This window comes from Equus quagga, chromosome 13 (genome assembly GCF_021613505.1).
Source record: "Equus quagga isolate Etosha38 chromosome 13, UCLA_HA_Equagga_1.0, whole genome shotgun sequence".
Classification (NCBI taxonomy): Eukaryota; Metazoa; Chordata; class Mammalia; order Perissodactyla; family Equidae; genus Equus; species Equus quagga.
In genome coordinates, this window is record NC_060279.1 from 103155726 (window position 1) to 103289821 (window position 134096).

At 52.7% G+C, this 134096-nt stretch overlaps 1 protein-coding gene across 2 annotated transcripts; it reads right to left on the reverse strand.

Annotated features, from left to right (window-relative positions):
* Positions 1-5895: 5895 nt before the first annotated feature.
* On the reverse strand, positions 5896-119613 carry CHST8 (carbohydrate sulfotransferase 8). 2 transcript variants are annotated; one of them, XM_046682956.1, is made up of 5 exons: positions 119244-119613; positions 108973-109041; positions 68433-68648; positions 8012-8049; positions 5896-7453 (listed from the first exon to the last, which is right to left on the reverse strand). In XM_046682956.1, the coding sequence occupies exons 3-5, from the start codon at positions 68560-68562 to the stop codon at positions 6350-6352; spliced, it is 1272 nt and encodes a 423-aa protein (XP_046538912.1). In that variant the 5' UTR covers positions 68563-68648; positions 108973-109041; positions 119244-119613; the 3' UTR covers positions 5896-6349. The 2 variants fall into 2 exon arrangements, with proteins under 2 accessions (XP_046538912.1, XP_046538911.1); XM_046682955.1 differs by lacking the exon at positions 108973-109041 and having other exon boundaries at positions 119244-119604.
* Positions 119614-134096: the final 14483 nt, after the last annotated feature.

A 134096-nucleotide genomic window follows, 5' to 3' on the forward strand; every position in this document is an offset into this window, starting at 1 on the left:
TTGTCACCATAGGAAACCACACCGAGTCCAAGATCACAGATTCCCAACTCCCACTTTGCTTCCTAGATCCCTTGGGCCACCGTGTCTCTTTCTCCTTTCCTCCTTCCACCACAGGAGCCTGGGAGGAGCCCAGCTCTGACCTTCTCTGCCCTGCATGAGAAGCCAGACAGCACTCTGTGGGTCACCAGGGCCAAACTGCCAGGGTTTGAATCCTGGAACATCCTCCTAATAGCTGTGTGAGCTTGCGCAAATCGCTTAACCTCTCTGTGTCTCAGTTTCCCTATCTGTAAGCAAAGACAGTGTCCAGCTCACAGGGTTGTGGTGAGGATTAAACAGTCTGATACAGATGAAATGCTTAGAAGAGTCCCTGGTAAACCAATAAATATCGTAATTATTTACTATTGCTCCAGGAGCCTAGGTGGAGATGACAGTGGCTTGGGTTAAGAGGAAGGCACCGGAGAGGGAGAAAAGTACCCAGATTCAGGGTACATGTTGGGGGCAGAGAGAATGACATGTGGGAAAGGGAGCAGTCCAGGTGGGACCCAGGGAAGGAGGGCTGAGACGGAAGCCTGCGGAGGAAGGCCTGAGGCAGGGAAACTTGAGGCTCTGTGGGACGTGAGAAGTGGAGGTACCATCAGACACACCGGCGCAGGCGTGGGCGAGGCTGCTGGCCGAGGGGATCCCGAGTCAGGGCTGCAGGTGTGAACGAGGTGGTCCAGCGGCACAGCGGGGTGACACTGGCGGAGCTCGTCCTGGGGGACCTGGATGAGGGAGTGTCTGGAATTCATATCTGGGGATAGTTGAGGACGCTGATTCGAGCCGTTTCCGTGGGTGGCGGGACTAGCAGGCAGACCACGGCAGATTCACCGGTCAAAGGCCTGCGGGGGCGGGGGCCAGCAGGATACGTTTTTGCTGGAAGGCATGCACAGAAATGGGGCAAGAGCTGGAGCGCCTGAGGGGCTGGGGAGCTTTCGTTTGTGAAGATGGGGCTCAATGAGGAAGCCTGAGGACCCAGGAGAGGGGGGGCAGTGCATGAGTGATGTCTCTGAGGAAGAGACAACGGGCTGGGGATCCAAGAGTGAGTGGAGGGGGTGACCCCTGGAAAGGGCAGAGGGTCACTGCAGAAGGAGCATAAATGTGACCCACAACAGCGAGGGGCTTTCTGATCCTTCCCTTGTATTTCTCTGCTGTAAGGGGCACTCCATGAGCTGCGCACGGTTCTGCGTGTGTCTGAGTGTGTGTGTGTAGATGTGTGTCTACCTGTGTCCATGTGCACCTTGTGTGTGTGTCACAGGTGTGTGTGTGTGTGTCTGCACGGCCATGTGCACCTGTGTCTCTGTGCCTGCGTGGGTATTTGCGAGGATGGGTGTGTGTGTGTCTATGCATTTGTGTGTGGGGGCATGTCTGCCTGTGTGAGTGTGTGTGGTGTGTGTGCGTGTTGTGGTTGAAGTCACAGAAGGTCTGATGTCATCCTCATGGAGAGAGGAGGACAACGCCGGCAGGTTCATGGTGCCCCTGTGAGGTTTGTGATCCCAAGTGCGAGGAGAGCTCAGGGGCCCTTCCTCCTGCAGCCGAGGGGCCAGCTGGGGGGGGTCACAGGGTTGGAGTTTGTCAAGGGAGTGAGACAGCAGGAGCGATGTACAAGGCCGTAAGGTGGATCAGAATGTACCCCAAGTCTGAGCTTGCCAAAGAGGGGAGCGAAGCCAGCAGGGGAGGTGGCAGCTCCCCACACATCCCTGGTGACCTTGGCCCTTCCGTGCTCTGTGTCCTGCCTGCCGACCAGTGTGTGCTTGTGAGGGGTTCTTGGGACCTTACGGCCCCATTAGGCCCATGTGAGGGCTGAGGGGCGCTGGCGATGTTCGGGGGGCTTGCTGTTAGGGAAGGTGGGTCCTCTGGAGCTGGTGGGTTGAGAGGGACCTCCAGGGTCTGCCCCGAGACAGAGCTGGAAAGGCGGGGCCTCGGTGACCCCATGGCTGGGAAGGAGAGAGCAGAGCACAGCCGACTGGGGTGGGAGGCTGGGGATGCTCCGCCTGGCCTGGAGCTGCACAGTCGGGGGGCGGCTGCCACCTCGTGGGCCGGCCGGGGAAGCCCAGGCCGCTGCTCAGGAGCGAGGACTTAGCCCCCCCTGGTGGCCGAGTGCTGTCTCTGCCCGCGGAGACCTGCGCCCGCCCCCAGCGCCCTGCGGGGGACCGCACTGACGCCGAGGGGAGGGGAGGGGAGGGGAGGGGAGGCCCGAAAGTGAGGGGGCCCAGTTGGATTGCCTGAGGTGTATCCCAGCTCCCGGTCCCGTTGCTGTGCAGCTCTGCGCCACCCTCTCTGGGCCTCAGTAGTCTCACCTATAAAGTCGGGCGTGGCACGCATGGTCAGCAGGCTGGGAGAGGTCTATCAGGCTGCGCACGGGAATGGCCAGCGCCGCAACGGCCATCAGGAGCGCTTGATTCAGCCTGGGATACCCTAGGCCTCCTGGTTTGGAATGACTCACTTCTGACCCCTGAGCCTGACCCTTGCTCTAGGTTTCAAGCGCTCTTGGAGCAGCCCTCCAGCCTACTCTCTCCAGCCCTCCCTTCCGGAGGCCGGCCCAGGGGTGGGGGAGGGGGCAAGAGCCTCAGTTCTCAGGTGGCCCCAGCCTGGCCAGACCTCTGGCCACCCTCTGCTGCAGTCACACAGCTGATACTCTTGGGCAAAGGGCCCTTCTGGGCAGTGTGAAGAGTCAGGGAGCAGTGCAGCCCTCCCCGTGGGGCCGTGCCAGGCCAGGCCAGGCCAGCCCAAGGGACCAGAGCCCAGGGCTCCCTCAGCCCTTCCCCTGAGCCTGGGCTAGTGGACTGGATCCCTCCAGCTAGAGCAGCCAGGACTAAGACACTCTGTCCTCTCTGCACGCCAGGGGCAGCTCCCTGGCGCTCCCCAAGGGCACCTGTTTATTCCTCATCCAGGGTCATTGTACCCATCAGCATGGGGTCCTCAGAGATGGGGCAGCATTATTTCAGCCCTGCTCAGCACCGCACTGTCGCCCCCAGCTCCTGGAGACCACCTGTCCATTCCTAAGGCCCCTGTGCCTAGCTCCAGGTCCCGTTGCACTTGGTGGGCTGGGGGGAGATGCCAGGAGGCAATGCCCTTGATTAGCCACGGGTGCGCCCCAGAGAGGAAAGGGCTAAGAGGAGAGGGGGGACTGTGGGCAGACCTCCTCCCAGCCTTGGGGCTCTTCCGGGGCTTCTGACCCCACCAAAGGGGGCTAACCATGAGGATGAAGTTGGCAGATAGGCGCTGCCCTGGAGGGGAGGTGGGGGTGCTGGAGGGCCATGCCTCCACTCACTGCCTGCCCGCCTCTGTCCTGGGCCCCTGGGTGGGCAGCCAGGCCTGTGGGGACAGTGGGGAGAAGGAGGGCCGGGGATGCCTGGATCTCACACCTGACCGCCTGGCTGGGCCTCACATCTCATCTCCCCAGGGCATTCCAGGGCTTCTGGGGCTCACAGGCCCCAGTGGGGACCCTGGGTTTGGGGGACATCTATTCTCTTCTCCACTCAGAAAGCAAGCCTCCCATTTGGGGAGGTCTCAGCCACCCCGAGGGCAAAGGCCTGGCAGGCACTTCCCTGGGGGGTGTCCCAGGGAGGCCCCCATTAGGAGGACCAAGCTGAGGGGTTGGCAGTTATTTCCCTACTTGATGGGCCTGCTTGACCCCTGTGAAGAGCCTGTGGCCCCTTCTTGGGTCCCTGACCCAGACAGCCCCCTCCAGATTATACCTACAAAGTGGTGAGCAGATGAAATGAGGCAGGGATGGGCAGAGGAGGGAACAGCACGAGAGGGTCCCCCAACACAAACACAGGCTCACACACGTGTACACACTCCCCTCGCCCCAGACACAGATGCCCATACGACAGACACCTACCACATGGCTTACGTACACATACGCACACGTAGACTCACATGTTCACCCCCACCCCCCACCCAGACACACACACACACACACACTTTCCTCTGTTGGCCGTTAAATCCACTGTCCCCAAGCCCTAGGGCTACATGAAGCTTGAGGCTGGGGTTGGGGGCTGGAGCTGGGTCCAGCACCATTTCAGTGGATTCAGGGTGATGCCTTAAGGCTGGGCCTCTGGAGGTCATGTGGGGGGCCATAAAGTGGTGATCATGGTCATTGCCTGGACCCCGTGTCTCCTGCTGTCACCACCCAGAAGGAAAGCCCCTCTTTGATGGATGTGTTGTGTGTGTACATCTGCCCAACTCAAGTCTGGTTGTTTCTGAGAGATGGCACCAATAAAGATGTCTTTTCCTACCCTCCATCACACACACACACACACACACACACACACGCACGTGCTCACACAGTGGGAGATGGTCCCAGGGCAATCCTGATTGTCTCTGAGCAGCAGCAGCAGTGGGTGAAGGCGCCCTGCAGGCTGCCCCAGCTGGGCTTTCAGGTGTCCCGCTTGCTGAGCAGATGACCGGTGACACTTCCTCAGGCTTTGCCAAATGCACCCATGAGACACTGTTTCTGCATTGTGACTTCTGTCTTTGTGACACCGCAGCCCAGGGGCAGCTGCTCCTGGGGTATCATTATCTAGGCCCCTCCCTGCCTCTTCTCACACTGAGTGCAGGTCAGCCTCTCCGAGCCTCCCGGCATTTGCCTTCCAACCTTCGTCCCTCAGACCCTGACCACAGCCTCCTCCCACCCCTCTGGGTTCCTTCTCTCAGATGGCCCAGGCCACTCCAGCTGGGACCCGAGGGGAGGCCTCACCCTCCTCAGGGTTCCTGGATGCATGTGGACCCAGGCAGGCAAGACACAGCCTCAACTCCTTGTTCCACCTTGCTAAGTTTCCAGAGCCCATGATGGAGGCAGAAAGAGAGATGGAGCAGCTCACACCAGTGTAAGCCTGGCTGGGATCCAGCAGCATGTCCTCTTTGGGATCCCCAGCGTGTCCCTCTTGGGGACCAGCAGCATCTCCTCCTCAGGGTCTGGCAGCATCTCTCCGAGCAAGTGGGGATGGATTGAGAGCAATCTCATGGGAGAGAACCTGGCAGACACGGGGTGACAGAGAGATGAGACCCAAAAGCAGGCAGACAGACAGACCCCCCAGAAACAGTCAGGGAGCACTTCCCATTACAAAAAGACTCCCAAAGTGCCACAGTTACACCCACATTTAAAACTCTACAAACACTTTCCCCGAGACTTCTCAGAACCACCCTGGCTTTTGACCAGTTCAGAATCATTTGTGTGTGTGAAAATGTATGTTTTTGGAGACGTTTCCTCCACAGCTTCTCCTCCCCCTCCCCCAGAGCTGGTTCACTGGAGGTGGGGGAGGGGGTGAATCCTGATTGCTTTGAGCTGATTTTGTCAGGTGAATGGAGGCAGGGATCAAGGCCAGGGTCAGGGGGTCTGCAGAGGACAGCTTTGGGCCAGCGCCCTGCTTACCTGCTTGAGAAAGCCAGGGATGACATCACCCCCCACCCGGAAAATGCCACACACACCCACTACGACCCACATGCAGTGCCCCACTGACCCCAGTGACAGCCCCAAATGGCAGCTTGCCCAGAGAGCTGGTCACTACTCTGGCAGTTCTCAGAGGGCACCCCAAAAAATGGGCTGACAAGAAGGAACCCCAATGGGCTCCCAGGGGGACAGGTCTATCTTCTTTTGGGATGAATGGGCTGGTACCTGGTTGACCAAGCCCTGGCCTCAGGAGCCTGAGTGCAAGGTGTGCCACTGGCCCCGAATGGGAGCCACCAGGTCCTCTGCTCCTGTCACAGAGGCCACTCCTGCCTGGGCTTCCCTGCAGCAAAGCCTGCAGCCACCTGGTTCAGGCCGTCCTGGGGAGGGAGGGAGGGTTCCAGACAGTACCCGGCAGGGCCCCCGTGTTCCCACACCAACACACAGAGTGCAGACACTGCTGCTCTGGAAACCATGTGCTTTATTTGGAACCTCATTCCAAGGGAACCTTCCCCCTGGGTCATAGAAAAGCTGCAAACCGTGTGGTTTGGTACAAGGCAATGGCTAAGGGACTGCAGGAAATCCCTCACCGCTGGGGCCCACGTCCTCTGGGCCACAGACTTCCCTGGTCATTGTGACTCTTGGCTGAGCTGGGTGTGGGCAGCTGGGACTCCTGGGGTCCAGCCCCCCCCGCCAAGCATCTTTCTCAGTGGAGGAGTGAGGAAGTGGGTATGAGACAAGGGCCAGGGTCCCCATCCAAGGCCTGGACCTCTGTCCCCCACCAAGGGCCGGCAGTGGAGTGGCCAGCAGCCACGGTTCCTCATGCCCTCAAAGACCTGTTGCTCTGGGTACATCTCAGCTCAGGGCTGAGAATCATGGAAAGTGGGATGCCCCCGGACACGTGAGTGGCCCCGCCCCTCAGTACAGGTCTGCGAAGGGCTTGGAGTAGTTGAACATCAGGTAGTCCATGTAGTAGAAGTCGTAAGTGCGCTGCCGCTGCAGGGCCGAGAGCTGGGCGAAGTACTGGTGGGTGATGCGCGCCGTCGTGCGCGCCTCCTGCGAGTGCCGGTCCTTGAACCGCGGGAAGGTCAGGTTCCGCGGCGCCTGGATGAGGCTCAGGAAGAAGTTGGCGTCGTCCTCCATGCTCTCAAACTTGCCCACAAAGTCATAGTCGATGAGGCAGGGGCTGCAGAGCCGGCTGACGTGGTCCCAGTGGATGTCCATGCCCACGGGCCGGTGCACGTCCAGCAGGTACTGGACGAACTCGGGGAACCGCACGCCGGAGCCCGTCCGCAGAGCCTCCCGAGAGGCGTTGGCCCGGTACCGGGCCAGGATGGCCTTGCCAAAGACGGGGTGATAGTAGCTATTGGGGTGCTCGAACTTGTCGCGGAAGGCAGAGACCAGCCTCTCGAAGGGCTCGCGGACAAAGAGCATCTTGGTGTAGGTGCTGAGGCGGTGAAGGATGCCCTGGCGGTCGAAGGTGTCCAGCCGCTTAAGGGCGCTGCCATAGTGGACGGTATTGTGCTGGATGTCCGCGGTGGATGAGGCCAGCCCGGCCAGCACCATGAGCACCCGCTTCCAGTTAGAGCAGCCTGCCTTGGGCACCTCGCAGTACAGCACGCGGTGGCGGTCCTCCACGAAGATGCGGGACACGTGGCGTGGCGTGACGGCCCTGCGGCTGCTGCTCCCCCGGTACTTGGCACACGCCTCCCGCATCACCCGCTTGCGCTCCTCCTGGCTCTGATGCAGGCTGACCCACTGGCCGTCCAGGGCCCGGGGCGCTGGACGGACAAAGGTACCGGCCGAGCTGTTGGCCGGGATAGCAGCTGCAGCCGGCATTTTCTTGATAAGCAGCCGCCGGCGGCGCTGCCGGGGTCTCAGATGGACCCCCATGTTTAGGTGGCCTTGAGGCTGGGCAGGCTGCAGGTTGAGGCCCCTTGGGGCCCGGCTGGGCAAGTCTCGGGTGACGCTCTCTGTGGGTGCCTTAAAGTCACCATCCTGGGAACTGCCTGGTGGGAGGTCCTAGGGCAAGGAGAGAAATGGTTACCAGGGTGGACAGGACAGCTGCGCACTGAGGGTCTTACAGGCCAGACCCTCCCCCTGGCCAGAGTTCCTGAACCCTTCTGTGGCCTTTTACTGGGTGAAGGAGAGAGAGACAGGCGGGCCCTGCAGGATGTGACCCTTCTGGTCTGAGCTGGAAGTCCAGCCCCTGCAGGCCCCTCTCCCCTCAGCTGAGCATGGTCTGAGGTGCAGGTGTCCTCTCGGCCACAAGATGGCGCAGGCCTCCCAAGAACCTCTGTCTGGCAAGCAGGGGTGAGGAGGGGCCCAGGAGCTGGTGGCCTGAAGGAGGCTGGCTCATATTTATTGTGCCCATTAGCATGGTCCAAAGCCGCCAGCCAACAGGAAAGGGAAATTCATGGGTCCAGTGCCCCGGGCTTTGTTCCCAAGGCTCCTGGGAAGGACTGGACACATTTTTCTTTCCAAGAATGGATTTAATGTGAGCTCCAAATTTTCTTCCTTGCCCTCCCCAACCTTCCCCAGGCTGCCGGTGCTGAGATTTATCTGACTCCCAGAACTCACGTTGTGGGGCTGCTGTGGCCTGACGTTGAACTTTATTCCTGAAAAGCAACAGAGAGGACAGTGTTAGCAGTGGAAGTGTTTACGGGCTCTTGACTGTGGGTGCCCGATCCCGAGGGCACTTGAGGTGGGCTCTGTGAAAAGGCAGTTCAGGGGAGCAGGGAGGAGGAGCATGGCTCAGTGGGAGCGCCCCTCTGCTCCCTTACCCACAGGGAAAGTCGGGGTGCAGCAAAGATGTGGTCCCACCGGCTCCCAGCTGATGCTCCCTTCTCTATGTCTCACCTTCTGAGGTAACCTAAGTCTTGAAAGGCGCCCTGCCGAGGTGTGCCCATACACCTGCCCAGTGGAGCAGCCAGGAACCTCGCAGCCCACTCCCCACCTCACACTGTCATTAAGTCACAAGAGAAAGCATCCTCCAGAAAGCTCTGTCCATCCTCTCTCTATGTCCTGTCGGCCCTGCCCTGGCTCTACTCAATGTGGACTTTCTGCACTTGGAATACCACACCCGCACACCCACACCTTTGCACACACCAGGCCTGGGAGTGGAACATACTCCTTCCCCTCAGACTGAGGCCTCCCCACTTGCTATAGGAAGTTCCCTAATCTAGCCACCCACTTTGCAGTGTTGGCCTTCTCAGCTGGCCCTGGGGCTTTGGGTGTGAGCTGACCACATCCCGCTTATCCAAAGGGATGAGCAGAGCCCAGGCACAGAGTGATTGTCCAACAGGCACTCATGGTGACTGGGGTAAGGTGGAGAGAAATCAGTGCCCCTCTGGCCACACTCCAGAATGTCCCCTCTGCCCATTAAGGAGGCCCTTTGCCTAGGCTGGGGCCAGGGTCACCCAGGGTAACAAGCAGTGGGGAGGTGAACCTTTGGCCAGAGATGATTCTGCTTCATACGTGGTTTGGTCTGTTTCGGGGGAAGGTCCTAGGATGACAAGAGGATTTCCTTAAGGGGAAACTAAGAGTCTGGGCCTTCTTCCTCCGTCTGTGCTTGGCCGTGGAGGCATCCAGGACTCTTCCGGCTCCTGTGCCCTGAAAGTGGATGCTTCTGCTCTGAGGCTTTGCCAAAAGCCAAGGTCACGATCAGAACCAGCTACCCCTTAAGCAAGCGGAGAGCTAGAACTTCCAGCTGGCATGATGGGGCACCATGTCTGACCACACCTGATGGAGTTCTGGATGCTGCCTGGGGATGGGGGGTGTTCTGGAGGCCCAGTGCTTCCCACACTGTCTCTGTGTACTCGGCAGAGGTCCAGTGGCTGCAGCCCAGCTGGCAAGAGGCCATCCAAGTCCTCTGTCCCTGATCCAGGGACTCTGCCAATTTCTCTGTGAGGTCCAGTTTTACAGGTTCAGCCACTGTTATGACCCTGGCCCCATACTGGTCTGCCTGAGGATGTGCCCACACATCTCCTTCATTCATCAGCAAGTGAGGAGGTGGGGACGCGAGGTCACCCCAGGGCTGAAAAGCCTAAATTCCCAGAGCCTGCTGGGACCTTCCTCAAGTCCCCAAAGAGGCGGAAACGAAGGCAGAATTGGGCACCTTGCATCTTTCTTCTGCTGCAACACTGCTCTTTTATCCCTTTGGGCTGGGAAGAGGGGTGTGCCTTTCCGTGGGCAAAGGGTGGAATGTCCACATTTTGCTGGGCATTCCCAAGCTTATGTGCATGTGTTTGCATGTGAGGGAGTCTGAGACAGGCCTTCCAGGCTCTCCCACGGAGGCCGAGGGGAAGCTCCACATAGAACTGGCTGCACCCCTCAGGGTATGGGGTGTGAGCAGTGGGTGCCTGACCTTGAGATCAGAGCCTTCTAGAATTAAGCCCTTCACCAGGGTCCCCCTCTCAGCCTAGAGCCTACTTCCCTCCTGCTGGCCGCCCTCACCCCTCCCGCCCCCGTTCCTCCTGGTCCTCTTCACCGCAGCCGTCCCCAGCATGAGCTTTCTGTGCTCATTTCTTTCTGGCACGTGCGGGTTTTCTGTGCAGCCAATGATCACAGATCCCTTCTCCAGAAGGGACTTTCTGCACACTCAGTTTTCCTCCACACTGCCAGGTTCCCTTAATTATTTTCTTCTGGTGACGGCAGCTGGCTCTGCTAAATCACCTCGCCTCCTCCGAGTCTCAGATATGGGATTTACTCTGCTTGTCAATCCTGTCAACTTGTCAAGGTGCAATGGCACTTATTTATATTCCTTTTCTGGAGCAAATGAGTCGTGCCAGACTTGGCCAAGACTGGGACTGAGGAGCCACTTACAAAAGGCATCCTGCCAGCTGGTAGAATTGGATGAGGATGTGCTTATCAAGGTTGCAGCCTCTACAGCTGTGACTGCCCACCTGCGCTGTCCCCACAACCTGGAGGGGAGTGGGCTGTGGGGTCTGTCCCATTTTATCTGTGCAGACTGGACAGGAGGGCACTGAGCCCGGGAGTTTCCAAGGTTGGCTGACTTGAAGGCTGGCTGGGCTGGAACCTGGGCACAACCTGGAGAGAGTGTCCCTGCTGGACAGAACCCAGGGCCGGGTCAGTCTCCTGACCTCTTGGCCACTTTTGCCCAACAAAGCCAACCTGGCTGCAGTTGCCCCCTTTGAAAAGAAACATTGTCTTGTGGAAAACCCAAAAACAGATCTTATGTGGAGCCCGAGTTCACCACAAGCTGTGTGTTCCTGACCCTTAAACTTATGGCAGCTCATTGGGCAAAGACTGACCCTATCCCACATGCCACTTTGGAATAAAGACAGAAACTTAACGAAAGAAATGTCATGGGCTCTCGCCCTTTCCGGGCCCAGTGTCCCTACTTTTCCCATGGAAGGAGCTGCTTTTCCATGCACTGCTTGGATAAAGGCGGAAGCAAAGACCAGCCCCAGCTCTGAGCAAGCGAAGGCCAAGAGCCTTGGGCGTCATGAGGCAGAGTCTGCGCATCCCCCTGCAGACTGCACTTCAGGACGCTGAACAGCTCCATGGAGAGCCCAGGGAAGGGCAGCTAAGGGCCCTGCCTCTGTGGCACCCAGGAGGAAGGTACTGCCACCAGGAGGCACCGAAACCCGTGCCATGGAGACTGGCGGGACGGGGGCGGGGAAGTCTTGGCCTCAATACTGGCCCCTCTCAAGCCCCCAAATAAAAGTATAACCTAGAATAAAATCAGTGGGCTTGCTGAGGAACACAAGCCACGATCCCCAGCCTCCTCTTCCATCCAATGTCACCAACGCTGCCACACACCTCCCGTCTCCCCCACCCCCACCCCAAGACGGGGTATCCAAGGTCAGTCAAGGTCAGTAGACGCTCCACTTTCAGTGTCTGAGTTACCTGTCCTCTCCTTTAAGCATCATATTAACAATCTGTAAGGGAGCTCCATCCCCCTGCACAGTAGGAAATAAACAACCACATTCTCCTTCTGGACAGATGACATTCGTAGAGCGGTTGAAACACATGCAATACGATAAGAGTGAGAATAAACAGGGCGTGAGTTATGGGGACTGCCAAATGTGTTCCACGCTGTGAACTCTTCATTGGCTGAAGATTTCCTTCTGAGCGTTTGGCTGAAAAGCTTCCTGGTTACCTGCCAAAGGGAGGCAAAGGCCGACGAGGGTGTGCGAGGCCAGTTTCTTATATTAGGCTGTGCAGCCTGGGGCTGGGGCAGAGCTGGGGAGGGGGCCTCACTGGCACATGGGCTGTCTGAGTCACAGAGGGGAGAGCTGCTGGGTTCAACTCAAAAGCCCCAATCCCTGATGCCCAGGACCCACTGGGGTGGGGGCTAAGGACTAGCCTTTTGGCCAGGCTGTGTAGAAAGGCAACACTGACATGGATCAAAACAGGACCCCAGTGCCTAGAAATGGTTGGAAGAGCCTCATGAGCCCCTGACCCCCCAGCACCAGGTTGATCATGTTGAGAATGACTGCCACTCTGGCTGTTGAAATAGCAGCCCCAGGCCCTCACAGGCAGTGGGGAGAGGGTCCTGTCACTTTGAACACTGTGGCCTGGGGCACGGTAGGGCTGTCCTGAAGGAGGCAGACCCACAAAGAGGGGCAGAGATGCAACAGAACTGAAGGGGCCAGGAGAGGCCATGGGCATGGATGTAAGTCTGAAGTCCCTGCCCTGGGTGGAGTTTCAGACTCGTGGTCCTTGGATCCCGGAGTGTCCTGCACTGAGCTGAATTGCCTTGGCTCCTTTTCTGTGTCCTGGACCTTCTAGTAGCTGAGCCTGCATGGCCACACCCATCTGTGCCGTCCACCCACATGTCCACTTACGCTGCCCATCAGGCCAGGAAACTGCCAGGGGTTTCAGGCTGGCCCGCGCCAGGGGAGACCCTGATGGCAAGGCCTCCACTGTGTCTGAGTCCAGGCATCAGTCCCACCTGATTCCCTGGCAGTCACAGCTGGTCAGACGAACGCTGCTGCCCTGCCCTGTGTTTCCACATCCCAACTAGAAAGAAGCAGCTGCTGCCCCTAATGCGTGTGCTGTGGGAAGGCATCCATGCCATGGGGCGGCCCCACACGGTGGCCAGTGTACGGGACTCGCACAGCGGCGATGGGCCACAGGTGCGAAGCAGGGATGCTGGCAGGAGAAAACACGCCAGGGTGGGTGTGCTGCCCACTGGTGAGGGGAGAAAGCCCTACAGGGGCTGCCAGGCCCCACTCCACAGGAAGTATGGAAGCTTTCTGAATGAGGGGCTGCATTAGTCAGGGGCCTCCAGAGAGACAACCCATGGCATATATATATGGGGGGGGGGGCGGATTTATTTTAAGGAACTGGCTCATGCGATGGTGGGGGCTGGCAAGTCCAAAATCTGCAGGGCAGCCCAGCAGACTGGAGACCCAGGGAAGAGCTGATGTTGCAGCTTGAGTCTGAGGGCGGTCTGGAGGCAGTGGTCCTTCCTCCTTGGGGGACTTAAGTCTTTTCTCCTAAGGCCTTCAACTGATTTGACGAGGCCCATTCACATGATGGAGGGTAATCCGCTTTACTCAGTCTACTGATTTAAACGTTAGTCACATCTAAAACACATCTTCATAGTAACATCTACACTGGCATTTGACCAAACATCTGGGCACCACAGCCTAGTCAAGTTGACACATAAAATTAACCATCATGGGGGTGTATGAGTTTCCTGTGGCTGCTGTAACAACGTACAACAAAACTGGCTGGCTTGAAATGACAATTGATTCCCTGATAGTTCGGAGGCCAGATGTCTGAATAGAGGTGCCAGCAGGGCCGTGCTCCCTCTGAAACCCCTAGGGGAGGATCCTTCCTTGCTCTTCCAGCTTCTGGCAGCCCCAGATGCTCCTTGGCTTGTGGCAATTTAAGTCCAATCTCTGCTTCCATCTTCACGTGGCTGTCCTGTGTGTCTGTCTCTTCTCTTCTTAGAAGGACGGCAGTCATTCTGGATTAGGGCCCACCCCGATGGCCTCATCTTAACTTGATTACGCCTGCGAAGACCCCATAAGGTCACAGTCACAGGAACTAGGGTTTGAGACTTCAACATATTTTGGGATGAGGGGGACACAATTCAACTCTCAACAGGGGTGATGTGACTTTAGGGGACTTTAAGAGCACTCTGAAGGCAAGGCAGGGCAGCCTAGAGGAGGGGAGAAAACACTTCCCCTATTGGGTTGGGTCATCCAGTGAGGAGTGAGGGCCTGTGGCAGTTCTCCATGTTCTTGGGGCAGAGACCGTGTCTTGTTCGTCTGTGTCAGACAGAGTCTACACAATGCCTGGCACACAGCAGGAGCTCAATAAATGCTTGTGGAAAAGCTGAAGCTGCCTGCACTGAGAGCTGGCCCTGGAGTGGAGGATGGGTGTTGGGCTTCTCCCCACAAAAGCGAGGCCCAGGGTTCTGGCTGGAGACCACCACCCCCAGGCAGGGGCTTCTCCAGCTCAGCCTGGCACCCTGGGAAGGGTCTGTGTGTCTGGGCGGCCGAGGAGCTGGATGCAGACAGGAGCTGCCCTGGCTGAGAGTCTGCCCACCCTCCCCCGGCTGTGGGGTCTGTGTCGTCAGAGCCACGACACACCCAGCTGGCTGCCTCCCATTGCCACCTTCAGGCGCCAGGCCAGCGCCTGCTCCTGGGCCTCGTGGTGGCCACACCTCCTCTGGCTCTTCTGCCACAGCTCAGGCTCTGCCCCTGGAGGGGCACCCTCCATTAGCCTCTGACCACCTCCCTATGAGCTGCTCCCTTCACCCGGGCAGACTGTTAATTTATGCAGATTAGATGGAAAACTGAAGTTTAAACACACTCAGCAATTAGAGGGCAGCCTGGACTCAGGGCCTCAGTGCACAGCTGCGCCCACCTCTGCCGCCCCCGGGGCCAAGGGCAGGGAAATGGGGTGCCAGGCAGCCGGGCTACCCCGGACAAAGGTGCCGGCTGCTCCTGGAAGCCAAAGGTGGCTCTGCGGTCAGAGTGTGGACCTCAGGGAGAGGCGGGAGTCAGGTCAGACATGCTCCTGGGCAGGGCAGTGGGGGCCCACAGGGCCCTCTCCTCATCCTCAGCCTCTGTGGCTGGGCTTCCTACCGTTGCTTGGAGACAACCAAATTCATAGTGGGGTCACACAATGACCCCCGACCTTTAGCCCAGACCAGAGCAAGGGCTTTCTCTCCCTTCACCTGGAGATGCTACTGTGAGGCATAGCTTTTCAAGGGGTCAGTATATTTAAAAAGGAGAAAAAAAGAGAGCATGAGAGCACTGCTGTGTGACCTTGGACAAATCCCTTGACCTCACTGAACCTTAGTTTCCTCATCTATAAAATGGGATAAAAATACTCATCTTGCAGGTTCAATAATGTGCAAATGAAACCATGCACAGTGCTGGGCAGAGAGAGAGCCCTCGGATGGAAGCTACCAGTTCCTGGTGTTCCCATCACCTTGTTACCTTCGTAGCAGCTGAGTTTCCCTGAGCCTGGCTCCCGCACCAGCGCAGGGACTCTGGGACCTGTCCACAGGGGAGGGGAGCGGGAATCTTCCTGTCTCGGGCTGATGGGCACCCGACGGCTCTGACAGCTACTTGTTTTGTTTAGCGATTCCATTCCCTTGCCCCTGTGATTAGGATCCACGATTCAACTGGGTGGTTCGCTGTCAGCTCAGTCTTGGCTGTGAATTCCCTTGGAGCTGTCAGAGGGGAGCATCGCAGCTGCCTGTCAGTCAGCCAGCCAGCCGGTGAGCCGGTCTGTGAACCCAGCAGCTGTCCCGCCACTCCACACCCACCCGTCTGCCCATCACTTGGAGGGGATGTCCCTGGGCATCCCTCCAAGTGCCTGCCTGTCCACGGGGAGGGGTCCTCAGCTCTTACTTTGAAGCTCTCCTCTGTCAGAGCCTGGGGTGACTCCCACTGTGTCCAGGGAGTGTGTGTGACCCCAGCACACGTGTGCTGTGCACTGCACCCCGACGTGTGCATGTTGCATGGAACAGGACCTGGTATGTCTTATGCTATGTTACACCACACATGTTAAGGAAGGCATCACACCACTCTCTGTGCACGCACAGGCTTCCTGCTGTGTGCTGTGGTGCATGCTGGGTGGGGAGTGTGTGTTCATGTCCATGTATGGTTTCTGAGAGTACCCAGCACGTGGCTTAGAGCTGGTTATGCCTTTTCTTCCCTTCACATATTCTTCCAACACACTTGGGCCTGGAAGGCTAAGAAGCAGGAGCTAGTGAATGCTGCTGCAGATGAGCGAGAACTAAGTGTGTGACACTCGCCAGCAAAGCCACGGAGTCCCTGGCAGTGCCCATCTCTGCCTCCCCTGCAGTACGTTGGCAGCAAGAAGACCAGGCAGCAGAACACAGTCTCACTGTCCAACACCATTTGAGCATCCGCTCCACGCTGACTGAGCACCGTATGTGCCAGGCAGTGTCTCTGGCACTGGTGACAGTGTCTTGGCCACAAATGGGACAGTTGCGGCCCCTGCCCTCATGGGTCTAGCAAGGAAGTGAAGCACTGAACAGCAATTCCATGTGATGGCAGCAACGGAGGACGCAGCAGGCAGCATGTGATGGGGGTGTCAGCAAACCCAGGGCACCAGGTGAGGTCTCCCTGAGGCAGCGACAATTCACTGACACTTGAGCGTAATGAGGGTCCTGGCAAAGCTTGGTGGACTTGCACCAGGAGAGCAGGGAGACGGAAGGGTGTCAAGAAATGGCAGGATGATGGAGCCTGGCAGGCACCAGCAAGCAAGGGGCCTTATGGTCCTGGCGAAGGCACTAGATCTTATCTCCTAAGGCTCAAGGGGAGCCGAGGAGGACTTCAAGATGGGAGTTATTTTGAATTTAAGGACCATTCTGAGATGAAAACAGAAGCAGAGGCTGGTCAGCGGGCGCTACCATTGTCCAGGCTGGGGATCTCCAAGGTCTGGCCCACGGGATGATGGCAGAAAGTGGAGGAAGACATGAAGAAGGGCTAAGCAGCAGGGTGGTGTGCTGGTAAATGTCTAACAGCTGGCTCCCTGGCCAGGCGATGGGGGTGGGGCCTAATTTGCAGCGTTTGCTGATTTCTGTGGTGTAAATACTCCCACCACGGCAGAGTTCAGGCTGCTGATGTGAACGCGCTGTCCGGCTCTTGGGGGCGGGTACAAGCTAGCTTGCTCCTGCCGGCCGCTGCATCAGTAGCTCCTGCAGACTGACCGGCAGCAGAAGAGGAAGCCTTGGGTTTCCGGCTTGAGCAGCGGGTGGACACTGGTCCAGTTCCTGCAAAACGCGGCAGATCCTTGTTGAGTTTGAGATGTCTATGGGCCTCCCAAGTGTAGACGTCCAGAGGGCAGATGGAGGAGGGGAAGCAGGGGACGAGCCAAGGTGGACACACGTGTGCAGGAGCACGTCCCAAGGTGGCTCTCCGGGCCCAGTGAGGGGGTAGGACCAGCAATTCTCAGAGCAGAGGAAGCAGGGCTGAGGCAGCCCGTTACCTGAAGGCCTGGCAGCGGGCTCGGCCTGAGTCCTGCCTTTGTCCAGAGCCCACGGGGCCACAGCTCGGTCTCTGAGTGGCCGTGGCCAGGTCACATGGGACAGACATGTTGCCCCCCCCCCCCCCCGTTTGGCTGTTAGGGCACCTGGTGACTCTCTCCAGCCAGTTCTGCAGGAAGGGGCCTAGTTTGGCTTAAATATTGATGAATTCCCACTGGGGGTTACCAGGGAATAAGAATGAGTGAGTCGGCTGAGGTGGCCCCGCCGAGGGGCTGCCTATTTGCAGGAAAAGTGCCAACACCACCGACTGGCCCCGTCCCGCGACAGGCTCTTCTTCACTGGAACCCAGTTATGCCATCAGAGACTGCCAGCGGGGCAGCCTCATTACCGCGGTGGCGCAGCCACAAGATAATGATCGGTCCAGCTCTCGCTGGCTTCAGGATGTGTCGTTCCGGCTGCGGCATCAATTACTGAGCTGGCCTGTGGGTGTCAGACCCGTCACAGCTGTTGCCTGCGACACTCTGAAGAGCCACAAAAGTAAATCAGCCCAAGCTGATGCCGCCTTGAGGCTGGCGCCCCCCAACTCACTGCAGGGCCACTCTGTCCTGAGGGACATACTCCAGGCTCTCGGGGCTGGGGGTGAGTCAGGCTCCAGCCAGTGAGACTGCAGAGGGCTGCCCAGGGGCTCAGGGGTGGATGCGCTGGTCCTCAGAAGAGTGCCCCAGACGGCCAGGAACCGGTGGTCCCTGCTGTCCACTGATGGTACCCAGAGGGGCCCCCCGAGCTCAGCAGGCCCTACTTCCCGGCCCTGACTCAATCACCATGGATGGGCAGCTGCGGCTCCGGGCCCTTCCTGTCTCCAGCATCTCCTCCAGCACTACAGGGACCACCAAGAAGCACCTGCATTTCAGGGGTCCTTCCGTGTGGCTCCAGAGCAGAACAGAGCCTCTGGTGACTCGCAGATTGTGGAGCAAGGCTGGAGTTGCCTGGAGCATCAGGGGGCCTGGTAGTCAAATGCAGCTGTTCTCTGCACGGGTCTGGATAGCTGCAGTCCACCTCTGGGGGGAGGGGTGACTCTCCCAAGGCAGGGCCGTGGACCTGCAGTCGGGTCCAGCCAAAGACTGGGCCACTGGCAGCTCAGGAAGCCTCTAGCCTGAGGATTTGGCTAGATCCTCTGAGGGGTAAGGCCCGGAGTAGAGACGTTAATCCTGGCCTTGGTGGTGGCTGGCTGTGGGGACACCACCTCCCTGGACATCTGGCCAACACCCACTTCCTCTCCCTTCTGGACGGCCAGCCTGTGGCTCTGCCCAGCCCAACAGCCTGGGGTCCAGCCAGCAGTGGACCCCACTGGGCTGGCTGTGGGCTGACCATGGGGGAGCACGTGACCAGGGGAGCACGGACATCCTACTGTCCCCACAGGGTGCTGGGGCTGGGCTCCACATCCACATCACACACTCACACAGACTCCCAGGCCCTGTGTGACCCAGCCCCCGGCTTATGAAAGGTAGGCAGTCCTGGGGCATCGATCGCATGGCTGAGATGGGGGGATGGGAGAGGAGCCCTGCGGGCTGCGCATTCAAAGGTCTTTCTGGAGTGCCCAGGGAATGGCCTGGAGAAGAGTAAGGCCTAAAGGAAGGGAAGAACTTATTAGAATTCCTATATCCTAACTAGGCGAGGAATGGCGGGGCCTGAACTCAGGCAGGCTGGAGGGCTTGGTGAGTCAGGGGTATGAGGGGTGAGGGTGAGACAAGTGTCTGGGGGACCCTCCCCCAACATGCTGTCAGAGGGAGGTCCAAGGGGAGGGAGGAGCTGATGAGGAGAAGACATGACCCCAGGTTTGGCCATCTTGAACCGGAGACACAGACCTGAGTAGGGCCGGCCCGGAGAAGCTCTCAGCTGGAAACAGTGGGGAGTGTGGGTAAAAAGGTGTCCAGACAAACCACACCGCCCCGCCCTGTGACTTCCAGCAGCCTTGAAGCACGCAGCCAACACAGTGCCCCATGACGACACCCTCGTTAGCTCCGCTCAGGAATATGAAGTAGGACTAAGCTGGAAATGTCACCCAGAATTCTCACGATTGTCACGTGTACTTAGAATTTGCCAAGTCTTTAAGACAATCCCTTAGCTGAGACCCCCAGGCCCCTGCCCTCCCCAGAAGTTTGGGGATGTCTCCTTAACTACGAGAGGCACCACTGGCAGGGAACTCGATGTCGGTGTTTGCCTGGATGGGGTGGGGGCTGCTAGTTCCCAGAAGGCACGGTGTGAAGTTCCTTCAAGGCTCAGCAGGTCTGCACACCTGCAACAAAGCCCTGGATTTTAGACCTGCCGGCTTTGCAAAGAAAATATGGTCCCCGAGTAACGGCTGCGTAGGTGGCGGGGGTCACTGCGAAAGGAGAGCTGAAGAAGATGTTCTGAGCTCTTTCCTGCTTCCTTTGAAGTCCAACCAGCGGCTGCTCTCAGGATGATGAGAGCCCCTCACAGGCCCGGAGGAGGCCTTCCCGGCTGCGTGCATTTCCTGCAGAATTAAGACTCCCGTCTGGATTGCCAGGCACGTGTTTTGGGCATCTCTTTGCAGTTGTGAATGTGCTTTTCCACGAAACAAAGGCAGCCTGACTTGTGACTTGGCCTTCCGTGCCTGTATGCAGTGGAGACGAGGAGAGGCCCATGGAGGCATGTATGGGGCCATCCTTTCTAGAATTAATGAGTCGCTGGCTGGGTGAGAGCTGCTCAGCCCACCGAGGCTCCTTCTGCAGGATTAAACGTCATTCCTTCTAATGACTTGATTTATGTCTGGAGGTTTACAGCTCCAAACAAAATATTGTGATGATGGCAATAAATCTCACCGGGGATGCTTACACTGGCGACTAGTGTGTTTTCTGTTTGTTAGGGAGGTGATTACAGAATGAGGGGCAGCTGTGTGACAGCACATGCGGGGCCGGGAGAGCGCAGGACACACATGGTGTCTGGCGGTGGGGCACCAGGACAGGGCATGTCAGGCTTTGAATGCCTGAGGCTTTTGTGAGAATTTGTGGCTGGAGATGCAGGGGTTTTGGAAGAGCCAGAAATCGCAGGAAGGCACCATCCTGGGCACTGAGGCCAGCGCATGAGTGATGGACGTCCTGAGAATGTCATTTCCAGCTTTCAGCTGCTGTCTACCCTGCGGCCTCCCCAGTTGAGGGCATAAGCCAGTTGAGGTCGGGGTCCAGGAATCCACATGGGCCTCCCGAGGGTTACACTTCCCACGGCGCTCAGGACAGCTTCTGGAATGCAGCGTGGCCATTTCCCAGTCTGCAGCCCAGTCTTGGGTGGGGAGAGACCTGGATGGGCCAGGCTGGGATGGCTCCGCAGGGCTGAGCTCCTCGGAAGAATGAGGACAATCGGGCTGCAGACAGGTGCCCCCGGGCGGGCATCTCCCACTCAGCGATCAGCCGAGAGTGATCTCTCCACCGAGACCTCGCCCGGCAGAGAGGAGCTCAGAGGAACTGAAGTCAACCTCATGGTTCGCCTCCACAACGGAGTTAGAACCATCAACCCTGCCTCCCCAGCTCCCGCCCTCGGCTGAAGTCTTCTGTCAGAGCTGCTGCCACTCCTGCCCCCAACATCTGGGACTGGCTGTCCCCATGAGGCAGGGCAGAGGCTGGAGATGGCATGCAGGGTGGGCGGACACTCAAGGGGCTGCACAGAGCCACCTGGACTGTTCCCACCAACCCAGCTAAAGCTCTGTTCTGGCCAGAAGTCTGTGACAGCATGAGCGTCCTCATGGGGAATATTAATCCTGTCCCTGGCACCCATACCCAGGGACAGCAGGGGGGACGAGGCAGGATGGAGGTCACACTTCTACTCATCCCAGGGGAACAGAGCCACTCTGCTGGCACATCTGCTCTCCTCTCGGAAGACCCTCACGGCCTAAGAGGCCATGATACGAGATGACTCAGGGATGCCAGACACTTGGCAAAGTGGTCCATTGCCAGGTACGTGTCCCCAGCCCTTGTTCATGGCGCATTTAACTGGAAGGTGCGGGTAGGGGAATCCGTGTATGGAGGGGCTCACGTGTTGCGCAAGGGATGTCTTCCACATCAGGTGTGATGGAGTACAGGTGATAGGGAGATGGCATGTGTGTGGCACAGTGACAGCAGCTGGGCTGGTGTATGGGTGGCAGCGGGTGGGTGGTGGGAAAGTAGCGGATGGGTGGTGGTGGATGGTTCGAGGTCCAGAGGAAAGGATTTGAGATGGAGGCCAGGCAAGGGCTGGGGCTGAGCAGGGCGCAGCTGGAGAGGAGACCTAAGGACGAGGAAGCCACACAGCCACAGGCAGGCCCCAGCCCAGCCCACTGGCCGCGGGTGCAGGCCCTGGTTGTGCCTTCCCTGGGGGCGAGAGGGACAGGGAGCTCAGGCCTTCCTGACTGTCTTTCGCTTTCCTGGAGGTGGCACAGGCGACAGCTCCAAATCAAAGGTAAGCCAGGGTCCCCAGTGACCCCCTTGAACCCTGACGTATGTCTCTGGCTGCTTCGACAGAGGCCACTTCCCTTTCCGCCAAACCCTGCAAGCAATCTCCAATATCAGAAGACAAAGCTTCTGTCTATCTTTGATTAAAAAAAGACAAAAAACAAACAAAAAAAAGGCTGTTTTGTAAAGTCTGGTAAATTTTGATAGTGAAAGCTTTAGAACATATAGTACTGAAACCTTTCTAGTTCCGGGCAGATAAGGAATAATGGTAACGTATTTCAACTTCAGAAACAAGAAATAACCTTTTATCACCTAATTTAACAATGTTACTGGGAAAATATGTTAAGATAATGTAAAACGCTATTTGAATGATAAAATATGCTGTCTTGGATGGCAAGGATTTTAATTGCCACAATCAGAGTCCAAACACACTTCCATGCCAGCTCTGACAGACACTGCTAATGACACAGCGTCAGGACCAAGGCATGGCAGCCAGGGTCAGCATCGACCGCTGCCGCCTCCCGGGGCTGCCCAAGCCGGACAGCTGCCCGGGCCCTGCCTCGCTAATCAGCGCCGTGCCTTGTGAAGTGCGAAGCGGTTCAGACAGTCATATTAATTGGCAACACATTAATATTAATCAGCTAATATATACTTCCCATGACAACAAGAGATAAAGGAATCTTATTATGTGGTGGATCAGGGAACACGGAACATCTAAGTGGATTTCCTTGGGAGACACGGCATAAAGGAGACTAAGCCTCTTAGGCGTGTCATCTCGGCAGAGAAAGAAGCTGGGACACACACGGGGGCAAAGTCAGGAGCAGGAAGAGCCGGGGGAGTGAATTCCTCCCCAGGGGCAGGGGATGTTTCCCCCCCCATGGTGAGCAGGTGGGTAGGACGGTGGTGGGTGTGAGCGGCCCCCACATCCCTTCCTCTCAGGGCTCAGGGAGCTGCTGCAGAACCTCCTCCGAAGCCAGGGGCAAGCAGCTGCGCAGAACAAGGAGAGGACAGGCTGACTCTGCCCCGACCCACAACGCTCCGGGCCCTGGAGGAGGGCAAAGGTGCGTCTATGATTCATTCATTTGGGATGTGGTGGGTGCCAGGCTCTGTGCTGAGGACACAGTGGATAAAGAAATGTTTCTGGCTCTCATGATGGCAACGAGTCTCAGAGAGGTTGTGTGTCTTGCCCTCAACCACGTTGCCGGCCTAGTGGCTGGGCAGAGCTAGACCCAGGCTGGTCCTTTCTGACTCTGTGCCCTCGTTCTAACCATTATGCACACTGCCTGTGGGTGCCTGGGGACAGCCGGCTGGCCAGGCAGGGGCTCACAGCAGGTCTCACACAGCCATCACACCAGTGTCACAAGGTCAGAGTGGACACCAGGGTCTCGGCCTCGGGCTGCCCACGCTGGGGTTCCTGGGGAGGCCAGCCTGTCAGGTGACAGCACTGGGTGGGGGGCGGGGTGCAGAGTTCTCTCCACAGAGGACTACCTTCCTGCGTGCTCGCTGGCAGACAGCCTCCACGGGCAGAGGCACATCTGAGCACAATTAACATTTTAAGCACTAATTATTTTACTTGGGTGTCTAAGTCTGAGGATCCTTCAATTTCAGTTTAATTGGAGAAAAATGGTCATGAGTTATTGAACAGCGGGAGGGCGGCTCCACGCTTCCCTGACACCAGCCCAGCCGGGAATCATCCAAACATATGGGTGTCCAGTGCAGCAGCGGGCAGCCTGGCAGGTGAGGGTGCAGTGGGCGGGCCTCGGGCACTGGGCCCCACCGTCCCTGACATCTGCTGGGAAGGCTTTGGGGCCGAGTTAATTACTTGCCTTTTTATCTTTTCCATTTTGTTCCATTTTCTGCAAGAGCATCTGTTGCAAGAAAACCCAATGCAAGAGGAAATGGGATTCATTATGAAAAGGAGAGCTCATAATGTCCCCTTCACTCCCTCTTGTCCTTGATCATAATCTGAGCTGGTAACGAAAGCCTCAGGCCCTCCCTGGCTCAGTGGGGAGCCCTGGGGGGCCGGCGGGGGTGCATTTGCTTGCTGCTGAGGGACACAGGTGCCGTCCTCGATGGGAGCCTCAGGCTGAGGGCCTCGGGTCAGTGCCCATGGCTGCCTCTCCCCTCTTCTGGGTGGGCGCTGGTGTCCAGGGTCTCATGGGAGAACCAAGAGGCTTTGGTGTCCAGACTTGTGGAAAACCTAAAAGAATGTTTTATTTTGCTTTGCCTGTTTGTTTTCTTTGGTCCTCTGGTCCCCTCCGACCCTTGACAGGGAGATTGAGAAGGCAAGCCTGCAGGAGCCCCCTGCTGGTGGAGCGGGGAGTGGCTTTCTCTCCCGGTAGCCTCTGTGGACCAGATGGCCTGGCCCAAGGCTGCGGGGTGGCATGGAGAGAGGGGTGGCCGAGGACACAGAGAGGCACTAACTCTGTGGCCTCTCTCTCCAGCCCTTTCTGGTGGCTTCTCCTCAGGCCCAGGCTCTGGGGTCCTGGGGGTAGCCCCAGAGAGGAATAGGCAAGACACTCTGAGGAGAAAGGGTCTGTCCCCATGCACGGACTTGCTGGGAATCAGACACCCCTGGCGAGGGCAGCTGGTTTCGTATGCCGCTGAAAAACGGAACTCAGCTGTGACCCTCCCTGCTTGCGCGCCAGGCCCCTGCCCGAGAACACACCCGCCCAGCCCTCACTGACCCCACTCACTGACCCCGTCAGGGTCTAAGTGACTCCATGCTGTCACCAGCCCCCTCAGGCCACCCTCCTCAGGCTCCACTGCTCTCAGATTCCAGACGTCCTTGGTGGAGGGTCCCTACTTCTCCAGCAGAGCATCCTAATGCAGGGTACAGATCCATCCAGGTCTCACCCCTCTGGCCTGTCTCTGGGTGCTATGGCCCCTCAATCATGTCAGCTTCCTGGGACCACCCCCAGCCCAGGCTCCAGGCTTCACAGAGGCCCTCGGGCCCTGCAAGACTCACATCATGCAGCCTGTAGACAGATGAGGGGCAAGAACCACCCAGAGATCCAGAGCTCCTACCAGGAGCCCCTTGCTTGATGCATGCAATGATCCCAGTCCTTTCATGAACCTGCACTCTGTGAGCCTGCTGCCACAGTGCCCATCCTCCATAAGAGCCTCCTGCCTCCCATCCCCAGGAATCTGATCCTGCCACAAAGGCTGGGTCTCCCATCTCAGCAGCCTGGGGCCTCAGGGAGGTATGCCCACCAGCACCCAGAGACCGCCCCCAGGGGCCACCCAGGCAAGAGCCCCACCTCGCCCCATTCTTGCACCAACCCCGCTCCTCGTCAGCAATGGTATTTATTGACTCCAGGTGCCCACAAGCTGTGAAGAGCCTCGAAGCACTGGACGCTGACAGCAGCCCACGAGGTCGGTACTATTTTGATCCACTTTGACACATAAAGAAACCGAGACGCCCACGTGTTAAGCCGCTCAAGGATCCACAGCTGGTAAGTGGCTGGGCCAGGACTGGAACTCGGGTGTCTGTGGCCTCCGGGTCTGCTCTCCTCTCCACCTACTGCTTTCTCACGGAGCTCAGGGACCTGCTGAGTGTAGCCCTGGGCTGCCCTCACCTCCTTTCCCCAGTACTCAGCCCCCTGCACCCACAGGGCCTCTCGTGGGGTCAACTTGGGGTGGGGGACTCTCGCCAGCTGCAGCCTAGCCCTTATGCAAAACAGCTTCTGGAACTTCTCTGACGCCCTCAGGTGTCTGTGCACCTGTGGGACATGACCTTCCCAGCCTGACTTCTTTCTTAGACTCTCCTTGGCTCTCTGCCCTCAGGCCTGGCTGCCTTCACCTGAGCTGGGTCCCTCCTTTGCTGCATTGGCTTCCCGGTTAACGAAGGCGTGAGAGCCCCCACAGGGCTCATGACCAGCAGTGATTCAACTGCCTGCAGCCTCAGTGTCACCATCTCTATAACGGGAAATCAGTGACTTTGGCCCCAAAGACAAATGTGTCTCCTGGAGGAAAGGGCAATGTGAACAACCTGGCCTTCGGGCTTGGGGAAGGAGCATGCAGGACCCCCGCTGTGCTCAGATAGTAAGAGCCCTGGTGTCCAGGCCTGGGCCAGACCCTCTATCTCCCCCTCCCCAGCCGGGGTCCTAGGCTCAGCAGCAAGCAAAAGTGGAACCTCAGGGAGGGAAGGCTCTGGTGAAGGGAAACCTGAGGCTGCTGGTGGGGACAGTGCCACACGCCACTCAGTGGCCCTGGTGCCAGACTGCAGGTCACACCGTGTGGCTGCAGGAGCACAGGCTCCGGGAGCAATCCATCCCGGCTCCACTTCTCACCGGCTGTGAGGCCTTGGGGATGATGACCGGGTTTGTGGAGAGGGCTATGCACTCACCCACATGAGGCCGGGAGCAGAACGCCTGGCCAGGAAGCACCTGGGCGTGTTTAGACTATGATTTCCAAGGTCCAAATGCTGAGTGCCAGACAGCAGATGGCCTGGCTCTAACAGCCCCACCAGGTCCAAAGAAGAACTATCTGGGGTGAGCCGGGGGCAGGCCTGGCCTCAGGCCTGAGGGCAGCCTTCTCCTTGGTCCTCGGGAGGGGCGCTGGACAGGGCAGTTCCATCCACAGCTCCTCATTCACCTCCTCCTGCTGCACACCCGGAGGGAAATGGCAATCTGCATCCACAGGACATGCTTCTCCTCCACTGTGTGGGGACCTGGAATTGGCCACCCCAAGATACGTCTCTTTGGCATGAGGATTATTTGGGGCTGGTTACTTTTAATAAAAGCAACTCTGAGGAGCAGAGTGTGCTTGCCCTTTGTTAGGAGACATTTACATTTGTAAGGAAATCTCCATCTGTAAAGTTGTCTCCCTCTCCACCAGGAGGAAGGGGGATCACCTTATCTCTAGAAACTCCTATCAATACAGAATGCAAGGACTTAAATCTGCATAATAATCTTATTCCTGTTTCTGGTAACCTCCTGTAACTGACTCCCCCCACCCCCAACATCCTCCTTTGTCTTTAGCTGGATATGATATTTAAGGTGGTGGCTTCAGCCATTTTGGTGAGTTGCTCAGCTTGCCTGAGCTTCTGCCATGTATACATGTTATAAAGCTTTGTTTAATTTTCTCCTGCTATTCTGTCTCATGTGAATTTAATTTGTTCTCCGGCTAGACGAACCCAGAGAGGGTAGAAGAAATGTCTTTTTCCCCTACAACCGAAACCCATCAGGAGTGTGAACTCTGTAGTTATGCCGAGTGGGGGAGGCGAGGGAGCCGAGAGCAGCCTTCAAGCCGTTCCCTCGGTCTCCACCAAGAGCATGCCCAACATGTGTAAGTGAAACAAGTTCAAAGCCTAAGAGGCTTCCTTAGAATTGTTTTTGTCATGAAACATTTCATTCACGCAAAAGAAAATATATAACGTATAATATATACAGTACAAGAGTAAGAACACAAACATCCAGGTATGCACACCCACTTTAAGAAATAGAGTCTGATCATGTCACTGTCTGTGCCCCTCAGACATCCCCATCCCACCCCGGCCAGGGGGAAATGCTACCAGAATTCTGCCTATCCCCCTAAGCAATTTATCATTTGTTTTTGCAGGGCAGCTTGGAATTGGCCTCATTGGGAGTATTTACACCACAGACATTGGCAAATGCCACCAGCCAAGGCTTCGTTTGTTTGTCCCTTGTGCCCAAAGCACAGGTTTCCTAGCATGTGTCTGGTTGGAGGCCACCTCCAGGGGGAAGGCATCACCTTCCAGAAAAGGCCCCTGTCAGCTGAGGTCGCATCGTTGATGAAGGCTGCAGCTGTGGGCTGTCAGGAGGCCACACTCGCAGCGCGGGATGGGCACGCCCACTGAGAAAGCAGATCCGGGCGGGGCTCCCACAGCATCTACCACAATGAGTTACAGCCAGGCCAGACTCGAAGCGACCCCACAAATCTGTCCCCTCATTTTTTACTCCATGGCTCTCAGTATTTACAGGCCACTCCCTGGAGTCAAACACAGGCTTACCAGAGCTCTTCCCAACCTGAAATAATTTATGACTTGGCATTCAGGGAGGAAAAGCAATTTTCTCAAAATGTCTGATGTCATGATATATAGTCCGTTTGACATGCATGTGCCAAAACCAATTGCTCCGCAGGTCTGCCCTGCAATTACTATTATCCTGAATTAAGAAAAGAGAATTAATACTGCTTGGCAGGATGCTAACTCAAGTAGTATTCAAAGAAAATGCCTAGAGCATCTTCTGGAAAAATACATGCCTTGGAAGAAATTACAAAATGCATCAGTTATTTGGGCAGATCATTGTTTCCTGGGCTCTTTGGTTAAGTGATGCTGGAACGAAGTGAATTCTGGCCTTCTGGCTCCTGAGCCCTCCTCCTAGCTCCTCCTGGCTGCCTGGCTGTGAGGGGGTCACACCCCCCGCCTGAACTCACTAAGGACAATGCTGCCTGTGGCCATGCATTCTAGGACAATAAACTCTAAGAACATGCTCACCCATGGGTAAATGGATAAACAAATGATGGCGTACCCATACAATGGAATGTTACTGTCCATAAAAAAGTAACAAACTACCAACATACACGACAACATGGAGGAAGCTTACAAACATTACGCCGAGCAAAATAAGCCACATTGTACATGCTGTAGGATCTCATTTAGGTAAAATTCTGTAACAGGCAAAACTAATTTCCAGCGATGGAATTAGATCAGTGGTTGACTAGGGGATGGAAGTGGAGGGGGTGCTGAGTGAGCAGGGGCATGAGGGAAGGTTCTGGGGGGAGGGAAATTTGTCTGTCTCAATGGGGTGATGGTATACATTTGTTAAAACTCACAATGCCTGTGTTTTCCTGTATATAAATTATACCTCAATTAAATTGATAAAAAATTGCATGAACATATTTCAGAACTCTAAAGTGCTATGTTTAAAAAAATGCTATTTCAGTTTGCAGAGATCTTGCTTGCATCACAAAAATGAAATGGCAATATCTGGAAGAAAAAGGCTTTTATAAAACTGAAAAAAAAGTGAATTCAATAACATCAGCTACCGTCAATTTTCAATGATGCTTGAGTAAGCAAAGCAACTTGAAAAAACTGTGCCCCCGCCCAAAGCACTCCTTGTCACTGTGGGATGGAGGGGCCAGGTGCCTGGAGGCTGGAAGCCAGAGGGGAAGGCTGCAGGCAGGCTGGGATCAGATAAGATTGTGGGGATGACGGGGGCCGTGGCTGCTATGGAAGCACAGCAATAGAATTTCCCTCCAGAGATCACTCTCGGCTGCAGAAAGTCACCTCACCCAAGGTCACATCTTCTTCCCAGGGGCTGCCTGCATCCAGTGACTGGCTGATGTGGAATGTAAGGGCTCAGGCCCCTGGCATCAATTCCAGACAATACTGCAGGGACATCCAAGCCACAGAGCCCCTAACTAAATTCCAGCCCGACTTCTCCTCCCACCCATTCTTGCTTCCTTCCCTTCCCCCCAAGAGGTTGATGCGAGAGAACTCCCCGCCCATACACTTCCAGCACTTCCTCAGAGTCTGCTTCCCAGGAATCTGACAGTTGGAGCCAGTGGTCTGAGAAAGCAGATTCTAAGATGAAATATTAGAGTTCAATCACCTGGTGACCAGCCAGCAACGAGGACCCCAAGACTGGTGCTGGTAGATGGAGCAGACAGCCTCTGGCAAGAGGCAGTAATACAAGTGTTAAAGTTTTCACTGATGGTGAACTAAGACGGCATGCCAGTGGAAGGAAATGTGCTTGTGTGTACAAAAATGCATCAGATGATTGAAAAATGTGGGGCAAATAGTCACTTGGGGACAATGGAATTGGTTGGCTATTGCCTCCTTGGCAGGTTATAAAGAGACTCTCGTCTTCCACAGCAGGAGGACCAGTCTCAGGACTTAATCATAAGAACAGCAGAGCTGCAGAGAAGGTTAATTCTCAGCCATGTCAGGCACCTGATTGGGATGAAATGTGACCCTGAGAAATGAGAAGGGGACATCTGGATTGATGATGTGAAGAGGAGAGACTATACCCTGAGAGAGGCAAAGGACCCAGAAAACAGGTACTGGCAGGAGCCTGTAGTAGATATAGAACTTAATTTGAGGGTGCTAGCTAAGAGAGCAGAACACAAAGATGGACAAGGGGGAATAATTGATAGGCGAACATTCTCCTGGGATACAGGATTTAACAGTATGGCAAGGACCCCAGATGATGAGGCTAATATGCTGCTAGGATGGCTCTTAGAAACACAGAGAAAGTTATGGCCCACATGAACTGAAGCAGAAATGATAGAATTGCTGTGGTGGATAGTGGAAAAGAGATCAAAATGCTCACAAAAGTGATGATGCTGGAGTGATATATGAATTGCTGGAAAACCCACCATATGACTATTTTGTGGGAGGACCTAGAGGATACTCCCTTGTCTAAAGCAATAGAGAATTCTCTGTGAGGGGGCATCAGCATCAATGAGAAGCTCCGTGGTGGTTCTCCTCTGTAGGACAGGGCTGAATGTGGGGGATGCCATTACAGACCTGGACTCCTCAATATCAGTGGGGGATGATAGGATCTGAAATATCAGAAGCCATGTGGCAGTGCTTAGCCACCTTAAATGAATCCAAATGAGCAGCATTGTCAGTGCGCCAGCCAAGAGGAGCTGACCTGCAGAGATCTATGGAGATGGTTAATAAAAAATGGCATCTCTAAGTGCAAAAAAGATGAGCAGCCAACAAGGGTGTTGATCAATATATACAATAAAAAAAAAATCAAGGATGGACGATCAGGAGATTGAGGGCAGCTGTCCCAATAAAAAGGGACAATCCCTTGGCCAGTTTTCAGATCCAGAACTCAATGACTGAAGGAAAGGTTGCATCCCCAAGAGGAGGAGCCCCATAACATGACGGCAAGTGTACACAGTAATGTTTATCCCTCCCCAAAGTAACCTGTAGCCATTTGTTTGGATAAGTTTAAACTGTGTGGGGGGGAACCCAAACAGTTCTAGGTTTTTGTCTGAGCTGACATTTACACATGAGGATTTGATTCTTGGAAACCTGAAGTGTCACTGTAGCCTCCCTGGTGGAGTGAGGGCATATAGGGGCCATGCAACAAATGGCCCTAGTCTGGCTCAAGTCGGGTTCACAAACTTTCTCAGCCCAGTGGTCATTTTCTCCCAGACTCTGGATATACAATTGGAATGGACATATGTGATAGTTGGCAGAACCCCCATCTCCTTGATTCATGGGATAAGAGATATCATAGTAAAGAATGCCCAGTGGAAGTCTTGGAAAGTTACCCTATCCCCTGAGCCAAGATGTCAAATCAAAGGTAATATTACTTCCTGGGGCAATGACAGAGATCAGTGTCACTCTTGAAGCCCTAAAAGATGCAGGAGTGGTCATGCCATCAAATCTCCACGTAATTCACTGGTCTAGTCCCTACAAAAGACAAATGGGTTCTGGAGGATGACAGTAGATTACTGCAAACTCTATCAAGTTGTAGCCCCAATTGTGGCCCCTGTGTAAGTTGTGGTATCTTTGCCAGAGGAGGTTTAAGTGGCTTCAGGTATATGGTATATGACCACTGGTCTGACAAATAGGTTCTTTCCCATCCCTGTCAAAAAGGAGTATCCGAAACAGTTCACACTGACTTGGAGTAGACAACAGTAGATGTTTATCGTGTGCTCCAAAGCTACTTTAACTCTTCTTTCCTCCGTCATAACATAGTCCCAATAAAGGTCTGTCTCAGAATCTGCTTTCCCGAGGAATCCAACATGAAACAGGTGAAATGGAAATATAGTTATGCAATCAGAGGCCAAGCCTGGTTCAGGAGCTGGCAGGACTGAAGTTACAGGCAGAGCTGATTCAGGTAGGATCATGTCAGGGACTAGTAGCATGATTGAAGCAAAAGGCCAAGTTCTGGCTGGGATCTAAGCTGGACCAAGAAGCAGAGCAACTAGCAATTAGGTGATCAAAGCCAGGCTGCGGCTTGGCACCACAGACTCTCTGAGAATGGGACCCTGTGGGAGCAGCTCAGTCAACAGGAAGGGAGACCGTTTCCAGGACCACGGACAGCTCCAACATTACTCCCCACAGAGTTTAACCCCAGATCTTGTTCTCCTGTTCCAAGAAGCCCCTGGAAATGTAAGATGTAAAGTCTTTGAACCCCATAGACAACTCAAGTAAGGTCCTGGTGGTCAGCAGGATTAATGGAAACAACCACAACTGAGTCAACACCACACACAGTTCCTCAAGGTCCTAACTAAGCTCAGAAGTCAAGATTTGCTCGTGCACATGGGGGCTGATACAAAAATAAATAATTTATCTCTAGAGAGGTTCAGTGTCCAGTGGGGAATACAGGTAGCTGAACATGTAATGGCCTTAAGGGTCCTTTCATGAACCTCCTGAAATGGTGAGCAAAGCGTGTGTGTGAGAGAGAAAGAGAGGAGAGGACAGGACAACAGAGGAGAAGAGAGACCCCAAAATGTTAAGATCCACTCCTCTGGACCTTTGGCTGAAACTCCATGCCATTGTTTAACTGCAGGACTCTGAGAATATGTCCTAAACTGCCAGTCTGGGTCTGTGTCAGAGTGATTCTCCTCTCCCTGGGAAGGCTGTGTCCACTAATTCTCTGAAGTGGCTCAGTCCAACCAGGCGTCCTTGTCCCAGACCCAACTCCCCATGGCACAAGTCCACACATGGGGACAAGGCCACAGGGAAACCCTGAGTAGGTGTTCAGACTGTTGACCCAGTATGGCCCAGGGTTCTCATGACACAGTTCTGAAAACATACGGTCTTGAGAGAAGACCCGGGGGCTCACTGGGGGAGTCCTCGCACCTTCAGGGATTGGGAATTTCCACCAAGGAATCCCACCGCCCCCTGTGAGGCACTCTTGGAGGGAGCTGCTGAGGTTTGCTCCTATGACCCGCTTTGACTTCCTCCACTCAGGGCTCCTCTAGCTTGCTGGATGGTTCCAGCACAGCCTTATATTTGTACCTAATTCCAGGACAAGTTATAGGCATGTGTTACAAAGTGATTTAGAAAATATCTAAAGACACACACTTTCTTTTTAAAAGTAGTCTGGAAGGATTTATACGGACAGTGACAGGGTCCCCATCTCACCCCTGCTTCTGAGAGCTGCTCTCTAACCAGACTGCACCAGCCTCAACCCCTTAGTGTGAGGCACCACCTGCTAGGGTGTGAGCTTGTCTGGTTCCTTATGGCACCTCGTTCATCAGCCAAGACCTCGTCTGATCCTTTGACCTTCTCTTTTTGAGAGAAGCCCAGAGCCTGGACGTCAGAGAAGAGGGATCTCATTTTCAACTCTTACTTAAGCATTCAGGGAATATTAGAAGAGACAAAATGCGTTTTTGTAAAAATACATATATACATGTGAACTCTTGGGAACGATGTCTAGAGGCTGACGGAATGAGCTGAACTCCATTTAACACACAAGCAGAGACGGTTTCACACCCATGCATTCACAAATGTAAGTACCTCTTGAGTCTCATGCTGTGATTTGCAGCAAAAAGTAAACGAATGACTTAATTTCTATTTATTAACCAGCTCTGAGCACACAGGATAAAACAACAGTGTAATTAGGGATGAACAACTGCAAACAGTGTGTGGGGCATCTGAGGATGCTCGGATCCTCAAGGGCGGAAGAGAACTGGTCACCCGGCCCCGATGGGAGGGGAGAAAGGTAGGGACGGTTTTCTGCTTCCACGACTTCCAAGGGATGGGTGAAGTTGGGGTGGGATTAACGTTTCTCTGCTTGACATACTCCATCTTGCGGCAGTGGAGAGAAGAGTCAGCTTGGGCTAGTAATAGTGTGCTGGGGAAGAGATTAGGTGGTTGGAACCAAGTTAAAATGAGACTCTAAATGTTCATGAATTTACATTTTCCTTGCTCTCTTCCTCTCTCTGCAGATGGAAATGGAGCGAGGAGAGTCAAAGCAAACTGCATAACTTTAAGCAGTAAATGGATTTCTGAAGGGGGGCAGGGTTGGGCTGGGGAGCTTTGCCTGATCTCCTTAGACACAGCCCATCCCGGGGAGTCCTTCTGGAAGGCAGAAGAGGCAGCATTCTCACAGCCTTAATTAATCCTGGCAATTTCCTCTCCTCCTACTGTCTCTCCCTCCAGCCAAGGAATGGCCTGTGCAGTTGCTAAGGACTTGCACACCATTTCTCCAGGTGTCAGAGAACTCACATTTACATGAGGATAACAGCACAAGGTTCCTCACCGGCTTCCTGATTCATTTGGAGTCCGTTACTCTTTGCTTCTGAGAGGACTGAAGTTTTGCAGTAATGTGGGAATGTGTTTAATCAATCCTTCTCTACTACGCCCAACTGGTTTGTGGCGTTTTGCCGAAAGCCCAGAGATAGCGAGCTTGGAATGACTGCAGACTCTTTACAAAGGCGACCAGAGCCCTCCTGCTTCTGCAGTTGCTCCATTTTCCCAATTAATGACTCGGGGAAGGTCAGAGATCAAATGCTGCAACTTACATCCGAACATACATATTCAGGGCCTCTTAACTTGGCCAGTCCGTGACCGGGGAACACAGAGTCCCCACATCAGCCCTGGGAAGTTTGAGCAGTCAGAGAATATGATATATTTATCTAGCAGAATGTTCTCTAGCTGCATGTCATATCCTCATCAAGAATGCGAAAAGGGTAATTGGATTTAAATGTCAAGATGTTCCCAGTGTAGGGTGGAAGGCACATATCTATTTTCTCAGCTACAGTTTTTTTGGTCTTATGATAATGAAAACTGCAACCACTTGTTGCTGAAGATGACGGGAGAAAATTCTCCAGGACTTGCAGATAAATGCTGAGTCACTTATGAGGGCCAGGTGTGTAGATGTGCCCCCTCACTCCCTGTTGAGGAGCAAGGCGGGACCCCTGTGGTGGCCTCTGTGGTGGGAGGCTGTGTGTCAGCAGGGGAGGGGGCCGGCAGCTGGCCCCACCCCTCTTGTCCCTCTCTCCCCAGCCGGGCTGTTTCCAGGGATTGTCTTTGTCTCTGCCAACAGCTGGGATTTTCTGATGCAAAGCCAGGCCTGGCACCGCTGTCTGCCAGCAAGCACATGCCTATAACAGCTGCCTCCCTCTCCCCCGGGCCAGGGACTTCCCTGCCTGGCATTTGTTACAGCCTCTGGCCTTGCTTGGGCCATGGCATGGAGGACCCTCAGACAGAGACCTCACTCACCTGACAGAAGAAAGAAATACAACTAAGGGGATACAAATGGATCCACAAGGAAGTCTGAAAGTTGCATTTCACAACAAAGTATTCACTTGGGATGGGCTGTGGTATTATAAAGAATGTATCCGATCTGTGTCCCAGGTTCCTGGCACAGAGCTTCAAACACCCTTGGAATTTCCTGAGTGATAGGTGTCTTTGTCATGCTAGTGAGGTGACTCATGCTGGGCCCCTAGACAGCTTCAGAATGGGGGCGGGTCACCAGAAAGGTCGACCACCTGATCAGAGGGTTGGAACTTCCGGCCCTGACCGAGGAGGGGCGGGGGCCTGGAGACAGTTCCATCACGAGGTCAATGATTAAATGATCATGTCTGTGCTCTGAAACCTCAATACAAACTGGGCATCAAGGCTCAGGGGAGCTCCTGATTAAACACACTGATGTGATGACTCCGTGGGGGAAGCACGTGGAAGCTCTGTGCTCAGGACCCTCCCAGAACTCGCCCCATGTGTATCCTTTACGATGAAACTGTAATTGTAAATACAGCACTTTCCTGGGTTCTGTGAGTCTTTCTAGTGAATTATCAAACTTGAAGGGGTCGTGGGAACCCCTGAAATTTGTAGCCTGTTGGTCAGCACGGTGGGTGGCCTGGGGACCCCACTTGCAGCTGGTGTTTGCAGTGAGCTCAGTCTTGCAGGGGACTCTGCCATTCACTTGTGGGGTCTGATGCCAACTCCGAGTGTTAGTGTCAGAACTGCATTGCAGGACACCCCAGTGGAGGGAGAAACAGACCATGGGCTCATACATCAGGCGTGAGCTTCCCAACAGCCAGTGCAGAACAAGGATCCCTGGTACGAGGATTAGATAGCAGGATATCCTGTGTGATGGGTAGATGTGCTTGACCTCATCCTTAAAGGGCAATCATGAGCCTCAGGGGGCTGTTTTTCAGACCCTCAAAAGAAAGAGGCAGCATCACAATGAAGCACACCCAGCTCTCAGCTGACCTCACAGGGCCTTGCTCAGTGTGGCGGCAGACCTGGCAGGGTTGAAGGGGAGGCCCAGATGCCCCAGCATGTGGATAAGGGACCCCCCACCCCTTGTACCCCAATCTCTGCCATGTGATGGGGGTGCTGAGATGGCTCTCCTGTTCCCCGAGGCTGTGAGCTGCTTCAGGTGGAAATGGGGTCTCAGGCAGCCTGCAAGGAGAACAGAGCATCCTCTCACCTCTCTGCTGCCGAGGCTTTTCTCAAGCAACCCAGAGAAGCAGGCTGCACCCTCACATACGAGGCCTGGAGCTCCACAGGCAGAACTTAAACCATGGCTCCTATCATCGTTTGCAAACATGTAGACACATAAAGACACATCCAATGAAGCAGGCAGGAGCAAATGCCAGGCCCTAGTGGAGGCAATGCCATGTCCGAAGGAAAAAGACCACACACTGCCCAGCCCATGCTGAGCACGGTCCCCGTGTTATCTCCTTTAATTCTCACGATGCCCTTGGGGGAAGGCTCCATTATTAACCTTACACCCCCCTTTTGGGTGGGGAAATAGCCTCCTTGAAGTCAAGTTTCTCCCACTCGGTCTCCGTGCTTCATCCTTGCCCCATCCCAACTGTTTCTCCACACTGCAGCCAGAGTGATCCACTCACATTGTAAACCAGAACCGGTCATTCCCCCACGAGAGCACGTCAATCACACCCCCTCTGTGGGAGGCAGCCTCCAAGATGGCGTCCAAGGATCCCACCCCTCGTAACTTGCCCTTGCGATCCATCCCCTCTCCATGAGTGTGGGCTGGACCTGGGGACCAGCTTTTAACACACAGAAGACAGCTACAGCGATGGATGTCACTTCTGAGAGGAAGTTACAAAGACACTGAGACTTCTGTTCTGTTTGCCCTCTCTCGCTTACTCGTTCTGAAAGAAGCCAGCTTCTGTAGCATGAGCTGTTCTATGGGGAGGCCCACCCAGCAAGGCCCACCCGGCAAGGAACTGAGGCAGTTCTCTGGCCGACAGCCTGAGAGGAATGAATCCTGCCCACAGCCATGTGGCTGAGCTTGGAAACAGATCCACCCTCCGCTGAGCCTTCAGATGAGACAGCCGCCCCCGCCGCGCCTTGAATGTGGCCTGTTTCCCTCTAAGTTCCATTGGCAACAGAGGCCTGGAGCTCCTGGGATGCCCAACTGGCATGGCATTCTGGTACAAAACAGGGGTGGGCCCATCTCCCCTCCATCCCACTCCTGCTAGATGCCAGCAGAGCAGCTCCCTGTGCCAGAACGCTTTGTCAGTGTTTGGTGAGATGCTCTTCTGGTGTGTTCCCAGCGCCTCCGCAGGACTCAGGTGTGGTCCACAGAAGGCAGGGCCAGAAGCTGGACCAGAGCAGCCAATACCATGGGTGTGTGCGCTTACCTCCGTCCTGAGGCCCAAGGCTCCCTCACTAGGGCAAGCCTGTTTTCTGGTGCATTCTTTCCCTGAGGGGCCTCAGCTCCTCTGGACTCCAGCTCACAGTCTCCCAGGGAGCTGACGGGAGTGCGGTCTGCCTTCCTCCCTCCCCTGCTCTGGGCTGGCCCACACCTCTCTTCCCAGTGGGCTGTGAGCCTTGAGGGCAGGTGCATGTCTAGGTGCCCGCACGCAGCCAGTTCAGGGATGGGCAGAGGAGAGGCTGGGATGCTGATTTAACCAAACCCAAGGATCCAGAGATGGGCTAGGAGCCTCTCCTGGGACTGCATGAGTATGCGGGGCACAGTCATGTGAGGTTCAGCCTGAATGTGCCCCCTCTTCGCCTGGCACCAGTTGGCACTACTTCCTCCCACCCCTTTCGTGGATCTTGCAGCTAACCTGAAGGACATCCATTGTGAGGACATGTGTGACAAGTGGTCCTGGGAAAAGCCAAGGGGAGAAGCAGGTGCTACCCAGAAAGCTGAAGAGCACCACCCTGCCACAGGAGCCACCCCAAAAGCAGCATCTGCAAACAGCCAGATGGAGGACAGACACCACCCCTCACCTGGGCCTGAGCCAGGAGAGAATTCTGAACTGGATGGGACTGTGTTAAGTATCCTGAACTGGTCCAAGAAATCGCGGGTTGGAGTGAATTTACCTGAAAGAGTAGCTAAGTAGTCTGGCACGAGGCAGGCTGCGGGTCTAGAACCAAACAATTCAAATCTGTTCTGGAAACAAGGAGAGTTCTGCCTGTTACACCAGAACGTGTGTGGACTGCCACAGGGGTGGCTGTGAGCCTGCCATGGGGGCTGAGGTGCCTGCTGGAGCCCCCAGACTCTGCTCACAGCAGGCCCACACTAGCGCTCGGTTGGGCACAGCCCTGCCCTCGGCCCTCTGGGAAGAACACCCACCACGGGGCATCCATCTGTGCCCCACCCACAGGCGGCACAGCCTGGCTGCGTTCAGGGTTCAGCAAGGCAGAGGGACTCCGGAAGGAAGGCACACAGCTTGTGCAAATGGCACACAGAGGCTGGCCTGGAACGCAGCCACCAGCCCGCTGCAGCGAGAGGCTTCCCCAGGGAGCAGAGTCACTCGGCACCTGCTCAGGGTAATTACTGCTGAACTTTAAAACCTAACGCAGCAAAACCGCAAATATTTAACACATGCTCCTCCTCCCAGGGGGCACGGAGGAAACGGGAGCAAATGGCCAGATTCACAACATGAACTCCGGAGCCTGCTCACAAAACGGATTAATAAAGAAGCCAGCCGCGACGAGCTGCAAACCCCCGGCAAACAGCAGCACCAGCCCCCAGCCCTCCCCGAGACCCACTCCAGGACCACGTGCACACATGTGCACAGACACTCGGGAGCAGGGATGCACAGGCCGGCAGGCTTGCCTGGCCACACAGACTGAATACACAGATGCAGACCCATCCCCCTCCCACTCCCGGGCTCCTCATGGTAGGGACTCCTCAGGTGGCGCTGAGAGCTGCCACGGGGGCCTGGGTCAGCCTCCTGGGTTAGTGCAAGGTTGTGGCCCGGCCCTGTTTGTCTATCTCAAGCTCTGCAGATGGAGGACTTCTAAGAAGGGATGCCCACGGTACCAGGTTTTTCCCCTGGCAGGAACACAGGCTCAGCCTCGGAGCAAGGAAACACTTGGTTCTGAAGAAAGGGAGGTGGTGTGGGAAGATCCTGACTGGTGGGGCACCTAGGTAGCTGGATACCTGGCTGTCAATGGCTCCCGGGAGATTCTGGATGAAGCGCATGGTCCCAGCATGTGCTTGTGCTGGGAGGGGCACCTGTCAGGTCAGGAGCAACAGAGGAGTGTGGCCAGGCGGGGGTGTAGGAGTCGGGTGGGAGGGCCCCAAATGCCAGGCCTGCTGTCACATCTTCCCCCACACCCTGTGCTCACAGCCCTTGGCCCACGTCTCCCTCGCCCCTTGCCAGGAGAGCGCCCCTCTTTGTGGCAGTCGGAATGAAGAAGCAAACGCAGACCTGCCCTTGCCCAGTCGGGGGCTCGGCACCGTTGTTGAGGGGTGTGTATTTGGTGGAGCTCTCTGCTTGGGGGAAATGGACCCAGGTCCCTCCTGTTTCCCACCCAGAAGGGAGCTCTGGGGTCTGTGGCCTTGCCACCCCCCGCCCCAGGCTGATGCGTCACATTTAAATGACCCAATGCCAGTACCCAGCATGGCCAGTCCTGTGTGACTCGGTGCTGCTGGCTCTGTCTCCTGCCCTACTCACCGCCCCACCTTCCACTCCCGGTGGGCAGCATGGTCATCTCAGGAGATGAGTGGCCGCAGACCCCTCTGCCCAGTTCCATGACGGCCTCAGGGCAGAGTTGGGTTAACTCCAGCTTGCAGCCAACCCCGCTCTTCCAGGTCCAGGAGGGAAGGAGAGGGAGGGTGCAGGACGCCCCTCACCGCAGTGAGCAATGACCTTCATGCCCCCTCCTGGCCGCTCCTCTCTGGGCTCTCGGGGACAGGGCCACCTCCAGGTAGGAGCCCTGAGTGGGTGAGTCCAGCTGAGCCCAGGCCCTGGCCTGGGCCACTCTGACCTGAGCCTCCCCAAGCATCCACTGTGACTGGACGAGTGGACACAAGGGGACAGGGAATGCTGGAGCCAGAGGGGAGGGGTCACTCGCAGCTGAATGCCCCAGCCTGGTTCTCCCAGTGCCCTCACACCCTGACCCCTTCCTGCCAGAGTCCCCAGTGAGGACCAGGGTCAGAACAGGCAGAGAAATCCTCTCTCCCACTCGTGTGGCACTTAGGACAGAAGAGGAAGAGGCGGGAAGAGCCACCCTTCTACTGATGAGGGAACCAGGGCTCCTTCACGGGGGCAGAGCGGTCAGGAGAAGACCCTACCCAGGGCCCAGCAGGGAGCCCGGGATGGCACAGCCACCAAAGCCACCAATGGATGTGGCAGCTGGTTTTCAATTTTCACTTCTTGCAAATTTCCCTACCAGGAATTTCAGGTTTGAAGGATTGGGCCTTCAGGCTCAGCTCTCAGAGTGAGGGAGTGAGGGTCTCGGGGAGCCAGACAGTGCCGGAGGAGGAGCTCAGGAACCCTGGGGCTGAAGGTGGTTCAGCCCAGAGCCAGAGGGAGATGCTCTTTCAGGCCTGGGGCCTCTTAGCCCCGGTCAAGTCTCTGACACGCACAGCCACAGCCTTGGAGACCCAGTCATTTTCCCTCGGTCACACACACAGCCACATGGCTCCCAATGCACCCACACAACGTGACACACTTGAATGCACACGCTTGTGGCCCTCGTGATAACACTGCGCGCAGACATACACACACATGTACACACGCACGGCTGAGGTGAATGGCTCCCTGGAGCTCAGGGGCCCCACTACCTGCCCCCTCTCCCCATCACCTGCTGGTCCCTCCTCCAGGGTTCTGCCTTGGAGCAGCTGCAGGCTGCCTCTGCTCCAGCCCAGCCCTTAGCTGGGGTCTGCCCAGGTGTGGCCCCTCCCTCTGGGCCCCCTGGAACAGCTGCCAGGAGAGGAGGGGCTGCTGGGGATGGCCCCCCAGCCCTGCTCAGAAGCAGGCCTCTCTACACAAGCGGTTGGTGAACCCTTCAGCTAGCTTGCCACACCTGCCTCTGCAGTGGCTCTCGCGGCTGACCTTTCCTGCCCGGGGAGCTCTGAGGGTGGGAGATGAGGAAGGAGAGGGCAGGGGGCAGGCCCAGGAGGGGCAGGCCTGGGCCTGGCGTCCACCTCCCTCCAGGGCCATCCCTGATAGATGCGGCCCACCCAGCAGCATTGTCTGGGCTTGCTCCTGTACACGGTTGGGGAGGGGCGTCCTCCAGGCTGCAGGTGCACAGTTTAAGGTGCCTTCAATTATTCATGGGCTCTTGGAAGAGCTGCTTGCCTGCTGAGACCCTGCGGCCACACTCTGCAGAAGGCTTCTCCAGCTGTGCCCCAGCGTGGCCACGTGTGTCCTCATCCAGGATGGGAGGACCACTGCAGAAAACGAGGCCCCCAACGCAGTATCTGACACCACAGGTGGGGCCTGGCTCAGCACCTTCCCTTTCTTCTGAGAGTCTGCACGGGGCTAGGGGCCCTTCAGCCAGGGTGCAGATACCCAGGGCGCACCCAGGGTCAGGGTCTGTCAGGAAGGGGGTGGGCAACAGCGGAGAAGACAGACAGGGCCTAGCCAGGGAGTCGCAAGTAAGGTTAGGGTGTCAGGGTAGGAGCCAGCCAGAGGCCAGGGTCACTGAAAGCCTAAAGCCAAATGGTTGGCCTCACTCAGGGCCTGCACAGTGGCTGTTGTGAGCCCCCAGGTGGGGCTGGGGGCACCGAGAAGGCAGGCCCAGTGCCCTTTAGGCTGCACCTGTTAGTGCCTGGGACCTGAGCCCTGTGTCAGGGAGAGGAGTGCCCTATGCTGCCTCTGCACACTGAGTCTCCTCATTCCCACCCCACCAACACCCACTTTTCCCCTCCCCACTCTCAGCCCCTGTGGTTTGGATGGGGTGACACCACACACACCAGGAGTGGCATGTGATCCAACCAGCTTAGTCCATTCCCAGCCGTAGGAATTTGCTCAAGAAGGGTCAGGTGACAAAGCTAGAGTGATAATTGAGGGCTGGAGAGGCCAGTGCCACCCCTAGGGGAAAGGCTACCTGGGCGTGAAGCCCCTAAGGGGAAAACAGAGGTGAGGAATGGAGACGCTGAATTCTGATGACACTGACACAGCACCTGAATACAGCCATACCTGATGGAGATTCTTTCCACTGAAATGTTCCCATCAACCCAGAACCCTTCTCCCTTCAGGCTGCCTTCCTCCCTCTGGCACCTGCTTTCTAGAAAGGGGACTATAGGTGAGCACACTGCTCCAGCCAACAACCTACCCTTCCAGGGGAGAGTGACAGTGAGATGGCCCAGGATAAAGCATCCTGCAGGCATCCCTCTCCTGGAGAGAGGACTCAGTAGTACCCAAGGGGGCCACAGCCTCTGGCACGTACGGCAGCACCCTGCTGACAAACACAGCCCACACCTTCATGTAGAGACACACCTGCACACACACAGAGGCACAAGCTCACACAGACATATGCTCCTATATGTCTGTGTGTGCACACGCTCACACAGATACTCAGAGATACGAATGGACGTGCATGCAAACATGCACACACATACAGACATGCACATCCTCAAACAAATGCTCAGAGTCATATGCACACACGTGCACATGGGCCCCAGTATGCCCCCGAGGCCAGCCATTCAGCCTCGAGGTGTGCTCACACTCACAGGCACGTGTGCTCAGGAGCCCAGGGCATGCACATGTTCCCACCAAGCCGCAGACTCACGCAGGATCACATGTTGGGAGTGGAAACGTGGCCCGGACGAGCGCCCTGGGCCCGCAGGGCAGTGGGGCAGTCTGACACTGCCTCCCGGCCTCCAGCAGCCTCAAAGCTGAGCCCCCGGATCTTGGGCAGGGTGAGCACCAGGTGAAAAATGATTAGCTGTCACTCAGCTCTCGATTGATGCGGCTCGCTCTTGGCGAAGGGCTCACACATTATTGATCCCCTTAGTGTACTCAGACAGGCAGCCCCAGAGCCGGAGCCAGGACTAGCTAAAGAATGTAAGAAGCAGCGGCAGGGAGAACAGTGTCACTGTGAGGGCAGGGTGTTGCTGCCAGGCCACTCTGGCCCCACAGCCCTCGCCGGGCCAGCAGTCACACTCGGTGGGAACAGTTCTCTCTCCCCAGAGCCCTCATTTCTGCGCTCACGCCCCTTTCAGGTTTGTGTTTCTAGTCACTGGGTTGTGAATGCTCAGCCCAGGCTGGAGAGGAGAAGGGGTGTAACCAGGGAACAGGAAGGACAGAGGGAAATGATGACAAGACCACAGGAACACTGGGTGGAGAGCCGCAAGAAAATATCAGCATTTGGGCCCTTTTCCTGGAGATGTTGTTAAGCTTTCTCTCTGTTTCCTGAGAGAATTTAGTCCACAGCAGAGACTATGGCTTCAGTCTATCAATAAATTTTTACTGATATCAATAAACATTTACATTTATCTATCCATCAGTCCATCCATCTGCCTATCTGTCCATTCATCCACCCATCCATCCATCTACCCACCCATCCTTGGATCTGTCCATCTGTCCATCCATCCATCCATCCCTTTGTCCACCCATCCACCTACCCATTCATCCATCCACCCACTCATCTCTCCATCTGTCTATGTACCCACCCATCCTTTCTTCCTTCTTTCCTTCCATCCTTCCTTCTTTCCTCCTTTCCTCCCTCCCTCCCTTCCATCTGTCTGTCCATCCATTCTCCCATCCACTCAACAGACATTTACTAAGCACCTAGCATGTGCTAGGTCCTGCATCCACTATGGTGATGGGCAGTGGTAAGGTGGTTGGAGGTGAACAGAGACAGGAACAGACTTGGACCCTGTCTTGGGGGGTGCCCAGTCTCAGAGGACCAAGGACAGAGGACTGAGGCAGACTAGAAGGTCATGAGCTGGCTCAGGGCACCCTCTGCTGGTGGCAAGGCAAACGCACACTTCTAAAACCAACACTGGCTCTTGGGAGCTTGGAAGCCGGCTTCTAGGGGTGGCCCTGGGGCTCCCAGAAAGGGTCCCGAGAGACCACCAGTCTTCCTGTTGGGCTCTATCACCTCCCAGAAAGGTTTCTGTCATGGATATGTGGCCTTTGAGTTTCTTTTTGCTATGGACCAGGCATATCTAGGACAAACGGCCTTGAGCGTGGGGACGGCCACAGGTGCAGGCCGAGGACAGGCAGAGCACCTCTGGTCAGATGAAGCTTTGAGCCAGGTCTGAGTACCTTCCTCCCTGTGCCCAGGATGGGCCAGAGAACAGAGTATGGCCATCCCTGATGGGGGCTCCCCCACTCCTGGCCCCTGTGGGGGAAAGGACCCAAGGGGCGGCATTTAGGACAGGCGAGCAGGGTCCTGCCCCTGGCAGCTCCTGAACTCCTCTGCCTGCCCGGCTCCCTGCCTCCTGCATCCTTGTGGCTTTGGAGTGGGAAGGCACCCAGCTCTCATCAGTGTCAGGGGCTACGGTCCCCATGGGAGCCCCAGAGGGGAGGGCAGGGCACTCTTCAGTGAGCAGACGCCAGGCTTGGCAGTGGGGCTCCAGCAGGGCATGCATGTGGCTGGGGAACAGCGCCAATGGGTCATGTGTGTGCGTGTGTGTGCGCGTGCGTGTGTGTGGTGAGTGTGGTGGAGGTGTGTGTGGTGAGTGTATATGAGAGTGTGTAGTGTGTGTGCACCTGCAGGTGTGTGTACCACAGGGCCCAGAAGGCCCTCCCTGCCCCTCTCCAAGGTACCAGGAACCTGGGTCCTCCTTCCTGCCCTAACGGGCAGGTTCTGCAGCCAGTAGGCCTGGTCTCGGTGGCTCACGGGGGTAAACCCGCAGCCTCTGCAGGAGCGAGCCTCCAAGGCAGACAGCAGGATTGCCCCAGTGCTGACCGTGGGGAAAACGAACAGCCCCGAAGCTCCCACAATGGGGAAGCTGCAGCCCAGGTGCCTCCTTTGTGGCCCGAGCCTTCCCATCTTCAACCAGCGGCTGACACATCCGTGTGTGGCCGCAGAGGTGGCACTGTCACAAGATAGGCTGGCTGGGCTCCCAGGCCGGCTGAGAGCTGCTCGCAGGAGACGTCATACACCGTGTAAAGCTTGGACTTGGTGTGAGTGATTCAGGTCCCACTGCACAAGTTTATTTCTTATAAGTCAAAATAAATGGCTCCAGGCCCCGTTCTGCTGGGCGGAGGGTCAGGCTCAGCCATCTTGGCCCCTCCCGCTGTCTAGGGTCCTTCAAAGCCCCCCAGGCTGAGTCTGGGGTGTCCAGGGATGGTCCTCTGCCTTCAGTCCCCCTTGGTCATCACAGGCAGGTGGATGGTCCAACCCCCAGGCACTGTCCAGTCTGGCCAGGTGCCCCTCACAGTCCTGCCACCTCCCTGGGACTGTCACCTACACCCAGGGAACCCCAAACACCTAACTCTTCCCTGCCCTGGGCAAGCTCCCGTTCCTTTCAGCTTTAGACCTGGAATCTGCCTCACCTCTTTCAAAGACCCCTCTGTCTTTTTCCTAGAACTTTCCTCAATGAGCTTGGGCTTTCCAAAACAGAAGCCAGAAATGAGGGTGCATCCTCGAATACAAACCAGCCCCCACACCCACAAGGACACAGAGAGGCCTTGGAAGGGAAAACTCAACCAGGACTAAGCACAGGTGATCATCAACAGAGACTGTCTCGCAGCAGCCGCGCAGCCCCTTCCCGCCTGTCCTGCAGGCCCCCCAGGCCGCCTCTTCTGTCCTGGGAGAGCCAAGGCTGGGGACGCCCTGATCTGTTTCTCTGGGCTCAGCCCCACCGCCCCACGAGCGGCCGACAGAAGGTACTTGCCTCATATCAAGAGAAGTGTAAGTGGTTTTAAAAAACATTTTAGCAGCTTCAGCAACAGTTTGGAAAACACGTATTATTTTGGAGGTGTCAGACGCCTGCCCTGTCTCTGGCTCTGGAGTGTCACATCTATGACATCACCGGGACAGGGGGTTGGCAGGAAGGGACTTTCCAGGCCCTGGGAACCCGAGCCTGGGGTCCAGAGCCATGCCAGAGCAAGACCTGGGAGCCTCCGGCCCTCTCTCTGAGTAGCAACAGGGACTCAGGACCCAAAGGGCAGCTCCACGGGCCCCAGCCGCAGCCTCGCTCTCACCCCCTCCCCAGCCCCAGGTGGCTGCAGCCAGCAGGCCCGAGAGCTCCCTCAGCTGAGTCCGAGCTGCGGGAGCACCCTCCCCTGCAGCCTGAGGCTTCTCCTTCTTGAGGGGAAGCCAAGTGGCTTCTGGTGGACACAGTGGACTGAACATACACATTTATCTCATCTTCCTCCCAAGAGCCCAGTGCCAAAGGCATAAAACAGACAGGCCCACGGGAACCAAGGGACCTGGAGCCGGGACAGCAGCAGATCACAGAGTCCAACAAAGCTTTGGAAGTCGGACAGTGAATGCAGGCTGGTAACAGATTCCACAGGGTGAAGGAGACGGGCAGCCCAGCCTGCAGAGGTGCGTGCAGAGGGCTGATCCGCCTCACTGAATCAGAGGTTGGAGACTGGCAGGGCTGAATGCGGGCATGAAAGTCCAGTGCCCAGGCAACTGTCCCAACTGGCAGGGATGGGAGACGTGCCCTCTAGTGGGATGCAAAGATGCAAAGGCCCCAGGCCTCCAGGCTGGGAGGGGCGCAGGGCAGTTCTAACTGGAAGCCTTCAGATGGACTCACCAGAGCCCCGGGCTCCCCACCCAGCCTGCACACACTGGGGGGCCCACCCCAGGCTGGAGATCGCACTCTCTCCTTCATGGGCTGAGTTGTATCCTCCCAAAACTCATATGTTGAGGTCTTAACCCCTAGTACTTCAGAATGGGACTGAAGACAGTCTTTGAAAAGGCAGTGAAGTTAAAATGAGGTCATGAGGGTGGGTCCTCATCCAACGTAACTGGTGTCCTCATATGAAGAGGAAATTCAGACACAGATCGGGACAGACCACGCGGAGACACAGGGAGAAAACGGCCATCTGCCCTCCAGGGACAGGGCGTCAGAAGAAAGCAATGCTGCCGACATGGATCTTGGACTTCCAGCCCGCAGAACTGTGAAAGAACACATCTCTGCCGTTTACGCCCCCCCCCCCCCCCCCCCCCCCCCCCCCCCGCCCCCCCCCCCCCCCCCCCCCCCCGTTGATGGCAGCTGGTGGCAGCCCTAGCCAACAATACATTGTCCCTGGGAACTCTCCAGCCAGGGGGCTGGCTCCTCACCACACACGGTCAGGTAATTACATCAAACAACCAGAGGTTTGGCGGTCCACTCTCAACTCCACTGCATATGGGGCCCCGAGCGTCTGAGGACAGCTCCAACACGAGAGAGACCAAAAGAAGCAAACAAAAGAGATGACCCCGGAGGAAACAGAAATAATCCACGGACCAGCCAAAACCGCAACTGGCTTAACCACAGATCAGTGGGGAGCTGGTTACACAAACCAATGGTGCATCTTTACACTGAATATCATAAAGCTCCTAAAAGGTGTGAAAATAATCTCTATATTTATGCACACGGACAGGGGTCCGCCATGGAGCATTAGGTGAAAGGAAACAGATGACAGTGTGTGTAGTGTGACTGTGTTCATGCAAATCACATATGCATAAGAAGGGTGTGGCAGAAGGTGGGGACAGGCTTGCAGTGGGTGTGTGATGAGAATATCTTCTAAATGCACCCATACACGTGCCAGGTGAAAAAGCACTATGGACTTTCTGACCTCTCTGCTTGCCCAGGTACCATGGGACTCAGAGAGGCATTCATGTTGGAACTGGAGGGCCAGGAACTCAAATACCTGCCTGAAGAAGGCAGCATGAGGCCAGGCACACAGCAGGTGCTCAATGACTGCTTACTAGGTAACTGGAAGGATGGATGGATGGATGGATGGATGGGAAGTGGGAGATGGGTGGCTGGTTGGACACGATCACGTGATCATGCAGGTAGCTAGACAGCAACAGAGGCCAGCGAACCCCACAAGGAAGAAGGTCATCCTGAGCGCCAAGTTGTCTGCCCACTGAACATCTGCACACCTCCAGGGGTCCTGTCACCTTGTGAATGAGCAGACACCGATGCCCAGAAAAGAAACTGAACCTGTTGAGTTGCCAAGGCAACCAGAAACGTGCTGGGATGCAGACCCGATAGTCCCAGGAAGTCCTGTCTTCATTTCCTAAACCACAGTCTTATCAGCGCTCCCTCAAGCCTGGCCCTGCCCGTTCAGAACCTGGCCCTCGGGGTCTGCTGCTCCTCCATGACCCCAGTTCCAGGAGAAGCTGCAGCAGCCCAGCCACAACCCCCACCTTACCCATCCCTGGGAATGGGGCCTGGGTCGGAGGTCCTGCAGAGGCTCTGGGGACAAGGCAGGGGATGGCACAGCCAGAGAGTGGATTGAGAACTTTAGGCCATTCATAGCACCCCCCCCCACACACACACACACAAAGCAGCCCCAGTGAGTGGGGAAGGGAGGACCAGGGTGAGGGAGTGACTTGTTCAAGGGCAGGGTTGGGGCTCTTTCCTGGCCGGAGAAGGGGGCGCAGCCCAGAGGGGAACAGGGCAAACACGAAAACAGCAAGGCAAGAGTCTTGGACAAGTCTAGAAAGAAGTGGGTATGTGGGAGGTACTGGGCTGGGGTCTGTGGAGGGAGGGGCCGGCTGGGTCTGTTGGGGGGATGGAGTGGGACGCTGTGTTGGAGAGAGTGCTATGTGGTCAGCAGGTCCTCGCTGTGGGCTGGGCTGCTCTGAATTCTGACTCTCGGGCCCGCCTGGTGGTGTAGTAGTTCCTTCGGCAGCCCAGGGATTGCTGGTTCGGATCCTGGGTGCAGACCTACGCACCACTTATCAAGCCATGCTGAGGTGGCATCCCACATATAAAATAGAGGAAGATGGGCACAGATGTTAGCTCATGGCCAGTCTTCCTCACACACAAAAAAAGAAAAAATGCAGACTCTAATTCTGCTGATCCGGGCTCTGGCCTGAGAGTCTGCATTTTTGGGAAGCTCCCAAGTGCTGCTGATAATACCAGACTGCAGACAGACTTCAAGTAGCATGACACTAAATATAAACCCTTGCTGTTAGAAATGCAGACTCTTGGGCCCCGCCCAGACCTATACTGTCAGACCCGCATTTGAACAGGCTGTCCAAGCCATTTGTGGTTCTGTTCAAGTCTGCCGAGCACTATTCTGAACCAATGGCTTTCAACCTTGCTCACAAGAAGGAGTCACCTGGGGGGCTCTGAAAAATTCTGCTGCCTGGGTGCCCCCCACCCCCTGAGATTTGGGTTTGATCGGTCGGGGGGGCAGCTTGGACATTCGCAGCTGATTCCACAAGCAGCCCGGGCTGAGATCTGCTATTCTAAGCAGTGGCCGCCCCTCCCGGCGCCGGGCGGTGGAAGCCGCCGCATTGTACCTGTACTTCCGCAGCTGCTCTCGCCCAGCCCTTCACTCCTCAGCCAGGCTCTGTCGGGGATTCTGGGGCTCAAAAATAGCAGCAGATTCAAAACCCCAATCCCAGCTTCTCCAGCAAGAACAACCCGAAATGCCCAGGTTTTGCCTGGTAGCTCCTCACCTCAAGACACGGAGACGGCAGGGAGGCAAAGAGGGAGGAGAGGCAGCTGCCTCGCCAACACAACTGCTCGCACTATATACTGTGGTGGCCTTTGATACGGTGCCTCAAAGGCGGCTGAGGCGGGAGCCTGCCGCACCGCAACTGCTGACCCAGTATGCCAAGGCTGTCCCCAAACAACCGTGCCCACCAGGGGTGACCCGTCCTCATTCCTCCACCGGGAGAGCAGACACTGGAAGACATGGCACCTCCACAGACCCCTGTGGGCTGGGAGAGGCCGAAACCGGCAAGCAGAACCTCACTTCACCCACCCGCTGAACTACGCTGGTTCTTGAAATGGCAGTGAGCATGGCCAGGCTAAGGACCCCATGCATGGGTCAGGGATGGAGGGGTCTGCGCCAGGTGAGGCTGGGGTTACCTATGGCAGGTAGGGGAGGTGAGTGCCACAAACCCCAGTGCTGGGCTCAGGGCCTCACTGCTGGTGCCCGCCGGCTGCTCACAGGATGAGGATGCACACTGGTTGGCCAGTTTCCATCTACATCGTTTCTGGAGGAGTCACAAACCAGGCCCTGGGGCAATGGGTTTTTATAACACACCCTTGTAAATGAGAATGGATAGACGGTAGAGAGAGAGATGGATACACAGACAGGCAGGGTGGAAGGGCCGAGGGTGACCAGGGCAGGAGCCGAGGAGGGTCCCAACACCCTGGCTGGGGTGGGAGGAGTCATGAGACTGGGGCAAGGAGCCTCCTTTCCAGGTCACTTTGGCTCAAGGCTGCCCCCACTCAGGAAGAGGTGTTCCCACTGTTAGGCTCCTGTGGGATAGTCTGCTGCTGCCGAGTTAGGCCCGACATCATGTGCTGCCTTGACAGCTGGTGAAATCGGAGGGCCTCACATGGCCCAACTGCAAGTTCCCTCCTCACTCTGCTCCTGCGGACGAGGTCCCCTAGCCAAACACCCCCCCACCCCCAAGGGGACCAGGCACAGCTCCTGCTCATCCTGAGTAGTAGATTTCAGTGCCCTACCAGCCGATGGAATTATTCAACCAATCCAATGACATCCCCCTGCGAGAACCAGGGGCACCTCACCCTCTCGATACTACTAGCCTGCCTCCCACAGCCCCTGCTTGTTCACCCTCCACGTGACTCTGCATGGCACGTCGTGTCCTCCTCCCCCAGGCTGGGAGTAGATGTGACTACTCGACTGCTGTAGAGCTCATCTGTGCAGTGCTGAGGGCTGGCCAGTGCCACAACCACAGGTTAGAAATGCCCCCCCCACAATGGGGTGAACAGGAGGTGATCAAACAGGCTCCCGGCTCAAGGAGTGGGGCGACACTGAGAGGCCCCAGTGCGGAGGCTCAGAAGATAGACATTAGACTTCCAGGGGTTAGCGTATTTTAAAATAAAGTCCACAGTTTATTACTATCCCTATTTTCCTCTCTAACAAGGTAAAGATCTTAGAATTCTTCACTCCAATTACTGTCCTCCATCTAAACTTCCATGTTATTGCAGTAACAGTAACCCACCAACAGTAAAATAGAGGTTTACTAATACTTTTAAAGTAAATGCTTATTTACATTTAACTACATCCCTACAACTTGTTTCCTTACCGTTATTTCTTGCATCTCATTCTTTCCGGTTAAATTTTCTTCTTACAGAATTGCATCTACACAAAGATTTATCAGGAAAATAGAGCCACTTCTGAGAGTGAGAGGGGCACTGATGATAATTACCCCAGATGCAAACTTGGACTGCCCCAAGCAAACCAGGCGAGTGGGCAATGTTCTGATGCCTTCTGAGGGTGCTGTTTCCAGAGAGGCAGCACTCAGCTCAGCCCCTTGGTCAGGCCGGAGACCTTGTCTCCTGTCTGTGTAGACATCAAGACCCCAGTCCCGGAGGCAGGGCTTCCAGAATGGCTGAGTGAGGAGCTTGGCAAATTCTTTCTCCAAAGAAATGAGAGAACAGGAAAAAATAACAAAAACAACCATTTAAGAACTCTGGAAACTGACCAAAGGTATACGACATATTAAGAGGCATTTATTCAAGAAATTCTCCTGAACCTCAGGAAGCACAGTGTAAGCCGGTGGCATTTCAGCCCGAGGCTGCTCCCATCACCCCTCCCAGGTCCTGGTGGTTGAAGTTCTATCAAGGTAGAGTAGCCCATGAAGGCTGAAAAAGTCCACGCCCGAGAATGGTGTTGAAAATAATAACTCCAAGATCTCAGCTAGTTTGAGGATGTGACACAGGTTGGGGGGAGCAAGGGGCCAGCAGACCAGCCAGAAGTTAAAGCGAGAACTAGGAAATGAGACAGTTGAAGTGGATTCCAGATAAAGCAGTGCCAAGAGAAATTTATAGCTATAATGCCACATTAGAGAAGAATCTCAAATCAATAACCTAAGCTTCTACCTTAAGAAAGTAGAAGAACAAACGAAACTCAAAGGAAGCAAAAAGAAGGAAATAAGAAATATGCGAGTGGAAACCAATGAAATAGAAACAAAAAGAAAGACAAAAGCAAGAAAACTAAAGGTTGGTTCACTGAAAAGATGAACAGGGGCCGGCCCAGTGGCACAGCGGTTAAGTGCGCAGGTTCTGCTTTGGCGGCCCGGGGTTCGCTGGTTCGGATCCTGGGTGCGGACATGGCACCGCTTTGCAGAAGCAGTGCTGTGGTAGGCATCCCACATACAAAGTAGCGGAATATGGGCATGGATGTTAGCTTAGGGCCAGTCTTCCTCAGCAAAAAGAGGAGGATTGGCAGCAGTTAGCGCAGGGCTAATCTTCCCCCCAAAAAGAAACAAGAGAGAAAAGATGAACAAAATTGACCAACTTTTATCTAGACTTACAAAGAAAAAAAAAGGAATACACAAATTATCAAAATCAGGAACAAAAGTGGGGGCATCACTAACAAATATAAGGGAATATTATCAACATCTTTATGTAACAAATGAGACAACTTGAGTGAAAAGAACAAAGGCCTAGAAAGACTTAACTGACAGAAGCTGACTCAAGAAGAAACAGAATATCTGACTAGACCTATAGCAAAGACATTGAATTAGTAATTTAAGAATCTTCCCACAAAGAAAACTCCAATTCCAGACGGCTTCAGGGGTAAATTCCACCAAACTTTTAAAGAAGAAATAATTCCAATCCTTCACAAACTCTTCCAGAAAAATAAGAGGAGGAGGAGAAAATTTCCCAACTCATTCTGAGACCTATATTAACCTGATACCAAAGCCAGACAAAAACATCATGAGAAAAGAAAACTACAGCAACCATCCCTCAAAAAATTCCACGACACAATCCTGGCAAACCGAATTCAGCAACATATAAACAGGATTATACACCACGACCAAGGTGGATTTATCTCAAGAATGCAAGGCTGACTATTACCGTAAAACACCATATTCACAGAATAAAGGATAAAACCACATAAACATCTCAATAGACACAGAACAAGCATTTGACCAAATCCAACACCCACTCATGGTAAAAAAAAAAAATTTTTTTTCAACAGACTAGCAACAGAAGAAAACTTCCTCAAACTGGTAAAGATCATCTACGGAAATCCTACAGTTACCATCATACTTAATGGTGAAAGATTGAATGCTTTCCCCCTAAGATCGGGAAAAAGGCACGGATGTCCACTCTCACCACTTCTCTTTCATCTTGTACTGGAGGTTCTAGCCAGTGCAACAAGGGAAGGAACAAAAAGGCATTCAGATGGCAATGAAGTAAAACTCTCTTTATTTGTAGACGACCCTGTATTTAAAAAATCCTGGGGAATTCAGAAAAAGAACTACTAGAAGTAATCAAGAAGTTACAAGGTATAAGATCAACATAGAAAAATCAATTCTATTTCTATATATTAGTGATGAACAGTCCAGAAATGAAATTAAGAAAACAATCCCATTCACTACAGCATCAAAAAGAATAACATAATTAGGAACAAACTTAACAAAAGAAGGCGAGACTTGTATAGTGAAAACTACCAAATATTTCTAACAGGAGCTAAAGAAGATCAAATAAATGGAGAGGCATTCCACGTTCATGGATTGGAAGACTCATTACCATTAAGAGGGCAATTCTTCCCAAGTCCATTGTTGGATTCAATGCAATGCCTTTCAAAATCACAGCAGGCTTTTTGTTGGAAGAAATTGACTGATACTAAATCTACATGGAAATTGACATGGCCTTTACAAAGACCCAGAATGGCCAAAACAATCTTGAACAAAAAGAACAAGTACCTCCTGTATTCACAACTTATTATAACCTATAGTAACCAAGACATTGTACTATCGGCATAAGGATCGATATAAAGATCAATGGAATAGAACTGAGACACCAGAAATAAACTCTTACATTTACGGCCAATTTAACTTTGACCAAAGTGCCAAGGCAATTCAATGGGGAAAAGATAGTCTTCAATAAATGGTCTGAGACAATTGGATAGCCACACTCAAAAAGATGAAGTTAGACCATTATCTCACACGAAACACAAAAATTAACTCAAAATGGATTATGGACATAGATGTAAGAGCTAAAACTACAAAACGTTTAGAGGAAAACAGAGGAGAAAATCTTTATGACCTGAGGTTAGGCAGAGATTTCTCAGATATAACAACAAAAGCCTGATCCATAAAAGAAAAAATTGATGAATTGTATTTCTTTAAATTTAAAAACTTTTGCACTTCAATGGAAACCATTAAGAAAATGAAAAGACAAACCACAGATGGGAGAAATTATTTGCAAACCTAATAAGTACTTGTATATACAAAATAAAGAACGTCAGTAAAAAGACAGATAACTCAATTTAAAAGATGGGCAAAAGATTTGAATAAATATTTCACTAACGAAGATATTTGAATGGCTAATAAGCACATGAAAATATGCTCAATATCATTAGTCACTAGAGAATGCAAATTACAATCACAATGAGATACCATTTCATACCCACTAGAATGGCTATAAGTAAAAAGACAGCTAATAACAAGTGTTGATGAGAATGTGGAGAAATTGGAGCCATCATACATTACCAGTGGGGATGTAAACAGTGAAGCCATTTTGGCAACAGTTTGGCAGTTTCTTTACAAATTCAACATAAATTTACTCTACAATCCGGCAACTCTACTCTTAACTATCCACCCAAGAGAAATAAAAACATATGTTCACACAGAGACCTGCATGGGAACATTCATAGCAGCATTATTCATAAGAGCCAAAAAGTATAAACAACCCAATGACCATCAACTGGTGAATGGAGAAACCCCAATTCCACGTAATGGAATACTATTGGGCATTACAGAAGATGGAACTATGGAGTCACGCTACAACGTGACGAATCGCAAAAACATTATGCTAAGTGAAAGAAGCCAAATGTGAAAGACTGCATATTGCATGATTACATTTACGTGAAATACTCAGAAAAGGCAAATCTATGAAGACAGAAAATTAGATTAGTGGTTGCCTGAGGCGACAGGGAGCAACTACAAATGGGCATGAGAGATTTTTGGGGGGGCAATGGAAATTTCCTCAAATTGGATGTGGTGAGGGTTGCACAGCTCTGTCCATTTGTTAAAAATCAATGAGGTGTATACTCAGGTGAATTTTCTGGCATGTAAAGTATACCTGAATAAAGCTCTTTTTACTTATTTTTTAACTTTTTAAAGATTTTATTTTTTTCCCTTTTTCTCCCCAAAGCCCCCCAGTACATAGTTGTATATTGTTAGTTGTGGGTCCTTCTAGTTGTGGCATGTGGGACGCCACCTCAGCGTGGCTTGATGAGCGGTACCATGTCCACGCCCAGGATTCAAACCGACAAAACACTGGGCCGCCTGCAGCAGAGCGCTTGAACTTAACCACTCAGCCACAGGGCCTGCCCATAAAGCTCTTTTTAAAAAAGGCCTTAGCCCCAGGCCCCGGGGCAGGCAGAGAGCAGGAGCTCTATGCTGCCCTCTAACCCCTCTTGTTGTCTGGCTCCTGGGATTTCTCTTTTTTTCTTGATTTGGGGGGTGGCGGGGGGGAGGAGATTCACCCTCAGCTAACATCTGTTGCCAATATTCCTCTTTTTTCTTTTCTTCCCTCTCCAAAGCCCCAGTGCGTGGTTGTACATCCTAGCTGTCAGTCCTTCTAGTTCTATTATGAGCTGCTGCCACAGCATGGCCACTGACAGACGGGTCGTGTGGTTCTGTGACTGGAAACTGAGGCTGGGCCAGCGAAGCAGTCAGGGCACCAAACTTTAACCAGTAGGCCATCAGGGCTGGCTCATTTCCTTCTTGAGTTTTAAAAAACTTTTAGGTTCTATTTTACCCGGGGCGGGCAGGCACATCAGCTCACTGCCGAGGCTGGCCATGCTGTGGGAATTTGCTTCCATGGGATTCTGGCATTTTGTGCTCCCTGAGGAGGGCTGTGTATTCCCCTCAGTGGAGCAAATGGAAGAAATGAAAAACAGGCTCGGTGGACAGATGAGATGTTCCAGCCTGGGTGTGAGCACCGATGACCTCCGCTCTTGGGCTGGCTCCCTCACCCCTCTCTCTAGGACCCAGGACGAGTCAGATGGGGGTCAAGCCAGGCTGATGCCCTTCCTCTTTCTCTGATCAGCAGGAAGTCCCAGTGGGGTCTGAGCCTCAGACCCTAATTTGCAGGCCCCGAGGTGGAAGCAGGAGACAGCTCCAGACAATACAGTGCTCCTGGACGCTGCCGAACCGCCTGCTCGGGAGTCAAGATGGACACCAGGAAGCCCCCTCACCCTACTCACTGTGCGTTCTATGAGGGCAGGGACCTCGTGGGCCTGTTCTCTGCAGAATCCCAGTGCCTGGCCAGGCTGGGGCTCAGTAAATATTTCTAAAATAAATCAGTGAAAGTGGGAAAGCACCCCCAGCTTTGCAAGCCCTGTCTATTGTACACGCTTGAAGAACAGACTTGGTTTAAGCCCAGAAAATCCTTTAATTACCACTGCTCCTTCTGGCTGGGCTCTGGGAAGGAACTAATTGGAGCAGCCAGAACTCGACCTGAAATATTATGACTGTAGTTTCATTATTTGGTCTGCCCAGGTCACAGGCAAGGGGTTACAATAACTGGTTTTGCCAAGCTCCTGCTGGAATGGCAATTCCTCACCCACTTCTGTCGCTGACAACCCACAGGCAACTCCCCTGAGCTGCCAGTCACCTGCCCCGTGCCTGTGCCTGTTCACAGCAGGCGTCAATGTCAGCGTGCACTCAAAGCAGCCAGCACCAGGCTTCAGTGGGAAGTGTTTCCCATGGGAGCCGTGAGCCCGAGGCATACACACACCTCACGGTTGTGCACACACACACACATACATAGCCACGATCATCTGGATGAGAGCCAGACACACACGTGCATTCACAGAGGCCCCCATCCCTTCACCAGCACACACACCTGTGCACAGACTAGAATACGTCTGCAATGCACAGGAATGAAGCACACCCCAAGCATCAGCGTGGCAGTGCCAGGCAGGCCCCCAGCTGGCCCACCAAAGCCATGTGTCTCAGAGGGTGGCGTTCCCAGCTACGAGTGGCTGTCAGAGTCACCAATAAGAACCTACATTTTTGGGATCCAGAGACCCAAGTTCTAGTTTGGGCACTGCCACTTCCTGGCTGTGTAACTTGGGCAAGTGACTTTGCCTCTCTGTGCCTAGGTTTCCCCCTCTGTAAAATGGAGACAGGGTGCTGTAAGGCTTCAGTGAGACAGTATTTGTAAAGCACATTAAGTGCAGTGCCTGGCACGCAGTAGGCACTCAGTGCCCACACCATCATCACTGTTCACATCATACCCCCAGCTGCTGCCTCCTCAAATGATATGGGGACTCTGTGGTCCCACTTGTGGCCCTAGTGACATCGCCCTGACGTGGAGGCAGCAGGGAAGGAAGAGTCGGCAAAGTGCCCCTTGCCGGAGCAGACCCTCTCCCAGGAGGCCCGGGACAGGTGTGACTGACACAGACAGTATCCTAGGTGGGAAGAAAGAAGGCCAGTGCTGCTGTCCCTGCCACACTCCACCACTGCGGCAAACAGAAATTCCTTTCCCATTTAAGCCCGCCCCATCGGGCACGCACAGCCCACTCCCTGGCCCCTAGGTGAAGGGCCCACCCTTGCGGTAAGTTTTGTCCAGAAATGATTCTTCCTTTATTCACAGCAACAAAAGCTTGCTGGTGGGTGCAGATATTTGCAGATGAGCAACTGTAAATGGAAGAAGGTTTTTATTGTGTGCCGTCCCGGATCCCCACTCCCTGGCCCTTGCCACCCCCGCACCTCTGCTGCCCGGTCACCTTCTGGGCCCCCAGGTCCCAGGCCTGAACAGTGAACAGTTATTTGGCAGGGCTCCTGGGTCCCTGAGCCAGACAGGGGTCCCTTGGGGCTGGGAGGCCACTGTGGGTCAGCAGGCACCTGGAGAACCTCTGCCTGTGGCTCTCTTGGGGTCTGACCTAATGCGAGTCCTGCCGGGGCTGGAAAGAGCTTCCTCTCCCCACCAGGAGGACCCACCACCTCTCTGTCCTGGGGGGCCGCGGGGGAGGGGGGCGTTGCACAGGGAGGGTAGGAGAGGGCAGTTTCAGCCCCGGGAGTTTTGGGACATTGGACAGATGCCCTCCTTCCAGCCCATCCAACCAACAGGAAATGCCAAGTATGACCTACTGCCCCACTCTGAAAGCACCCAAAATTTGAGCTGCCACTTCAAATCAGAATCCACATAAACAGATTCCTAGCTTCTTTGAAAAAAATAATAAAAAGGAGTATGTGGCCACGCTGGGCCCACATCCCACACACAACTCTTTTCTCGAGCTGAGTGTGGCCGCTGCCCAAGAAGCCGTCTGTCCACTCCCCTCCGCCTCCTCCCTGTGGGCTCCCCTCCCTGGCAGCTCTGCACTGATACATTTACTGGTGGACCTGGAGACCCCACACGTCGCTGATATTGCACCCATCCCTGCCTCTCCCCGTCTCCCTCCCTCCGGGGCTGGCCAGACCCTGAGGGCAAAGATCCAATGCCCTCACAAATGCTCAGAGCCTTTTGTGGGGGAGAGTGGGGTCCCAGACTCCTTCCAGGCTGCCTTGCCTTCCCAGGAGGAACGAGGATGAAGCACATTCGGACACAGAACCAAAATGTGGGGAGGGAGTCACAGACCACCCCCTCAGTCTCACCCAGGTTGGGGATCACCTGGGCTCGGAACCACTGGCCAGGGACTGGACTCTTGACCTGCTTTGGGACAGCAAAGCCAGGATGAGGAGGAGCGTGGATGGGGCCAGCCCCCTCTCTCGGTGGTCTTCAGGCCCTCTGAGGAGGGCTGGAAATGCCACAGCCAGGCCTCAGGGCTTGGTGAGAGGCAGCCCCAAACTTCCTGCCAGGACCCCCGGCCATGAGAATGGGAAGACCCCCAGGAGCCCCCTACCCCGTCCGTCAGGCGCCAGCCAGCTGTGCGGGGGCTCCCGAGCAGCAGCTGTTGGAGGCAATGGAACCCATTTTAGCTTGGCTATTTTTCCCATATAAATAAAAACTTTTAAATGAGAGAATTGTCCACTGACTTCCACCATGATTCACGTTAAAGCTGCAGAGTCACAAATCCCAGGAAACAAGCTTTATAATGAAAACATCAGCAGATACGTAACGGGGAGCTTCTGGCTTAGATGGGATCTGCCTGGAACTCCAACTTCCTGCAAATATTTTGAGAAGGAGAAGACCCACACGGACCCTAAAGCCACATGAAAAATGTCACCATAAACAGAAGATCCGGCCCACACACAGGACAGGCAGTGGGAGCCCAGCTGAGAACCCCACAAGGCAGGGGGGCCTCAGCCCACCCCCAGGGCGCCCCTGATGGGCCCGCTGCCCCGTGGACGTGCACTGGCCTCCAGAATCAGCCCTCCAGCGCTTCCGTTGTCATAACTACCACCATGACCTTTCCAGGGTTTAAAAAAACAAAAGCCACCCAGTGGCCGTGCAGAAGGACGACAACCGTAGCAACAGTCCTGTCCTTGGACGCTGTTCCGCCCGGCGAAGAAGATTTCTCCCCTGCCCACTTAGCGACTTCGGACTTCGGGAAGATTAGCAGGGCATGTGTTAGGATCCCCCCGACCCTGCCCACGCTGGCAGTGAGGGCGGTGTTCTGAGTCACTGTGTCCTGAGCCGCCCCCCTCCACTGCCCTGAGACTGCAGGCCAAGCAGGGCTGACCGGTGAAGCAAGCCAGGCAGAAGGGGCCCCCATGGGAGCCATGGCCACTTTGGGACTGGCGTCTTGCCCTGCCTGCCGGCTCTCCCTGGCATGCCTCCTGGGCTGAGTGAGGGACTTGGCTCTGATCCCAGGTGACCCCTCCTGAAGATGCCTGGTGGGTGCATGGGGCCATGGTGGGGGAGGTGTGGGGTGCACGTGGAGGGAGAGGCTGTCCAGCCCCATGTGGAGTCCGTCCCGACACCCTAGCTCAGTCCTCAGTGGGCTCAGTGCTGGCCTAGGTGCAGTCCCGGCATCCCATACCCCACGTAATTCTGGGGCATCTCACACACAGATCTTGACTCCCTCCTTCTCCTCCCGGTCCCTCCAGTTCATTCCGGGCAGGGCAGAGTGGGAAAGGAGTCACCCCACACCTGAGCCCCGCTCTGGGCCCGCTCAGGGGTGACTCACGTCACAGGTGAATGAGCCCGACTGACCGCCCCTCCCAGGGGGACCTGGGGGAACAATCGGCTGCTGTGGAGACACAACCCAAAACTGGGGCTTCCTGGGGCCAGCGCAAGCATCGGAACCGCCAGCCCCACTCGGCCCCCCCCCAGGCCCAGACACAATGGGAGACCCAGTTTTCCAGCTGGACTGAAATTTCAGAAGGTGTTTTTTGTGTGGGCCTGATTAACCACGACGCCAGAGGAGCCCTGGGGCTGAGTCAGGGTGTCGGGCTGCCGCCAAAATCTGCTGGGTGTCGGCATTTCTTGAGGAAAGGTAGAAAACCATCAGAAAACACAAGAAAGGCAGACTATGACGTTAACTAGTGGCAAGAGGCCAGGAGGCAGAGTGAGCCAGGAAGGGCTTTGCCACCAGGGGCACCCGGGTTCGAGTCCTGGCTCAGGCCACTGACCCTCTGTGAGACTAAGCGGAAGATGATGGTTCCCCCTCCCAGGGTGACAGAAGAGGAACTGAAGGCACTGGGGACGGCGCCAGGCGTCCGACAGCTATCACGCGTTGCATGCACACTGAGGCTTAATTACACTGTCTCGTTTAAAAAATTATTGTCATACACGTGTGTGGAGCTCCGTGGTTTTCCAAACCATTTTGGCCCATTACTTCATTAGATGCACACAATGATCCTGTCTTCTATTTTTAGCTTGTTACTGTAGTTCCTTTAAAACATAAGCCGTGCTCTCATTGGATACGATTGTCCCAATTTCCCCCTCTGCTCTCCTTTTTAATTTCCCCACCCCTAGGAACCCTTAGCATAACAATTCTGGGACCATTTTCTATTAATATCAATTTTCAGATTACAGCGATATGATGTCTGTTTCCTAATTTAATTAGGTGATTCCTGTTATTAGTTCCTACATGCTCATTATTTTTCATTTAGCTTATTTTAACACACGAAAGGAAAGTGCGGCTCTGGCTGGAGACCGGCAGGGCGTCTTCTGCAGGGAGGAGGGAAAAGTTTCTCCCACCTGCAGGAGGGTGGAGAAACCGGAGAAATCGGGACCGCATCGGAGAAGCACATGCTGGGGAGCTGGGGCTGGGCTGCCCCTCGGAACGGTCCAGTCTCAGGCGAGAGAGGGTGGGGACAGAGAAAACCCCCACTGCAGAGATGGGCCCACAGTGAGTACGTCTGAGGTCAGGGCCTCCAGGGAGGGTGGCAGGGAGGGTCCTTCACAAAGCTCCACAACCAAAAGCAGAATCCAGAGAAGGCCCCAAAGCCAGCACCCCCAGGGCCCACCAAACCCCCTGGGGGCCGGGCCCCCACACTTGAGGGCTGCATGTTCTGACACCACGCTTCTTTCTGGCACTCATGGGTTGATTGCCATGTGGGGGCCCCACGTGGGCCCCTCCATCAGCACTGCCCTCCACACAACTCCAGGGGGCACCCTTCACAGCACAGTGTAAGGCCATGCTGCCCTGGAATGAGCACGGAACACAGCGTGAGTGGCGCCCCCGAAATGTGCAGGGCCTGCCTCAGGGCTCCCACCCATCGAGGCGGGGCTTGGCCATCTGTGCCCCTGGGCTCTGGCCACCCCTGGTCGCCACCCCATCTCCAGCCCTCCAGTTGCTCACAATGAGCCCACAGGGTTCCTTCCCACTGCTGGCGCAGTGATGGCTGGACTGGCCCAGCTCACTGCCCACCCTGTGGCACCAGAAAGAACCCCCACAAAGCCGCTCTGGAGTTAACAGGGAACGCGGGGCAGGAAGCCCAAGGGCCGCGTTTGGAAGGAGAGCTATTCCATGCACCCCGACCCCTAGCCCTGACTTCAAGAGCCCAGTGCGTCCAGTGACAAGGAGAGGGCACTCCAGAGGACCGAAAACTCAGGGAGTGGTTGGACCCAGAGTAAAATTTTCTTTGCTGTGGCCACAGAAATGTGAGGCGAGGGAAGGCGAGGTGGCGCTGGCAAGGCTTCGGTGGTGCTGGTGAGAGTTTGAACACGCTGCAGGTGCATTGTTTAGAAACACCAGGTTGGAGAGTCCCGGCCCTCCTGATTTTGCAATGATATATTGCCAGCTACTTAACAGGATGGATCACTGCAATTACATGTCACTTCTGATATGCACAGTCACAACAAGGATGTGTCAGCCTCGAAAGGTTGGTAGGAAATATATATGATGTTCCGCAATGCCGTTAGAAAATGGTTTCGGGAAACAGACTCGAGAGGATTCTAACAAAACCCACCTGCCCGGGGAAAGCATATGGCTGTGTGGAAACTGAAGGGGCTGGCTGCCTGGCCCGGGAAGGAGTGTGGGCTCACGCAGCCTGGCTCCAGCAGGCCGCCCTGCACCCAGAGCCAGCCTGGCCCAACTGCCCAGAGGGGGCGGAGGAGGGACGGCCACTGGGCTTCCGTTTACCCCATCACCCTCACACGGGTGAGCTCTCAGCAGTCTCTCCTATGGCCTTGGCCCACCCAGGGCTTCTGGCCTAGTGGAGGGTCGCAGGGCTCCAGGGAGACACACCTGGACAAAGACAGTCATTATGGGAACAAGACAAGACTCGTCCTCAGCACCGGCACAGTGGTAACTACAGGAGAGTGAGGGCCACAGCTTCTCCAGCCATCACAGCCCTGCCTCCAGGGGACCAAAGCAGGAACCCTGGAATGGGTCAGGCGCCCGGGCATTGGAATTCTGGCTCTGTCGACTTGTAGCTGTGAGATACCCGGCAAGATGCTCAGCAGTGTTCTCTCTGGAGAGAGACCTCCAGCTCCACCAGAGTCTCCCCCAAGTCCACTCCACAGCTTCCGCTGGAGGTCGGCACCTGGTCACCTCTTGTGCGCTAGAGAAGGCAAACAAGCAACCCACAGCTCCCCTCCTCCAGGAAGCCCTCCAGGAAGTCCTCCAGACTCCTCCAGCCAGGATTCTGACCTCCGGTGTATGAGAGTTAACGAGTGAGTGTATGGCCTCTGAGCAGAGATGCAGGTGGAGGAGGGGTGGGGACTTCCTGCTTCTCTCGCCTATTCGTGAGGTCTGTGAGTGTGACACCATGGGTGAAGGAGTTAGAGAGCAACTCCACACACCCTGCCCAGCATCTCAGATGCCATCTGCCCAAAAAGGAACACACAGTCTCCAGCCCCCTCCCCCAGACTCCTCGGGTCTGGGGTGTCTGCCTCAGCGAGTGGTACGGGCGACCCCCATCTGCCAGAACCAAGATGGCCGCCTTCCTCACCCTCCCTCCCTGCCCCCAACCCCCTGATGCCCCTGAAGCCACCCCCTCTGGTCCTGCCTGACCCAGGCCTTGAGCATCACTCAACCCCCTCCCAGCTGCTCTATTTGTGCTGATTGTCTCCTCCCCTAATCCTGCCCCAGCTCCTGGAAATGCAGCCGCTAAGTCAACTTTCTAACTTCTGCTCCCCGCCCCTCAGAGTCCCCACAGCTCCGGGCGGCCTGCAGCAAAGGCTCACTCCCCGGCGATGCTCCTGGGGCTCGCGGTGCCAGGCCTGGCTGTGTCTGCAGCGGCGGTCACGCTGGATCCACCGGTCACACTCCAGCCCCTAATCCACTGATAGTTCTCCCCACACCACACTCTCTCACACCTCAAACCTTGATCCACGCTCTGCCCAGCCTCCGCTCTGGGCCCAGACCAGCAACACCGAGCCCCACAGTGGTTGGGAGGGTGGGAGGCACAGTGGGTAACAGCCGGCTGCCTGAGGACAAACCCCAGCTCTGAAGCGCAAAGCCGTGTGGCCTTGGGCGCAGCTCTTATCCTCTTAGCTCAGTAGTCTTGTCTGTCAAGTGGTGTAACAGTATCCAACTCAAAGGGTTTCGTAAGTATAAAATGAGGACAAAATACATGTGACGTGCTTGTGATAGCGCCTGGCACACGGAGAGCCCAAGAGTGCAGGTGGTGCCAGTAGTGTTGCTGCACGCCCCCCTAGTGAAGGCTCAGCACCTGGGCTGTAAATAGGCATCCTCATTTACTATACAAATAATATGCATTAAAACAAGTAAAGTGCTTAGCCCATGACCTGGCACGCGGTAAATGCCAGATCAATGTTTGCTATTATTATTATCCTTGGACCCTTGTGCCCTGGCAGGAATGCTGGGGGCAGGCTGCAGACCAAGAAGTCATCAGGGGCTGTCCAGTCCCTCTGTCCACACTAGGGGCCCCTGAGCAGGGAACCCAGCCATCACTGTGGCTGCCTTCCCTGCTCCACATCCCAGCACCACCACCCACAACCTCACAGCTTCGGGAAAGCAAAGAGCAACTCGCTGACACGTGGCATGGCCCTGCTTTAAGAAAACTCACTCTGTAAGAACCAAACATTGAGAAAAGAAAAAAAGAACTCCTTATAGTGTGCTAGTGACAGAGTCTGTATCACGAGGCCACACTTCTTTATATACCAACGAAAAAGCCAATCAACCCACCATTCCCTTTGGCTTCATGGGTCACTGACAACGACTTGCCTTGCCCCATTAAAACAAAATCCATCCCACTTAAAAGAATGAAGAAAGAATGATTAAGGTTAGAGGCTCTGGAGCCGGTCTGGCGGTGTGGTGATAAGTTCAGCACACTCCGCTTCAGTGGCCCAGGTTCATGGGTTCAGATCCCAGGCACAGAGCTGCACCACACATCAGCCATGCTGTGGCAGCAACCCACATGCAAAAGAGAGGAAGACTGACCACAGATGTTAGCTCAAGGTAAATCTTCCTCAGCAAAAAAAAAGTTAAGGGTTCTCATTGTGCAGCCCTGAATGAATGGCCGGGTGTGGGCACAGTCATCGTTGGCCAAGGGACATCACAGGAGGGCCAGGCAGAAGTGTGCCTCCTAATAGAATAACACAGAACCACACACGACTTCTTGCCAGAAAAGAAGGAAAAAACAAATCTATTGCTAAATTTACCTAATTTATAGGGAATATAAAGAACAGAAGACGATGTTAAACTTTAGCAAACAGGCACAATCAGCAAGAATCCCAAGTGTGGGAAACGCGACCTAGTTTCCTCCAATAAATGGCAAGAAAGAAACAAAGACAGAGAGGGACTCTCACAGATTGAAAGAGACTTGAAAGACTCCGTGAACGGCACGGTGAAGGCCCTACCTGGATACTGGATACAGCAAAGCGGAAGCCAAGGTGTTTACAGCATTTATGAGACAAATTCAAATGCTGACTGGACGTTTGATGATACTAAAGAACTGTTAAATGTTAAAAAAAAAAGAGAATTCTTATCTTTTAAACTGAGAAATATAATGAAATATTTATGGCTGAATTGATATGATATCTGGTATACACTACAAAATCAGATAAGAGGGAGGTGGAAGGGGCTGGAAGGGGCCGGCCTGGGCTTGATGGGGGTGCGGGGTGATGAATGCACAGGGTTCATTGTACTATTCGAATCCACTTTTGGGTGTATCTCCAACTCTCCATCGTAAAGGTTTCATACAGAAAGGCAGCTCATAAAAATCCCGTTTGAGCCAGCCCTGATGGTCTAGTGGTTAAGTTTGGCAGGCTTCGCTTCAGCGGCCTGAGTTTGGTTCCCAGGTGTGGAACCACACCACCCATCTGTGAGTAGCCATGCTGTTGCAGTGGCTCACATAGAAGAGCTAGAAGCACATACAACTAGAATATACAACTATGTACCGAGGCTTTGGGAAAGTAAAAAAAAGAGGAAGATTGGCAACAGATGTTAGCTCTGGGTGAATCTTCCCAAGGTAAAAAAAAAAAAAAAAAAAAACCCCGTTTGCTCAACCACACATATGGAATCACCTTCTGCAGCCCCCAAAACAAGTTCACGGGGATATTATTCCCAATCTTGGCTGGGTCTCCCCGTTTTCCACCTGGGGAAGTGTCAAGTCTGTCTCCCGGGTCAAGAAGTGAGTTCCCTGAAGCCGCAGGGTCTGGCAACACTGGACACCGGAAAATAGCTAGATAGGTGAATTCTCTGATACACAAGAAAATCTAATCTTAGAATGAAGGTAGCTTAACCAGCAGCAATTCACGTTTCAAAAAGTTTAATTTAAAATATAGAAAACATTTTTAAAAACATGGCTTGATTTATGAAAGTTGGCAACCCCATAAGATTCCAACTAACGCACGACCCAGGTGAGGTTTGCTGACTGGCCCGCACGAAGTTCAGGGGCTTTGACACCTGGTAGCTGCATGGGAGAAATCTGAACGACACCGGACCCAGAGGGACCACAGGCAACTAAAGGCTCACACCCACCTTCTCCAGCTCCTTTCTGGATCTCTACCTGCCCATCCTCTTCCTCTCACCTTGGTCAGTGCCACCAACAGCGGATCCCAGACAGTCCGTTCCCAGAAAAGTTTCTGCCGCTGTGAAAGCCAGAGATGCCGGCGAGGAATTTCTTCTGTAGATGGGCCCCCAGAGGCCTCGCCCGATCCGGATGGCAGGGCAGCCTCCGGCATCTGCACCTCCCACGGTAGAAGTCCACAGGGAGAAGACTTGTCCGGGGCCCTTGGGGCCACCCACCCATGCAACTGGAGACATGCACTTTGTAAGCACTGGTTTCCAACAGATAAATGTAATCAAGTTTTATATGCTCAGAGAAGCCAACAGGATGGGATTGTTTCACTTGAAAGATCAGAAGAAAATTGTAACTAATGTTGTGGAAAATTACTTTGATATTGCTTTCTTGGTACCGAATCACAATTAGGCTGCTGTGAGAAGTACAGGGAAAGAATAAATGAATAGTAACAAATCAACACAAACAGCCTGAGTCAGGAACACTTTGCTCAGGGAAAGTAACATAAGCATTACTTAAAGTTTATGACTACGTTTGATGCGATTTACATACAACGTCAAGGTTGCCCGTCACCTGGCACGAGGTGAGCGTGGTCCAGCTCCATTCACAGCCAGAAGAACATGGCATAAGCCCCAGGTGTGCTCCCTGTCTGGGTCTGCCCCCGCGCTGCTACAGGGGATGCTAGCCTCGGCTTCAGCCCTTTCTACATGACCGGCCAGCCCAAGGCTCTGCGACCCTCTCCTAGCTCGCCACTCCACCCGAGAATCCCAGCCGTCCTGCCAGCCCCCGCCCACTGGTCATTGAGGAGATCCGCACGTGGGTGCACTGGGGCCGCTGTAAAGGGCAAGGCTGGCCACTGTGAGGGGCAGGAATCCACTGCCCACAGAAGACACGAGGAGCAAGTGCTCTGCTTTGCCAGCTGCCACCAGACCCCACCCCCACCCAGGAATATCGCATCTGCCCCTGGAGCATACCATGGATGGGCGCATGGCCCCCACCCCAGGTGGACCTCACAGACGCACTCACACCTTCTCTCCCAGTCTCTGTCCCACAGAACAGAGACACCAGACATGAGGACCCCCTGCCCATGTGTGCGCCCAACCACACACACACCAAGGATGCACGAGTCACCCCAAGGTGTGTTGGAAGGCCCTTTCTCAGGAGCTCACTTCCGCACAGACAACACACCACTGCAGGGAGCAACTCTCAGTCTGCTTGACGGCACTGCCCCGTGGGGCCGGCTTCAGCTGACACGGTGTCATCAGCCATTCTAAGGCTCAGGTGAGGCTGCAAAGTCCAGGCAGAGGAGCCAGCTCGGTCACGCATCCTTGCTTCTTCAGAAGCAGCGGAACAGCCAGACCCATTTTAACAGCTACCACCTGTGAAGGTCCAGCCCAGGCATGAGTCTGCACTGATGACTCGTCACCATCTCGGGGGGCCTACTGCCTTGACTACCTCTCACTGACTCTCCGATGGAAGAATCAGCCTCCCAACCAGGGCCTCTGAGGCCCAACCCTAGCCTCCTCGCGCTCCTGCCTTTCCACCTGCTGCCACGTGCCCTCAGCCTGCACTTGGAGCTGCCCTGAGAGAGTGAGGCACAGAACTGAGGCGGGGCTGGGGGAGCAGGCTGCAGGCTGAGGACCCTGGGCCCCGCTGAGTGCCAGATACCCCTGTGCCATGCCCTGCCCTCCTGTGCCATGGGCTGCAGACAGGGACGGGCAAGAATCCTCTGCCTAACCCCTAGCCCCCCTTCTTCACAGACACCACCCCCCCCCAACAGAGCCCCAGGACCACTGCTGAGAGATGCTGGTGCGGTGCAACAGTGCTTTCCTCTCACTCCAAGCAGAGCAATGCCTGGCCACGGCCCCGGGCTTGCTGCCCTCCAAACCTGCTGTGCCCTCTGGGGCCAGGCTGTGTCCCAGCAGCAGGCACCTTGCCCGAGCTCCCCTCTCCACATTCCGTCTGCCCTGAGGCTCCAGAACCACCTGTCCTGCTCTCCCCTCACTGCCCTCCCACCTGGCCCCAGCAGACCTCTGTGACTCAGGACAGATGCGCCCCTGCCGTGGGTCACGGGGTGGGATGGGAGGCAGCAGGAGCAGTCTTGGCTTCACAAAGCTCGGAGGTACCCTGACCCCCTCTGCCGAGGCCAAGAGGCTGGATTCGAGGGGTCCTGAGGGCTAGGTAGAGAAAGAGAGTCCCCCTCAGGGGGCACAGCCTCAGGGAAAAGTCATTCACCCTCTGACATTCTAGACCATGTGGAAAAGGCCCCAAGAGGTGGCAGAATCTTCTTTAAATCTGAGTTTCACCAAAAGCAACAACTGGCTGAGAGATGGGCAAGCCCGGCCATCATTCCCAAGAGGAATGCACCAGCCAGAGGCCAGAGGCCAGAACCCTGAGGCTGAGGCTGACATCAGACACAGCGTTCCCACACTGAGGCTGATGACTGCCAGGAGTGGGCCAGGACCCCTCCTCTGCCAGCCGGGCATCTCAGCACAGACTCGGACCAGGGCAGCCAAGGCCCGCATGTCGGGCAGGGAGGCGGGGCCAAGAGCACGGGCTCACCTGGCACCTGCTGGGGGGCGAGCTCCGAGGGGTCCTGCAGGCTGATGAAGAGGAGGAGGCCCGCGGCTCCGAACAGCAGGATGGATGAGAACATGCAGGCCAGCCGCATTGTTCCGGCTCGCGAGGTCATCCGGGGCTCGCTCCGGGGTCACCTCTCGGGTGTGGGAGGCATGTTCTTCCCTCATCGTCCACACCAGGCGTCCATCAGGCCACGGTCTACAGGGCAGAGGGGGAGAAAGACGGTCCATCACCGAGGCACAGGCCGTCCGGGGAGGCTGAGATCCCAGTCAGTGCGCGGGACCAAGCGTGATCCCTGGATCCCTCTGCCCTTCAGAACTTACTCAGGTGTCTCCCTCCACCTAGTCAAGGCCAAGGAGGCTGAGGGAAGTCGGGGCACCACCTGTGGCTGGGACATCAGCTTCCTGCCAGGGTCTTCTGTAGTGGCACCCCCAGAAAAACCATGGAGAGAGATACTCTCTGGCCTCTGCCAGGGGGAGCCCAGGGCGGAGCCCCAGACCCGCAGCCGGTGACAGCAGCCACCTCCTGCACTGTCCAGGCTCTCTGAGCCTCCAAATAGGCATGTGTGATCCTACGGCGGGGGGTGTCTGGGGACAGGCAGGCATCCTGGTCCTTGTCCCTAACAACTGGCCCAGTGGACACAGATGCCCTCGGATCTCTGCCCTGGCTCCTCTCTAAGGGATGCTGGGGACAAGAGTCTCCACAGAACAGGGGCTTTAAGAAGGAGCCTGCCGGGCCCAGAGGATCAGGGACAGACTGACTCCCCCACCTGGCCACACCCACACACCAGCCAGAGCTGTCCCTCCCTGACAGACTGATGGATGGGCTGGCTGGATCAAGGCCCCACTGGATAGTCACACCAGCAGGAGCTGAAGCTCTGGCCTGTCACGGTTGTCCCCACTCTCGAGGCCCTTGGGGGTGGGGCTGAAGCAGGGCAGCCAGACCCACATCTGACAGATCCTAGGCTCATAGGCTCAGAGGCTGGAGCCAACGTCGCTCATGTGTCTGTGCACTCTGCTCATCTGCTCTGGCCACTGCAGACCCAGAGCAGCCCATGTGACTTGCCCCTTTACCCCGGTTCCTCCTGAAGGGGGAGAAATCCCAAATACCAATCCCAGTGACCCCAAACGGGCCAGGCTGTGGGTCAAGATGGGGGCATGCCAAGGCCATCTGCTCAAAGAAAGGATGTAAGTTCCTGCCGTGAGGCCGGGCACGGTGGACTGGCATGGGTGCTGAGGAAGAACTGGCACAGGGAGCCGTGCTACAGGGACAGGGATCCCAGGACCTACCCTGTGAAGAAGGGTCACTCTGTCCCCTTACTTTCACCCATTCTTACCTGCCCGGGGCCCAGGGACACCACCCTCCTTCCACCCAAGGACCTGGCAAGGAGCTTCCCCCATGGCATGGGGCAGTGCCCGAGGGAGATGAGGCCAGGTGGGCAATCCCAGCAGCCTATAAGACCACAACTGGGTGGTTGGTCAGGCCCCAGACCAGACGTGCTTGGTACAAGGATGATTCCCTGCCCGGGGTCTCCTCGGGCACTGGACTTTCGTCAGGGGACCCATCCCTGACTCGGCGCCCAGGTGCTGGGGGAGGAGGCCCCAGCTATTGTCCCTCTGCATCCAGCCTGTGTGGCACGAGGCAGGAAGGGATAGGAAGAGAAGGCCCTCCCTCCCCTGCCAGACAAAAATTACCCAGGACGAGACCGTTCTCAGCAAAGCTCTGGGGCTGAGGAGCGTTAAATTGCAGGTTTGGGTTTCTCCCTCTGCAGTCTCTGTAATTATTTTTTCACTCAGTTAACTTTAATTAACCTGCCCCAGGCCTCTGTGCACGGGAAATGCGCCTGAACGCCAGCTCTCGGGGCCGTGCTGCACAGGTGGTTCCCACGACTGCCCAGCCTTTACACCCGAGAGGCTGAGCTGAGCCGGCTCGGCCCTGTCTCTGGAGCTGGCTCCAGGGTTTCAGCTGGTCCCGACCTCACTGCAATGGTCCCCGCCCCAGAGAAAGACCGCTGCTTCCTGCCATCACCAGAGACAATGCTGCCCCGGGCTTGCAGTGGGTGAAAACGGCAGCCACATGTCCCCAAAGGCTCAGATCCTGAAGACCCTCACGAGGGATGGTGGCCTCTCCCTCCATGGCTGCCCTGGGTGGGACAGTCCTGGGAGCCTGGCTCATCGACCTGCGAAGACATGGATGTGTCAGTACAGGCCCCAGGCTCTGCTGAAGGACAAGGCCACTCCCAAGGCTGCATGCAGCACGCCCCTCGGTCTTCCAAGCTGGTCCCTCAGTGATGACAGCACGGCGTGCAGGACCAGCCTCCAGGTCCAGGGGGATATGAGCCATGATGGGGGAGGCAGACCTGTTCTCTCCCACCCTCACTCTGCTCCTTCCCCCCAAGTAGTTGGCTTAACCCCTTGGGGTGCCCAGGCAGTCATGGGAAGAGTGGGAGTGACATTACATACACTGATGCAACGGGGACAAGACCTTTAGGCGCAAAGCAGGAGAAGCAGCTCAAGGCCTTTCTGAAGCAGACACGTGTGCACTGACACGTAGGCACACGCATGCCCGGGCGCAACGCACGTGGTGAGTGCCTGCACACGCACCCCACTGACAGTCCCTGGCCAGGCCCCAGCTGTAGGGAAACCACCACAAAGCCCTGATTGTGCTGGCTGTGGTGCTGGCACACTTCCTGCAGCCACCCCGGCCTCCCAGGTCAGACACGAGGCCAGGAGGCCAATCTGATCCCGGGTGGCCTCTGACATCAGTACATTTCGTAAGCAGGGAGAGAGGACGACCATGTGCCCATCCATGGCTGGGGGGCAGAGAACAATGCCGCAGCACCTGCACCTTCACTGTGGCAAGAACATTAACCACTCGAGTGTCTCATTTCAGAGACCCTCCCCTTGGTTCGCCCCCAAGAGACACCAGTCCCCTCTCCATGCCCAGGCAAGCTGGAGCTGGAGCTGCACACGGTTTCCCCACCCAGCCCCTAGGCATCAGACTCCAGCCTCCCCACCAGAATCCTCCTCTCAGTGTTTGCTCTCACTGGAGACCATCTGACAGCTAACTCCCTGCTCTGTGTAAACCAGAATCAAAAGGTTGGTGTGCCTCCCCTCCTGGGGGGCTGGTTTGCAGTCTGACTGGGTCTTCAACACCCCAGGAGGGGGCCAATATCACAGAATCTGCAGGAACCTCCTTCCTTTAAAGGTGGGGGGTAGATGGGAGGTTGCCAACAGACCACCAGACACTTCAGAGGTGTGCACACGATCCCCTATTGTTCCCTTGAGGGTCCTTGTCTTCAAACTCACACGTTATTTTCAAGGTATTGGGGAGATGCTGCTCCAAAGGCTGTTCGTCTCCTTCACCTGAGAGTCAAGTTGCTGCCTGGGGAGTGGATGCTACCATCTGCCACAGACCGGGGCCAGCCTGCCTGGGGCCCCATAAACACATTCCCAGGCCTCTGCTCCCACCTGGGACTGTGGCATGCCCCCCACACTGCACCACTCTTGGCTCCAATGACGAGTGGAAAGCCCTCCCCTACCTCCTGTCTTCCTCTCAAGACCAACAGACAATAAGAAAATTCAAATTACTGAGTGGGGGGCTGGGGAGGGGTCAGGAGAGAAAAAAAGCAGCCCACTGAGTTTCCAGAAGGTCCTGTCCTGCTCACTCACAGCTCCTAGTCCTCCCAGGGGCTTCTCTCCCTGAGGCCTGAATTGCGTCACCAATTTTTACTGTAAGAAAAAAAAGTCCAATTAATCTTGTAAATACCTCCTGGGACACAGGGCAGGGCCAAGGATTCCTCCCATTTCCTTATTTATCTGATTTAAAAATTGTCTCTTCGGAAAATTCACTTCAGGGCACAAGCAAGGACGTGGGAATCCAGCCAAAACACACGCACCTCCAGTGGCGACAGGCCGGCAGGCGACCGACGGACGGCTCCAAGGACACGCTTGGCTGCGGCTGCTCCAGGGCCTGGACGCTCCCGTCAGTCACCCAGAGGACCCCCTCTGGCTGTGAGGACCCGCCCCTGCACCCCACTGGAGGCAGCAGGAGGCATCCGGCCATGCGCCCATGGTGTACCCACTTGGTGTGTGGATCCTGGACCCGGGAAAGTTCTCTGTCCAGTCAGTCTCCTCCTCGCACGGGCGGGAGCGAACAATGACGTCCCTCCCGGCTGAGGGCTCCAGGAGAAGCTGCTCATCGGGAGAGAGGCTGCTATGGCAACTTGAGGAGAATGGAGCCAGGCACTGCCGTCACCTTGAATCCGGCACCGAGCTTTCTGCCGTGGCGGCAGAGGGGGCCACGCCCCCGGCAATGCCCCCGCCAAGGCTGGCGCCAGGGCTCACCTCCCAGCTTCCCTCCTCAGCCTCCTGGCCTCAGTAACTCATTTGCTCCTCGCCGAATCGGAGCACACAGCCCAGTCCCCCGAGAACACCATCTCCATCTGTTTTGTCAGACAAGTTCTTCCGTGTGTGTGTGTGGCTCCTGCTTACTTCTGAGATGGGGTTCTTCTTGATTTCAGCTCATTAAAATCCTGCAGCTAATTAAAACCTCTCTAACGGTGGCAGCGGCGGCAGCAGCAGACTCTGGGACGAGTCCATCCAGTTTTTCTGCGTAGGCACAAAGTTGCAATGTTCTGTGAGGATGACGAATGGCTGCAAGCGCTCAGACTCTGAGCGAGCGGGGCTGCGGGCTCTGACCTGCTCCTGGCCCGCCGCTGACCCACAGAGCGCTGACCGTGGTCCTGAAATGCCCAGGGCCAGCCTCAGCAAACGGGCCGCATGGCTGACCCCACTCCTGGGGAGGCAATTTGCCTGCCATTGACCTCCCTATTACAAGGAAGGGATTTCCTCCAATCCCCCCATGCTCTCTGCAGGTGGGGAGAAAGGGGGCCCTAAAGGTGGAAGCTGAGGCGTAAATCAGCCTCAAATAGCCCCAAACTTTGTCCCTACAACCCCTCTAGGAACACGACAGCCCAGCTTCCCACCATTGCTTACATGAAGAGGCTGAGGAGACGCCTGCAAGCACACGGCTACAGAAAAGGGTCCTGAGAGCTGGCCAAGGTGCCACAGGCTGCAGGGCCCCGACTGCTGTTAGGGGCAGAACCATACCATGGACACTATCTCTGCCCGATATTTCTTACATTTTCAGGGCATTTTATCCCAACAGGACTGGGTAGGGCACAGTAATTCTGCAGGTAGAGAAAACAAGTCCCCCCCCACCCCCGCCCTGGAAGAGTGGACTGGGGACTCATTACCCCCAATTTTGTGACCATGTGTGCCTCAGTTATGGCCCTTCCCCCGCTGCGTGGGGTGCGTTCCACGCCTGTCTCAGACTCTCAGAGCCCCAGCAACAGCGTCGGGGCTTCTCCTCTTCTTTGTATTCCCGGCACTTAGCACACTGCCTGGCACAGGGAAGGGGATCAATAACCCCCACTGCATGTTGAACGAGCGCGAGTTAATAGATGGAGGTGTTCGGGCCATCTGCAGAGAGGTGCTTCATGAACCTGGAATTTTAAAAAGGTCATTTCTGTTTCAGGGAGCCGTGGGTTTGCTTTGATCAGATCTGGGTTAGAATCAGGTCTGAAGAGTATGAGAGAAGAGGCAGAGGGAAGTGAACTCAACCAGCGAGCCCAATGGAACCTGACACTCCCCAGGACCCAAGGATGCTCACCCCCAGGCTGCCGCTTCGTATCCTGGTGTTGGTAGGCCAGATTTCAAGTCATGGGGCTTGAAGACTAATACACTTGTAGAAGTAAATGTTGACTCTATCTCTATATATACATGTATATTAACATGCATAATATATGCACCAACAATATACAAGTCACTTAGATGCCATAAAATGGAATATTCCCAAATACATAGTATGATGCTAGGAAACTCCCAGACAAGATTACAGTTTGAAGGTGTTGATCAAAATTCAATGAAAGCAACACAGGCCACAACATGGATGAACCTTGAAGACATGATGCTACGTGAAACAAGCCAGCCACAAGAGGACAAATACTGTATGATTCCATGTAGTCAAATTTAGAGGCAGAAAGCAGCATAGTGGTTACCAGGGCTATGGAGGAGGGAGGAACAGGGAATTATAAATTAATGGATACAGAGTTTCAGCTGGGGAAGATGAAAAAGTTCTGGAGATGGATGGTGGTGATGGTTGCACAACAATGTGAATGCACTTAATGCCTCTGAACTTAAAAATGGTTAAAATGGTAAAGTTTATATTATGTATATTTTATCACAATAAAAAAAATTCAATAGGGGCCAGCCCCATGGGCGAGTGGTTAAGTTCATGCCCTCCGCTTTGGTGGCCCAAGTTTTCACCAGTTCGGATCCTGGACCTGGACATGGCACTGCCCATCAGGCCATGCTGAGGCGGCATCCCACATAGCACAACCAGAAGGACATACAACTATGTACTGGGGGGCTTTGGGGAGAAGAAGAAGAAAAAAAAAGAAGAAGATTGGCAACAGATGTTAGCTCAGGTGCCAATCTTTAAAAAAAAATCAATGAAAGCAAACTAAAGGTTGATGCGGAGCAGAAATCACTCTCTATCTATTAGTTTCATTCATCTCACAGGTGACTGTGTGTGGGCCCAGGAGCCAATGAGGACCAGAGGGGTCCAGTTCATGCCTACGTGAAACATGACAGGACATGGGGGAGCTGGATTTGTGGCCCCAGACAGCCTGAACAAAGCAGCTGGACATCACAGGATGGACATGAAGGTGGGAGTGGGGAGCCCAGGTTCCTGGCTTGGCTGTCACTCTGATCAGCTGGGTGACCCCCAGGACTTGACTTTCCTCATCTCAGAATCAGTCTCCATCCAGAATACCCACTGTAGACGAGTTCCCACATCTCCTGAGCTCCGGTGTGAGATAAATGTCTTCGAGAGCAGAAAGGTACCTTGTGAATTTCATTTGCAGGAGGCCGCTTTCTGGCAGGGTGCATGGACCTCTGCCAAGGGTGTCCCTCACCCACACCTGCCACTTGTCCTTTGCCACAAGTCTGGGTCACTGTTGGGCCCCTATGGACCAAAGCTGCCAAGCTGTTTCCCTTCAAGACAACTCTGTCCTCGTGGAGGGAACAAAGGCCCCAGATGCGAGTGACAAATTGGAAATTGTGTTCTCAGGTTCCTTCCGATCAACAGAGCCATACTCCCCTGAGGTCTGCCCGGCAGAGGTGAGCCCCACCTGGAGCCACACCCTACCGAGGTGACTACTGCTCTTTGTTTGAACCTACACGCTGAGTCCAGCTGGGGCATTCAATGATAGAAATCATTCTGAGGCAGAAATCAAAACAAGGCCAATGATGGGATCCCACTGTATCTATAGTCACCTTTGTCACTTACAAACCTTTAATTTTTAAAGAATTTAAAAGGGCAACATGAGGGATACTTGTGGTGATGGAAATGTTCTCTATCTTGACTGTACCAACGTCAATATTCTCATTGTGATATTGTACTATAGTTTGAAGATGTTACCATCAGGGGAAACAGGATAAAAGGTACACTAGATTTCTCTGTATTATTTCTTATAACTATATGTGAATCTATAGTTACTTCAAAATAAAAAGTTTAATTTTTTAAAAAATCAAGAACTGGGGCTGGCCCCGTGGCCGAGTGGTTAAGTTTGTGCGCTCCGCTGCAGGCGGCCCAGTGTTTCGTTGGTTCGAATCCTGGGCACGGACATGGCACTGCTCGTCAGACCACGCTGAGGCAGCGTTCCACATGCCACAACTAGAAGGACCCACAACGAAGAATATACAACTATGTACTGGGGGGGGCTTTGGGGAGAAAAAGGAAAAAAATAAAATCTTTAAAAAAAAAATCAAGAACTTAAAAATAAAAGTTACTGGCCTTTCAGCTCATGCATAATGGAAGCAAATTCTAATGTTGTGCACGTAAATAATAGATAACCATTTTCATGGATCAGCGCCATCCTCTGTTACATAAGAAACATTTTAAAGTTAAGGGACTATGCCTTTAATAGGAAAATCTGATGTGTTAGCAACTACTGGTTGATCTTTGTGCATTTTTCAATTGCAAATTGCACTTTAAAAATGCATACAATTATTAATATTGATTGGAACTAAAACAATATTGAGTTTCAATATATTTCCAGCTTTTTTATGAATTACCCTGTGGATATGTGGTGATTATGATAAAAGAGTATTTGCATGCTCAATTTCTTTTCAGTGAGGAACCTTGAGGAAGGCTGACATGAACCACAGATAATGAACTTCACAGGGACAAGGCTGGCTCCAGAGTCCTCGGCTAGGCCTTCAAACTCAGCAGCTGGCACAGAATTTCAGGGCCACTTTCTCCTGTGGGCTTTATCCAAACCAATACTACAGAGCACAGGTAATGAACACCTGCTCAAGGCCTGGAATGAGACTGGGAAGGAGATGCTGAGATGGAGTTTGGGGGGCAAGATGTTTATTAAGGATCAACACCTGTGAAAGGAAAAAGGAGGAAGCTGAAGTGGGCAGAAGTCGAACAGAGATGCATGTCCAACCAAGCCTGGACAGGGAGCTCTGGAGTGGGTGTCACCTGTTGGAGTGCCCTGCAGCAGGCAGAAGGCTGCACCTTCACGCCTCACCTCACTCAGAAGCTGGATGTGGGTTGTGTAGAGAAGGGCATGACCTTGGATGAGGCGGATCCCTGAACAGCTGAGGGCTGGCTGCTGAGCACACATCCCGTGGGCAGTCAGCGAGTGTTTCCTGGAAGGGGATTTGGACAGCATAGCTCCAAGTCCACCACTCTGCTTTACACATAATGCAGTTAAGACCCAGGGAGACTAAATATGATCAAGGCTACACCGTAAATAAACCATCCCAGATCTGCCTGACTTGCTTCTCCCAAACAAATCATATGTCAGACTATCCTGACCTTCAGTTACTGAGACATGAAGGTTGGGAAGTCTCCAGGGGAACATGAAGAAAGTTTGTGTAAGCAGATACCCTCACTTCACCTCTACCGACATCCCTGCACACCCACGCATGCATGTGCGTGCGCACACACGCTTACTTCTTAGCAATTATCTCATCACTAATGGAAGGCGGGGACGTGGATTATTTGGGTTAAAAGTTCCCCTGACAGTACAGCCTGGAGAGCATCTCCCCCCAGCAGAGCCACTGGATCTCGCCAAGAACAGCAGACATTGTGTGATGCTGCACGGCCTCCTTTTACTTTAAGAAAGCACTGAGCTACTCACTTTTTCCAGCTGCTCTGACATCCACAGCCACAGCAGGGAAAATTACAGGGAGGGAAAAATTGCATATTTACATCTCAAAATTGAAAGTTTGGATATAATCTGGACAGAAAGGAGTGTATGAGTAAACCCAGAGTGCCCCGGCCCCTGGCAGGGTGCAGCTGCCTCGAAGCTGCAAACTGCAGTTCACAGACTCCAGAGGAGGAGAGGATGGCAAGGAGGCTTGGCTTCTATCCAGGGAATTCCTCTCCCTATGACTGGAACAAGGAGGCCTCAGAGGACTTGTCTTTGTGTTCCCAGCTGCCAATAGTGCCTGGCACAGAGTAGGTACTCAGGCAATGTGTGGTAAGCAAAGAGAGCTAGTAAGAGGAAGGCAGAGGGGGAGGGATGCTTGGACAGAAGGGCCAGCTGGGTCCTCTGAGTTGAGGTTATGTGGAGTCCAGCAGGTGTGCCCTGTGTGTCTGCACAGTGCACATGCACAGCCATCCTTTTTGGGAGCAGGCTAGCCTCTCTAAGCTGGTCCAAGGCTGAGCCCCACTAGTCTGGCATGATTTTCCCTGGAGCTCTCCTCAGAATAGGTTGGTTTATTCCAATCTGAGGGCTCAAAGATTGAAAATATGGTAGAACGGTCAAGTCTGTTGGCCCTATTCTGGTTGCTCTGTGGTCAGTTGGGTTTCTCTATGGTTCCAGGATGGGGCCAGGGCTATGAGTGACCTGAAAGTTCTAATGAATGGCTATGCCTGAGACAGGAGCCTGCCTCCTCCATGAGTCTCTGCCTCATGTCTCCCTCCAGCTGACGTCCTGTGTTTCAAGTCTCCTCCACCCCAATGACCCTCAGTGCCTTCCCTCTCTTTCACCATGGGGTGTGGGAAAGCCAGAAATCTGGGCCCACTCTACCCTTCCCTCCCGTCTCCCCCCAACATCCAGCTGTAAACTCAGCCTCCTGGTACATGCATCCTATCTTCTCCAGACCCTCAGCGAGGCTGATTCAGCACTGGAGCCTGGACAGCTCCCTGCCTCCACACCAGTCCCTGCAGTACATTTGCGGTCACTAGCCTGTTCAAAACCATCTGAGGGCCCCCCAGTTGCCCAACGGTCCAAGCCTAAACGTCCCACTGTGTCCCACAAGGCCCGTGAGTATCCAGCCTCTGCTGACCTCCCACTTCCAGTCTCATCTCTCACCATTCCCTGATGGCCCCCAGGCCAGGTGAGGCATTCCACTGCGTTTTCCCAGAGCCCCTGGGCTTTCTCCCAACACAGCTAACAGTGAGAGGCTAGTGTAGAGAAAAGAGCACTGGGTTCCAAGTATCTCCTACTCAGCATTACATTTTCTCACTACGAGACTTCAAGCATCATCATTTTACATCTCTGAGCTTCAGTTTTCCCAACCAGTAAGCAGGTGCCTGGCGGACTGACACCACAGGGCTATTTGTGAAGATCTCTGCTGTCATGGGCTGCTGTCCTGGGGTGGAGGGAGGAGGCTCGGGGCAGGTAGTGTGGGCTGGGTCCCAATACTTCCCCTGCAGGGCACCTGCTCATCCATGGTTGGTCTTGCCCTTCTTGCCAAATGTTTTGCTGACTTCTTTGCTTATCTTGAACCACACACAGGGAGGTCTGGTTTTTTCTCTCCCTGAGCTGTCAGGCTCTTTTCTGCTGTCCCAAGTCCCAGGCGTCCTCATCTCTCAGCTTCAAGAACACAAGCAGAAAAGGTGCTAAACCTTTATGATCCCTGGACACAGCAGTCTATGGCATCTTTGCCAGGCTATAATGATGGGCCAAGGATGGAAATGCTCAGGTGACTGGGAGCATCTGAAAGCAGAATGGCATCCACACAGGCCCCATGCTTGTGCCCTTGTGCCACTCTGTCGTCCAAAGGGCCCCTTGAGCCCTGACTTCCTACATAGTTGCTGAAAAAAGGGAAGACAGGTGGAAATAGATATTTTTATGATGAGACTCAGAGTAGCCAATTGTTGGCCTTCAGTGAATAATAGTTTGAAGCAGCTCATTTCCTATAATAATGGTATGACACTTTTATAACGAAAATTATTTTTAAAACAACACATCCAGTGACCCTCAGTAGCAGATCCAGACCTTCAGATCTCCCAATTTGGAAACCTGGATTTTTAACTTGAAATTTCCTGATTCTCAAATTGGCAACTAATGCACATGTTAAAAATCTACTTAAGCCAATCAAAACTCATGTCCAAGCCGGAGTTGGCCTGGAATCCACCCATTGCCACCCCTGCCATGAAAAGCATAGCCTTGATGGCGGAGAGGCATCTGACCTCTGGATTAAAAATGATACCTAACAGTTCAAGGAATTTTGTGCAAAATCAGCTGAGGGAAGAAAAAGCCTGTGAGTCAGCTGGTATGGAGAGAGGCTGCACAGCCCCACTAGTCAGGAGCTGCTTCCTACAGCTCTGTAACTGATGGCACTCAGACAGAAACATGGGCTTCCAGCTCAAGACATCTGCCTCTGCCTGGAGGACAGTCACGGCGGCCGGACAAGGGCGTAGTGGCACAGGATCCCCACCCAGCAGAGGCACACACACACACACACACACACACACACACTCACATTCATAGGCACCTACTATGCGTTGAATTGTGTCTCCCTCAAGATTCATATGTTGGAGTCCTAACCCCCAGGACCTCAGAATGTGACCTTATTTGAAGACAGAGTCATTGAAGAGGTAATTCGTTAAAATGAACTCACACTGGAGTACGGTGAGCCCCTAATTCAGTGTTCTTATAGAAAGGGTAAATCTGGACACAGACAGGCACACAGAGACACTGCTGTGTGAGGATAAAGGCAGAGAGATCTACAAGCCAAGGAATGTCAAAGCTGCCAGCAAGCCCCCCGGGCTAGGAGAGAGGCCTGAAACAGATCCTCCCACACCACGCTTGGAAGGAACCACCCCTGCTGACACCTTGATCTCAGACATCTAGCCTCCAGAACTGTGAGACGATAAATTATGGTTGTTTAAGCCCCCAGCCTGTAGCATTTTGTAACGGCACCTTCCGCAAAGTAATACAGCCCCTGTGGCTGAGAAAGCTCAGCCCTGACCTACAGGGCAATGTCCTTGGTGGGACGGGAAGGGGCTGGGGTGTTGCCAGGAGACCAGCTCTTGCCTGGCTCTACGGTTGCCAACAACTGTGTGCAGACAGTGTCAGGCCATGCATTTGACATGAGCCCTGCGACAACTAGGATGTGTTTGGAGGTTAATAGAAAACCCAGCTGGGTGGGAATCCCACAGCTCCACGATGTCACCGGGCTCCTCTCCTCTGTCCTCAGGGCTCCTTCACGGTTGCATGATGGCTGCAGCCACAGTCCAGCCTACAGGCATCCTGTTACATCTGGCAGAAGAGAAGGAGCCCCATTCCCAAGCATAGAGCAAAATTCCTGGACCCTGAGCCCATGGCACCCCCCTGAGCCAACGCCCAGGGATTGGGGAATGCCTGTCCTGGTGGGCACAGACCTGGGTAACCAGAACCAGTGAGATGGAACTGCTCTCCCTGGACCTGGGGGTGGGGCCAGCCCCTCCCAATCTTAATGCACAGGAGACAAGGCAGAGGGGTGACATTCTCTCCTTTGCTCCATACAAAAGCCGTGTGAACAATTATAACCCCCATACAGATGAGGAAACAAGCTCAGAGAGCCTGAGTAACTCACCCAAGGCCACACTGCTAGTGAGTGGTGGAGGCAGATTTGAATTCAGGGCTTAATTCCAAAGAAGGTACCCTCTACCACTCCCCGCTTCGAGTCCCAGCATTAACCCTGCCTCACGTGACTGAGGAAGCCACATCCTGGGCACAGGCAGCACAGCCCTGTGTCAGTCAGGGGGTCAAGGCCACTCTGTCGCTCTCAGAAGCCCTCCCTTACCTGACTCTGTCAGTCCGCCATCCCAACCAAGCCACCTCATGCCTGTGGCACCGGCCTACCGGCTCCTCGGCAGACACTGGCCTCAGTGAGAGACTGAGGGACAGTGAGACAGAGGAAGGCCCTGAGAGGGCCCTCGGCTCCTGTGTGCACATGTCTGTGACTGTGTGTGCACACACACACGTGTGAACACGAAGACATGTCTCTGTGACTCCCTCCTGTGGACGGAGTCGGTGAAGGCCTGTGTATCCATGTACCTGCAGGGATGGGGGCGTGTGCATGCATGTGCACACGTGTGTGGGTGTTTCAGAATCTCCCATCCCTCTGCCCAGTGGCCATAGCCCTGGCCATCCCCAGCCCCTGGCCACCAGGAGAATGACCACGAGCAGCCGTCACCCCCAGCTCAGCAGTGTTGCCCCCGAGCTGCTGCCCAGGGTCAGGCCTCCTTCCTGGCAGAGGACAGCAAGGCTCCCTTTTCCACCCCGCCTTGGAGGGAAGGTGGGGGAGGATGGGCTGGTTGGGGGCTCAGGAGTATCCCCGGGGGGCGGGGGCAGGGGCCATCTGCCATCTGCACTTCCCACTCCACTCCCCCCTCCGTCTCCTCTCCGCCTCAGGGTACATCACTCCGGTGACCCCTGGGAATCGGAAGCTAATTTTCCACAATCATTAGTGATGGAAAGACCTCAGGTTCTGCCTTTAATTAAAGTCCAACGTGGGGCTGAGGAGCGCTGCATGCAGGCGTCCCCTTCCCACTTGTAAAAGCCATATGCAAATAATTAAGCCAGGCATGGAAGCCACAATTAAAAATTTCACAAACCCCCTCATTAGCTGAGGAGTCTGCACAGAGAAACGGGACCAAGCCCCTCCCCCATGCGGATGGCAGCTCATGCAGATGGTTAATTAGAGCTGTAGGGAGACGCAGGCCACACTGAAGTAACAGTGCACCCGGCAACGAGTTGGCAGGGCCCCTGGCCTCCCAGGACAGCAGCGATGACCTCCCGCCTCTGTCTAGGAAGCTTCCAGCCAGGGACCAGTGCTCCCAGAGCAAAGTAGGTGAATCCCACCATCCATCCAACATCCATCCATCCATCCATCCATCCCAGGGTGAGAAGGCACCACAATACAGGACTCTGGTCCCAAATCTCACAGCCTATCCTGGCCCCAGCCCCCATCTGTGCAGAGCTGGGATGCACTGAACAAAGCAGGGAGAAGGCCTCAGCTAAAGACTAGAGACCACTGCAGCGGGACATCCTTGAAATAGCTGCCCCAGTGTGCCCAGGGGGGAAGTGGGACCCGCAGACTAGGGCAGGCTCAGCAGACCCCTTCTGTCTCCCAGACACTGTGTGTCCTGAGGCTCTTCAACCCCTTCCATGCACACAGATGTCCCCAGGCCTAGTGGCAACTGTGGAGAGAGTGACCAACTGAAGATAGGCCCCAGACAGGATACCCACCCACACCCTATAAACACACTCTGTCAGCCCACCTTCCATCTCAAGAACCATGAAGAGGGATAAGATGCCAGGGAAAGGTCTGACCTCGCTGTTCCAAACATTCTCTGGCCCCTTTCAAACCTCCTTACCCAGGCTCCCTGGTCTGAGCCCTCAGCGCCTGTAGACATCTAGTTCACCTCAAGTGCAGAATCGATCCCACCAGGCAAGTCACCGACAGCATCATCTCTGCTTGCTCACTGACATTTCCAAATGAATATTCACTGGTCCTCATCGCAGCCACTTGTTTCCCGTCTGGCCTGATCAATGGCTCTCCTCTGAAGAAATCAAACCAGGGGCATTGATCGACGTCTGGGAACCTGCCCAGCAGGTGCAGGGACGAGATGCGTCCTCCCAGCCAGGAGGCCTGGACACTGACCAGCTCACCTTGTCCACAGACCACCGGCCTAGGTGGGCCAGAGCTTCCACTGGGACAAGACTCTTGTTCCCTCAGTGTCACAGACGCAAACCCAACATGACTAAATTCCAATCCAGAAGCTAGCTCTCCTTTTGGGGATTTGGGAATCTTATGGGGCTAAGTCAGGAGTTCTGTCTTGCTCAGGTCAATCCGGACCAAGGGAAGTCCTCTGTCTAACATCTTTGACCAGGTCCTGGAACTCAGCCTTCTCAGTTCTGGTCTTATCCTTCCGGGTGGCTCAGAAAACATCGTTTCTCTTTCCTTCTCTCCTCTGGCAAACAGAATGGATGTGAGCCCTGCTGCCAAGGGTCGTCTGACCCCCAGCCCCAGGCACCTGCTCTCAGAAGCTGCCCAGGGCTGTGATGATCCTGGCTGACTCTCTACCTCTTTTCTCATCTGTCCCCAGCACGCTCTGTCCGCTCTGCAAGTCAGCTCCATTCATTTCGTGCACCCTCCAAGCCAGGCGGCCCTGTCTGTCAGAGCCCTTCTCCTCCTAGCCCTCTGCAGCTGCCTAAGAACCTGCACTTTCAGTCACTGACATAAGACAGTGCACAAAAACGAAGCAATATGTTCGGATGCAGAAGGGACTTGCCTACTTAGACAAACCACCTATAAATTTTACTTTTTGCCCATGTTTGACTCTTAAAAATTCATTACAAAATATTTCAGCTATAGAAATATACATATAAATAATAAAAAGAACGACCAGTGCGCTCACCCTCAGCTCAAAGAATCAAACGACTACCAGGACTTGGCGTCTCCTTCTTATCCCTTCCTGCCCCACCCCCAGAGGTAACCGCGCACGTGGAGGATATTTAATGAGCACCTTCGACATGGCTGGCACCATTCTAGGCCGTTGGGACCCAACCATGAACAAGCAAAGATCCTGCCCTCATAGAATTACATTCCAGCCAGAAGGGAGACAGTGCTATAAACATAATAAATTAGTGAATTACAAATAACGTTAGCAGGTGATAAATGTTGTGGAGAAAGGAAAACAGAGCAGGGCGAGGGGAATGGGAGGGCTGGGGGCTGGAGGCAGGTCTCAAGACCTAAGCGTGTGGGAGGAGGCCTCACTGAGAAGACATCTGAACCACGTGGATATCTAGGGAACCACTTGTGCAGAGGCCCTGGGACGGGAGCATTCCTGACACCCAGTGTGTCCGGGGAGAAGCCACCATGAAGAAGAGAGAAAGGAGATACGGTCAGAGAAGCAATGGGGGTGGGACAGTCATGTCGGCCATTGAAAAGACGTTGGCTCTTACTCTGAGTGAGATGGGGCAGAGGAAGGACATTACCCGACTTGGATTTCAGTGGGGCCCGTCTGGCCACATCGGTAGGCAAGGGCAGGAGCAGAGGCCAGTGAATAGTCCAGGTGGGAAATCTCAGCCACAACACGAAAATCTGAGAACTGACACTTTGAGAAGAGGGCTTTATTTTGATGTTGAAAATGACACGTGTTTCACTTTGATGCTTCGATATTGATGTGCATCTTAGGTCCACTTGCTGGCCATGAGCTTTTCCAATGGATTCTAAAAAAATTGTAAGTCACTCTTCTCATCAAGCCTGGCCCTGCGGCCTGTTTTCACATCCAGAAGCTGCTTGGAAAACGTGAGAGAAATGGAAATGGGATGATGAGACACACAGCGAGGACGGGGAGGAGGGCCCTGGACACGCTCGGCTGCCTGAGTCCAGAGCCCAGCACCATCAGTTACCAAATGTGTCACTCTGAGAGAGTTACTGAAGCTCCTTGTGCCACAGTTTTCTCTTCTGCAAAATGGGGGTGATAATGGCCACCTCTCAAGGTTATAACTGGGCAATAAGAGCGACGCTCTGGGAGCAGCGCCTGGCACATAGAGAGCTGCTGAGGCATGTTGGCAACCACTTTGGGGAAGATGAACAGAGCTCCCCAAAGTGCTCCTCTCTCGGGCACATCTATCAACCTGGAGCTGGAGAAACAAGCCCCTCTTGAGTGCCATCTAGCAAAGCCTGAATGCCAGCAAGAAACGCGAGCTGTGGAAGCTTCCAACGGGGGTCTCCAGGAAATGCCTCATGAGCTCAGGCACAGGCAGACCCACAGAAGAACAGGACACTCCTGGAAGGGCTTCCAGGAAACTGGCCCTCAAGTGCTTTATCGAGGAGGGAAAAGGAGCAGCCCCTCTGGGCACCAGGCCTCTGCAGCCGCACTGGCCGCGGGCCACCACTCCTGGCGTGTGGCACGACCGCAAGGGGGTTGGCACCTATCTTGAAGTCCCATGTTTGTAAAACTACTTCAATCATGTCTGCTGAGTACGCCGAGCACATCAGAATGATCCGTTTTGAAAGTTTAATGCAATTGGTTTTTTCCGTGAGGATTAAAAATATGGTAACTGCTACCTTCACCAAGCACCTGTGGCAACTTCTGTTCAGACCAAGAGAACCCTGTATGCAGCGTGAATTCACGGGCATTCAAATCTTCACAGAATTAGGAAAATAGCACGGCACCCAATGCTTGGGTTTGGGTGGGTGTTTTGGGTTTTTCTTTTTCTACATAATTAATTACTTTCCTAGCAAGGTTGAAGTCTTCTAAAAAAAATTGGCAAAACGTTAGAAGCTGAAGCTTGCCAGGGAACGATGGAGTATATTCTGAAAATATTTGTGAGGTTTTCCCATGTCTTCACACACACAAACATAGACACACACACTCAGTCCTTCTCTTGAATTTGGCATTGCAAGAACACCCATAATGGAAGTCTAATATTATTTTCCAATTCAGCTCATTTACCTCGAAGAAACTTGACTCCAGTTCAAGAGACATAATCAATTCTATCAGGAGTCTCCAAGGCTCAGGGAACAGCGTTTCCTCTCCGATCGCCTCTTTAGCCATGTGTCATACATACCCAGGTGCCGTTTCCTGTATCATCCATGCGTCACAACTAATAACCAAATAATAGATTTGGTCTTTTGCAAAACTTAAGCCTGCTGCCCTCGCTAGGTCGTTAGCTTGGCCTTTGCAATGAATCCCTCCAGGCCGCGTTCTGTTTCTTGACCAAGGCAAGGCCTGCTGCCCTCGAGTCAGGTTTCATGGAGTTTCCAATAAGGTGAAGATCCGTATCGTTTAGGACACAAGGGTTTTGTCCAGACAGGTGACAAGCACTTCAGATCCTGGTGCTGTGTGCCAATGCCAGTTTCTCTCAGGCGAAGCAGAGAATGACATTTTGCAGAAAAAAATAAAACCCACAGGTTTTAGAATAAATTTCATGTGATCTTGGTCCTATGTTATTTAAGGTAAGAGGGTGGCTTGGCATCACTGCCCAGAATTTGCCAACACCTCAAGGAAGGTGTCCCCCCATCTTTGCAATAGACAGATGATAAGAGCCTCATGCGTCATCCTCAGCTATTCCAAAAGGGACAAAGAGAGCAAAAGCAAGAGTCCTGAAGCCGAAGTTTGGTTTGCAGATGGCAATGTGACCTCCATGGCCAGCAGCCAGAGGGCAGTGGGGCAGACCAGGCATCCATCCATGCCCGGGCTCCAAGAAGCAGGAGTGTGTCTGTGGGTTTGTTTAGCACAAAAAGTCATGAGCACAGTGTACTGGCACCTGTGGTGATGGAAACGACCCTACTTTGATTTGCAGAATGTAGTGTCAGGACCAACTTTGACTCTTGGAAAGGAGAAAACTGAAGATGTAACAGGCTCACGGTCTCTTTTTCCTGCTACTCTGTAGTAAATACAAAAATCAAACTTTTCCTCAAAGCACATCTTCACCTTAAAATAGAAAACACTTATGTTTATGACATGCGATGGGAATTGCAGTACACATGGCAACACAAACACACAATGACAGTCCACAATGGACCCAACATGAGTGTCATGGAGCAAAATCTCAAAATCTCTTTTATTTGAAATTCTGCACAGCCCCACTCACCAGGAAAATTGTGAAAAGCTTTACTTTTTATAGTTTGATTATAAAAATATAATTTGATACTTTGAACCCTTCTCCCGAAAAATCTCTCCAATTATGAAATATTCTTTTCCAAGGCTTACAAATCCTCCTCTCCCTCCACCTCCAGGGACTGACACACCTGCCTTAGGTTCACCTGATCTGCCCCTCCACCCCCATCTGCCTGGAGAAGGGCTGCTGTCGGCCACCACCTTTGGGGAAGGTGGTAAGATGATGCCGCTTATTTTTGCAAATTCTAACTACCCAGAGGCTTTCCTGCCCTCCACAAAAAGCCATGGCACCTCTTCCCATTTCAGATATCTTGGTTGGGACCAAGCCCCAACATCCAACATGGCGGAGGGTGGAGTTCCCGAAGGCTGTGCATTCTCCCAGCCCAGCGATGACGAACACAAGTGAAGGCTCTCAAAAACAAGGCAGAGTTTGAAGCAGCATGCCTAGCACGGAAAACCCAGGGTCCCCGAGCTATAAGCCTCCATCCCCTGGCAACAGTCACTCCGACGCAATGTAGTTAATTCCCTTCCACGCCATCTCAGCATTCACGGCAGCCTTCCCGCACACAATAGCGAAGGGGGCAGAGCCTTGGGCATGAAGGGACCTCAGAACCATCCTTTCTCAAGCAGAGACAATGGAAAACCAAGCATCAGGTTTGCTCTCTGACACGCGTGGGGTTATGGCCACTTGCATTCTGTCCCTCAGGCCCTGTCGTTTTAGGATGATATGAAGTGACTCTAAAAATGGCTCATATTTCTCCCCCGACCAAGGACGTAAATCACTACATCTTCGACGCTTTCTTTGTGGTATCGATTCTTCCGAGAACGGAGGCAGATGGTTCCGATATGAGATCATCTAATACTCCCCCAGCCTGATTTATAGATTTCTTTGTGCATTACCTGAACAGAAACCAGGCTTGCATTATTTCTTGCACACTTGTCAAATTAAGGTAAGATATTCTTGTTGACCTTTAAACCTAAAAAATTAAATGCGTCTGAGACATTTTCCAGCAAGCATTAAAATGAGCTGGGCCCGCAGATGCCAATTAAGAGGATGTAATTATGAAGGGGATCGTTGTCTGTGCTTCGGGTAATGATTTAATTTTAGTTTTAATGCATTCACTCAATGGAGGAAAAGAAAATAAGCTGGTTACGAATAATCTCATGAAAGAGACGCGAATAATTTGGCACCATTTGTTCCTTAATTTACCAAAATGGGAAGGAGCTGGGGGAGCTTGGCACCCCGGCCTTCCAGAAGGAAGGAACACTTCTTGAAAGGTGCAGAAAGAAGCGGCGGTGGCAAGAACCAAAATAGAGCCGAGGCGGAGGCCGTTGCTGCGATGTTACCAAACACAGCAGCGCACCCGGCAGGCTGCATGCGGGTGTGAAGTGATCCAACTTCCACAGGGGAGGAAGTTCCGCTTGGGCGCTGCATTAAGGCTTTCTCCTACGTTGTTTCTCCCACGGCCCTTCCCACTGCCAGGCCCTGGCCCAGGTGACATCCACAAGGGCTGGCCATTGTCTGCCAGGACACGGACAAAGTGAACGCAACCTTCGCCTTCTAAGAACCCCAGGCTTCAAGGGGAAATGATGCGGCTGCACCCACATGGGCTAGCATTGGTATGTCCAAACCTATGCGCACACACACACACCTGTGACTACATAAGGCGTGGCCCACAAGACTGGCTTTGGCACCTCTGATGTCCATTTTAGAAAAAAACCCCACTTAACAATCAACCTCTAATTCAATTTATTCGCAAAGCTCATGAAGATGACAAAGGGCACCCACTGGAAACGCCCAGCTGCCTGTTAGAGCCTCTGCCCTGTCCTGTCTGGGTAAGTCTCACATATGCCCAGCAGCCAGCTCGTCCGTCTCCTCTCTCTCCCCAAAGCCCGGGTGCCTTCTCCCCTGGGCCCCAGCCTCCAGGCTCCTCTCGCCTTCCACTCCCCTCTCTCCGCTGCGATAACCCCGCTCTTCCCTGGGAACCCTGTTTCCTCTTCCCTCCTGGACCAGTGGGATTTGCTTTCTTCTTCTCATTACCCTGACTACACACACAGCGGCCTGGGAAATGCCAGGCAGACAGAACCGTCCTCATGAGGCTGGGAGGAGGGGATGCTCGGGTCCTCATCCATTAGTGATTGTTTCCCTGCCACACCCATCTGCAGGTGTCTGCACATGTGCATGCAGGCACGCACACACACACACACACACACATGTGCTGGCCCAGCGTGGAAGGCTGCAGCCGGCATGGAGGAGAGGAAACGCACACTCCCTTGGGGTCGCCTGACCCTCCTGGTCATGTAGGGTGCAAGGTGCTCAGTCCCAGACACAAGTGTTCCATCTCCAGCCACGTGACTAATTAACGTGGCCTACATAGCCAGCCACTAACAGGTCCTTTCTGTCCTGCAGCCCACGGCGCTTAACTTCAGCCCCTGACCCAGAAGGAAGCTGGGTGAGGCAGAGAGGTTCTGACACCCCATCCAGGAGGCCCGAGGTTGGCCCGGGGAGAGGCCTGGATGTCAGCATCCAGCTGCAGGGATCCACTAGTCTCTTCCCAAACCTGAGGATGTTGCTCATCTGCCCTGAGTCTGACTCCATCGACCACCTCCCCAAGGCTAGGCAGGCCCCTCGGAGCCCTGTTCGCCTTACTGAGCGCCAACCATTCGCGAGCTCAGGCCCCTCACAGACCTGCAGAGGGTCAGGGAACCGCGGGAGCACCTGCCAGAGGGCCCACCCCGCCACAGCCACAGAGGACGCAGTCCTCATGGCGCTTTCTCCTGGGTTCTGGCAGCCCGTGTCACCTTGGTCCAGCTGGAGGACGCTACAGGACAGTGCTTGAGAAAAGCAATGCTTTCCTTTTTTTTTTCAATTTTGCAGATCCTCAATCCTTTCAACATGATAGTTCTGACTGAATTCCTAAAATTTTGCCATTTGCCATTTTTCTCTGCCATTTTTACACCCGTCTGTGTCTTAAGGATCAAGTAACCCTCAAGGGGTCAGCAAACTATGGCCCACAGGCCAAAACCTACTGGCCACCTGTCTCTATAAATACGGTTTTATTGGGACACGGCCAAGCTCATTGGTTCTCATATCATCTGTGGCTGCTTCACATTCTGACGGCAGAGTGGAGCAGTTACAACAGTGTCCTTTTGGGCCACAAAGCCTAAAACATTTACTACCTGGCCCTTTAAGAAAAAGTTTGCTGACCTCTGACCTAAATTAAAAATATAATTTACTTATAAATCATTAGTCAAATAAGCTTTTGGGATCTCCAATAAACTTTGGATAAGCCACTCAACACTACAACTCAAAGAAATAAAACCGAAAATCCCAGTAGCTCAGGGTAAGTCGTGTAGATTCCCAGTTCTAAATCCATACGTCTCTTTAAATTACACATGCGCAGAGGAGCACACAGGCAAAACTTCAAGCAATACAATCAAAGGAAAGACCCTCGGAAAGCCACCATCCAGGCCACGTCCCCCTGGGATAATTTGTTGTAACTCTTTCCAGACTTCTTTCTAGACATGTACCTACAAATATGTAAACAGTCAATATACACTGGGGTTTTTTTGCATGTCTGTCTTTTTAGCCATAAATGGTATATATGTACCTTTTGTTCACAGTTTGCTTCCTCACTTAACAACACATTTTGGACATGTTTCCCAGGCAGTACATACAGATCTGCTGTTAGAGCTGTCGAGGAGATTCTGACTCCCAGTGACCCTGTGGACAGCAGAGGGGAACCTGCCCCATTTTATGCACCATCCTCTCACCTCCAGTGCTGTATCAGATGATGCTCTGCTGCTATTCACAGGGTTTTCATGGCCAATTTTCCACAAGTGGGTGGCCAGGTCCTTCTTCCTAGTCTGTCTAGTCTGGAAGCTCTGCTGAAACCTGTCCAGCAAGGGTGACCCTGCTGGTATTTGAAATCCTAGTGGCATAGCTTTCAGCATGACAGCAACATGCAGCCACCACAGTATGACAACCGACAGACGGGTGGTGTGGTTCCCTGACCGGGAAATGAACCCAGGACTCAGCATACAACTCTACCTCACGCTTTTTAATTGTCCAGAATATTCCAAAGTGTGGGTGTTGCAAAGTCTGATCTGAGTGCACAAAAGCTTGTGTGCATCTGGAGTGGCCACTGAACCAGCCCTCCTTTCTCCCAGGAAAGAGGATCCAACATCCACAGGCCGCCTCAGAAAGCAACCTGGCGGCAGACGGACAGCAGGCCCTGGCACACACTCCGTCTACCAGAAGCCAGCCCCACCCGGGAGGCCCTGGGTCCTCGTCTACAACAGGCACCCTGTTGAGGGGTCTGCGTGACCCTCAGCCTCTCCCGGCAGCCCCTGAGATCCACGACTCCAAATACCCATTCAAAGAAGCCATTTGAAGGGAGAATCACTGCGAATTTAAACGGTTTTCTCAGAAGCTTGACTTTTAAAATAGGAAGATGAATTTGGCCCTTGCAAATAAAAAACAGATTGAGAAGCCGAGCTTCGTGGAGTGACTTAAACAGGCATTCAGAGCTGGCACCCGCTGGGAACAGTGCAGCAAAGGCGGGCGCTTGGAACAGGCAGAGCCAGGAGCTTGGCTCAAGAGCACCCCTCCCCCTGCCTTTTATCTCCTCCTCTTCCCCCGTGCCTTCACCATCTCCTCCCACCTTCACCTCCTCCCTTTGTTCCACAAACGCTCACTGACCCCTGCACCTACTATGTGTCAGCCTGTATATACCACCCTTGCAGAGTTCCCAGTGAGGCAAACACAGTCCCGAAGCAAGGGGCCATGGTATGCGGCCCTGGTCTGGGCAAAGGAGGGCCCCCGTGTCTAGGACTTGCAAGGTGAGAACTGAAGGGCAGGCAGGTGGGGGCTGGCAGAGGGCAAAGGTCTGGTGGGAGGGGAATGACCCACTCTGGCTGCTGGTAGAGAACAGATCTGCGGGAGGCAGCTGCTCCGCCCATGCCCTCCACCCACCCAGAGGCAGCCTGAGTGGTGCTAGGTCAACATCTGGCCAAAGGAGCCGGGGTCCCACACGCGGCTGGGGCAGGGGCTGTGTAGGCTACAGGGCAGAATGCGGCTGGGCAGTGGAGAGAACCACTGGGCAGTAGAGAACCTGGGCGAAAATCCCACCAGACCATCGACCGGTTGGGTGACCACACACATGGGGCTTAACCTCAGGCTCTTCCTCACTAGCAGTTCTAGGGGCTTTGTGGTGAGAACTTAATGGGATCACACAGTAATGCACCCAACCCAATGCTGGGCCCACCGGAGGCGTTCAACAGACACCCACTGTTGGTCACGCGCCACTTTCCCATCTGCAGAGAGAGTTCCCGGGCCTCGCTGACAAGCAGGGCAGCCGAGGAGCCTCCCTCTGGAATCAAGCTTCTGTGCCCCACGCAGAGGCCAGGGGTGCTGGAAACCCTCCTGCCTGCCCTGAACGCGTGTAGAAGAGGATAGCGTTCACCTGGCACGTGGGGAGGCCGGAGCTGAGGAAGGAGGCCAAGCTGAGGAAGAGGAAGAGCTGCATGCTCTGAAAAGTAGCTGTCGGAAGGAAAGAGACTCCCGTGGTAAGGAGGGCAGCAAGCGCCACTGGCCTAACTCCTCTCCCTTCCATTTCCATGGAAAGGAGCAAATCAGTGTAAACGCGGGGGTGCAGTGTGGAACCTGGATCTACGGAGGAAAGCTGCTCAGCGCACAGCAGCAAACGAGGCACCGCCAGGAATTCCTGGCGACCCCAGGGCAGGGGGCACAGGACGGCAACGTGGCAGCCACTCGGGGTCAGGGGGCCTGGAAGAGGCGAAGGGCCCACAGAGGGGTCCATGAGGGCTTCACGGGGACACCAGGGGTCCGCCCCACGGAATGACCTCCACAGACAGGCACCGACACGTCTCACAACGTAGCTTCAGAGTCTATAAAGCAAACCTATAGGGCAAAGGAGAGTAGACAAATCCCCAGTCATAAAGGTTTTAATACTTTTAAATGGACAAGTTATGCAAACAAAATGAAGGGAGAATATTAAAGATGTGGCTAAAAAAAAATCTGGTGCTCCCTCTCACACCTTTGTGCTCAGCAAACAGAATATAGTTTTCTTAATCATTCGTACAATACTTAGAAAAATGGGCTTAAATTAGACTACAGAAAAAAAAACCTCAACAGAAATCATTAACTAAAGACAATGCAACAAAAATAGAATCTAACAAAAAAGAGAGAGATTAAAATGTTGGCTACAGCATTATTATTTTTTTTTTAAATAGTTCTTGTTCTTTTTTTTTTTTTTTTAAAGATTTTATTTTTTCCTTTTTCTCCCCAAAGCCCCCCGGTACATAGTTGTGTATTCTTCGTTGTGGGTTCTTCCAGTTGTGGCATGTGGGACGCTGCCCCAGCGTGGCCAGATGAGCAGTGCCATGTCTGCACCCAGGATTCGAACCAACGAAACACTGGGCCACCTGCAGCGGAGCGCGCGAACTTAACCACTCGGCCACGGGGCCAGCCCCCAGCATTATTTTTAATAGGAAAAAAAAGTGGAAAAAATATAGGGGCTGGCCCTGTGGCTGAGTGGTTAAGCTCCGCTTTGGCGGCCCGGGCTTTCGCTTGTTCGGACCCTGGGCGCGGACATAGCACCACTCATTTGGCCATGCTGAGGTGGCATCCCACATGCCACAACTGGACGGACTCACAACTCGAATATACAACTACGTACTGGGGGGATTTGGGGAGAAAAAGCAGAAACAAAAAAAAAGAAGATTGGCAACAGTTGTTAGCTCAGGCCCAATCTTAAAAATAAATAAATAAAATTCCCATTAGTAGAAGACCGTTTAATTAAATTTTGGTCCATCCAAGCTCTGGAATCCTATGCATTTGTTGAAAAGAATCACCTCATTCATCGAATACAACGTTCTAGAAAAGGAGAATGGGCTTCTGGTAGAATAAGCCATAAATTGAGCGGTAATGGCTGAGAATGTTCCAAAATTGGAAAAACACATGATTTCTTATACTGAAAACGTACACACAGTGCTATGTAGGGTAAAAATAAAATAAATTCACCCATCTTAGTAAAACTTCAGAATACCAAAAAAGGAAAAGAAAAATCTTAAAGTTTACCAGAAAGAAAGCCAGATAGCCTATCAACAGTTAGACCAACAGCAGACATCCTAGCATCGTAGCATCAAGAGATGCCCAGAGGGGCCAGCCCTGTGGCACAGTGATTAAGTTCGCACGTTCCACTCCTTGGCAGCCCAGGGTTCACCGGTTTGGATCTCAGGTGCAGACATGGCACCACTTGGCACGCCATGCTGTGGCAGGCGTCCTACATATAAAGTAGAGGAAGATGGGCATGGATGTTAGCTCAGGGCCAGTCTTCCTCAGCAAAAAAGAGGAGGACTGGCAGTAGTTAGCTCAGGGCTAATCTTCCTCAAAAAAAAAAAAAACAACAACAACAAAAAAGAGAGATGCCCAGAAGAGAGTGGAGGAATACCATTTTTTTGTGAGTGCTGTAGGAAAATAAAGGTCATTCTACTCAATTATTCAAGAATGAGGACAAAATAAAGACATTTGCAGACATCCAAAGCTGAGGGTTTGCCATCTAAAATGAAAGAATTATTAAAGGATACATTTCTGCAAGAAAAATGAACCTAGAGAGAATGAGCAGAATTTAAAAAACACGAACATTGGTAAAATTTGTTAGCAAATTTAATTAACTACCTACTCTAAACATTAATAATACTTTTTTTGTGCTAAGGTAGAAAAAAATTCTCAACTATAGCAAGAAGGAAGATGGAGGGAGAGTTTGGTGAGAGATTCCCTTATGTGAAGATCCTTGATCGTTCTGGAGGACGGCAGAGACAATAACTTGAGACTTGCTAAAAAATGTGTACTTAAATATGTAATTTAACATTTTAAGGGTACTCAATTAAGTGATAGAAAAAAATACACAGTTTTCAAATCAACAGAAGAAAAAGAAAGAAAGAAAATTGTATCGATTGGACTGAGCATAAGAAAGGAGAGTAAAGAAGCCACAAATAAAGCGATAGAAATAAATCCAAAATATTAATGATGACAACAAATATTAAGGTATTAAAGCCATCTAACATTTAGTGATGCTCACTATAGGTCAAGCCGTGGTCTAAGCATTTCACATGGATTTAATCCTCAAAGCAAGGCACAAGCTAGGTACTGTTATCACATTTTATAGACGGGGTAACGGAGGCCCCAGGAGGTTAAGAAATGTGTGCAAGTGCCCACAGCTGGTAGAGAGCAGAGCTGGGACACAGGCCCGAGCACCCGGGTTCCCAGCCCATGCCCTCCCTCAGGTTCTCTGCGCCTTCAGAAACAGGTGCTGAGGCACACAGAAAGCCTACTGCTATGAAGACCATCCATCTCGGTGGAAAACTCTTCAAAAAGCAACACAGAAAGGCTGGAAATAAGTGGATGGAGAGTGGAATGCCAGGAAGGATTAACTGAGGAAAACTGACATTGTGATATTATTATCAGAGAAAGCTGAATTCAAGGCAGAAAAGGAATTAATGGAGGTAAAGAGTGGCACAACACAAGAAGAAAAATAATCTAAAAAAGAAGGTGAACAATTAGGAACTTGTAGGCATCTAACAACAAAACCTCAAAATATATAAAGCAAAAAATGGCAACCATGAAGAAAATTCCCAAATCAACCATTAGAGGGGAAGATTTTAACAAATCTCACTCAGGAATGGAAAGATCAAGCCAATAAAAAAAATTAGAAGGATATAGAAAATTTGAAAAGCACAGTTTCAAGATTGATTTTAAATATGCATGCGTGTGGGTGTGTGCATATATGGAATGTACAGAAATATATATGTGTGTGAATATATATATATTCCTATAGCCAGCAAATAGAGAAGATACATTATTTTCGAGCACACGTAAAACATTTATAAAAACTGACCACATACCAGGTTATAATGTATTGTGAGAAACTGATGTCATACAGGTCACATTCTCTGACCTCAACATACTTCAATTTAAAATGAATGATAAACTCTATATTTCCCCCATTCTAAGATGCACTTTTTTACACTATCTCTGAAACCGAGATACATCCTACAATTGGTGGAGGTTAGAGTTTAACAAGCGGTGGATTTTTTTTCTTTCTCAGGGGTACATAAAATAACGGCGTGCATTACAATCACCATCACTGTAGATTGCATGAAAATACGGTAGTTTTTAAAAAATGTACAGGATACAATACTATCTAACTAGAAATTAATAACGAAAGAAAAAATAAAAAGCTTTAAAATACGCTCCTGAACAGCTCTCTTGTATGAAAGAGGAAATAAAAATAGCAGTTTCAGACTATGAAAAATCGTGCTGGCGACAACGTATGCACACCCAAATTTATGGAATGTGGCCAGAACTGTGCTTAGAGGAAATTTTACCACTTTAAGAGTTTTATTCTTAAAGAAAAAAGATAATAAATGACCTGGACATTCAACTTCAAAATTAGAAACAGAGCAAGATAATGAACGTTAAAAAGGGTTAAAGATGAAAGGAGGAAGAACTGATTTTTAAGAGTTCACTAGTAGGATGAGTAAATAAATTCAACAGCTGTTTCTTAGAAAAGGTCAATAAAATATACAAATCTCTGGTAAAGTCTGATCAAGAAAACAAAGAGAGAAAAACAACATTAATGAGAAAGAGATATAATAGGAAAGGCAAAAAATTATTAAAATTTAAGAATACCATGTGGAATTCTATGTTAATAAATTTTAAAATCTTGATTAAATGTATGATAGTCTAGGGAAGCCGAAGTTATACAAACTGATTCACGAAGCAGAAAAGCTGAGTGGAAAACGAGGGTGGAAAACAATTCCCCACCCCAGAGGCGTTGTCCTCAGACAGATTTCACTGGAAAATTTCAAACCTTCAAGGGACAGAAATTTTCTATGCTATTTAAAATGTTCCAGAGGATAAAGAAAGGAGGAAAACTTCCTAATTAATTTTATGAATAACACATAACCCTGGTACCAAAACCTGCCAAAGATGAAACAAAAATAAAATCACAGACTAATCTTGCTTGTCATTCTAGATGTAAAAATCCTAAATAAAAGATCAGAGCAGATACACACAGTCCCCGCCATCACCACCCCCAGCTCCAAATGCATGGAAATGCTGGGTAAAATATAGTATAAAATAATTAAATACATAATTGAGCCTAAAGGGAAGAAAAGGAAATCTTTAGGTGCAGAAAATGAAAAGATGTGAGAGCTGGAGCGATAAACTGTCAGCTGGTACCCCAGAGGCCCTGAATGACAGATGGCAGAGCCCAGAGGCCAGGGCCAGGGGCATCGTGCCCACAGGGGCCGGAGATACAGTCTGAGCTCTCCTCTCTCGTAAGACAAGGAGCTGGAACTGAGCTGCTCACAAAGCTCAGGATCTAGAGGGGATCCCAGCCAAGCGAAATAGGGGCCGGAATGCTCAACCCTGCCTGGAGAAATACAAAACATCTCCGGGGGACTGGGCAGTTTCAGAAAGAAAGGAAATCCCAAGCCTGCACCACGGCCGCGGAGTCCAAATTTACACTCCCCATGTGGTGTTAGCATCTCCGTACATGGAAATAACGGGGAAGATGCATCCCAAATGACGCATCTGTGGGAGCTCCCAGAAGAAACAATTTCTGAAATGTTCTGAAGCAAGACGTTTACAACCCAGGAAGCATACGGCTACCATTCAAAAACTTTTTTAATACACCAATCTTAAATTAGTTTGGATAATTTTTGCTTCTCTAGAATATCATATAGAAATTATAATCCACTCAAGGAAATTATTCACCGAGAGGGAAAATCAGCTGATCAACAAACAGAAAGACTAGCACTCCATGAACGTGTGAGAAGGAGAAAGCCTGAAAAGATAAACATAATTACGTTTGAAATTATTAAGTGAGTAAAAGAAAGGCTAAAAATAATGAAAGAGCAGGAAACTACCCAAAAAAGCATGTAGATTTGAAAGATCTCCATGGAATTCCTAGAAATAGAAACATATAGTGATTGAAATTAAAAGCACAATACGAGAGTCTAACAACAGATTAATTAGGAAACAGGGAGATGTGGTGACCCAGAAGATAAATCTGACATAATCACCCGGAAGCATACATGGGAAATATGAGACTGAAGTTACAAGGAAGAGAACAGAATGAGAAGGTCCGAAATAATACTAATAATCATGGAGGCTGACAGAAACGCACCCCCAGGGACTGAAACAGAATCAGATCCTTCCTGAAGAGTTGCCGGAACGATCGGGAGGCAAACACGTTAGTGTCAGGGTAAGGTCTCCGGAACATTCCAGGGAACATGAATAACCAAGACCTAACTAGAGCTGACCATGTGTCAGGAGCTATTTTAAGCACTTTATATATATTAACTTATTTAATTATCACAACAACCTAAGAGTTTGGTAATACTACTATGCCCAATTAATAGATGAGAAAACTGAGAAAGAGAGAGTTTAAGTAATTTTCTTCAGCTATTAAGCACTGAAATAGAATCCATCTACAAAGTCCTTGTTCTTGACCTCTAGGCTATACGGTCCCCCATAGTGTAGCTGGCACTTCAAAGGCTAATACTGAGAATAAAGGAAAGGAACTATTTGAAGAGATGATGACTGAAAGTTTTTCAGAACCTAAGAAAGCCGTACCTGAGATTGAACAAATAAGTGCTTCAAATTCCAGGCAGGAGAAACCAAATTATATACCTAGATATATCTGAGTGAAGCTGAGGAATAGGAAAACAAAGAGAAAATCACAAAAACAACTAGAGAGAAAGATACTATCCACAGAGGACTGACAGACTAACTCCAGCTTCTCTGAGGAATCCTGGGAACCAGAGAAGAATGGAATAGGTCTTCAAAGGGCTAGAGGAAAATAACTAACACCCCAGAATTCTATACTCAGCTCAACGATTCAGGGCAAAATCAAACTTCAGTGAACAAAGTCCAAGAGAGTTTGCACAGGTCTTCCCTGAAAGAGTTATGGGAGGCAGTGGAAAGGGAACCCAGAGAGGAGAAGTAGGACTCAATGAGCCAGGGGGAGCCAAAGAGTTGGTAAACAGCTGTAAATCTAAATAATCATTAGTTGTAGGGGACAGCCCCGTGGCCGAGCGGTTAAGTTAGTGCGCTCTGCTTCAGCAGCCTGGGGTTTCACCAGTTTGGATCCTGGGTGTGGACCTAGCACCACTCATCAGGCCATGCTGAGGTGGTGTCCCACAGAGCACAACCAGAAGGACCTACAGCTAGAATATACAGCTATGCACTGGGGGGTTTAGGGATAAGAATTTAAAAAAGAGAAGATTCGCAATAGTTGTTAGCTCAGGTGCCAATCTTTAAAAAAAAAAAGTTTAGCCTTTAAAAAATAATCATCATCATCATTAATTGTAAATAATAATAACCATGATAATGTTAAAAAAATTGGGGAGCTTATTAACAATATGGTGCTAAAATTCAACAAAAGATATGAGATGGAAATGTAATAAGAATTAAAGTGCTCTATGATTATTGTGTCGTTTTGGAGGAAGGTAGAAATTTTGATTTAATTCATATTGTGTTAAGCAAAGCATGTATATTAAAAATGTAAAGGTAATCACTGAAAAAATAAAAAACAGAATGTATAACTTCCCCATCAGTAGAGGGAGCAAAAAAGGAAACAAAAATACAATCAATCCTTTAGAAAGCAGGAAAGACTTTTTTTAAAAAAAAGAAAGAACCAATGAAAAAGCGAGGAAAGCAGAAAAAACAAAATAAAAGAGAAAGAATGCAAATACACCAGTAACCGTGAAAAAAAAAAGATTAAACTTGCTATGAGAGACACTTCCAAAACATGATACAGAAAAGTTTGAAAGTCAAGAGATACTAAAGAGATATATCACATAAATAACAAAGAAAAAGCTGTTTTCACAATAGTGACATCAGGCAAAATAGAATTTAAGGCAAGAAAGCATCAATGGGGATTAAAAGAGTTATTGCACAAAGGAAAAAGGAATAATTCACTAGGAAGATATAACAATCTTGAACTTGTATGCACCTAATAATATACTTTTTAAAAAATAGAGAGTAAAATTAATCAGATTACAAGGAAAAATCAACAAATTCATAACCATAAGGGGAGATTTTAACACTCTCACTCTGAAATTGATAAATTAAGCAGCCAAAAAAATTAAGGCTATAGAAGATACAAATGATACAATTAACAAGACTGAGCTAAAGAATGTCTGTAGATATGGATACAGGACTCTGCAGCCAACAATTAGAGGGTCTGTATTATTTCAAACATAATGGAACAGAAATGACCGTATACTAACTAGGATACAAAGCAATTCTCAATTAAAATTAAAGAATCAATGGCATGCAAACCACAATCTCTGACTTCAATGCAATAAAATTGGAAAGCAGAGAAGAAAAATATGCCCTTGAAATGTTTGAGTCTAAATAATTCATGAGTCAAAGAAGCACAATGGAAATTATAAAACTTCTGGCTATTGAACAAGCAGTATGATAAAATAATTATGTACCCCAACAAATTAAGATTAATCCAGACGTGTATTACAGAATGGCTCCATATTAGAATATCTATTAATATAAGTTACTGCATCAATAGGTCAAAGGAGAAAAACCATGTTTATCTCCACAGACAGATTAAATACATTTGGGGGAGAGTGGAAAGTCCTTGATTATTTATAAACACTAGTAACATGGGATATTTGGGTTTTTTAAGATCTAAAAATCTTATCCCACAGACAGCCTCATGATTAATGGTGAAACATTAAAGTCAGGAATGGAACAAGGGAAGCCCACTACTATTTAATATTCTTCTGGGGACACTTGCCAATTTAGTTATAAAGGATAACTAAATAAAAAATATAAATAGGGTCCAGCCCCCCTGGCAGCAGTTAAGTTCGCACATTCGGCTTAGGCAGCCCAGGGTTCGCCTGTTCAGATCCTGGGTGCAAACATACACATTGCTCACCAAGCCATGCTGTGGCAGGCATCCCACACACAAAGTAGAGGAAGACAGGCACGGATGTTAGCTCAGGGCCAACCCTCCTCAGCAAAAAAAAAAAAAGAGGAGGATTGGCAGCAGATGCTAGCTCAGGGCTAATCTTCCTTAAAAAACACACACACACACACACAAATAAATAAAAAGTAGAAAGGAGTAAATCTTTATGACCTTGGGCTAGGTAAGGTCTTTTTAGACACAATATCAAGGCACAAGCAACAAAAGAAAAAAACAGATAAATTGGACTTCATCAAAATTAAAAACTTTTGTGCTGCAAATGACACTATCAAGAAAGTGATGACAACTCACAGAATGGGATAAAATATTTGCAAATCATATAACTGATAAGGATCTTGTATCCAGAATACATATAAAGAACTCTTACAACTTCATAATAAAAAAATAATAATTTATGGGCAAAGGATCTGAATAAACATTTTCCAAAGATGTACAAATGAACAATCAGCACATGAAAAGAGGCTCCACATCATCAACCATTAGAGAAATGCAAATCAAAACGACAACGAAATCAAATACCAAATGCAAATCTCATACAACTTCACACCCCCTAGGACAACTACAATCAAAAGAGCAGACCATCACAAGTATTAGCAAGGAGGGGGAGAAATGCAAACGCTCACACGTGGCTGGTGAGAGTGTCAAATGGTGCAGCCATTCGGGAAAACAGTCTGGCAGTTCCTCAAAAGGTTGAGCCTAGAGTTACCACATGACTCAGGCTTTCCACTCCTCTGTATATACCCAAAAGAAATGAAAACATACATTTACACAGAAACTTGTACGCCAATGTGTACACAGCAGCTTCATTAATAATATCGAAAGGGTGGGAACAACTCAAATGCCCATCATTTGATGAAAGGATAAATAATAAAAGTGGTATATATATTATGATGGAACATTATTCAGCTATAAACAGAAATGAAGTACCACAATATGCACGAAGCTTGAAACCATTATGCTAAGTGAAAAAAAGCCAAAAAAAAAAAAAAGACCACACATTGTTTGATTCAGTTTATATGAAGTATCCAAAATAGGAAGATTTATAGAGACAGAAGGTAGATGAGCGGTTGCCTAGGACGAGGGAGATATAAATGGAGAGTGACTGCTAATACGGAAACGGTTTCTTTTAGGGGTGATGAAAATGTTCTGGAATTCACTGTGTTGATGGTCACACAACTCTGTGAACATACTGAAAACCATTGAATTGTACACTTTAAATAGGTGAATGGTGTGGTATGTGATTCTGTCTCAATAAAGCTGTGTGTGTATGTGTGTGTGTGAGAAAGTGGGAAAGAGGGAAACTTTCAGATTCCATATTCGCACCCACTCTTCTGCCTTCTCAGCTCTTACCCGAGGTTAAGTGTCTGTGCCCCTAGAGCGAACCCCTCCACTTCAGCGCTCCAGTGCTCTCCTACCTTCTCAGGGTCTTGGCTCCAGCAGGTCTCTCCTCTCCTACCTATAGAATTTTCCACATTCTACGGGATCATTCCCATCATCATAAAAATATGCTATTCTTTCTCCCATCCTAAAACTAAAAACCTTCTCGACCCCTCTTCCCTCAGCAGATACCTTCCCACTTCTTTGCTTTCCTTTGCAGCGAAACACGAGTTACCCACATTCCCAATTTCATCCCTCCCCACTCTCTCACAGACTCACTTAAATCACAATGTCATCGCCCCAGCTCCACCAGAGCCGCTCTTGCGCGGGCGCATTGCTGAACCCATTGACCAACCCTTGGTCCTCGTCTTACCTGACCTGCCACCAGCATTTGACACAGGTGACCACACACTTGTCCATGAGGCACTTTCTTCACTGGGTTTCTACAATACGATACCCTCCTCCTTTCTTCCTAACACACTGCTCACTTCTTGGTCTCTTTCATTGGTCCCTTGTCATCTCCCTGACTTCTTCATGTTAGAACAATCTAGGCCTCAGTTACTGGTCCTCTTTTCTTCTCTATGTGTATTCACTCTTTTACTGACCTCAATCAGTCCTATGGCTTCAAAAACCATGTGTTGGTGACTCCCAAATTTAAATCTCCAGCTTTAACCTCTCTCCATAACTCCAGACTTGTGTATCCAACCAAACATCCAGCCTCTGCACTTGGATGTGTGTAGCACACCTCAAATACAGTACGTCCTTAACCGAGCCCCCTCCAACATCTGTTCTGCCCGCTGCCTTTCCCATCTCAATTGTGGGAACTCCATCCTTCTGGTTGCTCAAACCAACAACTTTCCTTTCCTCACGCCGCATCTAATCCATAAGGAAATCCTGTTGGTTCTGTCTTCAAAATCTGTCTGGGATCTGGCCCATTCTCTCCACATCACTGCCACCATCTTGGCGCAGACCATCATCTTGCAGTGCGGCAGCCTCCCAGATCTCTGCCCCTCATCGTGGCACCAAGAAAAGAGGGATCCTCTCAAAATACAATTCGGTCACGCGCTCCTCTGTCCAAACCCGGCAGTTGCTCCCCACCTCACTCAGAGTAAAGTCAAATTCTGTATCCTGCCCTGCACGGCCCAAATTGTCCGCCCTCTCCCCCTCCCACCACGCCCACCTCCGTGGCCTCGTTCACAGCTGCCCTCTCCTCCATCTCTCCACTTCTTTGCTGATCCTTACTCCTGCCTAAGACTTTTCACTAAGTGCCCCCTCTGCCTAGAAAATCTGCGCCTAGATCAGGATTTCTCAAGCTTGGCACCGTCAACATTTGGCGCCAGGCAGTTCTTCATTAGTGGGGCTGTCTCGTGGTTGGGGAATGTTTAGGAGCATCCCGGGCCTGTATCCACTAGATGCCAGTAGAACGAGCCTAGATGTTGCCAAATTCCCCTGGGGGACACACCTGCCCCAGATTGAGAACCGCCTGTATGGCCCATGTCCTCATTTCCCTCAAACCGCATCTTTGCTCAAGTCTCACTTTCTCAGTGAGGCCCACCCTGACACCCCACTTAGTTCTCTGACCCATCCCTCCTCCCACCCCACACTTCCATCCCCCTTACCCTGCTTGGCTTTCAAAGCAACTATCATGTTGACTGCCTGGGGGCTGGGATCCTCCTCTGCTTTGTTTCTGGATGCATCCCCAGTGCCTAGAACAGTGCCTGGCACACAGTTGCTTCTCAACACACATTTGTTGAATAAATGGATCAAAAGACTCAATATAGTAAAACATAACAAATATAGTAAAAGGTCAGTTTACCTGAAAATTTATCCTGAAGTTATCTATAAATGAAACACAATCCCAACACAAACCTCTATTCCATATTATTTGAAACTTGACCCAATATTCCTAAAGAAACAATAAAACAATAACAATAAAATGTAATGTCCTTGTTCACACAAGAACAATGAGAGGAAACTTGCCTTCTAAGATATTAAAAATGTGTTCATAAGCTATGATCATTAAAACAGCAGGTTCTGGGACTAGATTAGACAGACTAAAACAGGAGAGTCCAAAAGTGGCCGCAGTAAATATAAGAATTAAGCAAATGATGATGCTGGCATTTTAAAAAAGTAAGCCAAGAGTGAGTGCTCAATAAATGAGGCGGAGACAATTGCTGGGCCATTTTACACCTGCAGCTTACGCATGTTATACAGAAATATAGAGGTACTAATACGTGCCGGGGAAGTAGCTGGAAGAGTCGTAGCTGGTTGCCCCTGGGAGCAGGACTGGGAGAGATGGTGAGGCATGAGGCAGAGGCTTCTGGGTTTATTATAAGCCTTTTATTATCGATGCTTTTTACCTACACATATGTAGTACTTTCATGAAAATAAAAGTTATTTCAAAACAGCAATAAGCATGCCCCTCTTTAATCTATCAAATTGACAAGGATTTAAAAAACAAAGATTTTCTGGTGTGAGTATGAGAAAAAAGGCACACTCATGCACTGCTGGGTCTTTCTGGAAGGTGATTTGTCGGGAAGCATTAAGTCTTAAAACTATGCAGCCCCTTTTGAGCCAACAATTCCACTGCTGGGAAGTGATCCCGAAATGACACACAGGAACACAGCAAGAACGCTCAGTTCAACATTCTTTAAAATTGGAAAACAAAAAGGAAAACCCACAAAATGTCCAACAGGGAACTGTTTACATAAATTATGATAAATTCATACAAAGAAATGCCGTGCAGGTGCCAGAAGCCGGGATGGAAACAGATCCATTATCATGGACAGGCGCTCGTGATATATAAAATGATTAAACAGGCTATGTGCGGCAGGCATAAAAATTATTACATTTTTATAAAATGAATATGACTTACAAGTTTATGTATATAAAGTGATTTAAACGTAAGATACTCCCTCTCTGTGGCAATGTGTGGGAACTCCAGATCCAGAGGACGGGCTGGGTGGTGAGACTTTTATTTTCTCCTTTTTACTCCTGGTATGGCATTTCTGCAGGGAATTGCTGGGACTTGGGAAGGTGGAGGCAGGAATGCTGAGCTGAGGTCCCTCAGAAGTGGGGTGGGGGTCTGCACAGGGCCTCTCTGCAACCCACTCATACACCGAGCCCCAAGCTGAGTGGCCAGCTGACCAGGGCTGGGCTTGCCGTGATCCAACTGCACGCCGGGCTCAGCCAGCAGCCCGGACGCCCACAGCCCGAGTGGGAAGGACCCCCTGCCAGCAGAGGGGTTGGGGAGTCCCAGGAGGGCACCCAGGAGGGGTCTGCTGCGTGGCCTGCAGTCTTCACTGTTAGTGTCCCTCTGCAGGCTCTGGCCCTCACCCTCCGGGTAGGGAACTGTCCTCCTTGCCAGTGAAGCTCTGGGCTCCAAATTCCTCGAGCCGACAAGCTAAATGCAGTTCACAGGCATATTGCTTGGTCAGTATAGGACTCTGATTTTAAATTTTGAGTTAGTCTCCAGACTTTAGAAGGAAAGAGATTTCATACAAAAATCTACCCATTCTTGAATACTCAAATACTTGGCCACCCTGAAGGCCCGTGCCTTCCTGCAAGGACAGCAGGCACTGAGTCCCACTGCCCCCTTCCCAGGCATCCCGGACGCACCACTTCCCCACTGCGAGGCCTGGCTGCAGGGGGGCTGAATTCCCACCTGGGCAGCTCCCTGTCTAGGCTGCCTCATGCTCTCTCCCCAGTTTACAGGCCACCTTCCCCCACCCCCACTGTCAGCCATAGGAGCCAGTGCCCACTCCCAGGGCCCTCAGCCCCCACTCTGCCTGCCCTTTGGGGATCTAGGGGTTTTCATCATACAAAATCCCCCCAAACATGTCTGCCCCGGTGGCGTGGCAGCTCAGATCCAGGGGAGCCCTTGGCCTTGCTGTTGCTCAGACCCTACCCAGGGGGACCTGGATTGGGGCCAAGACCCAGTCAGCACCTCACCCCAGGCCTGGGCTCAAGAAGGGGACACAGAGCAGAAAGAGCAATCCTGGTCCTCGGGGACTGTGATCCCAGCAGATGAGATTCACCTGGCAGACAGCTGGTTTGGGAAAACCGAAACCCCTAAATTCAGGTGTCGCGGGCTGAGTCCCCTGGAAACTCTGGGGTCTACTGGGGACCGCTCGAGAGAGAGCCCCCTCAGTGGAAGTAAGGAAGGCAGGGATGGGCAGACGGAAAACTCACAAGCCGCACAACTGAGGCCTGAGCTGGCCCCACAGAGCGCTCAGGGGCTGGGAGGCACATGTCAGCCAGCCAGTGATTCCGATGGGATGTGACCTTGGGCAAGAAGCCCCCTGAGGCTGAGGGCAAGTCTGCTTGGGGGGCACCACGGGTAGCATCAGCAGCCCCCATGGGAGGGTGCGGGCAGAGCACCCCCTGGGAGCATCAGGGGTGTCCTAGAGACCGGTGCCAGGCCTGAGGGCAAGAGGGCTGCCCCACAGAATGGGGAAAGAGCCCCCTCTCTCAGGAGAGGCTTTATAGGAAGGGCTACAGACTCAAGAGGAGAGTGCACTGAAAATTCAGTCACATCCCCGGCATTTATTTGAAACAGAACATTAATTCTGACTGTCATTAGAGTCCATTTCAATTTTGTAATAACATAAAAAGTTAAGAGTCTAATTTATTCATACAAATCTTGTTAGCATCCAATTTCCACATAATGTAACATATTCCTTAAAAAGCTGACAAAGCAGGAGAAATTAAAAACATAAAAAAAAGACATCCATGGGCGCTCATTGCCACAGAGCCAAAGGTGGGGGGGGAGCAGGGCGCTCCTCAAAGAGCTGGAAGCCACAAGGAGAACCTGCAGCCGCTGCCGAGGCAGCTGCGCCACCCCATGGGGCTGTGGCTCCCCTCATGTCCCAGACGGCCCCCCAGATGCTGTGGGGGCTCCCCCTCACCACCTCCGAAGCCCCCACACTGTCCCAGCCCTGTCCCTGCCCTTCCCGCTCCCCTGGCAGCTCCCAGCCCTTTCCTTGGCAAATCCACCGTCGAGAACCCGTAACTCCTCTTAATTACACGTCTGCAGTGTTTGCATTAGATAGCTGTCACCCTGTAATTTACCCATACCGGGTTTTAATTGTACGTTAATCTCTCCTACACGCCACTCCTCTGCTGGAATCTGTAAGAGCAGCAGTTTGGGCCATTTTGTTTATCCCTCAACCAAAAAGAGCTGATGAACGTAATTGCAGACTGTCCCTCCCCGTCTCTTCCAGGATCACCTGCTGTGGGCTGGGGCGGCACAGAGGCTCCCATCACCTGCAGGCTGCCTTTAAACGCAATATCGGACCGTTTCGTGGCTGACAAATTTCAGAGGGAAGGTCAGCAGCAACCAGCAATCTTCCAGTCACCTGCCACGTGCTGCCCAGGCGCCCTGCTCACATCCTTTCTCTCAAGCTCCAGCCTGATGGGTGCTGGGGGCGCTCGTCTGGGGACCGTTCTCCCAAGAGGACAGAGGGCAATGTGTGAACCTAAGGAATTCACCAGCATGGAGGTTCCAAGGTCACTTGGAGAACCAACAAGGAGAGTTATAAATTACAGAGCCTGGATGGCTGCCAGGGCCCCAGGAAGCTACATTTAGCATATCATTCTCCCAGCCGCAGCCGGAAGCCTTAACTCCCTTTCCAAAGAAATTTGAATGGAATTCTTTACGAGAACATCGTGATTGAAATATCATCAATTGGCTTTTCCTGACAACTCTGCACTAGATTGCAATTGTGATAGGGTGTGTGTATGCGTGTTGGGGGGTGGCTGTCATGATCTCCAGCAGGCCGAGGTGGCTGTAAGAGAGCCCCATACAATATTTATGAAATCCAGATGAAACTCTACGCTGGCAATGAGCTGATATCATAACACAGATTTCAAAACCACCCTGACATTTGCCCAAGATCAAATTTCCCCTTGCGAAAACCCCCGGGGCTCGGCCCTGACAGCAGTCTGGCGCCTCCTCCCCTCCAGCGCCCTTCTTCACTTAAGCCAGGTAATTAACACTGGGGTGGGAGGGATGGAGGGACCAGGCGCTGCAGAGTACACTAAGCCCGTGACAGTCCACTTTCTTTTGTGGAAAACACAAGCAGCGGTTCTCAGTGGTGAAAGACAGGAGTTTTGATAATTTTTATCGTTAAACACCTTCCAACAAAGTACAAATAAAGCTTGATGATCTCCTTACTCACGAGGAGGCTCTGACAGTGTCTTTGGACCAAGAGAGACGCGTAGGTATCCATCACACGTCAGCCAGGGAGCTAAAATGAAAGCAGGAAATGGATTTCCTTGGGGCCACAGATCTCATTTAGGTGCAATCTTTGATTCATTTTAGGGCACCCTTGGAGACGGAGACCCCGTTAGGAAATACCGCATGGGAAATATTGCATGAAATATTGCACGGGATCCAGGCCTGAAGTCCCCAGAGAATGCTTACGAGTAAAAGGCGAGGGCGATTTAGTTGGTTTTGATAAACACCTCATAACGCACATCCTAAGAGAAGCAAAATACTTGTCAAGCATGCATCTTTATGAGCCGTCCGCCTATAAACCTTGCACGGAAGGTCCGTGCTTAATGTTGGTTTGGCAGTAAATTGGCGCGACGCATGGATCTGCTGCATCAAATTAGCATCGACCCATAAAACGTTACTGAATGATTCCTCAAATCTGCCAACTCTTCAAATCAATTTTGGAGAGAGCGTCAAGGTTTTTTTTTTTAACTTTGATAAACCTTTCATATTAGTTATCACAGAAGACCATAAACCTTTCTAATCTGTCTTTCCACGCACACACAAAAAAAAGGTGTTGTTTTTCCCAGACTGCATTTAGCTCTTCCATCTTCGAACACCCGCCTCCACATCGCATAAACAATGTGTGTGTCATGGATTCTTTGTTGCCCTATTTTAAAGTGACTGGTATTTGGCTCACATTGTCCATGCCCCGTGATCCCGCAGTTTGGAGGGAATTTCTACGGGCGTGAGGATAAAGTTCTCACCCTGGCCTTTGATATGTAGTCCCAAGCTCGCCTCCTCCATGAAGGCTTCCATAACTCACCAACGAACTCTGATCACTGCTCTATGCCCCCATGTGTTGGGTCAATCAGACCATGGTCTCCTGGGGGCTTAGCGCATGTCCTTCCCTGAGGACTTCACATTGCTGATGTTCAGGGGCAGGGCCCACAGTGAGTGGTCCATGAGGTGTCGTCTCCACCCTCCCCATCTTTGAAGACTAGCCCAGACCTCCCTCTTTCATGGAGGCCCCGGCAGATGCCTCAGCCAGAACCCCTTGGCCTCACTCCCCAACCTCAGAGATCCAGCCACTCCAGCCATCCCCCACTGGTTGCCTCAGAGTTGCGTGTACAGCTGGGTCTCAGAACCTTGATTTGAACCCAAGCGGTCTGACCCAGAGCGCTTGTCCACCAGGTCATGCTGCTTTCCAAATGACGATGCCAGACTTGAGGAGAAAGGGAACAAGCCACATCTGAAGAAAGGAGGCTTCACCATGGTCCCCTTCAAAATGTGATGGGGCAGCAGTGGACGAGGTGGGACGAGACTGGCCCTTTTGCCTTCACTCGACCAGGAGGCCTGTCATCTATGAAAAGGTGGTGGTGGAGAATTGAGGAGGCTGCATGAGCAGGGATGGAGTGCTGCTTTCAGGCTTCTCCAGAGGGACCCAATGACAGATTAGGGATGAGGTCACCTGGGGGATGCTAGTCAATGGCCAGTGCCTGGAGTGCTGGGGGTGAATGTGGCTCTGGGGGCACCAGCACAGAGCCTGGGGCCTGGAACCACAGGCTTGCCCAAAGCCGGCTTTAGAGAGGGAGAAGGTCATTTAGAGGAACAGAGCACCAGGACAGGACACCCTCCGGGGTCTGAAAGCCCAACTTCCAGAGCCCTCCCCACAGCAGCCCAGGTGACCAACAAAGCCCCATCAAGCAGCTGGGGCGGGAGAAGACAGAGGCTAACAGGCAGTGCTTTATCATCTGGTCCTTCATTCAGTGCGTATTTACGGGGCCCCACTCTGTGCCAAGACTGTTCCAGGCACTGGGACGCAGCAGTGAACATGAGAGACAAGGTGGTCTTAATGCTCCTGGAATTTGTGGAGGGAAAGAAAGATGAGCCCCAGAGAGACTGATGGATCATGGGGGTCCATCCCGTGACTGGGAGCTGCGGCGGGGCCCAGCGTCTGCATCTCTGACAAGCTCCCAGGTGATTCTGGGGGAGGTAGGCAGGTCCCCGGGCTCATCCAGAGACACACCTGTCCACTCCATCCCCTACCTTCCAACATGGCAGATTCAAACCCGCCCAGCAGAGTGACTCACGAGCACCCCCAGACAGTTAAGATATCTACAGTTTGGAGATGGAAGTGAATTTTCAAATTTGTTGAATAATGTTTTCAAGTTCAACATATCCTGGGCAAAAAATAGACTGCATTAGTCATCTGTGAAATAAAGTTAAAACCACAGTGTGATTCCTCTCCATACGCAAAGAATGGCTAAGGTGAAAAAGACTGACAACACAAAGTGCTGGAAGGGTTGTGGAGCAACTGGAACTCTCACATGTAACCGGTGGCAGCCACGGGGGGCAGGACTGATGCAACTACTTTAGAGAAAACTTAACAGCACCTACAAGAGATGAACATGTGCACGTCCTGAGCCCTGGCGATTCTCTTATCGGTACATATTTATTAAAATGTGCACACCTGCCCAAGAGACACATGTAATATCCACGGCAGCACTGTTCGCAATAGCTCCAAACTCTGAACAACCCAAATAGCAGTCAGCAGGAGAACGGGGAAATAAACTGGGGCTATTCACACGGATTCCTACACAGAAACAAGAATGTACAAATGGCAACCACGCCCAGCAACATGCGGCAATCTCACCAACACGATGGGAACGTGATTCCACTTTTATCAAGTTTAAAAACAAGGAAAATCAACCAACGTCATTACAAGTAAGGAGAGCAGCTACCTTGGCGGAGAGAAGTGCCTGGAGGGGCTGCTGGGGTGCTGGTCCCGTTCTGATTCCCGCCCCACAGCCGGCACCTAGGCCTGGCTGCGCAGAATCACTGCATCGTACACACGACCTGTGCACTTTTCGGGATGCGCACTCTACTTGGAACAAAAAGTTTTAAAATGTACCAAATGCAGGACAGGGAAAAGGTATGGATAGGAAACTGCTTAGAATGGGTGGGACTTGAGGGGACACCAGCCAGTGGGGTCACAGCCCCCTTAGCTTTTGTCACATCACCAGGCAGGGCCCTGGATCAACATGCTTCTTTGCACCCAAGATGAAGAGGGACTGAGCCTCGGCTCAAAGACCAAACACGGAAGATGATAATAATAACAACGGCAGCTGTCACTTACTATGGGCTGGCTATCTGTTAGGCACAACAGCTCTATGAGGTGGGTCCTCTTGTCATCCCAATTTTACAGATGAGGAAACCAAGTCCCTAGACCACACAGTGCCCAAAGGGTGAAGCTGAGATTTGAACCCAGGCAGTCTGACTCCAGGTGCTGGCTTCTGTCACAGCCCAGCGGTGGCTGCGTGGGCTGGAGCGAGGGGTGGAGCTGGTTGCCATGGCCACCCATTGACACTTCAATTCATGGCAGAGGGAATCGAGAAGAGTTAAATAATAGGCATAGATGTACCTTCACAGGGATGAATGGTCATGAAATTAAATTTGCAGATGAGGCCGACCCTCACCAGGTAAAATGACGTCGATGGAGATGACAGCCCAAAATCAAAGCAGGACACGGTAAGATGCAGCCACTCTGGAGAAATACAGTTTACCATGCACACCAAGGCAGTAATCCACGCCCAAGTGTCTTTCAGGAGAAAACAGTGTGTGAATGGCTGCTGTGAGGGATGGCGAGGTGGCCACGACCACCGACAGCAGGCAGCCTCTGCACCCGGTGACCGCAGTAGGCTCAGCCCCCAAGCACGATGTGGGGGGGACATCCAGGTGAGATCACGATGTGTCACCCTGCTTTGTTTCCACACCACTCCCAGCCCCGAGGCAGCCTCCACCAAAGAGATTCGAGTAAGACATGGGGGGAAAGCTGAGGGAATCGTCAACGAAAGCTCCTTGGAAGTGGGACTCAAATAGAACCCAGATGTGTATGAGGGAGTATTCCTGGTGAAGGTGTCAGAAGGAGCCCAGAACACTGGCCTCAGCCAGCCACAGGCTGACTGTGTTACCCACTGGCTCAACCAGTGTAAACAGAGTGCCTGCTTTGAGCACTGGCTCAAACAGTTTATACAGATGGCTTGTGTAACACATTGATTTGACCAGTGTAGACAGATTGCCTGAATGGTGTGCTGAGCTCAATCGGTGTAAACAGACAGCTTACATCATGAACAGGGCTCAATCAGTGTAGACAGAGTGCCTGCTTTGTGCATTGGCTCAACCAGTGTAGACAGACTGCGTTGTACATGGGGCTCAACCACTTCAGCTCTGGGAGACAGAACCCCATCGGCAGGGCCGAGGTCTGATTGAAAGGCGGGGCCTGAGCTGAGCTCAGCCACCAGGAAAGTCACAGAGGCCAGAGTCCCAGAGCTCTGAACCTCATACAAAGACCGCAGCAAGGAGTGGGACAGGCACAGACTAGATGGAAGGTTCCAGCGCTCATACCCTAGACTTGACCAGTGTAGACAGACCATCTGCATCACACACTGGCTCCACGAGTGTAGACAGACTGCACAGTTTAGCTCACTCTGCCTGCCAGCAGTAACCACTGAGTATCTTCTCTGTGCGGAACTCATAACGGCCAAGACAGGCGGAGACAGCGGGGTTCGCACCAGCAGTGTGACCTCTTTGTGTTTGCTCGGCCTCTGCCCGCCTGGCAGGAGGCTCTGCATGTGGAAGGACTCCAGTCAGTCTTTGCTGGGTGCCTGGATGCTCCCCTCAGGAGCACAGGAAGCAAAGCCCTCATCTCCGGGCTGGAGGTGGGTCTCAGTGCTCACAGGCTTGGGCAGATGAGTCTTGTCCGGGGAGATGAGTCAGTCCCCAAGAAGAGGCAGCCTCGAAGCTGGGGAGGACTTGTCTGCCTAGCATGAGTCAACCCAGGCCTGGGCTAGGGCCTGCCGGCAGAGGGGCTCTCCTGTGTCACCTTCCCACTGACAAGCACGTGGGCATGTCCAGTGGTCCATGGCACCCAGGGCAGCAGCCAGGATAGAAAGGAAAACCAGTCCGACAAGGCCACTCTCCAGGCAAGGAGCCCAGGGGCTGGAGGAACCAGCCCCTGAGAGGCCCGGGGCCCGAGGAGTAGATCTCTACGTCCTAGCATCCTCCCCTTGGCTCTCGTCCCTCCCATTCCCATGTCTGGCCCAGCCCGGGAAGAGTGAGGACAAGGTGACAGCGACCTGGGCTGTTGCCTGCATCTCAGCAGCCACTCAGCTCAGGGCCTGCAGCCAGCAGTGTGGGCACAATGGGAAGCGGGGTAACTCACAGACCTGCTGCCCCCACCCCACCTCTGAAAGACAGAGCTGAGTGGACCCGGCCCAGGCCAGAGCCGAGCTACACACAGCCACAGGGAACTCAGCGACATCCGAGGGAGTCTGGAGTTCTGAGCCTTGGGCAGAGCCCCTCGCAGAGGGCAGGAGCAGATACCGACTGGCTCCCACAGGGAGGAGGGAAAGGAGAGAAAGCTGAGAACGAGGAAAGGGCACAGAAGAGGAGTTCTTTCTCAGTCTAGTGCCAGCCAGCAGCCAGGTCAGATACAAGTGGGTGGCAGGTAAAGGACCTACCAGGGGACCAGGAAGCTAAGCGGATGACAGGCAGGCCTGAGGGCTGTCAACTCCAGAGCAAGGTGGGCATCAGAGCAGCTTGTTCTCACCAGAGAGCACTGGGCCCAGGGCAATGAGCTGGCACTCACTGAGTGCTCACTATGAGATACGGCTAAATGGCGAACCCCTGGGGGAAGCTAGCAGAAGGCCAAGGGCTTAGAGCAAAGCTGCAAGGTGGGCCAGGTGGGCAGGGGAGCAGAGGCAGGGCCACACAAGCAGTGCCTGACCCCCAGCCCTGGGGGACACAACCCAATCAGCGTAGAGAGGGGCTTGGGACTCCCTGGTCTGGCCTAGGTCATGACCCTAACCACCCTCGCCGTCTCTCTTCCCGCACCTAATCCAGCACCAAACCCTGGCGGATCCATGTCCATCCCTCCTCTAGGACCACGGCCGTCCTCCTCCAGGATTACTGCAGCTCCCTACTCTGCAGCAGCTGGTCGGCTCAAGTCCCAAGGCCCTGCCTGCCTCCAAGGCCCTAGATGGCTGGGACTCCACCTGTATCTCCAACTACATCTCCCGCCTTCGCTCTGCTGGCCACAGGGCCTCCCCACAGCCCCTGGACGGCCCTCCGTGCTCCCTCTCACTTGTTCACATTCTGTGCCAGGCCAGCTCCCTCCCTCCCTCCCTCTCTCCCCTCCCTGCTTAGTTCCAGCTTTTCCTCCAGATCTCAACTGAAGTGTCACCTCTTCAGGGAGGTCCTCCCGACCCTTCAGTCTAGGTCAATTACACTGTTGTAGGTCTCATAACCTCCCGGGTGTTTCCTTTATCTGTTGATCATAGCCTACAATCACACCTGGTTTGGTTATTTGTTTAGTAATGGCGTTGTTTGGCAGAGCCCAAATCAGTGAGTGACGAATGAATGATGAGGACATTTCTGTCCCATCCGATTATAAACCCCACAAGGGCAGGGACCATTCTTAGTTGCGCTCACCTTGTGGCCCCAGAGCCTGGCACAATGACAGACGTCTAATACGTGGTCATTAAAATTCATTGATGGCAGAACGAAGAGCAACAACGGGTCTGGCACTGGGAGTGCAGGGTGGAGAGTCATCTGGCTTCAGGTTTTAATGTTGACAACTCTAATTTAGTTCAAATAAATGTCACTCACCGGGGCCAGCTCTGGCCATGGCTTGGCAGGAAGAGGGCACCTTGCCCTCAGTCAACAGTAGCAAGAAACACTGATTTCCCAGAAATGCATGGCCTGCAGGGTGGGGAGCGGGCATGGTGAGATCCAGGTCAATGCCTGGGAGAGCAGCTGTGTCTGCCACCCCCAGCCCCTGCCTGAATACAGACACTCTTTGACTTGCTGAAAGGCGGCTTTTGAGGTGGAATCAGGGTTGCTTCTTGGTGTGAATGCACCTGGACGCAGGCAGCCCCGTGGTGTCAGTGGCTGAGGCTGCATCTGTGGCCAGCAGGTACAGGCAAGAGCTCCAGATCACCAATGACAGGTAGTTTTGTACAGGGTAAAAGTCACAACTTTTTCCCACGGCCAATTTGTAAGTCTCATCTTCTGCCACGGTGATTTACCGACCGCAGGGTCACACATCCTCCAGCTGGGAGAAATGAGACGGCATCTCCAGCGTCCTCTGCCACCTGAGCTAATGTGGTTCTGTCCCCTGGTTGTCTGAGCCCAGGGCTTTCCTCTGCTTTGGGCAGCTTCTTCGTAGGAGGGAGGGAACACAGCTGCTCTGGAGTCAGACGAGTCCTGGCTATGACTCCAAGGACAGCCAGGGAACCGACTCTCACTGTGCCGTCACCACATAGGCTGCCTGCCCCTCAGCAAACTTCCCGAAGCTCCAGGACACCATTCTACATACACATCCAGACAACTATCCTCAATTTTTTTTTTTTAATTTCTCACTGACCCATGGCATGGCCACGTTGATCTCCATGGGTCAGCACCACAAGATCTCCTGTTTATAACTCATTATCGTCTCACTCACTGAAAGCTGGGCACTGATTTCACAGTGTTTACGGACTCTAATTGCCAAGTTGTTCACTAAGGAGCTGCCAGTATCCTTTGTCCACTTTCCTGCCCATAGGTTCCCACCCTGCTCCACACTCCTCCAATGTGGCTGCCACGCACGGGAAAATCTGGGAGGTGCAGCAGGTCCAGCAAAGACAGGTGTCTCAGACTCCAGGCCAGGCAGCAGGCAAGGTGAGGCACATCTTCTCCCAGCAGCCCCACAAGACGCCAGGGCCCACCACAGGTACCTCGAACCAGACGCATCAGCAAACAACCACAAAAGCTCTAAGTGCCCATCTTTTCCATCAGCAAAACCACAAAAAGCCTATCAGGCTGCCGCTGGCATGAACTCAGAGTGAAAAGCAGAGAGGCAGCCTGCACAACGTTTCTAATCAGGAGAATCTGACTTTCCTCCTTTTAAGTGAACTGAAGGTAAATTCTGAGATGAGGCTAATAGGCACACATTGCCAACAACTGTACGGCAAGAAAAAAAAAAAAAATACAGTGACCACACTTTCCCAGACTTATTAGCTTACATAAACAGAGATTTGAATAAATGTTTAAAAAATGAAATTCCCTTGATACTCTGTAATCAGTAAATGTTCATTACGGAAACACAGCAAATATGCATGAAATTTCCCAAGTGGTATTCTGGCTACAAGATTAAAAAGGCATCTCCAACAGCAGGCTGGGTTACAAAGCATCCTCCTCCGGTCACAGTCCAAGAAAGCCCTGCCAAGCCCAGGAGGTCAGACGAGCCTGCTCCTCTCCCAGCCAGAGCCAGGGAGACTCAGAGATGCTCCTCCTGCAGGCTCAGGCAATTTACAAATGAGCCCCCACACCGGTTGATTGATGTCTCTCTATAAATAATTAATCCTTGATCTTGCTTTAAGAAAGCCTTGACTTTTTTAATCTGGGGTCTTTTCAAAAATCAATACCTGGGGAACATAATTCACTCTCGTGGAGTCTGATTCCAGGTAAATAAATAAGTTGTGCCATCCGTGTGTCCCAGGGCGAATGGGTCAGGCGATGGGACGGGGTCAGACTTCGAGGTTTTCTGTGTTCCATGCTATTGCATTATTGATCATCCTATGAGGCTCGACCTTGTCTGAATTTTACCCCTCCTGTGGGTCACTTCACAGAGGCAAATCTGATGCAGGCTCTTGAACGTGCTTCCCCTGCCCCCAAGAGCTCCCCAGACCCTGTCCTGCCATATGTAGTGGGCTCACAGGCTTAAAAGAGGGTCATCTCCGGGGACCAGCGTGTCACCCCTCCCTGCGGCCTGTCTGCCTTGCCCTTGGGACAGGACAGAGCGTGGGCAGGACAGGCCATGACAGGTGGGAAATTTTAAAGAGGGCGCTGCCACTCCTGCTCCAGAGGCTGCGCTGTCCTAAGAGAGGACTCAGGAAAAGTTCCCCACCCCACCGGCAAGGGTCAAGGTGAACTTAGATGTGAGAGGTTACCCAAAGAAAGCCGGCTTGGTAGTGCACCTTGTGAGCATCCCAGGGATGGGGAAGGGGCTAGTCGGCCCGTACCCCTCTGCCACCGCTCCTCCCACCATCCACTCCAGAGGGGCTCCAGTCCCTTCACTCAACCCTCTGTCCCTCATGCTCCGCTGCGGGGGCCAAATGCCGGCCAAGCAGATATAGAGCCCCTGGACTCCCATTCCCTTGGCACAGCCAGTCACGGCTCAGGGTCCAGCTGGGAGGCGCCCAAGGACCCGGGATCCGCTGGAATAGCCGAGACGGCTGTGGGACCGGGCGCCCCAGGATCGGCCCCTACTTCCCGGTTAGGACAGACAGGCAGCGAGCGCCCAAGCCCACGGCGGTGCGCGGTTGCCGCGCCAGCTCCGGGTGGGGTCGCCGGGCCGGGAGACCAAACGTACTGAGAAAGTTAGGGCGGCGTGAGTCCCGCGCTGGGGAAGGGAGAGGGGTCACCTCCGACCCAAGCGCCCGCACTGGCACTGCCAAAACCCGCGACCGCGCCTTCGCCTGCGTGCAGAACTAGAAGCCAGCAGCTGGAGTTGCAGCCGCCGCCAGAGCTCCGCTGGGCCCCGCGGCAAAGCGGGTCCTTTCACCGCCCACCGGAGCCGCCCGAGGCTCCGACTCCCGCACTCCTGGACACACGCATGCACACACCTTCACACGATCACGGATGCGCACACACTTGCCTCGAGTACAAAACAGGCCGGTGCCCCGGAGAGCTGCGGTGTGGGGATGCTCGCGATGGAGCGCGGAGGCACCTTCCGGCGCTCGGTAGTTAGCCAAGGCGGCCTCTAACTCCTCCCTCGCCCCTGCCGGCCACAACCCGCCCCCGAGTCCCAGTCTGGACCGCGCAGGAAAACCCTGGGCACCCCGGGCGCTCCAGCCTGGCGCCCAGCACCCGGGGCCGGGAAGAGGAGCAGAGGATCCGCAGGGACCGAGGAAGCCCGAGGGGCGGCAGTTGACAGACGCGCGGCGGCAAGTGAAATCCACGGAGCAAAAGTCTAATTAAAGTTCCTGCTACTGGAGCCAGTCCCCAAAGTGCGACCAGATCGGAACCCCACACGCTCTATCCCTGCCCGCGGCTTCGGACTCCCATCCGCGTGGGTTCGCGGGGCTGGGGCGCAGCGCAGACCCGGGCCCTCCCGGGACCCTTTGGGGCTCCTCTCCCTGCCGGGAGCCTGCACAGGGCGGGGACAGGGGTGGGGCGGGGGCGCAGCGCACTTACCTGACGCAGCCGGCGCTCCCGGGGCCGCCGGCGCGGTCCTCCACAGCGAATCCTCCGCTCCGGGGCTCCCGGGCGACAGGGAGGACCTCCGCCCCAGCTTGGGCCCGGCGCCTCCTCCCACTCCGAGAAGAACCCCGTGCGGTGGGTGAGGCGAGCGGCGTGGGGCCGGCGGCTAGAGCGCGCAGGAGACGGAGAGGGCGCGGTGGCGTGTTCCTCCTCGGCCCCCGGCCCCGGTTGGTCCCCCGCCTCCCGCCGCCGCCTTCTCCTCCCTACACCACCGGCGGATCCGGCCAGCGCGCCGAGAGGCTCCCAGCGAAGTGCGAGCGAAGCCTCCGGCAAGGCTGGAAATAGCGCCGCGCTCGCCCGGCGCCCCGCCCCCGGCCTGGGCCCCGCCCCGCGGTGGTGGCGGCGACGGCGGTGCGGGCCCGGGAGGGATCGCTCCTAGGATCTCTTCGTCCCTCCCGGGAGCTCCGGGCACCGCACCCACTCACGCTCTGCGGCTCCCGCGACCCCACGGGCCGCGCGCTCCGAAGGATCGGCCGCTGGGCGCGGTCCGGCGGCCGCGGGGGTGGGGGCAGTGGTGTCGGAGGCCGCGCCCGTCTCCCGGGTTCCCCGAGTGCCGGAATCCCGGCTGACACTTGGCTCCTGACTGCGGCCAGAGTGCTGCCCCTGCCTCGGTGGGTCGCACGCCGGCGCCGACCCGGGTAAAGGACAAGGCGTCACGGGAGCGGGCCGCGAGCAGAACTGGGCAGAAGCCCACGCCCAGGACCCAACGCTGCGGGGGCGCGGGGCGGGCGAAACGCAGAAGATTGGTCGCGAGGAAGATTCTGAGACCCCTGGGCTGCAGCCTCCTCGGTGGGATTCGGTCAAGGTCTTGGGCCAGCTCGGCCCCGGTGTCCGCACCGATCCCCAGATTCCTGGGGCTCTGGATTCAGCTGGAAGTACCCTGCCGTGACCCAGGCTTTCCCTTGAGGGCTGCCTCTCTGAAGTCCCTGTTGGGTCAGGGGCCTGAGAACTGGGAGCGGTGGTAACGAGGTCAGCCTGGGTCAACCGATCCCTCCCCGTACACACCCCCAGCAACACAGTGGGCACGCGACAGATCCACAGCCAGAGGCACCAGGGCAGAGCAGCGACTTGAGGGGGTTGGGAGGCGGGGCTCTGAGTCCGGTCCTTGTTCCTCCTGAGAAGAGGCAGCCCCCACCTGCAGGGCCGGGCACTGCCAGGAAGGCAGGCAGGCCGGCTTCTCACAGGAGCCGCATGAAACTAAATCTGTCACCTCTTAGTCTTGAAGGGACACCCCGTATTTTCAAAATCCTGCAGAGGAAACTGTAGTAAAATTAAGTGAAGGATGCTCACCCTCCTGTCTCTCATTCTGTCTCCTGTTTGGTTGGCTTGATGACTCCAACCTGCTGACCGAGAGTGTAAGATGGAGTTGGGGAGTGGGGCGGACTGGTGGCCCTTGAATGACCTGAGAGGAGGGCTGGGGGCAGCCCTGGCAGGAAGCAGAGCCACTCCTGAGGAATGCTTGGGAGCTCCCAGCACTGGGGCTCTGGTAGGCCTGGGGGTCACCAAGACTCACCCCGGGGTAGCCTTGAGGCCTCCTTCATGGCCAAGCAAGCTCAGAACATTCAGAGATAGACCAGGAAAGGCGGGAAGACAAACTTAAGCAGACCAACACTGTCACGATCTTCCTTAATTCTTGCAACAACAAAGTAGGCATTATTATTCCCATTTTACAGATGAATAAACTTAGGTACAAGAATGCCACCAAGTTGCTGGAGTCCACATCTGGAGACGGCAGATCCAGGGTTGGACTGCTGATTCCAAAGTGGGATAGGTTCAGTGCTGGGGTTCTCTCTCCAAGACTCCGAGCTCAGAGACTATGCCAGACCCAGGGTGCTAGGCCCAGCCACACTCTGCTGGCTAGGCGGTACCTGTGTGGGGGGGGGGGTGGGGGGAGCATGTTTATAGCTGAAATCGCCCTATGCCACCTCAGTCAGGGTCAGATGAGAGCAGAACGTAAGGGACAAGGACTCAAGTGTCAGGAAGATGAGGGTAGTAGAAGCCTTATCCAACCCATGACCATCAGCTGTCAGAGCAGAGCAGGAGGAAAGAAGAGGTCAGAGAGGAGGGTGGTGAAGGGAGCAGAAAGCTACCCCCTGAGGAGCCCAGGGTGCGCTGACCAGTGCCTGCCCCTGTCCCCTTGTCCCCACACCTCCAGCCCCTCTCACCACCCAGGGTTCTGACACTGGCTGAGGCCTAGTGGTCAAGGGAATCTGTTCAGTACCCTACACACGCGCCAGGACAAATGCACACACGCACACACACACAGACACACACACGCTCACCGGGCAGTGGGGAGAGGATGGGAGGAGGAGTTCCCATTGCCTGAGCCTAGCCCTACAGCCAGGAGGAGGTTTGGACCACAAGTGCTTCCACAGGACAAGTCTACACAGGCTCTGCTTTCACAGAACGAGTCCACACAGGCTTTACCCCCACCACAGGAGCAGCCAGTGGGGCTGGTCAGCCCCTCAGCTGCCTGGTGCCTCTGTGGGCAGCAATCCTCCCGCGAAGGACAATTTTTCCATTAGATTTTCCAACTGTACTTATTAGCACTTATTTGCATCTAAGATTCAGGCAGCCGCTGCTAAGAATCAACAATGTGCATTCCTTTAACATATGCTCCCTTTTCCATTTTTCACGCAGACTGCCTTCTTGTTTTGAGAGGCCCTCGGGGAAAGCCCCAAAGGGGGCCTGAGGCCCCTGGCACCAGCACGCACTGAGTTCTCCTCCCCAGGGTTTGCCAAGGGCTACATGCCCTTTTTTGAAAGTCAGGCTCGGCCTCTGCAGCGAGGGAGGCGGAGAAAGGCTACAAACCCGCGGCACGAAGCCCTGTGTGCTCGCTTGCGGTTTTTGATATGTGTGTCTCTACTGAAAGATGAGTGGCAAACTTGTCCCTTTGCATCCTAACGAAGGTAAAAAGACATTTTCAGTGGATGGCCCCGTGAGTCCACAGCCCAAGCCCCAGCAGAGGTAACAGAGAGCTTCTGAAGCCACTCTGTCTGCTGCCACAGGGGTGGGCGCAGGAGGAGGGGCCTGACCAGGTTTAGCGGAGGGCAGCGGGCAGACCGCCCCCTCCCTGGCTCTGGGCCCCTTGGAGTGAAGAGTCCCCCCCTCCTTTGGGCAGGGAGTGGAAGGCAGCACAGTGGGAGATCTCATGCTGGATGAAGGGGATGTGAACCCAGGGGCGAAACTGAGTCCTGAGTCCTAAACCTCCCTGGATGTTGCCAAAAAAAGAGCCGGAGCACTGTCCTCAGGAGGCCGTGGGAGCCATGCGGAGGGCAGGTCTCCCTGTATCCCATGGGAGAAAGGAGAGAAGACAGGGATGGAGCAGGAGGTCTGTTTCCACTCTCCGAGGCGCCCGCTGGGTGGCCTTGCGCATGTCTCCTGGCCCTTCCCAGCCTGTTTCCTTTTTTGCAAAATGGGACAATAGACTATACTCTGCTTGTGGCCGAAAGGATTTGCAAGTCAGGAGGAGCGTGAAAGCTCTGAGTCACACTCAGATCAGCCGCCTCAAGGCGTGGGTGTTGGACATCCTGCCTAGTACTGGCCTCTGAAATATTGTGAGCCCAAGGTTTCTCGAAGTCAGTTCAAGACACAGCTGGGTCCCTGACGTGCTGGCCAGAGCACGGCCCCGATGGGAGCCCTTCCCTGGGAACACAGCTGCCCTCCCCAGCTGCCTCTGCTGCGGCCCTGGTGTGGGATGGAGGCCTAGCCTCCCCATTGGAACAGGGAGGGGAGTGCAGCCCAGGCTCCTAGGCTCCTTCCAGGCCCGATTTTTGATTCCATGATTCCTTGAAATTCCTTGGCTGGAAAGGAGGCCAGAGGCTTCCCTTGGCCCCCTGGGTCCTTGTTGAATAAATGTCCCTTCTTGCCCTTTTCCCCATGACCATTTTCCTTCTCTGTCGCCACTTGGGTTTCTGAGGAGCTGGAGGAACCCATCACTTTGTTAATTTGGTGTTTAGTCATCTGAAATTTCCTGAGGTCAGCGTGCCTGTCTGAGGGTCCCCTGGCGTAGCTGCTGGGTGTTCCAGGCACCTCCATATCCCATGTACCTGTTATAATTTCTGGAATTCCACCGCCATCCCTCAGACAGAATAGTTCCTCTTTAAAGAGCAGGTTTCCGGGGCAGGCTAAGGTGACGCCAGTGTCCGAGAGTTGGAAGACAGACACGGCTTCTGCGAAGCATAGAAACAGACTGTGGCTGACTCAGGCAGGAAGGGAAGGACTTCTTGAAAAGACCCTGGGGATCTCACAGAGAGAAGGGGATCTGAGCATCCAGGAAGAGGAGGGCAGCAGGCAAGCAGAGGGTGAGAGGACCCGCCGGGTATCCAGGAGGGGATGCGCTCCCCCAGTCTAAGCTGAGCAGGTCTGCAGAAGGGCCTTTGTTGACCCCAGGGCCCAGGAAGGAGCAGGCCCAACTCCAAGTCCAGCCCATCCATGCAAAGTGGGCTCAGAGCCAGCCTAGTTTCTCTGTTGAGGTCTTGCCAAGCTCGAGTTCATTATGGTGCTTCTTAATTAAAAAAAAATCAGCAATTGGGCTGCTCTGCTGCTGGTCACCCCTTCAGTTCCCATGAATCCTTGAGACCCATTGCCCTCCAGGGGCCTGCCCTTGGTGGGAAGAGAACGCTCTTTAAGGTGGGGGATTGACTGCAGGAGGGTGTCCAAGAGACCGTGAGCATAAACGGTAGAGATTTTTCTTTTTACTTTGGGGTAAAGAGTTTAAAATCCTGGAAGATTGGTCTGTCACAATTCAGTAAATGCTATCTAATTTGGATGAAACCGATCCAGCATTCGTGTCATGCAAGGCCGAGCTGAAGTTTGCTTTCTGACTGTCAGTCAAAGAAGGCAGGACTAGGCTTGTAGGGGGAGCGTCTCCCTCCCTGTGCAGCCCATGGGCTTTGACCTCTCCTGCCTCTGTAGCGTTTCTGTGCATCTATCTGCAGCCGGATCCGAACAAGCTCATTCCAATCGGTCCTGTCTGTCCGATCAAGTTCGCTTGGCTGACCCTCTTTTTTGGTTAAATGTTGTTAGTCATTAACTGAGGTGACTATTAAAATGAGGAAGTTACTGGATGACATCAATAACTGGTACTTCTTTTCGAACGCTCCCTAATTGGGGGAGATCGCTGGTGCTCTAGGACTCCCTCTGGCTTAGCCCAGATCTGCAAGATTCAGCCTCCTGTCAGGTGCCTGCCACTCGCTCCCCAGAGCAGCAGGTCACTCAGCTTCATGGGGTGCCACGTGGGGTCTGAGGCGGGCAGCGGACGCTCTGAGGGCAGGACCTCCCCTCCAGCATCGGTAGCCCAGAGCGCCCTTTCAAGTCTCCTCCGCCCTGACCGAGGGTTCAAATCAGCCTGGCTCTTTCCATCATGTGGTGGGAAAGTAGGGCTTAAGTATCGTAAGTTCCTGAGATAGCTGCAAGCACTTTTATAAATGCAAACTTGAATGCTCTTGTATATTTAGTACTTAGTATTAAGACTCAAGTTTGGAGATTTTGAAAGGAGAGAAAGGATTGCTTTGGAACTGAACAAAATATTTACATAGGAACACTCCAGAAATATTTGTCAGATGCCACTGGGAGCATGCCATCGGGTAAGGATGTACCCCCGGACTTTCCCGACTGGGGAGGTTTATAAGCAGATGAGCTTAGAAATTGATGCCAAGAGGACACATATGTGGCAATTTCATAGCCAGGCTGGAAGGACCACCTTCTGGAGGAGCCACAGGTCTGCGCCCTCAGAGCTAGAGGGCAAAGGGGTCACCAGGATCGGTAGTGATGGTTGCTTGTCCAAGGACAGACACTCTAAAAATCTCCCAAAGGCAGTCAGTTAGCCTCAAGGTTTCCTCAGCCCCTTTCAGCATAGGCAAGTCGTGCCATAAACCACGTGGGCGGCCACAGTGGCAATGGGGACCTAGCGGCAGGTACTGCCTTCTTCTCCAGGTGGTCCTGAGTACGCGGCATTTTCACGCTGTGCCAGGAGCCCACACAACACCTGGCGAGATGACTCTCTCCTCCAAGCCTGAAAACAAAAGCCTGGTGGATGACGCATCCAAGGAGACGCGATCAGAAGGAGCCATCAGTCAGGCAGCCTGTCCCTCAGAGGGACATCCACGGGTAGCAGATCAGGAATGCCCGTTCCCCAGTCCAGCACCCAAGCAATGCCCCTGACCCGCAGCCTCGCTGCCCACTGCTCTCTTCCCTGAGCTGGGGAGATGCCCCAACAGGAAATGCCGAAGCGAGCCTTGCAGAGAAGCACCCGAACCCTCATCCTGCAGGCATCCTGTGAAGGAGAAACTGGAAAAGCCTGAGAGGGTTTGGTTCCACAGACCCTCCACAGGTTTTCCAAACTGGAAGCAGGTCATGCTAAAACTTCCTGTCACCCCCCAGCACGTCACTGAGCGCCAGCCAGACACCTGGGAAACTCCCCTCCCAGCCTTGCTAAGCCCTCCCCCAGTGCCGAGAAGGCAGCAAGGTCAGCAGGCTTTGGAAGCAGACGACACAACCTGCAAAAGGTTTGTGGGGGGAGGGACATCTCCAGCTTCCCAGGATTCCTGGGTGCAGGAGGGTTCTGCAGGGAAACCCTGGGATACCTGGAAAAATTAAGCCCTGTCACTGAAAATAGAAGGCAGTTACAGCAGAAACTGACATAAGCAACTGCAGCTTCATTGCTGAGCTCTCCCAGAGCCCAGGAAACTTCATCTTGCAGGCAGAGCCTGAGATGCTCTGGAGTTCAGAGCACTGCCCAGTGGCGTCCTGGCGGTAGCTATGGAAACAGTGAGCCGTCGCCTCCCTGTTGGCTTTCGCGCTGGAGACATCTTGCTGTCAATAGTGTTTAAAGTTAGCTTTAGAAAAACAAGACAACCCAAATGTCCTCTTTTGATGCCACACAAAGGGCCCTGTGGCATGGTGGCAGCCCTTCAGGTCCCAGCATGAGCCTGTCACACTCTGTCCTCCATCCCTGTCCTCAGACAGAGCTTCCTGTCTGCTTGCTCTTAGCAGTGATGTCTCGGACTCAAATGAGTCCACTCTTTGAGACTGTTCCAGCCTTGGTGCCTTGTCCCAAGATTCGGCGGGCAGGGCATGGGCCCAGCTCAGCCCTGGTTAGAGCTGTGCTGAGATGACGCTCCAGCTGGAGGCAGGCTCGAGGGTGGAGCCCAGCCCCTTCTACAGGTGTCTGGGCCACCTGCCTTTGGACATAGACTCCTGGCCAGCCTGTGTTGAGGGACTGCTAGCGACAGGATGAGGGGAGGCAGGGGGGAGAGCAGCTCACAGTCAAGAAGGAAGACAGACAGACAGACTGGAATGCAGACAGATTACAATGGAGGCGTGAGAGATGTGGCTGAGTCGTCTTCTCTGAGGGATCAGGGAGAGCTTAATGGAAGAGGTGGCGTCTGACCTGACCTCTTCTCACCTGGCCTGTCCTCACTCATCAGACTCACAGCTGCAAAGAACCAGGTGGACAATAATTCAATATATATTTTGTTAAACACCAAGGATTCTCTGTCACCTACAAATAAAGGACTCTCACTTCCGTTCCCAGAAAAAGGGTAGACTCTACAATTACAAGGTAGGATTGCTGAACTCTGGAAAACAAGCCTAGCTTATGGGAAAGACCAGGTCTAAGGGAAACAGCTAATCGACCAGGGCATTTTGAGGGGGTAAAGAGGGTGCAGACAGGAGAGACAAGCATTCCTTTTGGGTAGAGTAAAAAGATGTCTCACCAAAGGCTGTTGAAAATATTAGGCTAACTTCATTCCATTTTTGAAAATCGTAAGCAGGTTTTACTACATAAGAGATGTTTGAAACGGGCAAGGCTACTGGAACACGGCTTGGTGTCTGTCTTGGGTTGTGTTCCCCCAAAAGCAGAGCTGAGACAAGCATTCAGGGTCACGTGGTTTATTTGACAATGACCTCAGGAAGCACAAGGCAGGCCAACAAGCTTTGGAGATCCCAGAGAAACTCTAGAGAGAGAAGAGACGTGCGGGAGCTTAAGGTTGGAACTGTCTCCTGGGTTGAACTCAGATGGGCTGAGGGGATCAACAGGGTCTGCTACAATGTCATAATCAGCACAAGACACTCAGTTTCTCTCCTCTGGTTTGGTTGTCACATGGTACGCCCCAAGGGTGTCAAAGCGTCCATGTTAAAAGTTCTCCCTGGGCTATTTCTGAGAAGATGGCGTCTACACTAGGGGCGCAATTGAATGTCCTTGAACCCCCTAATAAAAATAGACAGAACGACTCGATGGCAAGACCAAAAACCTGTGGGAAACATTCACAATAGAACTAGTGGGCAAGGTATCCCCCAAAACATCCAAAAGCTAGCCAAGGGAAAAACCAGGGTGCTTGTCATTCCTGAGAACAGGAGTGCCCCAAAATAGCCAATAAGTATTCACTGGAAAGCACAGCCATCCTGTTTTGAACAGTAGCTGAAACTGGGAGGCATGTAGTGCACAGATAGTGTGTAAGTGCAAAGAGCATCAGGTAAGAAGATTTAAAGGCGGGGGGAGTCGCCCAGCCCCCTGGAACTCATAAAACTGACCAGCCAGGTCTTTCTTCCAGGACAGGGCCCCACACTGAGGAGACACTGCTGAAAGAGGACTCAGAATGGAACACAGCAGGAACACTGGAGAGGAAGGAAGCAGAAGATCCAGATAAAAGTGGAGACATTTTTATAAGAGCCAGAATCTCCAAAAACAAACTGCCATGTCTCTTAACTGCATGAAATGAAACAGGGAGATTTGTGAAGTTAGAACAGCTATCTTGAACTAACCTCCTCCTAAAAGTTCGGGAAAATTAATTTCACCTTTACAAGAATGAGCAACAGAAAAGGATCAAGGTCATATCTCACACAAAGTTGTTTTAAGAAAAAAGAGGATAGGAAGTAGACACCCATCTCCAGACGATTAAAAGAACACCAGAAAGATATGTCCACCAGACAAATAAAAAGTCATAACCTACTGTTCCAAAAAGAAACTAAAAGAAATAAAGAAAATGATATGACAAACAACATAAACCAGAAATAGAGACACTCAGAAATGAAATGACAAACTCAGGGAAGATTAGGTTTAAAAGAAAAAAAATTCAGAAATTAAGACTAAGCTAGACAGAATACAAGAATAAACACGACAGATAATGCCTTGGAAGAAACAGAAGATGGAAAAAATGGAAATTTTTAGAAATCAGAAAGAAATGAACATGGTACAAAGATTCAAGAGAAAGTGACAAATCTCAAAGCTGGGTAATGACGATCCAACATACAGAGAACAGGAGAATATGAAGAAATAACAAAAGCAGAGAACAGGACAAATTTTAAAAGCTATAATTTAAGAAAATCTTTCAGAAATAAGAAAAGATTGGAAACACGTATTGAAAGGTCACACCATGTTCCTGAGAATATTGACCCAGAATGACCAACATTAAGGCATAATTTTAGTAAAATAATGAGACTTCAAAGAACAAGAAAAATCCTTTAAGTATCTAGGCAAAAATAGCACCTGATTTGTGAGGGATGGAAAATTGGATTATCATCAATGTTTTGACTGCAACACTTGTGCCACAAGAAAGTGGAACACCATGCTTAAGATTCTCAAAAAATAAATGTGAGCCGACGATCTAATGAAACTGACTTTCAAGTATAAAGGATACAAACGCTTACCAACATGCAAAAATTCAGGAACTGTTGTTCCCATGAGCCCCTCCTGAGGAATCTACTAGAGATCGAGCTTCAGAGAATCAAAGTGACTAGAGAGACATCAACATGATGAGGCGAACATTAAATATATATGGCTGCTTATAGGAAACGAGGATTGAAAAGGAAAGAGTATAGCATGTAATGGCTGCATCCTCTGACAATGTAGATATAGTAACTTGTTTATAAACGAGAGGGATAAGAGAATGAGGAAAGCATATGGGAAAAATGCTAACCGTGTTTCCAACACAAATGTTTCCAATAATGATGTTGATTGAGGCATCAATCAACTGAGACTGTTGTGTGTGTGACATCAACTAAAGTAAATGAGTAATTCTTGGATATTCTAATCTTGGCATCTCCTGTGTCCTTGAGAACTAGGATTGTTGGACGAGAAAAAGGAATGCAGGTATAAGAAAGAAGAGTTTAAGCAAACACCCAACAATTCTGAACGTAAATTAGAAGAATCAGTATATACTCATGAGGCATTTTGTCCATTTTTAACTAATAAAATTTGTTTTTCCAGAGCAGTTTAAGGCTCATAGCAAAATTAAGTGCAAAGTACAGGGAGTTCGCATCTCCCCCCTCCCCTCCCCCCAGCCTCCCCGACCATCAGCATCCAACATTAGTGTGGTACATTTATAACAATCAAAGAACTAATGTTGGCCAACATCAGCCAAAGTCTACTGTCTGCATTAGGATTCAATCTTCATGTTATATATTTTATGGATTTTGATGAATGTATAATAACATATATTCACCATTGTAGTATTACACAGAATAGTTTCACTGCCTAAGATCCCCAGTGCTCCACCTATTTCTCCTGCCCCCTCCCCTCCTCCCCTGAACTTCTGGCAACCGCTGATCCTTTTACTGTCTCCATGGTTTTGCCTTTTCCACAATGTCATATAGTTGACATATGATGTAGCCTTTTCAAATTGGCTTCCTTCACTTAGCTATATGCGTTTAAATTTCTTTCATGCCTTTTCCTGGCTTGATAGTTCATTTCTTTTTATTTCTTTGTATATTTTGCACAACAGTTATTTGTCAGATATGTCTTTTACAATATTTTATCCCACTCTATGGCTTGTCTTTTCATTTTATTGACATTTCATGTTTTTTTTAAAAAAGGCAGATAGATAAATGGATAGATTCCCCGTTAATAGAAACCAGGACTTCTTGGAGAAATGGCTGATTCCAGGTCTGGAGAAAGAAATGTATAAGATGAGCCTGGAACATCTCATCCTACCAGACAGCACAGAGGCTGAAAGGTCATGACAAAAGGACATGGAACCGTCTGCAAGAGGCTCCCAGTGGCCAAATATGGAACCATTTGAGCTTCACTAAAGACTGTAATTGTAATGCATTAAAATCTGTCAAATATGTTTAAACTTTTAATTCATAAAGCTACTTAAAACATTGTCGCCTTCCGAAGATAAGGAACAAATTCATTCTCTCAAAAATTGGTAAATAGAGGGAAAGTATCAAACATTGATCCTGCCTTTAAAATGTGAACTGTACCACTAGGTAGCGAAATGGTAGATGAGTGGGGACACCTCTTTATAGAAGTACTCAAGTTAATATATGAAAAAGAAGTGACAGAACTAGAATATCACCATCTTGAAACCCCCAGTGAATGACCAGAGCTGGATATCATGCAGCAACAGCTGTTAACCTCACAAAAAGAGAGGCAGCAGACATCACATCCTCTGGACGGAAGAACGCGATACCTCCTGTGGTCTGGCCAAAGGGACTCAACCGGACTCTGATGCAACCTCTGGATTCAGCTGCCAATTTGCAGGAAATACCGAAGAAAACCTTGAACTGCACTGAGAGAATCAATCAGCAGAATCCAGACGGTGGGAAACTGTGGGTCAAAGGCTCAGATTCTTCAAGAGAGAAATTGTAAAGAAAAGAAAGGGATTTAGGGGGAAAACCTGTAGATTAAAAGAGACTCAAAGGATAGGTCAGATTTTTTAAAATCACAAGACTACATCATATGTCCAGGGAGGCGCACTGAGATGATAGCACTGTAAATACAGACAGAGAAGAGATTACTCTAGGAGGCAGGACTGAGGCCACTTCTGCAGGGAGGAAGGCAGCCGAGATGGAGAGGAGGTGCAGGACGGGCTTCCGGGGTCGTCGGGCCACTCTATTCCCTCATCTCGCTGGTGGTTGTTACAAAAACTCCTTAAGCCATACATTTGTTTGGCTTATTTGTTTCTGTCTGTTTTATTTTACAATGGAAGTATTTCTTTAAAAAATTTTCCCAATTCGCAACTTCATCCTTCTCCACATGCCCAGCGGCAATGGTTGTGGCTGTGATATTTTCCCAACATGGTGCCCTAGGGCTCCAGCCTCAGCTCAAGGACACGGCGGCGAGGCTGATTGGAAAGACCCAGTGGCCCCTCCCCCCAGAGACCACATCTGTGTATTCACTGCTGTCTTCCCAGCTGTGCCTGGCAGGTACTAGGTGCCCCATCAATATTTGTTGAATGAATGTGTGACAGAGGCTGGACTCAGAGGCGTCGCTTTGTTGGGGTGAAATGCATGGTATTGTCGGTCATATAAAACATACCGTGACCCCACCATGAAAAGGCCTGGTTCCTCCGTTTCCGAGTCAGCCATATGTGCATCTCTGAGGTCACTTCCTGGCCCATCTTTGGACATCACCCATTCCACCACCTGGAAAATGTGACTCGGGAGCTGCAGGCACCTCTTCGGTGGACCACATCTGTAAAGAATGCCTTGCTGCTTCCAGAGGAATACCAGAGAGGGACTGGCCAGCCCAGGAGAGGGGCTGGATCGTCCTTTCACCTTCGTTTTGAACCAGAGTTTGACGATGCTTCAGGGAAGCAAGGACAATGCCCAGTCCCCATTTCCTCCTCCGTCGGTAAGCATCACTGTGGAGGCCGCTCAGGAGAAGTGGGGACATCTGTGGACCCTGGGGCTCAAGATGAGTTCATCCTGAAAACATCAGGGATAGAGAACCCCCGCTGGCCCTGGTGCGTGTGGGCCCTCTGCCTCTTCTGCTTCCCACACAGGCTCCCAACTCCAGCTCCCTGGGGCCCCAGGAACACAAAGATTCCAGGTGCACCTACACACAAACATGAGGTACCACCTCCATCCTCGGAAGACCAAATTCAGGGCATGCTTGGTAGGTAGCATCATTTAAGGTGACTTAGATGAAATTTGGTTTACACAAAATTGCTGAGAATTCTTAGCTTCCCCCAGCGCCCTCCATCCTTCCTTATACCCATTTAACAGCTGGGACACAGAGACCAAAGGGTTAGTCATTATCCCAGCTGGACAGGATTAAGGGCTCTTTCGGGTGCTGCCTCTGTTTTCCATTTAACAAACATGTACTGAGCCCGTCCTTGGCAGGGATGGTCCCACTGCCGGTCGGCGCCTCCCAAACTCAACTTGGGAAGGGAAGAGTGGGTGGTCCATGTGACACCTGGCGTTGGCTTACCAGTTCTCTTCCCAGACCACAGATGCTGCCTACTCCTCCACGCTCACCTCCACCCCCTCCCCAAGGGATAAGTCATAGAAATCTCAGGGACTCAATTCCCTACGCTCGGATTTCTGGGCCACCTATTCCAGAGAGTCATTCTCTGTGACTCATTCCGATGCAGACAGCTGATGATTCCTTCAACTCCGTCATCCTAGTAAGTGTCAGGCAAACAGTGAGCAAAGCCAGCCGGACCTCCCCCACAGAGCTCATCACCCGGCCAGGGACATTAAAACGTCTGCACCTGGCAATTTCTAGAAGCGAATAGAGATTCCCTTGTTTAAAAAAAGGAGAAGAAATGGATTAAGTCATATTTCTCTCAGGTAAGCCTCTTCTCCACCAGTTTAAGTACAGTAAACCCATTTTAAGAGTATCGCTCAGGAAGCATAAACTTTATTTCACTACATCATATAATCCCCTGTAATAGAAAACCATAATGAGGATGCCAGCAGCAGGTGCAAAAGGCAGTTTTACATCAATAGAAAATGCGGTTCTAATTAATCTCTTCACAGCCGACATAATTGAGCCTTTGTGGGGACCACCCGACTCACCCCCACTCCGCCTGCCTGTTCCCCTCGACAGGCCTGTCTTGCCCATTGCTGTGCTGGAATTTGTCTGGAAACAAAGGGAAAAACAGTGCTGATACCATCTCGGATGATGTGGGTTTGCAGCGCAGTCTCTTTATTTCCATCACCAAGTTATTACTGACATCCAAGGCGCTGAGGCAGTCTCAAAGGTCTTCCTGGGTATGTAAATAGCATCCTGCTTTGTTATTTATTTCTTAGCTCTCTTCTTTCCTCCTCTGCCCCAGGGTTGTTTTTTCTTTTTTTCTGAAGACATCACAAGGGTCACATCTCTCTTTGCTATTGCAGTGCTCTCCACTTTTGCGGCATAAGAAAGAATTATGAGCCGGGCCAGTGCCCATGTCCTGTGCGCGAGTGTATGTCTTGCCGGTCTCCCCATCCGCCCAGGTTGAGGCGATAATTCATGCATGGGTGACAGCCAGTTTAAAAGCGATCACTGTGAAGGCACAAGAAAATGCCCAGGATTCATAAACTCCCAATATTGCCTCATCTGATCTATTTCCTTCATTGCTTTCTTCTCCCAACGCTAGACTGTGATCATCCTTAGCACTGAGCAAAGTTGCGTCAGCCGAATGTTTCAGACCAGCTCTGTTAATTAAAATGCTGCCTCCATGCTGATTTCCAATAGGCTCTCCTCTCTGCAAATGCGAGCACACGAAACTGGACTCAGATCGGTTCTTCACGCCCATTGTGAGGGACAAGCCAAACAGAGATGGGGTGGGGCCACTGCCCACGAGCCAAGGTCTGTCTCAGAAAGAGGAAGCTGTAACTTCGGAGCCCTCCTTGAAGCAGGGCTCATGATCCCTGTAATCAGGATGAGCAATTTGCCAGGGTGAGGGGCCTCTCACCTATTTGGAGTCTGGGTCTCCTGTGGAAAACTCTGCACCTTCTATTGCTGGTCATAGAGCTGGGTTTCTGCCCTGCTCAGGTGAATCCATGAGCACCGACAGGTGAAGCTGTGAGCATCATCAGGTGTGGGTGGAGCATTGTCAGGTGTGGGTGGAGCAT

Coding starts and splice junctions, on each gene's coding strand:
- CHST8 (XM_046682956.1), bottom strand. CDS start 68,562: ATGACCTCGCGAGCCGGAACAATGCGGCTGGCCTGCATGTTCTCATCC. Junction 8,050..68,432: donor CGCCCCCCAGCAGGTGCCAG/GTGAGCCCGTGC, acceptor GTTGCTTTTCAG/GAATAAAGTTCAACGTCAGG. Junction 7,454..8,011: donor GGCCACAGCAGCCCCACAAC/GTGAGTTCTGGG, acceptor TCCTTGCCCTAG/GACCTCCCACCAGGCAGTTC.